This window comes from Anomalospiza imberbis, chromosome 10 (genome assembly GCF_031753505.1).
Source record: "Anomalospiza imberbis isolate Cuckoo-Finch-1a 21T00152 chromosome 10, ASM3175350v1, whole genome shotgun sequence".
Lineage (NCBI taxonomy): Eukaryota > Metazoa > Chordata > Aves > Passeriformes > Viduidae > Anomalospiza > Anomalospiza imberbis.
In genome coordinates, this window is record NC_089690.1 from 9,483,784 (window position 1) to 9,587,673 (window position 103,890).

The 103,890-nt window shown below is 49.2% G+C and overlaps 4 protein-coding genes and 3 long non-coding RNA genes across 18 annotated transcripts; 3 read left to right on the forward strand and 4 right to left on the reverse strand.

Moving 5' to 3' along the window:
* Positions 1-2,081: 2,081 nt before the first annotated feature.
* On the forward strand, positions 2,082-5,981 carry NPPC (natriuretic peptide C). The gene is made up of 3 exons (XM_068200549.1): positions 2,082-2,501; positions 3,881-4,181; positions 5,533-5,981. The coding sequence occupies exons 1-2, from the start codon at positions 2,409-2,411 to the stop codon at positions 4,166-4,168; spliced, it is 381 nt and encodes a 126-aa protein (XP_068056650.1). The 5' UTR covers positions 2,082-2,408; the 3' UTR covers positions 4,169-4,181; positions 5,533-5,981.
* COPS7B (COP9 signalosome subunit 7B) lies at positions 5,977-26,196 on the reverse strand. Of its 9 annotated transcripts, XR_011002570.1 has the most exons (10): positions 24,212-24,329; positions 22,174-22,349; positions 20,925-21,000; positions 19,285-19,373; positions 18,506-18,708; positions 17,184-17,289; positions 14,758-15,890; positions 11,050-11,170; positions 10,163-10,268; positions 5,977-7,272 (listed from the first exon to the last, which is right to left on the reverse strand). XR_011002570.1 is itself a non-coding variant. In XM_068200546.1 (7 exons), the coding sequence occupies exons 2-7, from the start codon at positions 22,333-22,335 to the stop codon at positions 11,162-11,164; spliced, it is 645 nt and encodes a 214-aa protein (XP_068056647.1). In that variant the 5' UTR covers positions 22,336-22,349; positions 24,212-24,329; the 3' UTR covers positions 5,977-11,161. The 9 variants fall into 9 exon arrangements, 2 of the variants coding, with proteins under 2 accessions (XP_068056647.1, XP_068056646.1); XR_011002567.1 differs by having other exon boundaries at positions 5,977-10,268; XR_011002569.1 differs by having other exon boundaries at positions 10,163-11,170.
* Positions 26,197-28,860: 2,664 nt separating this feature from the next.
* PDE6D (phosphodiesterase 6D) lies at positions 28,861-63,617 on the forward strand. The gene is made up of 5 exons (XM_068200548.1): positions 28,861-29,028; positions 56,356-56,444; positions 59,622-59,747; positions 60,552-60,657; positions 62,985-63,617. The coding sequence occupies exons 1-5, from the start codon at positions 28,979-28,981 to the stop codon at positions 63,064-63,066; spliced, it is 453 nt and encodes a 150-aa protein (XP_068056649.1). The 5' UTR covers positions 28,861-28,978; the 3' UTR covers positions 63,067-63,617.
* On the reverse strand, positions 52,296-55,996 carry LOC137479881 (uncharacterized). The gene is made up of 2 exons (XR_011002573.1): positions 55,759-55,996; positions 52,296-55,719 (listed from the first exon to the last, which is right to left on the reverse strand). It is a non-coding gene; the product is annotated as an uncharacterized lncRNA (long non-coding RNA).
* LOC137479882 (uncharacterized) lies at positions 63,087-66,519 on the reverse strand. Its single transcript, XR_011002574.1, has 2 exons — positions 66,191-66,519; positions 63,087-65,053 (listed from the first exon to the last, which is right to left on the reverse strand). It is a non-coding gene; the product is annotated as an uncharacterized lncRNA (long non-coding RNA).
* An 8,100-nt stretch (positions 66,520-74,619) lies between these two features.
* PTMA (prothymosin alpha) lies at positions 74,620-83,666 on the reverse strand. Of its 4 annotated transcripts, none has more exons than XM_068200550.1 (5): positions 83,504-83,666; positions 79,328-79,399; positions 78,562-78,658; positions 75,931-76,004; positions 74,620-75,478 (listed from the first exon to the last, which is right to left on the reverse strand). In XM_068200550.1, the coding sequence occupies exons 1-5, from the start codon at positions 83,546-83,548 to the stop codon at positions 75,431-75,433; spliced, it is 336 nt and encodes a 111-aa protein (XP_068056651.1). In that variant the 5' UTR covers positions 83,549-83,666; the 3' UTR covers positions 74,620-75,430. The 4 variants fall into 4 exon arrangements, with proteins under 4 accessions (XP_068056651.1, XP_068056653.1, XP_068056654.1 ...); XM_068200552.1 differs by having other exon boundaries at positions 78,568-78,658; positions 83,504-83,664; XM_068200553.1 differs by having other exon boundaries at positions 78,568-78,655; positions 83,504-83,663.
* A 1,593-nt stretch (positions 83,667-85,259) lies between these two features.
* On the forward strand, positions 85,260-90,692 carry LOC137479884 (uncharacterized). Its single transcript, XR_011002575.1, has 2 exons — positions 85,260-89,451; positions 89,684-90,692. It is a non-coding gene; the product is annotated as an uncharacterized lncRNA (long non-coding RNA).
* Positions 90,693-103,890: the final 13,198 nt, after the last annotated feature.

The window sequence follows — 103,890 nt, forward strand, 5'->3', positions numbered from 1 at the left end:
GATCTGGTTTGAGTTAAGTCTTTGTGTGCTCTGACTTCGGCAGAGTAATTTGAATAACAAGACTAATTGGATTTATAAAGCACAGCCGCTCCTCTCCCCCCAAACCCGAGGCTCTGCACAGTGTGACAAAGAAAACACACTAATGAAAACCACGCTAGAGAGCCGAGGGCAGGGACGAGCCTCCTGCGGGCAGGCGCTGGCTGAGACCGGACCGCCTTGTGGCGTTTGTGGCGATGTTCTAATCCTCCGGGGCGAGGGGCTGCTGGAGCAGCTCCGGCACCGACCCCACGGCCTGCAGCGTGCGGCGGGGCTGGTGGCAAGCGAGGCGGCCCTTCCTGCCCGCCCTGTGACATCTCTCCCCAGCCATCTGCCTCGTGTCCTTCCCCGTCCCGGGTCCACCGGGAGAAGCCAGGGGACAGGCTGCCCACAGCACCAGGGCAGCGCAGCCAGAGCGGTGGTGGCAGGATTCTGTGGGGGTTGCTGAGCTGCTGGTGGCCTCGGGCACCCCGACATCCCCGGAGAGATGTCATCTCTCATCCTGTGGAGACCCAGCTGCTTTCCCCTTTCCCCTGCAGAAGCCTTGCTGATGGGGGTAGTGGTGCAGAGCTCCCCATTCCTTGCACCCTGGTGAGGCTGGCTGCCACATTCCAGCTACACTTCGTGTGAGACAAGGGCTGAACCCCGAGAGAAGGGGCCTCTCCCTGCTCCTTGCCTGCACCCACGGCTCTCTGGCACCCGGGGTCAGCTCTAACCCTGACTCCATCACTTTGCTCTGCCTGCACACAGACAAATGCCCAAGCACAGCTTCACACTCAAAAAAGTCCAAGTTGTCTCCACCTGGCAGGCACAATGGAAAAAACACCGAGACCTTCTCCTTCCAGCTCCCGTTCACATGGAGCTGAAAAGCCAATCTTGTTGGAAGTGTCCCGTGCCCAGTAGCCCTGGCTGTGGAGGAGGAAACATCTCCCTGCTCCTGAGCAGGGATACTACAGCCCCCCAAAGAGCCATGGTCCCCCAGCAGGGACAGCTTCCCAGAGATTTGTGGAGCAGCAGAGCCCAGAAAGACCAGGATACAGAGCAGGAGGAAAGGACCAGACTGAAACAGACTCCAGGGACAGGGGGAAGAGCAGAGAATGTTTCCCTGGTTTCAGGGAAGGGATTTGGGGTGCAAATTCAGCTTAATGCAATTCAGCCCTGCATGCTCCTGCAAAGAAAGGGGTGTCTTTCCTCTGCCCTCATGCCAAGAAGAGCATTTCCTCTGGACAGAGGGCTGGGGATGGTGCTCAGCTCCATCAGCAAAAAGCCAGCAGAGCTCCAGAGCTGCCCAGTGCTAGCCCCAGCAGCAGCAGAGTCACAAATCCTGCCCTGCCAGCCAGGAAAGGGGAAGGCTGAGAGCAAGGGGCCTCCTCAAAGGCCCTGTGATCTACTGGGTGATCCCAGGATCACACCTTTCTCCTGTGCCCTCTAGCTCCGGGAGCAGGTCAGAGGGAGGCCAGGCTGCACAGCCCTGCAGTGGGTCAGCCAGTGAGGTCCTGCCCCCACAAGGGACCCTGTGACACTGACTGTGCCCTGCAGAGGACATCCCCAGGGTGCTTGAAAAGCCCCATCTCCAGGGCCAGGAACACCATCAAGATCCTCCCAGAAGCAGAGAGAGCAGGTCAGCCCCCTGAGCCAAGAGACCCACTTAGTTGCCCTCAAGAAGCACCGCTGTCCCCTCCATCCCTTTGTGTCCCCCACATCCCTGTCACAGAGGGCAGTGGCCCTGGTCCTGCCAAGCAGAGACCTGGGAGGCACAGTTTCTGATTTAGTCCGGGATGTGGGAAAAAAAAAAAAAAAAAAAAGAAAAAAAAAAAAAAGGTGTTTTTTGCGCTTATTCCTGTCTTTTGGGATGAATCCCGCACCGGGACCACCCCCCCGCCTGGCCCGTGTTCCTCCGCGGGAGGTCAGCAGGGCAGTGCGGGGAGCCGAGGGGCCGTGGGGCAGCCGGCAAGGGGAGGGCAGACAGCTTGCAGGGGGGGCCGGGGGCGTTTAGGGGAGGGCGGGGGCATCAAGCCAAATGCCCCCCGCTTTCTCTTTCGGGTCTCCAGCTCCCGGAGCTGGTTGTCTTGTGTCATTTGTTACTGCCAGGGGAGAGGGGATACCACCACCCCCCCCCTTTAAATTCCTGCTATTGTGGAGTGCAGACCGGGTTGGACCTGGGTATTTAGATGACATCACCGAGCAGGTTGGGTTATAAAATGAATGAAGCAGAAAGCAGCCCAAGTTCACTAGCTCGGCACTTCGCAGGCGGCAGGAGGGACCTCGGGGCTCCGCTCTGAACTTTGACTCCCGTCGGTCCCGTCCTCTCCCCGGGGCTGCCCTCGGCTCCCCGCTGCCCCCCCGAGCCCCCTGCCGCTCGGCCCCGCAGGATGCAGATCTCACCCTTGCTGGCTGGTGGACTTTTACTCGCGCTGCTCTCCGTCAGGCTGGAGGCGAAGCCGGCGTCTCAGCTCCCACAGAAGGTACGGCTGGAGCTTTCTCCGGCTCTTCCTCCTCTCCTGGTCCCGCTCAGAGTCCTAACGGCACAGGGGGAAACGTGGGGTGCCTGTGGGGTGCCAGAGTCAGTGCAAAGAGGGGTTCTTCTCTCCGCATGGGCTGTTGGACTGCAAGGAGGACTCCCTGCTTCTCCAGGCTGTCCCGAACGTCCGGGGACATCCGCCCCAAACCAGAGGCTGGAGCGGGACGCGGTGTACCCGTAGCCCGCGGGATCGGGGCAGGGGAGGGTGGCAGTGGGCTCCCCGGAGTCACCCTGGAGACCCCTCTGTGCCGGGCACGGGGGACCGGGAGCAGAGCCGGAGCGGGGCAGGCAGCAGGTGCACGGTGGGACAGGGTGTGAGAGCAGAGCCCTCCGGGCAGTCCTGACCACGCAGGCCGGGCAGGGGCACAGAGGTGGGTGTCCCTTCCCCGCGTGTCCCATGGGGAAGGGGCGCCCCAAATGAGAGTGTCCCAGGGATCTGGTTTTCCCGAGATGCTGAGGACGAGGGATGTGCCCGAGGCACCCAGTACCACCGGGTGGTACTGCCCTAAGGTCTGGGCACAGAGATGGGGACACGGTCTGACTAGTGCCCCAGGGCAGCAGTGGGAAGGGAGTGGCGGTGTCCCGGTAAGGCACTGGGGTGTAGGCTGAAGAAAAAGTGTTGATACAGGGGGATGTTGGGAAAATGAATGAGGATGAACATTTCCAGGGCTTGGTGGGCAGCAGCTCTGAGTAGGGAGAGAGATGGAAGGCCTGGGAGATGGGGGAACAGTAAGGAAGGAGGTGTGTCCCTCTAATTGTGGGTCAGAATTGGAGGAGGAACCCTGATCTCCTCACCACTGCTGGGGACAGTCTGCAAGGCAGTGGTGCACGGGGATCTGTGGGGCAGGACCCCTCCCCATAATCTGAAGAGGTCTATAAACTGGTGAGGGATGCAGTGACCGAGGGGGTCTTGAAAGGAAAGGACCTGCCAGCTTTCAGGCCCCTTCAGATTATGGGTGGGGGGAGGACGGGATGGAATGGGACGACAGGATAGTGACAGCAGCACAGCTGAGGTGTGCAGCACCACCAGCCCTTTGGAGGGGCGGTGTGGATATGCACTGACCGGGACAGGAAGACTCCGCTATGGTGTGGATTAGGGGGATGCTCTGACCCCAGGGAAGGGAGCCCAGATTTAGGGAGGGGAGAAGATGCTCTGGCCACAGCCAGAGCGGGGTGATGGACTGCACTGCCGGGCACAGACCCAATCGCGCGTTTGCACCGCAGGGGGGATACACCGACCCCTCTGCGTGTCCCTTACGGGGGCCCCCAACACTCATGGGGATCGCTGGGGACGGCGGCGCTCTGAACCTCTCCCCCCCACAGGCCTCCCGCGGGTCGGCGGCGGCGGCGGCGGCGGCAGCGGGTCCGCCCGAGGCGGCGGAGCGGGAGAAAGAGCGGGAGAAGGAGCGGAGCGGCGGCGGCGGCGGCGGCTCGGGCCCGCGGGAGGCGCGGGAGGCGCGGGCCGAGGCGCGGCCGCGGGCGGGCTGGGCGCGGCTGCTGCAGGACCCGCCGGGCCGCCGCCACAAGGGCCTCCACAAGAAGGGCCTGGGCAAGGGCTGCTTCGGGCTCAAGCTGGATCGCATCGGCGCCATGAGCGGCCTCGGATGCTGAGGGACCCCTGGCGGTGAGTGCGCGGCCGGGCCGGGATGGGGCTGGGGGGCTGCGCTCCGGTACCGCGGGGGATGCGGAAGATGCGCTGCCCTGCGAACGCGAGATGCCAGCGCACGGGACTGCAGGTGTTCACCCTGCTGAGCCTCGCAACCTCTGGCTTTGCTGACGGGCAAAGAGGAAGACCCCAAAGTTGACCATATTCCATTCCCGTCCAGAATCCACCGGCCCTCCCGCTGCCTTGCCCTGCAGAAGGGTCAGAGACCCCAGCTGCTCCTGCAGCAGTTCAAACTGGATTCCCTCTAATTTGAGCTAGACCCGTAGGCTCCGGGGAGGATGCAGGAGGAGCTCCGGTGCAGCCACAGGTTCCTAGTTGCCCCCTCTGCTTGACACACTTAGGTGACCTATGGATAGGCGTTAGGAGGGCAGGGTACCCCCTGTGTGCCTGCAGTTGGAGAGTTAGTGAGGCTCCTGTCTCAGCCATGCTCCAGTGCTTTTAATTTAAGGAAAAATAACACATAAGTTGCCCAGGTGTCTTCTAGGTGTGGTGACAGGCATGAGTAGCACTTTCCTAACTGCAGCTTTGTATCTGAACAAGTTATGGGAAGCTGGGAGAAGTTCCTCCCACAGTGCTTCACAGCCACTGTATAGCAACCAATGGGTGAAGGAGTGTTGCTTCCCCAAAGTGATGGGTTTGGGAAAAACATGGCAGTGCGTCCCCTGCCAGGTCTCCCTGCAGGTGCTGGGGGCAGTGAGGCACGGTTCTGGCCTGGCCCTGCCAGCAGGACACACACAGATGAACTCACACTTCGGGAAGCACTTACCACTGCAGCCCAGGCCACTTGCTCTTCTTCCCATGGCCCAGCCCTGCAGTAACATAACTGGGCACAGAGGGGACTGGATCTCTGCAGAGCAATGGGAATAGCACAACCCAAAGGTGCCTACAGGATGCCAGTGCTGATCTATGGCCTGTCCTGGAGGGATGGGTGCTGTTTCTCATTTAGAGACTCCTCAATATTGCCAAGTATTGCTAGCTCAGGGCTCCAAGAGGAACACACATACCCCATGCAGGCAGGTCACACTCATTCTGTCTCATTAAACCCATCAGAAGAAAAAAAACTCCAACAGATACAAGGGCAGGAGGAGCAGCAGCTTCCCTCAACCTCTCCCCTGAACACCAGCCAGAAAGCAAAGGGTGCACTTCCTTCCTTGCTTTAGCACAAGCAAAAAGCTCAGGGATGGCTTCTGCTGAGTCCAGCATCCCCCAGCCCCAGGCCACGGATACTTTGGCAGGGGTTTTGGCTGGGGATGGGTAAGGGGTACTGCATGGCAAGTACTAATGGCCACTTTGTTCTTGTTCCTTGCAGGCCTTGGAGTCCGTAGTCCACTTTTTCCTACCACGCACAGCCAGGCACATCCCCCAGGCAACACCTAGAGAAGCAGAGACCCCCTTGGAATGGACAAAAGATGTGGTTGTGTTTTTCTTTTTGGTACGAGGAATCATGGCACCAACTGTTTTGGTTTTGTTATTTTTTTAACAAGTGCTCTCTATCTTATATATATTATATATACAAACACTCACCGAGACAAGGGACAGTGCTTTTCCAAGAGACTGATGAAGCCAGCTGTATAACATTGCTGTTTGTAAATTCATGTCATGCATAAATGTATTTATGTTGTAAAGCTATTTATATATTGTTTATAAAGAGATATTTATAAAAAAATTATTTATGTAACTAAATGAAAAGTCAAGCATTGTAACATTTTTTGTCCTAAGTAGTTGAAAAACTTTAAAAAAAAATCATTCCGTGTGGCATTTTGTAACCTGTCTTTATTTATCAAATTCACATACAATTTAAATGTCAGATTGATTGATTTTAACAGAGCTAAAGAAGAAATTGTTCAGATGTTTTAGAAAAGTCAGGAGTGAGAGAAAGGCCAGCTGATATTTTAAGCTTTGATCCCATATGCAAAAGTAAACTTGTGTCCAATCCTGTGATGCTCTAACGCACTGAATCCTGCCTGGCGCTGCAAGACTCTGCAGACCCCAGCTGAGCTCCCTGCAAGAGCACACAGCCTTGGGCAGCACATCTATGCCCAGATCCCAAATGGCACTCGTGGAAATGAGCCCACCATGGTTAACAGCCGAGCCCTGGATCGACAGCAGCGTGACAAGGGCAGCATCTGTCCTAGACGTGCTTTAACTGCTTCTAGCCCAAGCTTCAGCCCAAAACTGCAGGTCTGTCGCTGCTGCCGGATGGAGACGCTGTCCCTGCTGCAGCAACAAAGAGCCTGCGCTGGATCTGGCCCCCGGCTGTGCTGGTGGGAGCAGAGCTTTGTGCCAGAGGCACTGCTATTCCAGGATCCAGTGGCCCACTAAGTGTCTTGTTGGTATTCCCATTCACCAGCCCTTTGCCACTAAGCTGTAAAGTCCCTTCCTCCAGCAGAGATTTATTTAACTGAGCCAGGGACAATAAGTAGACAGACCAAAATATACCGAGAGCTGCCTGGTAAGGATTCATGGACACAGCTGTTGCTACAGCTTCTTGCTATGTAAAGTGCATGAAATAAATCGTTAAAATGACTCGGAGCTCTAAAGGAACAGCAAGTGAGGGGGCGGGGAGTGCAGTAAACACGCAAACTCCTGCTTGAAGGCTCTTTGGTCTCATTCTTCAAAGAGGCCTTAGAAAAAAAGAGAGTGGCAGGCGCCCAGCCCAGCCGTGACAGGAGTCACAAATTATGCCCTGGCCATTGTAGTGGGCTGGGAAACAACGAGCATTATGTTCTGCTGGGCTCCGGTGCCTAGGACAGGGCAAAGAGAAAGTCACCAAGACCCAGAGGCAAAGCGATCCTTTTCCTTAGCAACCACCAGGAAGCCATAGAAACCTCCAGCCAGATTCACCACAGCTCTGATAGAACACTGGGTGCACAGAACAAGAGGATTCATCCAGACACCCGACAGCTCAATCATCAGGTTAGGAGTGCATAGGGGATGTTTCTGACCTCGCATGAGCACGGCCTCCATCAGAGACAGGTACCCACCTTGTAGTGCCCACAGGATCCAGCTGGACGGGGAGCAGCAGCTGATGGACCACATAAGATGTTGCCTATGGGGAACAAAATCAAGACCCTGGCAGGGAGGGAGGCAGGATGGGCAAGTGGCAGCTCCCATAGGGAATGGCAACCCACTGTCAGGGCTCTGTAAGGCAAATACACCTGTGAAGGTTGCCATTCCAGCTCCACACATCTTTAGAGGGAAGGAAGGGCTGTATGAGGATCTCCTAAACAGATGCCTGTTAGAGGGGATTGTCTGCTGTCAACCTAAAGGACAACAAGGAATCGTTTACTGTGCAGACCTTGCACAGCCACGTCTGAACAGAGGTGTAAGAAGGTGGTGCTGCAGGTCCTGTTTAGGGTCCTGGTCCCTGAGCATGACGCCAGAGTAGTGACCATGACAGAGTGACAGGCTGGGACCAAGGTGGGGATGATTCCCCTACCAGTTTTGGCTTTCTGCTTCAAGCCAGAGCTGAAATAAAACCACCTGCCTGGTGACAGAGGGGTTGTCCTCAACACAGCAGCAGGAACTCAGCCTCAGGAATTCAATCCATATAATCTTATCACCTAAGTGAGGCAGAACCTGAGATAAGGTTGGGAGATTGAAGATCACAGCCTGGGGTCATGTACAGTCTGGATTCCTGTTTCTCCTCGGCAGCATTGTCCAAGAATAAAAGCACAGCCCACAGCATGGGTCCCTTCCATCCACTGGGCTTCCTGGGAAAAAGCAAACCCAAGGAAAAGGGCAAAGCTGTATGGCAAAAGGCCATTAGCTTGGCACAGAAGAGCAATCAGAGCTAGAGTTCCTGGTGCAGAGGGAGAGGATAACACCTTGGTTCCTCACTTTCCTGCTTCTGTTCTGACCAGGGAGCCATCTGTCCCTTAGGACGTGGATTCCCACCAGCAGGACGGGAATATTGTGCCCATGTGTGGTGGAGCTGATGTGCAAGAGAAAAGGCAGCACTCAGGGGTGAAAGAACACTTGGGAAAGCTCAGATCCACTCAACCTCGGTCCCTCCATGGCACAGCCAGACCAGTGGGTCTGACAAGCAGAGAGTGGCACTGCCAGCAGAGGTCAGATCTCAGAGCACTGACGAGCACTTTCCTGCTTCAATGGACAAGCAAGAATGGGAATCAGAAGTGGCTCATTAGAACACAGCAATCACCCAAAATGGCCACAACTGAGTCCCCCTGACAGGGGCTCAGTAGAAAACAAGGGCAGCAAGAAAGAGGGGCCACAGGAATGTAATTAAGAGGCAAGGAGACATCTTGTGCAGCAAAAACAAATTCATCTTGCATCACTGCCTCTCCTGATGGCCAGCTAGGTCAGATTCTCACAACATCCCATGAAAGGATGCATGGCCAGCCCTGGAAAACTCCCCTGCTACATCCCAGCCCAGACAGCTTAAGTGAACAGTTGTTCTGGATGCAAGGTGCAGCCTCAGGAGGTAGCATCTGATATCTCAACCACAGTCTCAGACAATAGCCTTTAGCAGAGGTGTGTACACACACCTGGAAGTGAGGGAAGAAGGAGTCCCAGGGTCCCCTGTTAAATTAGGTCAAATTAGCACTCATGGGATGTAAACATTTCCTGCACTACCAGCTGGATGAGCAGTAGCCAATTCAGCTTCCAAATGGGAACACTTGTGACATGACGTAGGAACAGCCTTGATTTCCCTTCTCCAGGAGCAATTCCCAGCAGGAGTTGAGCCATAGGCCCCCAGCCTGAAAAAGCACACAGCTCTCTAGTGGAAAAGGACAAAGAGCTTCCTCCAGTGCTGTAGTACAAGTGACTGGCAAAGCCCAAACAGGCTGGAGCAGACCTTGGAGCACTCACAACAGGGACACTGTTGTCTTCTCATGTGTGGGAAACCTTTTCTGTTCCCCCAGCTCATATTCCATGTTTTTCCTTGGTACCATTCATGCAACTCTTCCCAGGTACTTATTGCTGAAGGGTTACAAAGCTCAGCTCTGGTAACAGCAAAACCCAAAGCAATGAAAAAAAAGAGAAGCCCAGAGTCCCAGAGAAGAAGAGCAAAGGATTTTTCCATCTGGAAAGGGACTTGAGGCATGGAGCAGGGACTGCCAGGGGCAGCAACAAACATGCCCCTGCCACTTGCTCCAGGACTTCTCCAAGCATGGGCTGCTTCCCTCAGAATGCAGAAAAATAAAGGGAAGGGATCACAGGGCAACTTCCAGAGGGAGCCTGCACCTGACACAAGCGTGAGTTAAAAACAAGAAGGGAATTGAATTCAGGCCCCTTCCTGTCAGTCAGCAACTAACCTTGTCAGGAGGGAAGGCAATTCATTAGGTTGGGGCACGCGGCAAAAGCCCACACTCTCTGGAGCAGAACTACAGTGAAAATCCAGGGTAATGAGTTGCAAACTGCCTTTGTAAATGACAGTTCTGCAGCAACTCCGGCAGGATGGGAAAAGAGCTAATAGGAAAATCATTAGGTAGCATCCCTTTGATATTGCTGAAAACTGCACAGGCTATTTTTCCTGCCCCCTCCATAATTAACCTGGTATATTACCCATAATACTCCAGGCTGATAGTCCCACCTGGACCATCTTATCTGCATCAGGGAAAAGAAGGGTATGCTACATAAAAGGAAGACGACTTCTGGAAAAGCTTAAAAGGTGCAAGATTTCCCCCCTACCGCACAGGCACATCTTCTTCAACTCCATCAGCAACCAACCTCTGCCCAGCCAGGAGACCAAAACTGTTACAGTCAGCAGGCAGGAGCAAGGCTGTCCTGGGAAATGCAGCTGATCTGCCCAAGGTTGCTCTCTGCAGCTGCAGCAGAGCTGGAAGAGGACACAGCTCTGTGCTTTGCCCCTTATTTACAAACTGTCTTTGTCCTTGATTTCCTTTACACTAAACCAGGTTACAGCCTGCGCCTCCTGAGATGCAGAATAGCTCTGAGGAGCAATGCCTACCCACCTGGCTTGTCTGCCAGCAAGGAGAGGTGTCATCTCAGAGTCGTGATGTAAAAGGTACAGCATCACAGCTGGCAGGTGATCCTGAAGGAACTGGTGCTCTCTAACAGCTGCGAAGGTGACAATGAAACACCAAGATGTTACTTACTGCATCAGTGCAGAGCAGCCTTAGGACTGTGCTAATCATGAGACAGTGAGTGAAACATGAGGGCTGGTGAGATAAACAGCATCTTTGGGAAGAATCTGGAGGGCAAGAGAACACTACTTCCAAACCTCATACCCATGAAAATACAGCCTGTGGTCAGACAAGCTCCAAATACTCACAAAGAGGCTGATCCCTGAAGGAGCAAGACTTTGCTTACCCAGCCCAATCAGCTCTTCTGGAAACACAGAGCTATCATGTGTGACTAGGGCATTTCAAAAACACCCAAATGATACAGATTCCAGAGGCTCTTTGAAGATCTGGAGAGGTGGAAGTGTGTGCCATCTTCTACTAGAATTAGAGCAAGCACAAATTCTTTTGTGCTCTGTGGGGAAATACGTATTTCAGGACTGTTAAATGACCTTATGGCATCCCATTACTGCCTGGAATTTCCAGTGTGTATGTATGCATGTTCACTAGAGCAGGGACATCTTTTCTTATCAACAAGAAAATACTGTGGTCACAGCTACCGCACTCAGACAATTTGCAGTGGGGCATGTCATGAGATGTACACACTGCACAAAGAAGCATCCGTGCCTGTGGATTCATAGACAGGGAGCAAAGTGCTGCTCTGCCCATTCCTTTGCCTGGCTGACCAATCGGAGAGGGGAGTAGCACCACGGGAATGCTGAGAGGCAGGGTCAGCCCAGGCTAGGGGGTAAACACACACTCTCTTTACCATCACTTACCTCTGGGAGCTCTGTAGGAGGGCCAAACTTGAGGAACTATCACCAAAATGTCAACAGTCCCTGAGAGACACGGACCACCGTCATGGAGCAGAATGAAACATATGACATATTCCTAAAAGCTCTGAGAAACTGAACTGAGAAATTCAGACTGTCAGAAATTCCATATTAAGAATACAAGGTTGAGGTTACAAGTAGGAACTGAGATCTCTCTAAATTTTATCTTTCTTGATGCCCCTGGGTTACTCTCTCTCAGATTACATAAAAATATGCTATGCAGACTCGGGTTTTGGTTCCCTTGCATTAGGTCAGGTGTTATAGTGGACTTAGTGGGGTGGAAAAAAACAACAGGAAACTTTGTGACCAGGTGCCGGAGATAGGGCTATCTGGGTCTATTGTATTTGTGAGGCAGGCTCTTAGATTTCTCCATTTCCCCATGATTTAGAATAATAAAGATCAAGGTTGTTTTTCTGCATTGCAGTTTGCAACAGACCAAAAATAAGAATTCCCAGCACCAACAGCCCCACAAATGCACAAGTTTGGGCTGTTTTCCTGTGCAGGGGTGGGCTTTGTGTGGTTTCTGGCTTAGCTGAAATCCTGTAACCCTGTACAGAACTGAAAGTTTAGGAAAAGTCTGGTTTGCCCATGTGATTTATGTTCTAATACAGCTATCAAAGGTAAGGGCACTGTTTCTTCTGTCTTCCCTGTAATGAGTAAGCACAAGTCTGCTTGGCACACGTGGACCAATGCATTTTGCCTTGGATAAGAACACTAAAACCAAAAAAACACCCTCTGGGTGTCTGCATCCTTTTACATTCTTTCAGGAACTGAAAGATGTTCAGCAAAATCCACTTTGCAGGGCTGGTGGGAAAATGGCCACTTCTTTCCACCACTGTCTTCTGTAAGGAACAAAATCTTCACTTTCTCCACACCTCTGCAGGTCCTACTGCTGTACACAATCCACAGAGAGATACCTGCAAGCCTGAGAGCAGCTCCACAAGCATCCATGGGATTTCCTAGGGCTGCACAAGATTGATTGCAGGACAGGTCTCAAATCTGAAGACAGAAGGGTCTGTCAGCATCACTGATTTTCCCTCCTGCTCTCAACACAAAAGTTAACATTCAGCTTAGCTAGGAAGGTGAGGAGGGAAGTAAAAGAAGAAGAAATTGTAATCCAAAACTTTTTATTTTCTTCTGTTAAGACTGACATCAGCACTGCTTTATTGTGTTCCAGAATTGCCTGATGTTAGCTGGTATCAAGCGAGTCTCGGCAGGAATGCCAGGGACATTTGTTAGCATGAGGCACAGCTTTAGGGCTAGGGCAGCCTACCAGCACTGCAATCAGCTGAGATCCTCTCTTCCATTTTCCAGCTCAGTGCTCAATTCCATATTAAACAAGCACTACTACAAGTGGAGCTGCAGAACACAAAGCTAGACAATAAAGCCCTGAAGAGCAGAGGGAAGGCAGTTTCCATTCACTTTCTCTCCCTCTGGGTGGAAAAGGCAAACAGAAGTTCAATAGCTCAAAGTCTGTCCTGCTGCAATCTTGGAGCGAGCTGCAGCTGGAGCATCCCATCGCTGCCATAAACCAAAGCAGGGCAGGATGCTCGCCCTGCACCAGGGAGCAGGGTCCAGCATTGCTCAGACAAGCTGTGTTAGCTGCCTCCAGCAGGCACAGGCAATCCATGGGAGATTGCATCAAATCTGCCTCTGCTTCCACCTCCCTCTTGTCTCCATAGCAGTTCAGCTCCCTGGGCACTTGCCACTTGAAACTGCCCACTATTCAGCCCCTAATTCACTCAACTCTGCTCTGAATTGCTGCCCTTCCTGTAGTCAACAGGACTCAACACAGTCTTTATCTGTTGTCCTTCTCAAACAGCACAGCACCTCCTGCATCCTTGCCCGTTAACAACTCTGCCTTCTGCTTCATTTCTGGAATAGCTTCTAACTCTTCCCTTCAAGCCAGATTCATTAACCAGCTGCTGCAGAGCTGTTTGCCTCCCCCAGGTACTCTGTGCATGTCATTTGTTAATGACTCATCTCAGCCTGGGCTCATTGCAGACATCCCCCTCCTTTTGCAGCACCAAGCCCTTCGCTGGCACACCAGGAAAGCCAAACATGCAAACAACTCCATCCCCACCAATATTCCAGTCCCTTCTCTGTCCTCTATCAGCATCAGACATGGGACAACTTTTTATTCAAAGTGCTATTTCCTCTCTTGCTGCTTTGCTGATCAAAGGCAATGCAAACCAAAGCGTAAATAAGATCCTCACCCCCAGCCAGGCTTTGAGAACAGCAAAAACTTAAGAACAAACTCAACAACTTCCAACCACTAAAGAAGCTTCAGCAAACTAACGTGACTCCTGTACCTGGCAGGGAATAAACACCAAGTACGCCAAACTCACATCTACTTCCCCAGCAGACTGTGGCTCGATGAGGAGCTAAAATGATTCCCAGAGGCATTTGTATTCCTCCTGCCACTTTGCAGGACTGACATTAAAAATGGAAATGAAAGAGGACCATAGAGCCTCACTAGTCAAATCCAGTGAGGAAGTGGATGACCAGCACATTGCAGCTATCCACACAGCAAGTTAGACACAGACACAGTCCATCTCCATCACACAGACTTGAGGACACAGCTTCCTGAGAAGCTGTCAGCTGAATACTGGGAGAAGCTGAAACAGGAGCTAATACTGCCACTGCTTGGGAAACAGTTCCCTTGAGTTACTGGTGAAGGCTTTGTGCTCTGGGCTTATCCACTTAACATCCTTGTTGCATTTCTAGGGGGAGAGAGAGCTGGTAAAAAAGTCAGAAGCCTGACCAGAACCCAAAGTGTCTGAGACTTGACCCAGAGGAAGCTGGAGGGAGGGTATTTAGATCTTCCCCTCCAGACTGAAAGCTGGTGGGTCTGCACTGCAGGAGAAGAAAAGGAGAGGGATTTACTTTCACAAGTGAGCAAGTCCTGTGACTGAGGACTGCAAACACGCAGATGGCAGAGTCCTGGTAGCAGTAAGAGGAAGGCACGTGCATTGCACGAGCAAATGCAGGTGACAGCTGGCTGCAGGACTGGAGCACTGTCACAGTCCTCTGCTTAAACAGCTCCCCTGCCTGCTCAGGAAAAAGCTTCTCTTTACAGAAGTGAAATGCAGGAGCCAAAGTACAAAGCAGCACTCTGCTAGATGCAAAGGAAGGAACTGACTGGCCTAAAAGCACAACTGCGAACCTTCCACAACCAGGCATCAAAGCTGTTTAGGCTCAGGACACGAGGCTCAGCTACCAGCTTTGCCACAGATCCTTCTGCACAAATCTGGACAAGGATGAACTACTGACAAAACGTGAAGAGGCTTCCCTGTCTCCCAGATGCATCAGAGAGACCAGTCAGACCTTCGGTCAATGTACACCAAGAATCAAATAAATGCTCAAGTGAACAAGTGCCATTGGACAACAAGCCTAAAACAGCCTCCAAGTCAAGACTCCAGACTCTGACATTAAATCAGCATTTTTAATTTTTTTTCTAAAATGTACTTTTTTATGAATTGCTGTTCCAATGCTTCCCCCTTAAAAAAAAACCCACACCGTGCCAAACTAGGTGCAAATCACCTGAAATAATTTGTAACAAATAAAAAAAAAAAACCCACAAACAAAGGCTGAAATGCTTTAGAATCACAACAATGTACAAAACAAAAAAAAAAAGAGGGAGGAAAATACAACCTGAAAGTGTTCAAAATTCAGAAAGACTCGTCAAGTCCATTGCTTCAGCAAGGGGATGCTGCTGCGACCCCTGCCAGTGGGTCCTGGGCCACCAGCCTGCCTCCATGCCAAACAGGCTCCTCTCCCACTGTCGCCAGCATCCAAGGAAGAGCGAATGCATTACCTTTTGACGTATCAATGGGGGAAAGAACTCACAAGCAGCTCTGGGAGGTCACATCACATTCAGGAGGAATAGTTTCTAGCATGCCCCTAACCACCTGCAAGGTCTGTGTGAAAGAGCAGCCTGCTTCCTCCTTATTGTACTGATGCCTCAGAGATGCAGAACAGTGCTTTAAATCTGTGAGAGATTAAAGGGCTTAGTAAGGGCAGTAAACAGACAGTTAAGTAAACAGCCCAGCACTGGAACTCATCTTCACAGAGCGAGGTAGTGTGAATTTCACCCCAGTTTAAAATAGACAGGGGTAGTGGAAAGGCTGAAGGCTTCCATGTAAAGCAGTTCCTGGCCTAGAAACCTTCCTGTGCTCCCTTTGGGAATAAAAAGATCTGTGTTGATGGCTTCCTCACTCCCAGCCTGGCTTTGGTAGCCACATTTCAACTCTGGGGTTCAGATGCTTGCTATAGAAGCTCTCCCATGATCTGAGTCAGTAGAGCAGCTTCCTCAAGGTTAAGCAGCAATGAACTAGCTGGGAGAGAGCAAAACGGTCCACAGATATTTTGGTTTTTTCCTGCCCCTTTTGGTTAGTCCCTTTCTTTAAAAGTCCCTCTTGGCAGGACCAGAATAGAGACACCCTGAAAACTCATAGGAGCTGCACAGTGTAACTTAGCCAGATGCTGCTAACTGGGAGCTATTCAAACAGGGCTTTTACTTGCCAGCTGGGAAGGGACTGGCCCAGAACCCACTGAAAAAGGAGACGCAGGCCCTTTTTGCTCCTCCTGTTGTCATTCCTGACTGAATGACATTTAGATGGCATGTTCTAGTGACGGCTGGAGACCAGCCCTTTGACTTTGGACATCTTCTTTGTGGGCTGCCTTTGTTCTGTGTGGGGAGGGCACTCTCGCTCTACCAGCTGCTGTTCCATCTCCTGTGCCGACGACGAGGCTGTAGCTTTTAATGTTTTCTTTATGTTTGTGACCTGGCCAAGAAGAGACAGTGAATCAGCATCTGCTTCTTCCTCCCCTCGCAGCAGACACTCTGTTCATAAACATATTGAAAAACCCCTGAAGTATAATAGTGGAGATTATAAAACAGACTCTCCCAGCAGTAACATGCTCTGCATTTGAGTTTAATAAAGGTAATGTTTCATCCTCATTTACAGACAGAGCTGATAGTATTTCCAGTCTGGAATAACTAGGGATTACTTTTTTCCCTAAGAGACAGTGGTACAACATTGTACCACCCTTCTGTCTGGCTGGAGAGACCTACTACTGCCTTGGTGCAGAAGGAGCCATTCTACCATTCTGTTAGCCAGAACCAGGAAGCGGAAAGGAGACAGTGAAAGAAAAATCTACTCTTGGGACAGAACTCAAAACCCAAAAATGTCATTTGCCTGCCTGACTACCTGAGACACACATATTTGCTAAGAAGCAGGAACAGAAATTAGTTTTGTGGGAAGCAGCAGTAATGTTTCTGCTACTCTGTCTGAAAAGGAGAGATACAGCACTAACCACCATTCTCAGTCCCCTGGAACTCTGCAGGGCTCACCACAAATACAGTGAGCAAACCTTCAAAAAACCCCAAGATTTGGGACTCAGGTGTGCCAACTCCAAGCCAAAGGCATCTGGCAAACCAAATGTGCTATGGCTACGGAACAAGCCTCCAAGCAGATGCAAACATAAACCTGCAGGGATGCTAACCCCTGATGCAGTGTCTTGGGAGGCCCATCCCCACCTTCCCAGCGGCCGGAGCCCACGTCCGGGCGCAGGCCCGGGCCGGACCGCGGGCTCGTGCTGCCACCTAACGGCGGGAGCGCGCCAGGGCCCGGCCCGCCTGGGGGAGCTGCCGCGGGCACCTTTCGCAAGAGCAATCGAGACTCCAGAGACTTCTAACTACACTTCCAGGTTTAACAAAGAGAAGTGTTTTTGAATTCCTGCCTGCCTTGTACGAAGGGAACAGAGTCGCAATGTAGATTTGTGGTAAAAGCACAGTTTTCCTAACGGATCAATACAGGAAACCACAATTAGTGCAGTCACCTAGCCTAAATCTATAAGAAATTATCAAGAGAAGTTCCACTCTTCTGGATGTCTGATGTTTGTGGTCTCGCACTCAGAAAGAGAAGTGTTTTCTTTCTACCCCATGCCTGATTTGCATGATTGTTAGCCTTCTTCTGAGAGCCTTGACCATCAACCAGGCAATCTATTATAGATTATTTCCTTCAGCAAACAAACATTTATCCAACAGCATAGAGGCCTGAGATGACTGTACCCACCTCCATCTCTACCTGCTGCTGAGTTCGGTGGTGGTTCTCTTTGTACTGGTTGGCTCTAAGTACTTGCTGCTCAATTCCTAAAAGAACTGCTTCACAGCCATCACACCTGCAAGATACAAATTATGTCAAACAATGTTTACAAATTCTCCCTGGAGCAGCTCAATCAGGCAATCTGAAAAGTCAGGCTCATCTAAAAGTTTAAGAGATTATTAAATTTATACTTCCTGCTTAGAGTTGCAAAAAGCTGGCAAGAAAAAGCTTTGCTGCGTACCCAATGCATTTCTCAGCAGTCTCTAGAGTCTGTTACCCTTTACCATCAGAGAGTAAGTGCAGGTTCAATGCACTTCCATCTTCCTTTTCAGACAGAATTACAGCTTAAACAGGATGCAACACAGTACTAAAATGTAAAATTTTAAAATTATAGAAAAAAAGTATTATTGAGATAATCTTCCTGCCTGTTAAGTGCTCAAATGACAAGAGCACTCAGCACGGGACTCTGAACTGGAAAAGACAAAAAGGGAATTGGCAGTGGGTTCACTGTTACCTTCCAAACAATGCTGCAAGGTCCTGGAAGCTGTCAGAGCCCTCCCACCGTGATGGGACTGAGGGAGTTGGAGCAGAGAAGCAAAAAACCTGCCCCCACCACAGGACAGCATATTTGCCCAGCAGTTTAATTACTTTTCATGCACTCATTACCATAGCAACTAGGAAGCAATTCCCAGTCAGCTCAGGACCTGCCATGGGCTCCACAGTCTATGCGGGAATTTCTTTAGGTGGGAAGGGAATCCTACAAAAAGATGAGAAACAGCTTCCTGGCAAAGGTACAAAGTGATAATACCACAGTCCCACTATAGCTGCAGACAGGCTGCATTTGCAGGAACAAAGAGAAGATAAAGCCACCTGAAACTTCAAACTTGAAGAGACATCCTATCCAAAGAGCTGTGATTCTCTAGAATTTGCCCACACAGTGAAAAAGGCTGAAAAGTAACAGTTCTGCCTTCATTATTAAGCTCCCACCACAGAACCATGAGTCCAGTCTGGCACCTCTTTCTGCAAAGTCCTCGACTTGTCACTGGGGTGCTGCCATGTAAAAGCTACAGTGAGAGCAGAAGCTCACGGTGTGGTAGAGCTTGGCTTGATACATAATGCAAATTGAATCCCAGATGGGATCTTGGAAAACTTGCCCAACGGACTCCTCCTCCAAGTGCCTACTTATAGCATAAGACTCCTGATTAATGGAACGTGGTGAAATTGAGCCAGCACTTGAAACTGTGAGGACAAGCTAGGTACAAGGAACAAGGAGGGTGGAGAGACTGCCTCACCATTCCTGGAGTGTTTTGACAATGTTACTGATGTCCTTCTTCTGAATGTCTCTGCCAATACAAAAATCCACCTCTAACACCTGGTTCCGTTGATCCAACTTCCCTTGGATAATATCTGTGTAAACCGCTTCAATAATGAGATCTTCCAGCTCCCTCAGATTCCTCATATCCAGGTCCTTCAGCAACACAGAATAGGGAATGCACTAAAAATAGCAAGACCAAGAGTAAGTTAACAGTCCTAAAGCAAAAATGAATGGCTAAGTCTCAAAAGGTTGAGACTCAAATGTTTATTGTATCCTACACTTTGACCTGCAGGTGCAGCAGTGACTGATCATGGCAGAACAAATGCTTGCCAGGCTATGAAATATTCTGACACAGCTTTGGTAATTCCTGAAGCTTTGGTATAGTATAGCACATTCTAGAAGAAAAAAGGTAAATGGGTTTGAAGTGTGGCATAATTTTCTCTAGGACAAAAAGTCAGTGTTTTAAAGAATGATTCTCCATCTCCAGCAGTGAAAAAAGCCATACAAAGTTTCCCAGACCTTCCTGACCAATCTGCATGTCAGTTCAGACACCCTCACGCTTCAGTCGTGAAGTCCACTAAGTCAGTATCCCAAATGCTCCAGGAGAGAACACTGTACCCTACATGTACCTTCCCAGTACAGGATTTTTTTGTGGGTACCCATGCAGGCTGATACAACTTCAGGGCTCTGGAATGGATGCCATTTTCTACAACAAAACCAAGACAGACAACATCTGTCAAACCCCACACACTTTACCTTCATTCGGGAAGCCAGGCTTACGATCGTCAAGTGTTTCAGCTTGTTTTTCTGAGTCACTGTTAATTCAGGCAGGTTATCTTTGTTTGCTGTTAATGTCAAAAAGACAAGATTCAGGACTTAACTTTCCAGGCTGCAGAACTTCAGGATAGTTATGCTACACTACACCCTGAAATACTGAACACTTCCAGCTCATGTGGGTGCTGACTGGTGAGCAGAGTGTGCTGCTGCAGATAAATTGACACAACCAGGGAGAGAAGGGGAAAAGTTAAGAACAACTTGGCATTCCATTCTTATCTGCTTCTTTAGTAATTCTGGTTCTGGAATTATAAGGTAATTCATAACTGGTGCCTGGCCAAAACATTTGGTCAATGGCTTTGTTTCTACCAAGTAATTTTTATTTCATTAACAAGCTGACAGAAAAAAATCTTCCCCCTTTGCTGAACTGGTTGCAAATACAGCTGGTTTTATTTCCCTGAAGAGCTGCAGAATTTAAAGTGCAAAGTACCAAGCTGAGGAAGAGAGGAGAAATCATTAATCTAGATGGCCATACTGTCACTGTATTATATCCATGTGCCTCATGAATATTTAAAAAGAGAAAGGAAACTGGCAGCCCTCCAAAGCTAAGAAACTCTTTAAAATATCTACTTTAATGGAAATTAATGTTTCAGGGCCACTCAAGTTCTCCCATCCATCCCACCTCATCCAATGCTCTGCATTTTGACTGCTTTTCCCCCTTTCTCTTTCTTCACTAGAAAAGGAAGAATGAACTGTGCTGTCACACAGCGACACAAGAGCCATGGACAGTAAACACATCTTCTAATCAGCCACAGAATTCATGAGGCTCATGTTGCTCCACAGACACTGGAATTTCCAGTCCTTGCACTTACAGATGCCACTGCTCCTTACAGGAACTAGATAGCTCATCCACCACCCTGAGAAACAGCACTATGACAGAATTATTTGTCACACTCTGTAATGGTCTGGATGAGGCTGCTACCCACAAATGAAGCATTAAATTGTAGCAGAATGGAAGCATAAGCACTGGAGATAAAAGCACATTTCAACAGATACAAAGATGATTCACACATAGTCTTTCTAAAGCTGTATAAAAGTCATTATTTCAACTTGTATTCTAGCTAAGAAATTATTCACTTTGTTTCAGCAATGCCGTCATGGAATAAAAGGTTATCTCACAAACCATGTAGGTTTTTATAAATAACGCAGAACAATTTTGTCTAAGTTTTCTGCATAAAATCAAAAAATCAAATCTAAATTTCCATAGAGATGTCTGAAAATTCCCTCTACAGAGGTAAGTGGCCTGTGAACATCAAGGAATGGACTTGGTCAATTGAACTGGTCTGCTGCAGACCAATTCAGCCCATCACTGCAGTCCCATCCCAACCAGTAGCACCCCAGAGACTCTAACCCTTCTTTTCATTTTTAGCAAGCAAAAACCACATATGACCCAGACCCCATACAGACAATTCTCTTCCTAAGAAACTCTTGTTCCTGGATGCTTTCACCCAGCCACACTACACCAGGCATCTAAGAAAGCAAAGAATTGCCTCTGACAATCCTAAAGGGCAACCCAGTCCCACCCTCTGCCCAGTCCCACCCTCTGCAAACGGGTCTCTTACCTACATAGTCCCGGTAGGTTCCGTATGCAAACAGGTTCAGCAGCTGGAAATAAGCAGCATTAGACCCCTCAGCAAGCTGGATGGGGAGAAAAGAAAGGTCACATAAATTGAGCAATACAATCCTGATAGGCACCTTCTCCAGAGAATGGTGTAAGTCTGCACAGGACTTAAGCAGAAAAGCAATTCTATCCCAGGCTGGACCCCTTCTAAGGCCTCAAGAGCAGGATATTCCAGCAGTTTTAGAGTCAAGATGATCCAGTCATTTCTATGCACCGGAACTTAACTCCAGTTTGGACTGTCAACTGCTTTGTGTGGCAACTTGGGAGGTAAAAGAAAAAAGCAAATCTTAACTTCAGTTGACAACCTACAGGGCCTGCTCCTCTCATCAGGTGATAAGCAAGCAGGTAATGGTGATGGCTGGTAAGGATCCTGTGAAAGCTAGGACAGCTTACCTGCAGAGCCACCACAGCTTCAAAGCAAAGCAAGCTGGGACCCTGGAACTGGAGTGCATTTGAAGGTAACAGCTCTTCTCTTGCCTGCAAACTCTTCACTGGAATAACGGCAGCACCAAGCAGGGATTTTTATTGATTGGGTTTTTAATACCATTAGCTGCACACAAACCCAGGAAAAAACCAGCACTTGTGATTTGATGCTGAATGACCACTGAGGTGCTTTTATGCATATTTAAGAGCCTGTTTGGAAAGCCAAACTTGCTGTGCACTGTGTTACTCCAGCTGCAGAGATACTCAACTTAGGTTCCTTCATTGTAGAAGAGGCAGGGCCTGGCAAAGCACTCTCAGCAAAAGCTCTGGAACTTGCTTTCCACCTTGGTTTGAAATGGTTTGGATTTGGTTACCACCCAGGCCTGATACACTAGACATCTGTTCACAAAGACTTTTGGAGAGCACTGAAGTTCTGCTTTCCAGGACAGTAAAGAAATAGCAAGGGACTTTTTCCTTGTTGGCTGCCAAAGTGCCTTCTTAAAACTGCTACTGTGCTGCTGCCAGGTTTTTGCTGTGTTGGCAATTGCCTTAAGGTAGCAAAGCTTTATATAGGTATTCTTTAACACCTAACATATACAGGCAAAAGCAAGGTCAGCCTCTTATTCAAAAACATCTCTCAAGCCAGATAAGTTGCAACAGGCCCTCCTGGCACAGAAATTTCACCCACAGGCTGCCTGTGGAAACTTCTGGAGATCCCTTATACCGGTAGTGCAGAAGGGGCATTAGAATAAAAACTCAACTCTTACCTCTTTCACGTTTGTTAACTCCAACAGCTCTCCAAAGACATAAACCCCAGGAGCTTCCAGCACTTGATTTATAAGAGCAGTCAGAGCTGAGCCACTTGTTCCTTTGGCTAGTAAAATGAACTGCTCTAGAAGATTGCAGGATGGCTTCTGTTCTCCTGCCATTCTAGGTTTTCAATCTGTCAGCAAAAGAACATAATATTAACACATCCTTTCTCCTCTGCCTGGCAAGGGACCAGAAGGTGCTCAGCATAGCAACATTTCAGCTGCCAGCCTTTTCTTCAGCATTCAGGAGGCAGGCCAAAAACCCAGCAGGTTCAACTGCTGATTTAGCTGGGGAGCAAGGATGACTCCCACAATTTCTAAGCAAAATTGCTGTCTGATCAACTCCCTAAAAGGATCTGCTCTTGCAGATCCCTTCTTACAAGACAGGAGTTTAGATTTCATGCTGTTTTCAGACTTTTCCTTCCAGTGATGCTGCCAAATAATTGCCAACTGTAAAGATGCTTACTGATACACTTGATTGACTTTCTCCTTCCTCATTACACAGCTCCAAGCCAGCAACCAACATAATTCCCTATGAAGGACTGATGCCCACACATCCCACCTTTTCCTGAGACTCTGGCTATTGATACACTGTGTTTCCATAATTCCCATTGAGCCCAAAAGGTAAAAAGAACTGGGGCCTGTAAGCAGCTCCCCTGTCTGCACTGTGCACTTCAAGTGTTTGGGGTTAACTGGGAAGCTTAAGTGATAAAAATACCCTTTCTACAAAGGCTCTATTTAAGTCCCTGTAAAGAGAGGTCTTTGTCTTCAGCTGCTGCCTGACATTTCTGGTGTGCATGTTGTCTCCCAGCACCAACATGCTGCTTTTGAAATGTAAACCACTATTTATTAACAAGTACCACAAAATGAGCTGTTTGTTTACAAACAACTAAGACAATACTTCCCAAGCGTGTTATTCAGAAACCAAACAAAGAACTTAGCAGATAAGGGAGGTTTTGTGTTATGTTTGTATGGGATAATTATCAAGCAGAGGGTATAACCTTGATGAAAACCAAACACCAGAGAACCTGTCTGGTTCTGTGTGACCCACATGGGCTGGGCCCACACCCACCCTTGTGGGGGCAGCACAGTCATACAGGGGCTTTGCTGTTTCACCAGGCCTAACCAAATTAAGGCTTGTGAAGGCACCACAGCTTCCTGTGTTAGTCAACTTCTAAAAATACACTTTACTTTGTTCTATTACACCTGCAGGTACAAATGGTCTCAGCTTTAGAGGGCAACCTTTAACAGTCTCCACACCGAGATATCTCAGCTCCCGAAGTCTCTCTGGGGTTCTTTCCACCAGAAGCACAGCACAGCTGGCTGAACAGCACCTCGGCTCTGACCCAGAAATCCCTGCACTACAGAACGTTCAGTGTGCCTGCCTAACACATCAGTGTGTTCCCTCTGCTCACAGAGAGGGCAACTTCCTCACCAGAGAATATGGGTTGACTGTGCTGGGAATGAGACTCAGATTTCACAGTTCTATTGTCCTCCCTCACAGGTAATCAAACCACACGCTGGTGTATGCGGTTACAAAAGACTGGCTGGCTCAATCCATGCCCTGCTGGGAAAGAGATGCCAATTCTCTGCCCCTTTCCAAGTAAATGTTCGGAAAACGGCAGTGCTATTGCAACGTGTGCGCACACCCGTGTCACCTCGCTGCTTCCACAAGCGACTTATCGCGGTGAGAAGTGACTGAAATACAGCCCACACTCCAACGTAGCTTGTCCAAAGGCTACAACAACCCAAGTATGGGGACAAGCCGGGCTTCTCTTGCGGTCAGGCCTTTCTAAGGTAGCTCAAGGAGTTTCAGGGCGGGAAGAGGCCCGCAGACCCTGCAGCAGGAAGGCGGGGGTTTCCCGGCCCTGCCGTTCCCCCCAGACCCCTGGCAGAGCCCTCGGGCCCCACCGAGCCCTGCCGCAGCGGGTAATTTACTGTGAGTCCCTCACCGCCGCCCCTGTTCCCGGGAGGCTTCTCCCAGCCCCGGCATTACCTCTCCGCTCCCGGCCTCCCGTCCCGCCGCTCCCGGCGCCGAACCCGCCGCGCCTCAAGCCGCCATGATGGCGGCACCGGTGTCCGCGCGCGGCTCCCTCCCCCCCGGAACGCGCGGGCCGCGCCGAACGTTCCGCCCGATCGCCGGCGGCCGCGCGGAGCGGGAACCGCGAGCCGGCATCCCGGGGATACCGGGATGGGGACGGGGCTGGGTGTGCTGGCACCTGCAGAGCCATGCTCCAGCCGCCCATGGAGCAAACTTCACGTGCTTATGCTGCAACAGCTGCTCTGCTGGGTCCCAGCAGCTGTTCCAGCATAAGCAAGTAAAATTCCTGCCTCTCTTTTAGGGGATACGAGGTCCTGTGGCAGCATCACAGGGGTTTGCACCCCAAAATAACCCGTGCGAAGGGCTGCTGTTGTAAGGCCACTTCGTTATTAGAAGTGGGGCCATTATTAGATTGAATGGTTGCACGGAGCACTGGAACGGACTCCCCAGGGAAGTGATCACGGCCCCAAAGCTGGCAGAGCTCAAGGAGTGTTTGGACAACACTCAGGCACACGGTGGGATTCTTGGGACTGTGCTGTGCAAGGACAGGAGTTAGGCTCGATGATCCTTGTGAGTCCCATCCCACTCAGGATATTCTATGATTCTACCACCTGAGCGTCTCAGGCCAGACCTCCTGGGAAACAGCAAGAGATGGAGTGAAGCTAGAACTGATTTTGAACTCCATAGAAAAATGGTCCATAAAAACGATAAACCAAAGGGCAGAGCTCTGGCTGTGACATGGGGGAGCAGGGAGGGAACTGGAAGGGTTAAGATCCTCCCCAGGGCATAGATGAGGAGCCAAAAGATGCTTGAAGGGGTATCAGAATGAGGGTGGAAACAAGAGGGAATTGGGGATTGTTAACCTTCCCAAGGTTTGTAGGCTCATCCATGCCATGTTGTGAATAAAATTTGCCTCTGTTAAAAATCCTTCAGCTGAGAGCAAAGTGCTTCTGGCTTTCAGTCAGCAAGTCTCTGAAGATCAAATCATGGACCAGGAGGAGGGAACTTTCAAGGAATGAACATCAGAAACTATTATGGAAACTGATGGGGCTTAGCCTGTGTCTCAGAGCCAGGGCCCTAGGGTCCCATCACCCATCAGAGAAGGGCTGTCAGACAAGTGCAGAGATGCAGGTGTTGGAATGCTGTTGTGACACTCTGGGCTTCACAGCAAATTGGATGTAAAAAACCAGGCCCTGCACAACAAGGGAACTCAGCCAGGGCTATAACAAGCCAGTCAGTAATTTACTTAAGCCACACTTAGCCCTCATCTGCACAGGGAGGGAGAATTACCTCTTTAATCACATCCTAACCAGGCCCTTCCCCACGGCTCCTGTCATCCTGCAGACTTGCTGGAACAGTTGCCTCGGACAAGCAGCGTGCGGCCTCCTTTTTCCCAACACTTGCTAAAGCTCAAATTCCAGGCTGAAATAGAAATGGAAATATATGATTGTGAGCTATTTTCCAGGGATTCCGCAACCTTTTGCTAGAGCCTGTGGGTAAAAATCATCTGTTAGCCCCATGTAGGTCAGCCAGGAGTCCCTGTCCTGATACCTCCCAACTGTTGACAGCCAGCCTGGCTGGCTGACCTGGACTTTGGAGGACAGCGTCAGCTAAGCTCAGCTTTTGGGACGGATTTTTGCTTTTAAGAGGAAAAATATGTGTGTGTCCAGCTGTCTCATTCCCTTTTAAACAGCTATTGCAACCTCTTGCTCCACCCACGCAGCTCTCTGTGTGCTAGGAGATGTTAATCCATTTTATCTTTTAATGTTGGCATTATCTCTTGGCTCACCCCACCTCTTCCCCTTGTGATTCTGCAGTCCAGGTCCCTTTGAGGCAGCACATAATTCACCTTATTTCCCTGCACTGCCACAGTAATGTCCCCAAGCAGTGGGGTCCTGGACCCCCAGACTTTGAGGACACCTGACCTCATCAAGGAGAGGGCCAACAGTGAAAACACTTTTGTGTTTCTTATATTTTTTCCTTATATTTCATTACTCACCTGTGTGTGCTTCCACAACCCTCATTCCCTGCAGCTGCCAGCACACACCTCCAGAGCATGGTGGAGGGGAGCTCCCAGGCCCAACTGAAAAGTTTCCAAACTCTTTTTATTTCCCAGGATCCAGGGACTAAGCTGCTTGCTGGACTCTCATCCCAGCCAGGCAAGGAGTGATGTCTGGATGGTTGCAGATGTGAAGCTGTACAACTTCTTCCATCAAGTGTGGGGTGGGATGAAGCCCTGGTTTATTAAAGTATCTCCCAGTTACACTGCTCTACAGAAGCACCATCTCCTTTACCTGCACCTTGAGAACAGCTGCTGGAGAAGCAGAAAACAGGCTGGAGGCATCTTCTCGCCTGCAGTGGTAGCTCAGGGGCTGCCACACCTGCCAGAGATGTGAAGGAAAAGCTTTCAGTTCCAAGTGGCACCAAAGGATAGAGGGATTTGCAGCAACTTTCTTGCAAGGAGATTTTTAAGATGATGTGCTCAAGAGTGCTGTTTGTGTTAACGCAGCCCAAGGACTTTGAGAGATCCCAGGGTTTTTACTATCTGAGTTGTGCTGTCACGTGTTCCACTGCTGCCAGGCCCTGCACTAGTCACAAGAGCTATGAGCTCTTCTGTGATTTTCAGAAGTTCATGAATGAGAAGCCTGTGCCTCCCTGCACAGCACGGTGACTTTGGGAATTCTGGCCAGGAAATGCAAAGGCTCCAACTTGAAACTCCACAAACATCCCTACCCCTGTGCTAGAGAAGCCCTTCAAAGCTGCAAGAGTTCCCCTCTGTGAGATCCATTTGGTCTCTGGCTCTTTCATCTCTGAGGAGCCTGAATGGAGACAGGATTGAGTTTCTTACAACTTCTGTAAACCAGCATGTCCTACTTCCACCTGGCAGGCTCATTTCCTACATACAACCATTTGTTTCTGCCTTCTCCAGGTCTGCTTTTGTCTTGCTTGCCTTTTCTCCTCATCAGTCTTTTCTCCTTGGTGATCTTTAGACCCTCCTCTTTAGACAGCATGCAATTCCACAGCCTAGCTAAAATCCAGGATGGACTCTTAATAAAATATAGATATATATTTGCACAGCTCACCCCTGGCACTCTGCCCAGACTCAAAATGACCCCTTCACACACTTAAACTGATGGTGGGAAATTGAGCATGGATCATATACATCAGGAAAATAAATGCTGCCTATTTTTATTATTAAGATCTCTTGTCAGTGATACTGGCAGTGGCCTTGCCCTTATGCATTAAATGCAGCCTTTATTAACACCCACAGTCTCCACTTTTGTACAGTGGGCGATTTGGAGGCAAGCAGAGCCACGAGTGTATTGACGGCACCCTGACTGTTCACTGCTCCTCATTTGAGGACTGGGTTACAACTGCCGGCTTTATTTTTACCGTGACTTAATGCTTTTATGAGTTGCACTCAGATTGTTAAGAGAGGGGTTAATTAGCTCACGTAAAAGAGCAACCTGGCTCCTGGGATGTGCTAACAAACCAGACCTCCCCCCCCACAATCAACTGTGCTACACAAACAAAGGCCATGAAGATGATTAGAGGGCTAGAGCACCTCTTCTATGAGGAAAGGCTGGAAGAATTTGCATTATTCAGCCTGGAGAAGGTTCCAGGGTGACATTATTCAGGCCTTTCTGTACCTGAAGGGGTCCTCAGGAAAGCTGGAGAGGGACTTTTTACAAGGCAATAGAATTCTAGTGATAGAACAAGAGGAACGGCTTCAAAATGACAGAAGGCAGATTTAGATTAGATATAAGGATGAAATTATTTCCTGTGAGGGTGCTGAGGCACTGACACAGGCTGCCTGGCAAAACTGTGGATGCCCCATCCCTGGATGTGTTCAAGGCCAGCCTGGATGGTCTTCAGAGTCCCTTTCAACTCAAGCTGATCTGTGATTCAAATTTCTGCAGCACAAAGAAGGCTGCCTTTGTTCCAGGGGGTAGCACACTATTTATCTTAAACCTTCTCCACAGTGCTGGTCCTGCTGGCTCCGGCCTCGGGACACGCACAATCACAGAACTGTAAGGTCTGGGAGGGACCCCTGGCGATCATCCAGTCCAACCCCTGCCAAGGCAGGGTCACCTGGAGCAGACGACACAGAACTCGTCCAGGTGGATTGTGAAGGTCTCCAGCAGAAGCTGCTCCGGGTGTGAGCAGCCGGGGCCCCAGCACCACCCGAGTCCAAGGGTGGAGCTCCGCCGAGCAGCCCCAAAGACGAGAGCTCTGGACCCCCACTGCCTGCGGAGAAGCGCCAGCCAAGCTCCAGCGGCTCGGGGCCGTTCGGCCGCCGCTGACTAGGGCCGGGGCGGCTTCTTGCCCCCTCGACTGCTCCCCGCTGAGGCCTCCCGGGCCCGGGGAGCGCCCGCTCCCCCTGCCCGGTCATCCTGCGGCGCCTCCATCGCGGCCACGTCAGGCCCAACCGAAGAGTCTCCGCGACCACTGCGCACCCACCCTCGAATGAGGAAGGGCGCTGTCTGATTGGTCAGTAGCGCTGTCATTCCTGCGCCAGAAGGCGGGGCGAGGAGGGGGCAGCAGCAGCTGATTGGTCAGCACGGCGGCGGGCGGCCGCTGGCGGCCGCTGGGGTTGGTTGCGCCGGGCAGTGGCGGGTGCGCGGGAGGGAGGGGCGGGGGGTCCCGAGGCTCCGCTGTCACCGCCGCGCTCCCGCCAGGCCCGGCCCAGCCCCGTCCGCCCGCCCGCGGCGCGGCAGGACCATGTCGGCCACGGACGAGCGGGCCAAGGAGATCCTCCGCGGCTTCAAGCTGTATCCTCCGTGCGGGGGCCGTGAGGCGGCGCGGGGGGCGCGGGGATCGCCGCCCCGCTGTGGCGAGGACCCCGGGGCGGGAGGGAGGTTGCCATGGCAACGCGGTTCTCAATGGCGTCCGCCCTCCGGCGGTGGCGGGAGGGTCCCTCAGGGCTGGGACCGGCCCTGAGCCGGCTGGGGCGGGGGGACGGGGAAGGAGGCCCCATGATGCCGGGGCCGGGGTCCCGTCCCGGCCCTGCGGGGTGCCGCGGGTGAGGGGGTCCCCGCGGCCGAAGTCCTCAGCCGGGTGGCCGCGACCACCGCCCCTGCCCGGCGCTGAGAGGGGCTGGGCCGGGGGCGGCGGCCCCGGGCAGCCGGAGCCCCCCACCCGCAGCGAGGACAGCTTACGGAGGGCAGGTGAAGTAGCTGTGCGCCAGGAAGATCCGATCCCTTTCCCTCCGGCCTGCCCTTAAGCACCTCTGCTTGGAAGGGAAATACCTGCTCGTCAGGTGCAGGAGCAACTAAACGCCTTGTTCCTTGTCATACCGTGAGGTACTGGCACATGTGTTGGTCGTGCAGTGTCTTTTATTGCTGACGTATTCTGCGTGTAAATGCCTTTCTGTGCAGCTCGCTTAAAAACTTTTCATGTTGTGGCTTTCCAAAAGCATTCTGATTTTATGCCTGTGGTACCTGGATGTGAATTTAAAGGAAATGAGATAGATCTGGGCTCGGAAGAGAGGCGAGAGCCTTTGTGCACCTTCCAACCCAGGAATTCAGCAAAGCAGAGAAAGGCTTGACCTAAAGGCCCATGTTCAAACTAAGGGTGTGAGAAATAGAGTAGCTTCATTTTACATGTGGAATATTGTACTGAAGTAAATTCTTCTAAGCTTAGAAGGCAAATTCACGATTGCTATCTTGACCTTTAGACATCAGAATATTGTTATGAGTTGGTTTATATTTCTTTTTTTACAATAAAAAGGACAGAAGTGAAGGAAATATCCTCTTGATCAAAGCCTGTTATTTCTAAACAGGGTGGTGGGGTTTTTTTTGTTCTGTGAGATGTTCATAATCTCTATGCCAGCTGTAGTAGGATCTGATTTTCTAGGTTGGATTTAGACAGATAGCTTTTATCAAACTATAAGCAGATGCTTTTCTTAACTTTTTATCATTGCAGTCTCCCCCAGCTGTTAGTACTGCATCTGGTTCCTTTGCTTCTGCGCTGGCACTACTGACAGTTCTTTGTATTTATGAAGATGTAGAATTTTAGCTGTCAAAACATAAATTAAAAACCTTTTGTGCTGGCAATTAGAAGACTAAACTTCTGACAAGACCAGACTAAGCTGTTGGTAGAAGTGAGGAGTCCTTTGAAAGTTAAACCTAGGGAGCAAACTTTTAAGTGCTTTTTGCATGTGTTTGTACATAGTCTTTATTGGATAGCAGAATTTACATAGAGGCCTTTGTCCAACTCTGAATGAAATAATACTTTTTGCTGTTTGCTGTCTTAAAGAGAAAAAGCATTTTGCTCTTTGAGAGGCAGGATGTCAGACAACAAATTTTGATCTCAAGCAGCCATAGCATGGACAAGAAGCTTTATTAGAAGCACTCTGCAGTCTGTGTTCAGATCTAGTCTCAAGTCTAGTCTTCCTTTGTTTCTCCTTGCAAAAAAAAAAAAAAAAATTACTTCTGGCAGGACAGTTTAAGTCAAAATCTGGACTGCACTTCTCCAAAAACCTGGTAGAGTATGTTGAGAGTTGCCACAGGGGCTGTGTAGTGCAAAGTCTGACAAACAGGAAAGTCTGGAGGAGCATTTCATAACTGAAACTTTTAGCAAGTTGAAATAGTTGAGAAACATCTATGTTGCCTTTAGTAAACCAGGAGAGGCTGAGCAGACATTCTTCATTTGTGAGGAAGCCTTGAGACACCACACCATGCCCACAGGAAACTGCTCATGCCTGGCTGTGGCCACATTCCCTGCAAGGGAGCCATCAGCTCAGACTTCCCTTCCCTTGTCCAAGGGCAGGCGTCTGTTCCAGAGACAACTGCAGTTTAGAGATGCTTTATCTTCCAGCCACCCTATTGCTGTATCTACTCATTTAATTTATAGAAAGGAAGAGAGAAATGTGTTCTGAAAAACTGTTCAGCTTATACTTTGAGTACCTGAAAACTTTCTCCTCTGCTCCCACATGGGAGGGAGTTCAGCTTCACCAACTTAAGCACATCCTGCAACCTTGGCACTTCAAACTGAACCTGCTTTTAGCACAAGAGAGGAGCATGGCATTGCACCCAGGGGCTGTGTGTGAGGGATTCCTTGGGAGAGAAGAGCAGTTGCTAGGGCCAGAAGCATCACTGAGGAAGCAGGCTTCCAAACTAATCCCTAATTTTAACATGACAGCAGACGCTCGAGCTGGAAGTCCAGTTCACATTGAGTAATCAGAGTTTCCTCAAACAATTCTGTTTACTTGTGGTTCCTGAGAAGGGGTTAATTACAAGCTTTCCAACTCATTGGGGCACGCTGGATGATTGGGGCATGTGGAAATGAAATTATAGCTTAAATCCACCCTCTAATTTCAACGCAAAGATAGGTTTTCCTTCCTCTATGACACTAGTGCAGAAACATGTTGTGACTAATGTCCCAAAATCCAAGCCAGGAACATTTATTCCCTCTTCTCGTGGATTTTACTATTTTAAAAATATTAAAACCTAGGGAGATATATTTGATGCTTGCAGGAAAATGAGAATATTATACATTATTACACTTATCCTAAGAATTTTTGTGACACCAGTTAATACTGAACACTAACAGTCCAATAAATATGGTGCAGAAAAATTTTGAAAGCAGACAACAAACAGCTTGTCACTTGTTCAGGGGCAATATTTGCTAACAGAGCTTGTAAGTGTGTTTATCAGCAAACTGTCTGAACAGCAGTTGTTACACCCAACATAATATCTACAGGTAGTTTAGTGCTATGAAAATGCACTTGTTTGGCTACAAGCAACATCAGTCCAGGTGGTAACTGAAGATCCATTTGTGTGAAGTCGTAGCCAAGTCTTATTTCTGCAAGTATTTATGCACATCTGGTCCTGTGATCTCAAATGCATGAAATTAGATTATGCCTTTTTTTTTTTTCCCTCCCTCTGGAAGATGGGAGAGTTACTCTTGTCAAGCTACAGAAGGGTATTTTACTTGACCCTCACCCTTTCAACACATTCTTCAGATCTTGTTCTGTCATTTTATCTTCAGTGTGTACTATTACATGCATGTGTTTAGCATTCTTTATCAAAAGAAAGTAACACCAGTGATGTACTTCCCCAACAGTCAAAGTTCAGGATTGTTTTATTTTGATGGCTCCCCCTCAACAGTTCCCTTAACAATTGGTGGGTTGCCTCTTTACCTTTGTTCTGAGATCAACGAGCACAGAATTATATTTTCAAAATGTGCTAGAATAAGGACCCTGTAGATAGTTAACCCGTTTAGGTTGGTTTGGCAGCATTTGGAAAGCAACCATGCTGTAGATTAGGAATATCCAGTCATGGTTTGCAACAGCAGATTCACATCCAGCTCTTGAGGGACCACAAGTCCAACTTCTTTAAGTAGTTCTTTCTGTGAGGTTTCAGTCAGAACAGCAAGGAGGAGAAAACCCAAATGAGTTGGTTGATTCTCATAGGATGGTTAAAGTGCCACGTCTTGCCCCTCAACACAGGAGTAAGGACATTTGCTTTCTATTTTACATCTTACAAGTCAAACAAGATATCACCTTTTATTTGCTTCTGCACAGAGAAGTCTTAACAAAATCTCTGTAGTATTAATTGTCCTGTAGCTGTTTACCAGTTTAGGATAAGTTTTTCCATGAACTTCATTTTAAGGCTGTTTAGTAGCCCATTCTTCAGAAGTCTCCTGAAACAAGGTAATGCATTGAACATAAGAAAGAGACAATATTAACTGACTGTATTAACTCCAGAACAATTTAAGAGTTATAAAACTCATGTTTGTGGTCAGTGTAAATATACACCTGCAGCTCACGCACTCCAACACTTGCAGGTAAAACCTCTCATGTCAAAGGCTGGCCTACTTTCCTACAGTCCTCTAAGTTCTTTGTGCAACATTTTCCCAGCTCCCAGAGCTTTTTCCAGCTTTATTCTCACCATTGTTTTTCTGCCTAGGAAGTCTTTCTAGCAGAGCATTATTCTCTTTGAAAGGTGGGTAGAGCTGTAGTGAAAATACAGTTATACCAGAATCACTAGGCGTATCTATGAACTTTGTATTACTCTGCAGACAGGGAAACTTCCAACTTCAGCCTGCTCTGCTGTACACGCAGGAACTGAAGTCAATTACAGTCTTGTCCATCATTCCTAGAACAGTCACTGGAATTTTGAGCTAGTTTGATGCAGCATTCCAAAGTTGAGCAATCTAATTGGAAGCAACATTGAAATAAGTTTCCAATTTCATTGTTAGGCTGGCAGGTGTTTGGCAGCTTATTCATTTGAAATGCTTACCTGCTGCAGTGTTTACAAAACTAACAAGGTAGCAGCTTTAAATGGCTTAAAGATTCCCCTTTGTTTTGAGGTTTCCTCTGTGCACTTCTTCAGATCTCACTCTGTTAGACTCCTTGCAATGGAATAGAAAGGCAAACCATCAATTTCATGGGTTAAAAGGAGACACTGGCCAGCCAAAAGATGGAACAGGACTTCCCAGAAGCTGGGACGTGTACTCTGTAGAGACCCAAAGCAGAACTTGAACGTAGCTTGCTCTAATGCAATTTTAAAACACCCTGGAAAACATGAGTTTGTTCTCCCTCATCCATATTTCCGGTTTTTTGAACCCTCTTAACTTTCTACAGAACTTCATATACTTTACAAGCAAGAGTTGTCCACATTCCCAGTTAGTCTGACTGGAACAAATTCCCACCCTGGCAGCATTGAGAGATCTTTGTTTCAGAGACCAGAGTTTCACACAGAAGCTTTAGGCAGGTTGTAGTTGGTAGTTCAATGTCATGATAGTCAAGGTACCTTTACCATTGCAGAATTATTTCTAGCATCGACAGAAGTTCTGCACTATGCAGTGATCTCTACTTTTGGCATGCTAAACACAGAGTCATCATGTTTCTTATGACTGAATCATGAGGCACATCTGCAAACAAAGCAAGAACAGTTTTACGAGGTTTGGGTTTACCTGCCTGATTCCTGAGTGAACATCAAAAATGTCATGTCCTCCCCTTGTTAGCTTTCATTGAAAAAAGTGTAAATATTTAAGCGTGCTTAACCTGGGATTTGCATTAACTTGATATCTGAGCTACAGTCAATTGCCTACTTGTCAGACTTAATGGAATCCCTGTGTAGTGTTGGAAGTGGGGGTTGTGCCCATGGCAGTGGAAGGGGCATCACAGGATACAAATGAGGTGCCAGGTGCCACAGAGAATACATCTGGCATCAACTTAAAAGTGGAGGTTGACATTGGAGCTTGGGTTTTTCTTTTAAATCTGCAATATTGCTTTAGCACTTTGTAGTTACAAATTTATATCTGAGGTTTTTCCTTTGATCTCTCCAAAGCCTATCCATCCAGCATTTTACTGGAATTAAGGTTTCAGTATTTTTAATTGCTTGCTTAGTGCCAACCTAATGAAGTACTTAAAATAATACAGTTGTCATTAGCAAAATTATTTCCCCTTGTTTCCTTTGTATCATATTAAGATATCAGTTACTCTTTGCATCCTTGGAATTCATTGGTGCCTTATGCTTCAGCTGTTGTTACAGTATTTGAATTTCCACAGAGCAGAAGATAGTAATTTGATCCATCAAGTGAAAACTGGTAGAGCCTCTTCACCCCCCCCTCACCCCGCAACCCCTGCATTTTCACAGCCAACATACAGGATAAAAGCCAAGCTTCCACAGATATAGAGAAGCAGGGGAGGTATCCAAAAATCCTCAAATTAAACAGATACTGTTCAGAGGAGGGTTTTTTAAAATATCTATCTGATGTGGTTCTTGTGTCTCTGGCAAAAAGAGTTTTCTGTTAGATAAAGCTACTTTAGTGTGAAGCTGATTTGACTTGTTCTTACATGTTTATCTCTGAATTTAGGCTGATCCCAGAGATAATGTTGAGTCAAAATTTTACTTGAAATGTGTAAGACAGCAGGCTACGATATATCTTACATTTATGTAAGAAAAGCCTCTTCTACTTCTCTAAGTTGGGAAGTTAAAGCAACTTCAAATTTGAGCTCAGAGTCTCTGTTAAAGATAAACCAGTTCTTCGCTTACATCTAGCAGTCAGTATTTGTATAGAAGTGGGAGGTATGCTACATTCCCAGGTACAGGGAACAAGCAGAAAAGATCATGATCTATTAAGGTCCACATGGCAACACTGAATTTTGTCCTTTTTTTTCCTGCGTATTAGTATAGCAGAGTTTATATTTAAGCACATGAAAGGGGATTTTTGCACATCTGTTGCTTTCACATCTTAAGGAGCACATCATATGTTTATTCTAGATGTGCAATAAACTGAGTAGCAAGCACAGAATATTAAAAGCTTTTCTCAAGTGCTGCCTTTTTGTCCTGAGACTACATCAGGAGCATTCACAGAAGCAGGTTTGTCATCTGTGTAGCATCACTCCCTGAGCAGTTTGAGGGAGTATCCCCATGCACTTGTTGGGCATTACTGTGAGGTTTCCAAAGCCATTTGGCCTCATGCCCAAGCAGACACGGTAGAACTATTGGGAGGGTCTGTCCAGAAGACACCTGACAGCAACCAAGGTTCTCTTAGGAACCAGATCTCAACTGCACATCATTAAATTCTAGTTGACAGCCAGGATTTTCAGTTGTGATTATGAACTTGAGATTCCATTGTCATATTTCTCCTGAACAGAGTTCTCATTGTGACAGAACTTTTTTGTATAGAAGAGACTTAAGGGAAACAGTACCAGATTAGTTCTGTCATGAGTGAGCCTTTGAGTTGATTATGTTCATGACTAGAATTTCAGGCAGCATTCTTCTGGAAGAATGGCAGGCTTAGGTAAAAAGAGGAAGGAAAATAATTTTTTAATTTTCAGTCAGCATTTGGGAAAGCAGTGCAAAAAAGAATATTATTAAGTTTATCCTGTATTGAAAGGATAGTAACTAACAGTAGTAGTAGGAGCAGTAGTCTTCCATTAAAGATTGAGAGTGCAGGGCATTATACTTAGTAATTCTACAGAGGACTATTTATATGGGTTGGTCTGTATGCTACACTGTACATAACCTTCAGCTACTCTGCAGCAAGTCAGAAGCTTATTTGGTCCTTGAGACAGCTAATTATATCCATCTTTTCTTATTTATCAAGAAAGCAGGGAAGATCATACACTTTACTCACCAGTGAAAGCAGATTGCCTGCATGCCTCTTTCCTTCTCTTCACATGACCTAATTTAAGCCTTTTGAGAAGGAAGGCTACACATTCTTGGAGTCAAGAGTTCCTCTGATGTTTTAAGTGTCAGAAACTTCTGATCAGGGACAGCCTGCTGAGGAAGCAGGGAGTTAATGTCAAGTCACTTTGTTTTGGAAGGTCAAAGGAAATTGTATTTCAGAAGGCAATGGAAAAGCTGGCTATTTGCACGACTTTAAAGAAAAAAATTATGTATGGGAAAATTCTTACAGAAACCCTCACTAAGGGGGCCTCGGTTTTGATTCAAGTGTTGGCATGGACTGTTGCTAACTCTGCTTAAGGGAGTTCTGCAACACCCTCCACTGGTCTTGAAGGAAGTTTTGCAGAGAGAGAAGGGAGAGGAACAACCATTATCCCCATTAATGTACTGCCATGTGGTTAAATAGACCAACCCATCTGGAAATTGGACACCAAGAAATACCTACCAGCCTTTAACACAGGTGGATCTTCTGAAGGTACTTTAGATATTTCACTTCAAGTATAACTCTTTAGAGTAGATTTTAGTGCATTAGACTACTGGCCTGTCAGTTAGAGTCCAACTTAAGATTTCACTGTTTCTCTAGTAAAGTTGCTTCCTTTCCCAGAAGCTGAAATAAAGAGGGGAAAAGTCCTTCTGTTTGTTATTTTGCTTGAACCTTGGTAGCCTTAAAGTGAAATTTTAAAACAGCTCAATCCAGGAAGTGGCACCCTGCTTCTGAGCAAAGAGGACATCCAAAAATACCTACTCTTGCATTCTTCCTGCTCCATGCTTCTGTCACAGCAGCTGTACAGAGCATGGGTTACCATCCCCAGCTGCTTGTTGACTCATTTTTAGAGTCACTAGCCAGGCTGCTCAGATGAGCCCTGCAGCCTCCTGCATGCTGGCTTCAACAACTTCAGTAGCAGGCTGAGGAGCAGGACCTGTGCTGGTTGGCAGTTTTACCAGCAGCTCAGATATTCAACTTGAGGGAGAAAGTAAGAAGCAGCTGGGGAGGGCCGTAAGCAAAGTTCTCTCCAGGCACTGCTGCTGTTGGATGTTATGCCCACAGCCTCAGGTCAGATGAACTCAGTGTAGCCTCTTGCTATGTTCTCCAGCACTCAGCACCACCTTACCTGAGGAGGCTTCTCACACACCATATTTAGTTATCCAGCACCAATTCTAAAAACCTAGCTTACCATTATTAGTTGAGCATTTTAGCTTCAAATTAGTAAGTCTGTGGTCACGTAATTTCTTTTAAGAGAAACGCATTTGAGATAACCTCAGTAAAGTAGTGATTTTCTCTTTGCCCTTGACCTGTGCAAGAAATCCTTAGCATTACTGTGCTGCATGAACAGTTACTGCCTGGTGACCAGGCAAGGTCACAAACAGGGTCTGGAACCATGCAGCGAGTGCCATTAAAGGCTCTATTCTGTGCAGCTCTCAATGAACCAGACAGAGGAAATCATTGGCTGAAAACCCCATGCAGCCCTGGAGAGCAAATGCGTATTGTTTTTAAATACTCTTTCCAGAAAGAGACAGAGAAGCCAGTAAATTTCTCAATCCCATTTGGGCTGTTCATTTATGGAACCCTCATTAATCCACCAGGCATCATTACAGTTATATTGTTGCCATTAAAACACAGTATTTAAACAGCTCCAAAAAGGAATTCTTCTTTGTGGTTCCCCCTGTAATTCCTTCAAAGGGAACTGCATTATACTGCTACCACACTGACCTGAAGGATTAGCTTCACAGGAAGGAAGACGCACTGGCTCCCTGGTTTTCCAAGCATCTTCCATTCTACCCCTGGAATAAGTTCCTTTCCTCTCACCACTGGGAATCCCCCATGACCACCTTCTCCCCATCTACACAAATTAGAGGGGAGGTATTAACCAGGCAGCTGTAGCACAAACCTCTACTGCTGATTCTTCAGCCATACTGCCCTCTTTAAAGTTCTCTTTCTCATATAACTACAGCCCTGCCAGTGGCCAGCTGAAAATGTTTCACACTTCATGATGGTCTCTTGCATTTGTTTGCACTGATAAAACAGTACCTTGATTTCCTGCTTAGTAACATTGTCTACATCATTCCTAGTGTTGCCAGTTTTGAAATAGTAAATGCAGTGCATGAGGCAGTAGAATGTTTGGAAAAGTGCAAATTCAAATAAAAAAGGACTATATTTTAATGTAGGCACACCTGTAAAGGGTGCAGATAATTGCAGGTTTTCAGCTTTTTGTGTCTAACTTCTCCACATTGGCATTCACCTTAACATGAATGCTTATGAAGTCCACAATTTGAAACACCAAAATAATATTTTATAAACATATGTATCCTCTGTAAGTTTAGCTTTCCAATAAGTAAATTTTTATTTTCTTATTATTAATACCTATATTGAAAGAATCAGCTTGTGAATTACAGCTGATTGTATTTATCCATTCTGTCCTTTTTCACAGCAGAAATAAGATATTCCATTGCTTGAGCTGAAAAATATATTAATATATTTTTATTGAAATTGCAAACATCTGATTTAATGTATTTTGAAAATTTAACATACAGCAACATGCATGTTAAAATAATAAAATTTAAACCTTAGGATAAACATAACTGTAGATTTTATTAGACAGTGAAAGCTATAAGAGCTGCATAGAAGCAGAGTAGAATAATAAAGGTCACTGCCTTTTTTGTCATTTCAGTGGAAGTTTCATTACTCTGTCTCCACAATAATGTTGGGGTTTTTTTTTTGGTTTTTTGTTTTTTTTTGTTTTTTTTTTTTTTTTTTTTTTTTTTTTTTTCTGAATTCCAATGTATGCTAAAGCAGAGAGATGCAGGTTTGGGCACAGACCCTCTGTCTTCCAGATCATGGTGGTCCTGGTGACATGCTCAGGGGTTCACATCAGTGTAGGTCATGTTACTGGAGCTGGAGAGGTTGATCAAAGTAATTTTGGAGAGGAGGTATTTTGCCTCCTCTCAACAGGTTTGGAACTGAATTGTTTCCTTGTACTTTCCGTGTTTTGCTGTAATGCTTTTCCAGATAGCTCTCTCTCTTTTCAGACTGCCATACTGTTGAGCACTGTGTAAAATGTTGGGATGGTTAAATTGTCAAATCACTAGTCCACCCTGCCAGTTGAAGCACTGCTCATATTCTAGAAATTCCTAAAAAAGCACATTGGTTCTGATATGGAGTCCTTGTTTTTTGAGAGTCCTTGTTCTTTGCATTCAATCTGCATAAATCCTCATTTATTCCTCCTCTTTGCATCCACTTTGAGCAGCCTCTGGTCCATTTACAAGATTAGTTTCCTCTTGCAACTGCCAATCATTCCTTCCTGACTGTATTTTCATTTTGCTTTTATTCTCCACTTGGTCTATATGTTCTTAAGTTTTCCTCCCTTCCTCAGAAGAGACAAGATAATGAACTTGTTTTCCTTGAATAATCACAGTCCTGTCAGTTTTAAGTGGAAAACCAAAAATTGTTTGATCTGTGTTTGCATCATGTGATCATGCCTGCATAGTACTCCAGAGATAAAACCACTTCAGTGTCTCAGATCCATGACTTTTCTTTCTCTTATGTATTAAATAATTATATCTGATTCTCACTTTTGTCTTGTCCTCTGAGATTAGAGGGCCACTAACATCCACCTAAGTATTCACATCCTTACCGACTCCCTCAGCTTGGCATTGAGGGTGTTCATAATCATTTTCTGTCCGTTTGTGCCTGGAAAAACAGGGTAACTGGCAGTGAGGATGCTCTAGTGAGGATGCTCTTCTTGTTTAGTCAGCTCTTCTGGCTGTGAGGGTTGTACAGTTTGCAAGGCTAAAGCATGCCCACTTCTCATGCAGACATAGTCCAAGTTAAAAAAACAACAAGCAAAATTGAAGTATTTGTAGCTCCAGTGACATTCAGGCCAATACTATCCACAGGGACTGTATACCAAGGAAGCATTTAAGCTAATGCCAGGAAGAGTGTGGCTTGTTCCTCTGCTGTGCTGTGTCAGCAAATAGGAGATTGGCATTTGTCATTGTGGACTTTATGAAAGTGCTTGTTGTAGCTATTTCTCTGGCTGATTTGAATTTTTATTTTGTTTATTAGGTGTAGAGTGTGAGTGCCAGGGCTAAATGCTGTTTTATATAAAATCTCAATAAGATTAAATCCCCTTGCCATTCTATAATTAATTTCAAGGATATTGTGTTGTTTTCCCAGAGAACTTGTGGTGATCTCTAGGTGCATTCCTGGTTATAGAACAACTCTGGATTGAAACAGTGAGGGATGTGCCCTGTGTGAGATACTGTGGGGCAGTTAAAGGTTGCAGAGGTTCAAAAAAAGTATAAACCACCTTTAGGAGAACTGAGTGACTTCTGCTCTACCAACTCCAGCATCACGTTCCTGCCAGAACAGGTCCACTGGGCACAGCTGGGAGACTGAACAAAGCAGCAGTGCTGTCTTCAGCCGGTATTACTTCTGCTGCAATTGTTAGTTTTCACTCCTGTCATAAATAGAAGCCCTTATAGACTAATTACCAGATGTACTGCAGCAGTAGCACTTGTCCCCTGAAAGCTGCAATTGGCATTTGTTTTCAAAGCTGTGTAAAGAGGATCTTTTTGGGATATCATTAATTTTTGTCTTTCTCCAGCATTGCTTGTGAGAAAGGGCAAAGGAGCCCACCTGGAAAAGGAAGTTCAATTGTCTGGCCTATTTTTCTGAATAGCACACTGAGCTGTAATCTCACCTTGAGGGAATACACACCATCTTTATGCCAACTGGCTTGGGCAATATGGAATTTGTTGGTGCCAGGAGTTCTTGAACAGATGTAGCTCCACAGTGTAAATGTACTGCACTGGGTAAAGCACTGTCTGTACTTTTTATTCCCAGTATCAAAGAAGAGGTGGCTACGTTGTTGGAAAAACCTCTAGTCTAGGTAAAACCACATTGTTCACATGCTTAAATTTTACCCCAGTTTAACCATGTTGGCTTGATTTCCCCACTGTACATCCCTTTATCCCAGTTCCAAGTCACTTCAAAACTTTGGAATTGTACTCTCTTGGTGGAGAATAAAAACATTCAGGTAAAGGTTAAATAAGGGATAGTTAGCTCAACTCTAAATTCACTTGATGCATTAATCTGGATTGACTCGACTGTAGTGACAAATTCCCAGTTAATTCAATTGCCAGAGAAAGGTACTGTTTAAAAATTAACATTGTGTTGAAGAGGTGTTCAGTAAGGGGAGTTCAGACAGAATCAGTTCAGACTGCAGGAGAAATCCAGTGCTTGACCTTTTATTCCTGCTTTCTCTTGAGACTGCCAACAAGAATCTCTGAAGTGCTCCCTTTACAATTGATTTTGGTGGTGTGAACACCTGCCTTTTAACAATTAGCATAAAACTCACACGCTCATTTCCTGGAAGGCAGGAGCTATCAGACGTAATGACTGCAGGCTTTATTGATCTGATGGGGAGAATTTGGAGTGCTGACACATAGCCTGAAGTTTCCATGGCCCAATAAAAATCCCTGGGTCCCTGAAGTCCTTTGCACAAATGAATTCTTCCTCTTTTACAGACCTCTCTGAAATTGAGACAAATCTGTCTGAAGACTGAGCTACAGATTTTCCCTAAATGTTTTTACAAAGTCTTTTTCAATAGTGATTTTTTTTGCTTTGTTCTGTATAGGTGGAAACCCCACTTGACAGAAACACTGAAATATCCCCTGGCCTAGTTTCTGTTCTCAGAAGCAGAACTTACAGTATTCCCTCAAACACACTTTTATTTCTGCTCTTTCCTGATTCCCTGGAAGAGCAAGAGACCAAACAAAAGCAGCTTTATATCAGAAATGTAAAATGTCAAGGACAGAACTCTCTCTGTCAGGACAACCATCTGTCCTTCATGTGAAAGACACCTGTGAACAGCTCTTGATATGAAAATGCCTTCTTCTGTGTACCAAACATTCACCAGTTATGTAAGATTGCTGGAGAACAAGAGTGTCATTTGAATCCCTTAAAATGATGGGTCATGAAGACTTTTGTGGTAGCTGAAGTTGCTTGTATATCCAGAGTTAAGGATATCTGCTCTCCTGTGCACAGAGGGGTGTTTTAAGGGCAGCTCAGAACAGGGTCTCTCCCCAGTAACAGTGCAATGTGCTTGTAGGCACTTCCAGCCTTTGAGCAGTTAACCAGAAGTAAGAAGTCATTCAAATGTACAAAATCCTTGATTCTGCCTTGGCCAATCTTCTGCTGAAGATTTTTTAAAACCACAGTTCCTCCTGGTTGCTAAATTTGATGTTCAAGGACCTGTGTCAAAGTCCTTGCTAATACAGGTCTATCTGTTGAATTGTCATGTCTTATATACTAAATCTGGGGGATTGTTTTTTTGGGTTTTGTTTCATGAAGACTGAGGAAAAGAATTAAATTAAAAGATGGAATATATATTTGTTCTTCGTGGAACGTTTTTTGCCAACAGAAATTACAAAAAAATTCTTGAGTAAACAGTATCCACCTGAGAGGTAACCAAGCTAGCAGGGCTGTTGACTGCTAACACACTAATCACCTACTTAATGTTAATATATAGCAGTACAGGAATGATTAATAGGAGGCTTTACAAACGCAGGTGTCTGGGTAGTACCTACATCCTCTGTGTGTGTGCACGACGTGGTGCTGATCTCTGACATGGGCAGCAGTCCAGAGAAACAGCAGGAAGAACCTGATGATGTTGAACTGCTGGACTTGCAGTGGTGCCACTGTACTGTGCCTTTTTTATCCTTGGAAATGGAACAAATAAAGGCTCTCTACAGAGAGGAAGCCTGGTTGAGTTGCTTGGAGTTCAGGCACAAAGAATCCAGAAGAATTTTTGCACTATTGAGAATAGCAATAGTGGGTTTTGAAATAGAGCTCTTTTGGATTAATAAGGGAAGCCTTTATGCAAAGTATTACTGTAATTGCAGTTCATGTTCTGATTGCCTTATCAGGGGAGATGCATCCTCAATGGCATCTTTGTCTTACAGTGGAAAGAGATAAAAAATAAGCAATTAAAGCAGACTACAAATCTGAGCATTCAGCTTTGCACTTCTAGCTAAGATTATTGGTTTTTTTATTAAAAAAAATTATTGCTGTGGTCTGTATTTGCTTTGTAGTATGGCTAGACTGCTAACAAAAGAAAAATTTTCTCTTTTTGTTTCAACTGTGATCTTTTCTCTCTTCCTGCTTCTCACCCTAGAGCAGTCTTTTATAAATGTGCACATAGAAATTTGAGGTTAATTACCTCTGTTGTATATTTGGGATCCTTGTTATTGCAATAAACCTTGTAAAGAATTACTACAGAATCTGACACTGGTAATTTCAAAAATAGGTGGACTTTGCTTTGATTGTGTATCATCTGATATTTTAGTAGTGAATAGTATATTTTTATGAAAATGAAAAACAAACCCCTTGCTCCCTCTTTTGTGGTCTAGTGCCACCTAGACTTGGGTAAGTCCAACATTAAATTTGTATCTCCCAGGAACAGAAGATTCCCAGGGGAAAATCAGCAGATATCTTTTATATAGTGATAAAGAAATATATTTTCAAAAGAAAATGGCATGGGTCTATCCTGTAGTACCTCATAACAGCAGTCTAATATTAGTAGAAGATTAACATTATTCAGTCATTTAAATGTCAAATCTTTATTGCAAACCAGCATAGATTTTGAGTTAAATCTCAAAGACTCTTGCTTTCTAGATTTGTGTGTGTGTGTGTGTGTGTGTGTGTGTGTGTGTGTTGCTTAATCTCCCTGGCCAGTACAGGGGATGTTGTGATCTCCTATTGAAGACGTCACTCTGAGAAGATTGGAGTAGAGGAATAAATAGAACAAGTGCTAGAAAGCCAAGCAGCTCATCCTGGTTGAACTAAAATGCACTGCACACAAACTGCCCACCCCAGTAAAACTCAGTTCCCATTTTGTAGAGTTTCTAACCAGCTCATTTGAGGCTCGGCTAAGTACGTTTGCATCGGTTTCTGAAATGTTGTTTTACCTAATTGTGCAACTCAGTAGCCAGCCAGTATTTTTTACAGGTTACTCCTCTGGTGGAGAAAGCAGACAAGGGCAATAGCTCCCAGGGGGCAAAGAGGCTCAAAATTTTTCTGGTGAGGTTCAGTACAGAGCTTGAGCACCTAAAGTCCTACTGTATCTGGGCTGGCTGTGTGCAGCTCCATCTCGTTATCATTAGCCTGTGCTCCTGACCTGTGCACCAGAGTTAATGTGGGCAGGGGCTGCCAGATCTCTCCAGGCTGATTCTGTGTCTCCAGGTGCCAGGGGTACAGTCACAGTGTGTGTCCATGAGACAGGTTTGCTGCTTCTCCTTGGAGCTGGCCTGTGTGGAGCAGTAGGGCTGTCAGATGTTTAGACACCCTTCCAAAATGGAGGAGATCCAAAAAAACAAATACATCTTTCTTCATGGCATTTTGTGAAAGGAAGAATGGAGCCCAGTGTTTAGGAGTTCAGTGACAGGTAGCTGGCTAAGATTTGAAGGCTTGCCTACTGAAATGTTTTAATTGTGATAATAAATTGCATAACAAGAATTGTGCATTGCACAAGAATGATTGAAAAATGAGTCCTTGCCCATACTCAGCAGGATCTGGTGAGGCTGGAACTACTGGGAAGTTTTTCAAGAGAAGTTAAGTTAGGAAAAGCTTGCTGCTGGAACTTACTGCTTTTTTCCAGAAGTTTATTTTATTCCAGCACTGTGCTTCGTCTTTGTCCTCCTCTGATCCCGATAGATTCTGAAAGAATGTAATGAAAAAAGGAAACAAGGCAGGATGCAACAGCATGGACATTTCCACACAGTCACTGCTTGCAATCCAGCTCTGGGAAGCTTTAGTGGATATGGAAATAACTAATCCAAAGTACATTTCCCTTCCAGTGCAAGGGAGTATCTCAGTGTCGCAGGGCCATTTGTGGATCCTTGTGGAGCTGGTTGGGCATTTGTTCTGAAAGCACGACTCTGCCTAGCACAGAGTTTATTTTTAGTATTTTAACCAAACAGCTTCAAGAGTTGGAAATTTCTCTAAAATTCAATTACTCAACCACTGTCATCCAGTGTTCAAAGAGTCTGACTTGAGGCTGATGGTGGAGTAATGGGGGTACCAGGCTGTTTGGACTTACTTAAGCAAAATGTGTTTACACTGGTTCATCTCTTAACAGTCCTTTAGACTCATAGTCCTCTCTGAACGTCATTCTGTGCAAAATTGATGGTCTCTTTGTACAAAATGGAGCCTGCCTGTCCCTGCCAGCAGTGAACAGCCATAGCATTTGTCCCAAGACTTTGTCCTTTCAGATTTACTGCTGGCTGCCTTTTGCAAAATTATTGCTGCAGTTCCTGGAGCTGGCAGTTGTGAGGACAACTTGAATACATGGAAAAGTGCTGTTTCCACTCATTCACTGGGCTCTCTTTTACACCTAATGAACTGTGGAAGGAAATCTTGTTTGTTAAAGCATGTTAGAAATTTTGTATCACGGGCATCACTAGTTTTTAGAGTAGTGGAAATTTTTAAGCTTAGGTGGCTACTTGCCTTAAAACAGCAAAAAACAACCTATGATGTTGAGCGTGACCTATACACTGAATTCATTGAGGCACTTTGAGCTCAAAATATACTTGAGTGTCCAGACTTAGAACAGAAAAATAAAAGAAAATTTTCACCGGAGCTCTAGTTGAATTAGTATGAACTAAGGCAGGAACAAATGCTATATTTTCCCCCATGACTTTCCTATTTTGTATTTCTGGTGTTTTTTTTAAGTTGTCTTAAAGAACAAGTAAGTTTCAGAGGCTTCCACATTTTTCTAGTTTAGAACCATTTTGCTTCTATTGTCAGAGGCAACACAGCCATTTTACTGTCCTGCTTTAATATGGCATTTTAAACACTTAAAACTCCTTATAAATCTGCAAGCAGTCCTCTTTATTTCCTTCCTGCTCCCCACTTCCATTAGTAATCCTTGGCAGTGATTCAGAACCACCTTGCATTCGAGATAGGGTGATTGAGAAACCAACAAAAGCAAGAGAAACAGAGTGAAGGAAACCACTGGCACCCACCCCACAGCATGATGGCAGCAATCCGTGCTGCTGCCGTCACTCCAGGTTACAGTAAGAGTTTCCATCAGCCAGGGAGCACAGTTCCTGGCTGCCTAAAGAGAGAGGCAGTATTGTCTGTTGAAACACAAGTCTTGAAGCCAAACACCTCTTGAGATATCTTTCCTCTTCTCTGACTGATTCATTGTGTGGCTGTGGGCAAGTCTTCTTGCTTATTTCCCAGTCTCTACAGCAGGCAGCTATTAAAATGCTACTTTGAGAACATGAGTTGAAGTTTTTGAAGCACAGTGTAGTACTAGGTATGGTTTAAGTTATTGATCAGTAAGCTGTACTGTATTGCCTGTTGAGGGGGGCATCCTGTCTCTCCAGTTAATTGCTGAGGTTTGCCTCTTGTCTGGGGTGGCACTTGGTAGATGACAATGGCAGTGTGAAGCTGTGCACACTGGTAGCGCAGTTCGTGCCAAAGCCAAATCTCTCACCAATTTCCAATCTGCATATCTGTTCTTAGAAGTACATGATATATTAATGCCTCCAGTAAATTACATATTCTTTTCAAATGCGTGAAGCTGACAAATCTGGACTATCAGAAGCAGTCTTCAGAGCTCAATAGGCTGGTGTGCTAGAGAATTCTGTACAAACAGACGTGAAATGAAGGAGAGAAAAAAGAAATTGAAGACTAATGGGAGGAAAAAAGCACATAGTCACTACATAAGACCAGGCAGTTGGAAGTCATGGAGGCTTTTTGTGTTCTCAGTTGCTTATTTTACCAGGGGGACACTTTCAGCCTGAGGTATTGCTTGGCGTTGGATGGAGAAACAGAACAGCGGGGGGACCTGCTGATGCTCAGCTTTGCCATTCTCAATGAACATCACTTTGCTCAATAGAGAAATTACTGCAGTGGCCTTCAAGGAACAAAGGCATCGACTGGCCACAAGCAGTGCTGATAAAACTGCCTCTTTAGAGCCTTTTAGGTTTGCTTTTTCTCCACTTTTCACACAACTCTACAGGTCATTCAAGTGAAACTGTATGAAAATGCCAGCTAAGCAGCCATGTTTATCCCTTTTTAAAATTTGGTCAAAGAAGTCATTGTTCCTCAGCTCAGGTCTGTGCCCTTCAATATGGAGAAATGTGAAGATCCTTTTAGACATAAAAAATCTAATCCTCCAGTGTTGCAAAAATGACATTAAATCAATCCAAGGTTTTTTTTATAGGCAAGCCATATTTTAAAACAGCTGAATAATTGTATAAAATAAAGAAGCATATTGAGGTTTAAAATGCCTCATTCCATTAATGCTGATTTTATTGCATGACTATCGTGACATCAGCTCTGTAAAGAGCAATAGCCCATAACAATTTACAGAGAGATAAATTCCTGTGAGGCCTTCTAGCTGCAACCTTATCTATGAAAATGAAGTTATGCACCAGAACCCTTTGATAGATTGTTTCCATGAAACTCAGTGTAGTTCACTTATTGCTGAGAATCTTGAAATGTTACGATAATAGTTCAGCTGTGAAGAAATTTTTGTTTTGAAGTAGTTAAGACAAAATAAAGTTATTTCAATTGCTGAATCACTTTCAGTGTTCACTTGCAGAGAGGAAAATTGTTTGATGTGCTAAAATTAAAAAATGGACAAACTGATTCCAATTTTTGGGGGTTTTAAAGAATTTAACTTAATTTTAAGCATTCTGGATGTGGCTCCTCAATCTGTCCTGCAAGCTGTCTTACCTTTTGATATAGGCCAGGCATCTTCTCTAAGAAAGTTCCAGTGTATTAATTGTATTTTTAGTTTCTCTTGTATACATGGTGTCTCTGTTAGCTTTCTCTGTAGTTACATTCAGTTTTGTTCTGAGCTACAGGCAACCCTCTTTAAAATTATATTCTGATAAAGCCCTATGGATTTTAAAGGTCACATTCTTTTCTCAGATGAATACATCATTCCCATTGATTCACCTGCTGTTTCTACAAACTCAGAGTATTACTGATGACATTAATTATGTTAATATTCCAAGGGTTCTTTAGCACAAGCTCAGGCTTTTCTAACATGCTAAATTGTGAGGTGCATTTAAAATGCAGGGAAGATGGGAGGAGTTGAGTGTTACTGCACTGGAAAAGAGAAAATAATTTTCTTTGTGCAATTCCTGGTCCTGCAAGGAATGATGAGTTTTTCCAAGTTATTGATTGTTTTACTAGCTAGATTGTAAAGCAATCTCCAGATGTGATCACATGTTGTTTTTCCTGCTGAGGTGTTGGTATAAAGGAGCTCTGTCAAGGCTATTGAGATAAGCCAAAGAAAAACCTTAAAAACACAGGCAGCAGAAAACAGCAGAAAGCCACTACATTGCTTCAGCTTGCTTTTATTTTGGCACTGTTGTCTGGTTCTAGGAATCTTTTTAACATCTGTCTCTAGAGGAAACAAAGCGTGTTTTTAATAGTAGCAAACAGATCTGGCTCAGAAGGCAGCTTGCTCGCTCTGACAGGGGAATCTGCTCCCCAAGCCAGTGACGTGTGTGTAGATTTGATTTGGAGCTTTTTCCCAAACTTTGAACAACATTGCATTCATTGTACCACAAGTACATTTTGGGTTTTACTTTAAATTTTTTGTTAGGGGTCTCAGATCTTAGGTATGGGGTTTGGTTTGAGATTGGAAGTGGTTTAGTCTCCCTGGGTTGAGCTTAGTTCCCAGAGGAGTGCCTGGCATGCTCTCCAGGAGCTTTGCCTTGTAGGCTTTGCTGGTGTGCCAGGGTAACAGGGCAGTCTCTTCATCTGCTGCAGGCAGGAGCTGCTCAGGAGTGTCACACACTGCTTTTGTCTGAAGGAATCAAAGGTTACTTGCAAATGCCTAAATCAGTTTCTATTGCTCAGCAGTAACAAAAATTGCTGGACTTTCTAAGAGTTAAGCTTTTTCACACTAGACTCATCTGAACTTCATCTGACTGCATCTGACTCATCTTGAAGCAATAGTGTCTACATCCCTGATCAGCTGCTTGCAAACCACTATAATTTATTCTTTTTTCCCTTTTTCCTTCCTGCTGACACTTAGCTTCATCCTCAGTAGGTCTCTAACTCTTTCTTTTAAAATGTACATCCATTTATTTCTTGCTCCTTTGGTTTGAGGGAGAGGGGAAGAGTCAGTGAAATGGAAGTTTGGCTTAGCTGGCAATACTTGTGGGTATTACCAAAGAAACAAAACATTCTCTCACCCTGCCTGCCCATGCTGGACACTTCTCCTTCCAGAGTCTAGGAGCTCTCCATCTTCATTGTTTTATTACAAGTACCTGCTTTTGTTAAGACTATTGTAAGTGTCACGAATTCTGATTTAAATATTTAAGTTTTGGAGAGATTTCACTGAATATTTTCAGACAGTTAATTGCCAACAGTGAAAATTAAACACTAATTTAAACTCTGCCTTATTTTGCTACCTGATGTCACTAGGATGCTGTGGTGTAGAGATGGATGTTGTTCATTTTGATGAAAATACTGAATAATATTTGTGTCTTTCAACCCAAACTGTTTGAAGACACACATGTTTCACTGGTTAAAATTTTTATTAGCAAATGCTGAACGTAGGTTTACTCCATTTCCAGTGTTTGTAGAGGTAAACAGGTTCTGTACTTCTCTAATTTATTGGCACCCCATTGCAGCTGATCTGGCTGTGAACAGACCCAGGCTGCATTTTTGTTGCAGACTTTTGCAGTGTGCCTCAACATGAACCCTGCTAAGTTGAAATGTATTCAGAGGCTCAAGCAGGAAATACTTGGTGTGAGCACAGCTCAGCTTCAAAATGGTCACCCAAGGTGCAGGGAGGATGTGACATACAGCAGGGAGTACTGGAGCTTCACTGCCCGGTGGGAACGGTCAGAACTCTGTCTACTTAACACAATGGAATGGAGCAATATTAATTTCTTCCCTTTTAGCATAATCTGTTGCAGCTAAGGTAAGGTTGACACGGTGTGTAGTAACTTGTGTAACTGTCTTTCCAAATATGGGCCAAGAGCAGCTTAATCCAGAGCTGTCTGATGGACGTTAAATGGAAATTTGTTGTGTGATACCAGATGTGTGCAGGCACACACAAAGATGTAAGGCAGAAAGTATAAAGGGAAGTACAAAGTATACAAGTATATGATATTGTGTTGATCTTTTTGCTGTGATGCTGTAGCTGTTAAATATATCCCTCTGATTACATAATTTTCTGTGAAATTACTTTGTTGGTTGCTGAGGATTTTTGCTGCATTTTGTCATGTGGTTCACATTAATCTGTGGATCTCCCTGGCTTCTGTTGCACAGCAATTTGTTCTGTACAGGAGACATTAAAAGCACGCTTTTTTACAGCAAGTGAAGGAGTGCCAGGAGTGCTTTGAAGGGATAATTGGCTTCCTTCCATTTGAGGATTTAATAGAACACCTTTCCAGCACCTCCCATCATTTTGGGAGCACAGTAATCCATATCTTGTGCATCACTCCAGGAAAGTTGGTGTATAATAGATGAGTTTTTTTAAAGTTCTGCCCCTGTGAGAACTGTCACATCATGTTTTCTGTCTAATCAGGAACTCAACGAAGTGCATTGCTTTCTGAAAGCAGAAGTTGACAGTTACTATACCCCAAGGCTCCAGTAATGTTTGCGGAATAACTTCCAGTTTTTTGTGTGTTGGTATTCCTGTACACAGAATGGATGGATGCTCATTCACTAGATAGGATTTTGCACTGAATTTCATCCTTAGGCTAGGAGGAACACTGCCAGCATGTGTACTCGTGGTTTATTAAACCGCAGACAGCAGCATTTCTCATGAGTGTGACAGAGTGAATTCAAGAACCTGAATCAGCAGAATGTCTGTGCATATGCTTAAATTTAAGCACACAGTTAGGAGTTCTGTGGAAGAGGGATTTGGGAATTGTAATAAAAAGTGAGAGTAGAGATGGCATAAAGTTAAAGGATGAATGGCATGAGTGGAGAAGTGTAAGGCTATTTAGGTGGTCTGCTTCGTAGTCCTGCAGTTTGGTAGTTACTTTGCATAATTTATATTGGTCCTTATTCCTCAGACTGGATTGAAACAAATGTAAATATTCTTCTGGGAAAATATGTCTGATAAAAATATAATCCCTAAAGTTTGATCTTTATTTCCCTGTAAGGTAACATGCTTTCCTATGCCATGACTGCCTGGTTGTGTCTGCTTTTCACAACAGACCATGTAAAATCAGGAGTGAAGGTTGGTGCGTCCTGATCAGAAGCTTTTTTTGGTCTACAATAGAGATTGTTGTCTGAATTGTTCAGGGCTTTCAGCTCCACCTTCTCCCAGAGGACAGGTCTCATTAACATGTTACTGTTGAGATGCTGTTTACACCTGGCAGGTAATGAACTGTTTTTAATGTTGCATTTCATGTGAGAAAAAAAAAAAAAAAGCTGGCAGGGATGATGAAAGACCTTCCTTCTAGGAGTGGTTATGAACATTAGCCTTGTTTTTATTATGAAATATAAGAATACAGCAGTTTCTGAGGTTTTTAGAATGGTGTAGACATGGACTGCAAGGAATAAAATGAAAAACGATCATTTTAACAGGAGAAACAATACCTACTGTTTGCCACTGCCTTTGAAATATTCAATGCTAAACATTACAACATACAAATAATAGTCAGGGAGATTGAGGCAGAACTTCTTATAACTCCATACTACTTTATGATAAATTTTGTTTGTACTCATTCTCTTCCTCAAGGCTACTCTTAATTACAAGTATGGTAATACAAGGCAATCTTTTGCAAGGCTAATACACTGAAAGATAAGGATGTACATGCTGATTTGTTTGAACCCAGTGATCTCTATGACAGATACAAAAAAGAAAGAACTTCTGACATCATAGGTATTCAAGAAAGCAAAATTTGGATTTAGAAATGCACAAACCATTTCCCTTCATCAAGCTAAGCAAAGTAGGTCTGTGAGGGAGCTAATTCATGTAAAGTATATAAAGCAAGTCAAGTTCCAGCTACTACAAAGCTTTTATGTAAGACTTTGCTGACCCAATAGGTGGTGGAATATAAATAGATCAACAGTACACCCTTCCTTCTGCCGTTCTACCTAATCCTTTCTTGCCTTCAGGATTGAAGAGTATTTGATCTACTGAGTCTTAAATCAGACATCATTTCCAAAAAAACCCACCCCAAGCCCCCAAAATACAAATTAATGAAAATTTAATGGTCTAAGAGTGAGAAACTGAATTAGGAATACACTAATGTTCTTCCTTCAAACCCCCCCCCCCAACATATACAAACTTCACACAGCTGGAACTGCCAGGCTTCCTACTTGCCCTGTCAAATGGCTTAACATGAACCTCTTCAAAAAGAGTAATTGTATCAGGCCAATATGAATTTACTTTCTCCTTCTCAATAATGCTTAAAATGCCCTCTTCATTCTGCCTGCAGGTCTCCACTGCTGCTCAGGAGGTAGAACACTCTTTATTTTTAGTATCAACAATATCTCTCCTGCTGGGGTGCAAGAATCTTAAACCAATTAAACACATTAGAAGATAATAGTGTGTGTGGGTTTCGTTCAAGATCTCCATTTTCTTCGCTCTGGGGTATGATGTATTACCAGCCTTCCTATCCAACATGACAGAAATAGTGTTGATAAGCTGCTAACTAGGTAAGCAGCACAGCTGCTGCTTTGTCAGGTATTCCCGTGTCAAAAAATCACTTGTGATGGGGTTTGCTGCTTTTTTTTTTTAAATTCCATTAAGGTTTATACATTATCTCAGTTTTGACTAAAACTTTTTTTCAGATGCCTGCTTCTTTTTAAATGTTTATTTTTAAAAAATAATTAACCTCTTGTACATGAAGTGTTTTTTCCAATAGAAAGACTGTGTGTGTGTCCATGCTTTTAAGATCTGATGATTTGTTCTTCCCTTTTAATAATGTTTAGTTACTGGGAAAAACTTGTGAACTGGCTAGTGTATTCTGATCCCTTCAAATATGTCTGGGTCCACAATTTTTTACTCTTTGTATACACTCTGATTAGCAGGTTGATTTTGTTTCTTCATTTGCAGAAGTTGGAAAAGAGTGCCCTGAACAGCACATGGATTTGTCAAGGTCAGGAAGCCTTTGACTACACTGACATTAAACCTTTATTTATTTGATAAGGAATTTACACAGGCTAGCAATGTTCAGATTGTTTAAATACAAGATATTTTCTAGGAATTGTTTCATGCATTGCATGAGGCATGGTCTCATCAGCAAGAGTGGAGCCTTGAGCTTTTTATTTATTCTTCATCTTGAATTTGACAGTCATAATACAAAGCATGGGGCAGGCTGTCCTGCATGGATTTACTTTTACAGTGGAACATCCATAAACAAAATAAAGCCAGATAGAATTTATGGATGTCCAACACCCCAAATGTTAACATACATTTTAAACGTTAGCATTGTTCAGCACAGCAGCATAACTTGTATCACCTTTCTTGGACTGGATTGAGAGAAATCCTGATAGAGAGAAGTTACAGAGGTCAGTAGTGTACAGTAATGTTTTCTCTCACCAGAAATAGTAGGTCACTAACACTATAACTGTGTCTTTCAAGTAAGGATAATAATTAAGCTGTCAGGCTACTTCTCACTGAAGGGAACTTCTGATATAATACTTTTGAAACTGGTGAGTGTGATTTTAGAGTGCTCCAAAAATTAACAGGGGAAGAGGAATGGGAAGGCAAGGCAAGTCATGACAAGGAAAAGGAATGGTCCATTAGTTAGAGTACTGATAGAGCAGCTGAGAGGCTGGATCAGTTCCTTTAGAGTGCTGGGTTTGCTGTCCTGGTCAGTCTTTCATTTCCAGTTCAGAGGAACTTGGTTAGTGCTCAGTTTGGCTCTGCACAGCCTGCGGCCAAACCTGGAGCTCATAACTCTGACTGATACTGATAGTGAGCAAACAGTAAATAAATACTTGTGAGAGGACCATTTTTTAAAGGTAGTACAGGTTTTTGATAATCAAGTGCCCAATTTACTAAATTACTGTTCAGCTAATAGTTAAGAGTGTTTGTGTGGCAGAGTATTGGGAAGATAAACGAGTTTGTCCGTGAGATGCTCAGATTGTCTCATTTGTTATTTTCCCCTTGTACATGGCATTTGATAGATGGCACACTGCTTTCTATGCAAATAGCTTCACCCTGGCTAATTTGTATGTTTGTGTGTGGGAAGATGTATGGAAAAATGTTGGGTTTTTTTGGCATTTTAAATTACTGTTGGGGCAGTTCCATCCTGCAGGTTGTGTTGGCTGAGGACATGGAGTTTTTCAGCCAGCACCACATGAAGTGCCCAGCCCTGCTGCAGGTTCTTCTTGCCATTCTGCTGTTCACTTTCTCTCTCTGACTCCCTGCCAGCCCCTGTCTCACTTGGGTTGCTGGCTGGGGAGAGAGCTCCACTTTGAAGCTTCCTGCTAGGATATGGAGGTGCCAAACGGGGCCCTGGGAGGATGCTTTTCATCTTCTGCCCCTTTCTTTTTTGCCTTAATCCCAGAACAAGTGGTAGATACAATGTGTTTGGAACAAGCCTAGAAGGACATGACCAGGCTGCCCTATGTTCCCTCTTTCCATTCTCTAAGTTGCTGCTAATCTTTATGTGAACAGGCCCTGTGCACACATTCTCTTTGTCTTTTCAGTGGGGCATGGAAAGTCTTACCAGCGTTCAGCAAGGGGAACAATCCTCACATCTCTGCTGAAGCAGCCATCTTCTCTTCCCCTCCTCCACACACATAATTTTAAAACAAATGTTCGTCTGTGATGCAAAATTTGCTAAAGCATCTGTTTCTTCCCGGGAGCTCTGGAAAAATGTGATCAGTGTGATGAGTTTGTGTGAGTCTGCCTGGAAACTGTGTGTTAGAGGATGAGTTCAATATGCAGATCTCCAACAGCTCCTATTTATACCCATGTCGAGGTCCATATTGTCCCTCTCCTGTCTCTCCACCTCCCCAGCCAGTTCCTTGAGCAGTTGTTGTAGGCAGTACTGACTACGAAGGGTGTGCTGCCATAATGCAGCCAAAGGGAGTTCTGGAAAGGCTCTGGTTTGTGTGGGCTCATCCCACAGATCCTGCTCTGTTCAGTCTCTGGCATTGACACTGGTGAATCCTCAGAGCCACCCTGAGGAGCTGTGGAGCAGGAGGGCCTGAGGCTTATGGATGGCTTTGTCTCTGTTCAGGATGGCATCATGCAGGTGTGCAGGCTCCTTGTTCTGAGCTGCCAGTGTCTGAGTTACCCTGAGAGAGAGATTTTTCAAAGGTGTAGTTAAGGTCATTGTTAACTGTCCCTTTGGAAATAGGAATATTTCCTACTTGCCTATAGATTTATTGACTAATTCACTGATTGGGACATTTTGGAAGCTGGCACAGCCTCACTTGCTGAGAGTGAAAAGAGAAGATCTCTCTTTGCTTAGCACTCAGCAGCTGAAAAATTCCAATGAGTGCCAGTTACACGGTCAACAGCAAGAGAGAACAACCCTTGATATTAATACTTTGTAAGCTAAGAAAACAAGCTGGATTGAATGTTATTCTTTTTCTCATGTTATGTAGAAAGGACTCCTTTTCCTAGCCATTTTCAAATGCTGGAGAAGAGCATTGTTTGTGTAATAATCTGTTATTGTTAGCAACGTTCTCGCTTCTCTGCAGCACATTGACACTGCCTTTATCCTTCAGAAGCATTGGAAAATGATAAATGAGATTAACAAGCTTCAGTCTGAAGTGAAAACTAAATCTGTGGCTATATAACTCTTGTTGCATTCATTCTGGTCAGAGGTTGGTTTGTTTATTTATTCTCAGGGAAAAAGCATCTCCTCTTCTTGGCCTGCTGAGAACCAGAAACCATGACTGAAACTCAGCTGGAGTGGTCTATTTCAGAGCTCAGCAAAGAATACTACACACAGCATTTAGGGATATAGATACCTTGTTTTCCTTATTTGCTTCCCAATCAGAAATTGGATGAACCTTCGGGATGCAGAAACAGGGAAAATCCTCTGGCAAGGAACAGAAGATCTGTCTGTACCTGGAGTGGAGCATGAAGGTACTGTGTGACTTCACTGTGCATTTGGGGCTGGGTGGTGCTGCATGTCTGGGTCACCTGAGTTGCAAACATACCCCTGCTTTGAAGGACAGATGTCACCTTTGTCACTTGGGCAAATCATATCACCTCACTGTGCCTCAGATTTTCATTGCAAATAAAACAGGAACTGTCATCTCCATCAGAGCAACTTGGGGAATTAATGAAAACATACTCTGGCCTGAGATTAATGCCCATTGTACAAGGAATAGTTAAGATCTTATCTGGTGCACAGTTCACTCATCCATCTAGAAGATGGATGACTGCAACTGTGATAGATGCAGAGGAGAGCTATTAGGAGAAGCCACTGAAAAGATTACAGATGGGAGGATGGTCTTCCTTGGGAGAAGAGACAAGAAAAGCAGTTCTTGTATGTCTTAGCTAGAAAAGAAATCTGAGGTAGATAGTTTATGCTTAATAAATAGACTGAGAAGGAGGGGAGACATCAACAAAGCAGGGTAATCTGATGGTGAATTAAAAGGTGTGGGAAAATGCAGTTCTGCTACAGTCCTGCAGCAGAAGCAGTGAGGACAAACAGAATAATTGTTCTAAAATTAAATCCATATGTGTCTTAAAGTCATTATATAGTACTTGTGTGTGTGTGTGTGTGTGTTCTGTGGCTATTTAGGGCAAATCAAGTCTAGACACAGCAAACAAAGAACCAAATATATAGCAGAGTGAATAAAATACATTTTCTTTAGGCAGGACTTCTATTTGCTTTTTAAACATGACTTCTATTTTATTTAAGTACAAATTTCTTTATAAAACGAACTCTTACGTTTCAATCATGATACTGTATTACTACCTTAATTTACTATTACCACTTACATGAAATAAAAACAATATTAATGTGGTACTGGATTGCTGCCAAAGTCTTAGCATTAAACTGCCTTAAGTAGTAAAAATCACAGCCTGAGCACCTGAAACCAGAATTAATCATCTAAAGCAGCATTTGACAGCAGGCGCTTTTCCAGTCATCTCTATTCAGTGACAGGCCATTTGAAACTGGGAGGCAATTTGGAAGATGCAAATCTGTAAAGTTTGGTTTTTCCAATATACAAGCAAATCTTGGGTTAAGCTGCTGAGATGTAGCTCTTACAGAATCCCCACAGCCAGCTTGCATTCATGACATACAAATAGTCCTTTCATTATCTAAGTAAAGGTGTAGTTTAAAGTGTAAAATCAGTTTGGCTAAGATAACTTGCTTTCTTCAAGGTCCCACATATTTAAGGTAGCTTTATTTAAACTAAATGCAAACATAATTATATTAATATTTTAATTGAATTTCAGTTTCTAACTAAAAGATTGGACCCAGAATTACTTGTGAGTAAATAAGATATGTGTCATTCATCACTTTCTAATCTAATCAGCATTAAGCATCTGACTACATGTATGTTAACTATGTAAGTGCTTAAATAAGTGTGCAGGTATAGTACATCCTCAAGTTAACAAAAAGCACTAGTAAATACAGGGTTAAGTCTATGCTTATCTGCATCCCAGCATGTTTTAAAATGGATTTAACTGATGAGAATCAAATTTCCTTCTTTTCTACTTTTAATAGGAAAAAAAAAAGAGATAAATAGAAGTAAAATAAGCTTAAAATAAATAATTTCAATTAAAAATTTACTTGATGGTATAAATGTAAATTAAAATGTCTTAAATCAGATGTTTAAAGACAACACAGTCCTACTTTTATTAAAAAAGTAACTATTTTTTTGGTAGTTTTATAATGTTAAAGCAAACATTCTCAGGACTCTGTATTGGGGATGAAAGAAATGAAATCACTAAATTGCAGAATAGTTCTAACTAGTCATTTTACTCTTAACTGCAAAGGGATGTTTATCCACAGTTGTGTAGTCTGTACTGGTGAGAGCAGTAAAGGATGGTGCTATGCAGGTTTTTATGGTGCAAAAAATCCCATAAAAATAATTAGAGATCTTTTATATTTAAAACTCTTGCCTTACACTTCTAATTTTCTTTTTAATCTTTTTTTTTTCTTTTTTACCAAGCTGTGTACTTCTCCTTGGGATAGGATGCTGGCTCACATTCCCTAAGCCTCCAGCTCTTGAGATTGGTGTCATATCAAGGTCCTACTCCATAGAACTGTTCTATATTAGATAGATTTGCCTGGGGTTTGGGAGACTTCTGCATTTGTTAAACACCAGCCTGCTCCCTGCTCATGGATGTTTTGATATGCCTTCCATTTTGGAACAGTTTGGCTCATAAAGCACATGCCAGCTGCCTTCCCTCCCCTCTTTATTTCTAAAAAATTCACATGAAACATTCTCTAAGATGCAGGAAGGAATTATGCACAATCACACCACTGAAGTATGACAGGCTTGGGAGATTTTTACTGGTCTGACTCCCCCCTCATATTCTCCTGATTAGGACTCATAGTCAGTGCTCTCAAACTGTCCCTTCTCTTACTCCTCCGCCTCTAAAAAATCATCTTGTGAAATATCTACCAGGTACAGTTTGTCACTTGCTGTTGGTGTCTCACCCATTGCAAGAGCCCAGAAACCTGGGTTGTCAAATTGCTCTCTTAAACCTTCCAGAGTAGTTCTGGCTTTACAGCCTGGGCAGGTCTCAGTGTTAAGGGAATAGGCATTTACTTCTACAGGACAGTTCCCAGAGCTCTGAGATGGCTGAGGAAGTGCTGCTGGGCTGAGAAACACACGATTGGGGTTTGCTCTGGGAATGCACAGTCTGAAAGGGAAGGAAAAGTGAGAAGGGCTAAGAAGCTTGGTGTGCTAAGCAGCCCTTTGGCTGCCAGTGATCTTCAGCACAATTCTTAAAGTACAAATTTAAGTTGCATCTTATATTTCAACTTGAAAAATTATGGGGTTTAGTAAAACACAACTAAGAACCAGGAGTCTGGTTCTGAGAGATGAGTACTGTATGCCTGGTTCTGTCATAAACTTCATTTTTGGCTGTGGGCAGGGTACTTAAGGTATTTGCATCTTTGATTCCACTCTTGCAAATGTAAAAACAAATGTCAAAACAAAGTCCTTTGTGTTTGCATTTTTCCTGCTGCTATGATCTTGTATTAGTCCTAATCATTATTTCCAAGTACAGAATAATAGTACCTGCAGAAGCTGGATTTTATTGTGTCCAAATAATGCTTCTTTATCTGTTTCACAGCTCGAGTTCCTAAAAAAATCCTGAAATGCAAAGCAGTATCTCGGGAGTTAAACTTTTCCTCAGCAGAACAAATGGAAAAATTCCGTCTGGAACAGAAAGTTTATTTCAAAGGGCAGTGTCTAGAAGGTATGGATGTGCTCTGTGTGCTGCAGCACAGGGACTGACCCCCAGCAGGGCAGGGATTAGAGTGACTAAAATGGGTTGAATGTGGTGATTTTAATTTTTCAGAGTAGCACTGAAGCTTTCATCTTGTCAGGACTAATGGGCCACAGTATTAAGGATTGCATTTCATAAGTGTATTAACACTTTGTTATGTAAGCAAAAAAGCTGGGTAATCATGCCTGAGGGCATAAATCCATCACAGGCTGCCTGAGGCAAGGAAACAGGCTATTTCAGAGTCAGCTATTACTGCAATTCCTGGGTCTTCCTCAGAGTGCCAGGCTGGAGCCTCTGGTTTACCTGGGTTACAGCAGTGCCAGTGACCCCACAACTGCACATCTGACCCCCCTCACCGCAGTGCTGCTCTTACTCTGGGCTGGAGGAGGGGCAGATAAAACATTGAGCTCTGTGTCTTTTGGGCAACCATTTGCACACTGAACCTCAGCTGCATCCCAGGATGTCTGCAAGAGGAGGAGGGTGGTTTCCCTGTTCCCAATTAGGTGTGTTGAAATTTTCACCAAATGCCACGGAAGTGGTGTGACCTCACCAGTACCATCAGCTATTTTAGAAAGGGAGTAAGTATGTGCTCTAAGAGGAGGGCAGGGTTCAGTGCAGTTTAAGCTGTACAAAATAATTTAAATGTAAAATGTTGGCAGCCCAGCAGGACAGTTTAGGGAGTTCCCTGGCCTGTCACGTGAAGAGCAAAAGGACCATTTGTGAATTTTCTTCTTTCAAATGCCTCTGGATTTTTTTTTTTTTTTTACTTTGCAGAATGGTTCTTTGAATTTGGTTTTGTGATTCCTAACTCCACAAACACTTGGCAGTCCTTGATAGAGGCAGCACCTGAATCACAGATGATGCCAGCTAACGTTTTAACGTGAGTGCCTTGGGCTTGCAGAGTCTGAGAGCAGGCAAAGCAAAAGCAGTGCATGGCATTTCCTTGGGGGCAGCGGTGGGAAGGAGAAGAGGGAACTGCTACCAGCTCTGAATCATCTCACTCCTGTTAGTTGTTGAGAGATAAAAGGGGTTAAGCCAACCTCATTACCTTCCTTCCCATAGGTCCAATTTGCATTAATATAGCAATAAAGGTTTGGAGAAAGTGAAAATGATTCTTTAATAAAGTTGTTTAATTTTTTTGGAAGGTGAATCGTGAAAGGATTTTAAAATGTTTTACAACTTAATACCCCTTACATCCAGGGGAAAAAAAACAGCAGGTTTTTGGGCCATTTTAAAATCAGGTATTGATCATTGACTCCTGTCCAAGGTAGTTCAGTTCATGCCATATATCACCTGTAGTAGCTGCTCTAGTGTTTGTTTCATCACTCTAATATTTTACTGAGCACTGTGTCTTTAACATTGGCTTATACACACTTAGTGTATATGCATAGATACACATTTATATACACTACGCACAGAGTTGTATCTGGGGCTAAAATACCTTTAACGGGAGGAATCAGGAATCAGTCATTTTACAGTCACCTGCAGGAAGATTCACACAGCCTCACAAAGTCTACTTCTGGCTCTGTGTGAACATGGGCTTCTGAGCAGGGCAGCGATGCCTCGGATGTACCACAGTAACATGTGCTGGGCATTGCTCGGTGTGGGCAGCCAGGCTCCAGCTTTGGGGGGATGATGGAAAAGGCTCCTGGAGGGAGGCTCTTGGGAAGGGTAACCATCCTCCCTGCAGTGCTGGACTGCCAGAAACAGAAGGGTTTGGGAACCCTGCTGCCAACAAGAGGCAGACAGGGAGCAGCCAGTCTCACCGCAAGATCACTGTGTCCTCTGGAAGATCTCCTTCTCCAGCATTTTCCCTCTCATTCCCTGTCTGGAGCAAAGCCAGTCGCATAGAGGAGGCACTGGGATGGGAGCTACCGTCACCGATTCCCATTCACAGCACGTTTCAAAGAGAGCAGGCTTGGAGGAGAGCACCAATGTTCCAGTAGTGCTCCTGGCACAGCCTGCTCAGAACCTTGGAGGTGCTGCTTACACCCTCAGCTCCCAGAGGCACTGTCAGTTCAGGAGGAGCCAGATTTGGGAACCAGAATAAAGAAACAAAGACATCTGACAAGTTGCTTTTGATCATCTCAGGAATTGAAGACATTTTCAGGACTGGGAGTCAAGAGAAGTTAGTTTTCAAATGACCTTGAGGATTTTCCCATGTCCCATTTGTTCCCTGAAGTGTGTCCACTTGCAGTGGGGAGCCCAGGTTTCTCTCTCCTATTTAGAGTTATCCTAAAGTCATTCTTGAGGCTTTTCAGTAGAAACCCCCCCCAGCCCAAAGAAATCCATAGGGGAATTTATGGCCCAAAGAAGTCATCATTTTACAGCTGCCAAGATTTGGAGAGCCCCATATTTTCTGATATTCCCAAAGACCTTTTTGTCTTGGTGTTTCCAAACAGGAGAGAATGGAGATGTGATACTTGGTGCTAACCAAGGCACTGTGCATGAAGAGTTCCCCAGATGATCAAGTATCAGATTGAGGACATTCCCTGACACTTAAGTTCAAGTGTTGTCCACACCACAGCAAAACCTTACACTCTTAGCAGGTCCAGTGTTACAGTCACCAAGAGCCACAGTGGAGGTAGAACTGCTGCTTTGCTTTTCAAGATCACACTGCTTAGGTGTCCAGGTGTTATAATGGTTCTGATTTTATGATTCAAAATCTCAGAATTCAGCAAGTTAAATTCCCAGAGATTCTGTCACACCCAAATCCACATTTCCATTGCCCTTTGTATAAAAGATACTTGTGTCTTTGCATTTAAGCACTTCTTAAGGGAAATGACATGTAGGTTGATATAGCTTGCTCAGCACTAGAGGACAGAGAAGGAGAATTAAAAAAAAGAATTCCCATTGGCTTCACAATTCCCACAGGAGACAGGGGCCTAAAGGTGTTGGGACTGCTAGTTTATTTTTAGCAGTAGGAGTGAGCAGGAATTTGCTGTCTGAGCACTCTGCAGCCTGAGCAGTACCATGCTCAGACAGGGGAGGGATGGGAAGAACATTCCAGAGGAATGTGTTTGGGAAATCCCTGAGTCCTGACTGACCCTGACCAGGACAGTGCTCACTGTGCGCAGCTCCAAACCAAAAAGATCAGGTTGTGGGGTGGTCAGGGTGGGAGTCCAGGCTTGTGAGAGGGTGGAGAGCAGCAATCACTGTCCATGCATCCTTCTAACACCTCTTCTTTCTCCACCTTTCCTCCTACAGTGGTAATGTTATTATAGAAACCAAATTCTATGACGACGATCTTCTCGTAAGCACTTCCAGAGTGAGACTTTTCTATGTTTGAGATGGGGCTTTTTGGAGCTGTTTTAGTTTTCCTCCATACAGTTCTTGGTGCAGAACCCCCCTGACTATCCAGTGGAAGACACTCCTGTAGGCAGTGACCCTGGGGACCAGCTCAACGTGGGTTGTGAGCTTTGCCCATCAGTTCTTTTGCTTTCTTCTCTGACAAGACCAGACCAAATCCTCAGAGATGGGGCCATCTGCTTAGTGATGCCCTCAGGAAGAGAGGCTGCCTCTGAACACAGGCAAACGATGGTCATGCAGAACCAATACTGTAAATTTATGTTAGTCTCATCCTTTCTATTTCTCTGGACCCTGGTATAATCTCCCATTTCCCCTCACACCAAACTCTCAATGCTTTTATTTTGGGGTTAAGTTAACCTTTTCATTTTTCTCATGTTGTAGATTTTTATCCTTTTGCTGGATTTCTGTGTAACTGGTCCACACATCCTCTTACCCCAAACTTGTAAAATAGACTGTGATATCACCTAATGTAATTAAAACAAATTTCTCAATTAAAACATTCCTACCGTCCAAAGAAGGAAAAAAATGTCAGTTTTGTGTGTTTTCCTTTCTGTTACAAAAATGTACCTCAGCAGGCACGAACTCCCATCACTCAAGCCAGCAGCAGAACAGGGCTTTCCACTGCTCTGCCTTTCCCATAACCCCCATCTCTGTTCTCTTCCTCCAACTGGCTGTATCAGAACGGTGTCCTGACTTCTCTGACCTAGGCTTCTCCTTGGCCTCCCCTCTGTCTGTTAATCCCTTGAGGCCGATTGTCCCCTTGTCACCAGTTTCTCGAGCAGCACTGCACACTATTCTGCTTTTCCAAGTGCCTGGGGACACTCAAGCCCCTCTGGAAAACCCATGTTCCCCTGAGCCCACACGCATCGCTCCCGTGCTGGGCTGGGCTCCCTGGAGCTCCACTGGGGCTGCAGTTGCTGACACCAACACTCCCCACGTGTGGAGGCTTCCATGACACACAGCAGCACTTTTTCTGTGACAGATTTCTCCAGCCCTGCTGACACTTTTCCCTGCAGTTTGTAATCGGCTCTAGCACATGGACATTGTGGGAAAGGGCATCTTCAGCTTCTGCTCCTGAACATCCCAGGCAGCTGTGTAATCACTCCGTGCCTTGGTCAGCCTGTCCTGTTGCTGGGCTTGAGATCCTTAGAGCCACAGGGAAATGAAAGGCATCATTTCACATCCTGGATTCAGCCACTGGGTGTGAGTGGGAGGGATACAGAGTAAATATTGTTTAGGGGGTTTGGAGTTGGACCATTAATCCCCATTAGCCATGACAGCAGCTTTCTCACCAGACCTCACATGGATCCCAGCCTGGGGCACCCGCAGGGCAGAGTCTTGTCAGCAGTGTGACCCACCCTAGGCCAGCCTTCAGAGAGAGACATCAACCAAAACTGCACCCAGCAGAACGACAGCCAGTGAGGGTGGGACTTCTGTGCAAACAGCGACACAAAGGTATCCAGAGAGGAAAAACAAAAAAGGTTGAAAGTCTTGAGAGCAGGTGCCTTTGTGTTGTAAGGCAGACACCCTGCTAGACCCACACAGGAGATGTCCAGCAGAGACAGGGAGCAGGCACCACCTCTGCCAAGCTCAGCTACAAACAAGGACTGACCCAGAGCACAGGGACAGATGCTCTCAGTGGGTCTGAGGCTGCCCTGCTGCCTTTTCCTTCTAATGGCCAATCATATCCTGGCTGCATCCAAAGCAGCACAGCCGGCAGGTCAAGGGAGATGATTCTGCCCCTATACCCCACTCTCATGAGACATCACCTGGCGTGCTGCATCCAGCCCTGGGGTGTCAGTACAGGAAAGACACAGACCTGATGGAGGAGGTCCAGAGAAGGCCACAAAAATGATCAGAGGGAAGGGTCAGCTTGCCAGTGAAGACAGGCTGAGACAGCTGTGGTTGTTCAGGCTGGAGAAGGCTCCAGACAGACCATTTTGCAGCCTCCCAGTACTTGAAGGGGCCTGTAAGAGATGGGAACAGACTTTTTAGGAGGGCCCATAGCTATAGGACAAGGGGTGATGACTTTAAAACTCAAGGAGGATAAATTTAGATTAGATACAAGGAGGGAATTTTTTAGGATGAGGGTGGTAAGACACTGGAACAGGTTGCCCAGATCAGGTCAGGTCAGTGGATCAGCACCTGACCTGGTTGGACCAGCTCATGGCAGGGGGGGGTTGGACTAGGTGACCTTTAAAAATCCTTTCCAACCCACATCATTCTGTGAGACAAGCTGTGAATTCCCACAGCCCCTTAACCGCCCCGGCACCTGCGGGACGCGCTCCCTGCGGGGCCGCTCACGCTGGAGGCTCCGCGGGGCTTCAAGTGGCCACCGACACGCGTGGCTAAGGCTCCCGCCGGGTGAGCAGCCCTGTGAGAGGGACCCAGAGGGACGCGGGGCCTGAGACGGCTCGGGGGGGCCTCCGGAGCCCCTTCCCTCCGCGGCCGCGCCCGCCCTGCCCGGGCTGGCCCAGTTCGCCCAGTTCGCCCCGTCGGAGCCGGCGGGCCCCGCTACCGCGGGTCACTGCCGCCCTCCAGTGGCTCCGTGGGGAATAGCCGGGAGCGGCTCACCCGCTCCTGTCCTGAGCAGCCTCTCCCAGAACCTGCCCAGTGCCGGCATCGGCCTCCCTGAAGAACCGCGGGAGCAAACGGCCGGGCCGTAGGGCAGGGGTGACACTGGGGTCTGAGCAGCCACCACCCAAAACTCAGGCAAAGGGCCCCGGGGTGCTCAGAGCAGGAGCCCGTTCTTGCCCCAGGCAGCTGCGGGTACCTTTCCCTGTGAGGCTGATGGGATTTGGGAGCCCTGGGAGAATGGGCAGGAGACACGGGCATGTCCCATGCCAGGGCCCAAGCATGGCACAGTCAGATCTTGGCTCCCTTGCATGGGACAGCAAAGGTGCCAGTGAAGGGAAAAGTAGGGCTGGAAAGCAAGAGAGGGGAGCAGGAGGTCAGGGGTGCATGTGTCCCCACTGCCACCAACCCTCCATGTCCCTGTGACAGTTCTGGCTGCAACCTGAGGGCAGCCTCATGCCACTCTCTGTAAAGTTTGGGGGTCACAAGTGAGTGCAAGGACCAACACAGTGATTCCTCCTCTTATTTACTAAATAAGTTCCCACCTGGAAGTTCACAGGCTTGGCAGGCATCTCTGGGCCACCAAGCTGCCCCCAGCCAGGTCCATGTGCAGGGCTTTGCACAAGGGAAAAGCTCTGTGGTGGAAGAGAGGCAACTTTGGCAAGGGCAGGACCTGGCAAAGACTCTTGAGGAGCCTCTCACTACGCAGGACCTTGCCCAAAGCTCAGGCCACGCACAAAACCCCTGGCTCACTTGGAGCTGCTGCCTCCAGGCACTTGCTGGAGCTTTCGGCATCGAGCCGGCCAAGCAGCGCTGGGGAGAGGAACTGGCCGGGTTGGCAGCCGCCGCTGCGGGTGAATCCAAGCCGGCAGCCGCGACCTTCCTGGCCCGTTCGCAGCCGGGGCATTCCAGCCTCGACAGCTCCTACGGCGGGCACCGCTGCGTCCTGACCGCCGGCACACGCGGGACACTTGATTCTGCGAGAGCCTCGGAGCAAGGAACGTGCTCGGGAGGCTGCTCCCTGCCAGCTGGGAAGTCGCCGCAGGGAACTCGTCCCCCACCTCGGTAGGGCTGTGAGCCACCCTGGCAGCCTTGGAAACCTGGCGGTGAGAGCAGAGCCTGGCACGCAGTCGGGGCCACACATCGGAAGCGGAGAGAGCTGTGCACGGCTTGGGGGGCTGGCACACAGAGATCTGGGGTGAAGCTCCATCCTCACTACCCTCCAGCCATGTCTTGGCCTGGGAGCACTCCAAGCTGGGCTGTTGCACAGCAGCGGGGCAGCGAGGGAGAAGGGTGATGCACAGCAGCCTTTAGGTTTCACGGGAGCTCTCTGCATAGTTTCGGGGTCCATGACACCACAAGGCTCCCTGAAGCACGGCTGATGGCAATGGAACCACCCCGCGATGGGCCGCGGGGCTGGCTGTGGAGCAGGACCCTGCACTGGGTGTGTGAGAGACTCTTCCCTGTGTGCTGCCATGAAGGTGAGGGGAACAGGGCCGGCTCCTCCTCTCCACGCAAGCATGAGGCTCTCACACCCTCCTGGCTGTCACCCACCCCGGCTGCTGTTGGAGCCCTCAGCTGCCCGCCTGGCAGAGCCACCGGGGCTCCCGTTGGCACCTGCCCCAAATCTGCCCCGCCCGATCAAGGCTCAGGCGGGGCGGCAGAGCCACCCTAATGTGGTTAATGAGCTGGTTCATGAAAGTTGCTGCCGAACAAAAGGCGCACAAACAGCCCAGGGCCACGTTATGTTCGCTGTCTGCTTTGCTACTCTTACCTTCCCGCAGGTGCCGGTGGCACGGGCAGGTGGTGGGCAGGGCGTGGGGACGGCGAGCAGAGAGAGGTGGCAAGGGACAGCAACGGGGTCAGCAACGTCTCGTCCCATCCCACCCACTGCCATCCAGTTCAGCTGCACTGGGAGGAGATAGGAGGCATAGGAAGGTCCGAGTCCCTCTGCTCCTTTTTGGGGGGCACAGATCCCGCCCCTGAGTTGCCAAATCAGAGCAGGCAGAGCCCCAAGCAGGCACTCAACCACTTGGACACAGGGGTTTCACTGCCAGGTGACTTGAGCACAGTTCCATTTCTCCCCAAGGACAGGAGGAGGGCAGCTGGAGCAAATACAGGATTCAAAGCATCCTTTTCTTGGTCCAAGGTGTCCAATTCCTCCTGCCCTAGGGAGCTTCTGGCCATCCGCCCCCAGTGCTACAGGGCCTGGGTGCAATCCCTGTTGGGGCTCAGCAGCTGCCTCAGCCAGCGTCGATCTGACATCCACATCCACAGCAGTACTCCAAGAGAGGGGCCAACCATCACCACGGTCCCTTTGGAAGAGCATTCCATCCTTATGGCATCCAGCTCTGTGCCAAAATCTTTCCTGCACCACCCCCCTACACCAGAATCCTGCCTGCTCTCCCAGCACCTCAGTGTCAGGCAGGGTGCAGAGTGGGAGACACCCAGAAGGGGTGACAAGCTGAGACAAGCAGGGGACACAGAGCAAAGGGATGAGGGGACTGTGTAATGGTGCTGGGGTCCTGGTGTCCCCAAAGCCAGGCCGGAAAGGTCTGACATTGCCCTGAATGTGAGAAAGGGGAACAGTGACAAGTCGTGTGAAGGGATCACGCTCTCACCAGGTATGGAACATGGGCCCCAAGAAGCTGCTGGGGATGCAGGAGTGATGTGAAGGTCCTGAGGGTGAGGGGCTGACAGGGCAGGAGCCACCTGGCTGATAGAGAAGCAAGTGTTAAGTGTTCAAGGAGAGGGCAGAGGCCCAATTTCCATGGGAGGAGGTGTCAAACCCTGCAGCTGAGGCCAGATACATTTGGCTCAGGAACTGGGAACGTCTGCGCCCCTTGATGTTTCCCGGAATCCTTGCAGGAAATTCCCTGGCACAGAGCAGGAGCACGGGGGAGGTAGTTCCGGCTGCCCCGGGCCAGCAGCCACGCTGCGCCGCCTGTTCATGCCCATCACCACCAGCCTGGCCGGCTTTCCTGGCAGGCTGGCCTTGGCAGCACGACCCAGGACGCGGGACAGCCACGGCGTGTCCCCACGGCGCTGCCCTGGCTCCCTGGGCTTCCCCATCCCGCAGCACTAGATGGAGCTGCAAGACAGCGCTGCCGCCCGGCCGCGCAGCGCGGGGGCCGGGCGGGGAGGACGCTGCTTCTGGTCGCCGCCTCGGCCGGCAGAGCCACCGGGGGCCGGCTCGGGCCGGCCCCACCGCTGCAGGCTGCCGGGTCACCCGGGATGGGACGTGCCAGCAGCGGTGCCCCAGGAGAGGAGCGGCCCTACCTCTGGGCTGGACACGCTGTTCCTCATGGCAGCCCGGAGCTGGGATGAGGTGTCCCAGCATCTCCACAGGCAGCGACACCTCCGTACCTCGCACCTGCCTTCATCCCTCTTTCGACCATGTTCCTGCCAAGCTGGGGATGCACAGGCCCCCAAGGCCGCAGCAAGCAGGCCACACACAGCCCCCAGCCCTTGCTGGGGACCTGTCAGCTCTGAGGGGTGACCATGGCCACCCCACGGAGCTGCACAGAGCGCAGGGAGCACCAGCTCTAGTCCCTGCTTGGGGACAGGTGTCCCATGCTCATCTCCTCCCATGGCACAGTCCCACAGTCCTGCTCCTGCCTGCTGCTCACTTCCAGACCCTGCTCCAGAGCTGCAGCCTTGTTCCACAGTCCATCCCAGGGATGGAGTTGTAGGCTGGGGGTGTCCCCAGGGAAGCAGCACATCCTCACCTTGGGAGTAGGGATAAGGGGGATTAGCCCCAAGATGGGAAACCAGCCAGCCTCTGCAATTATTACCATTTGGTTCTGCAGCCTGCACTGCACCATCCCTGCAGGGGCTGCACCCCACGGCAGCTGCTCTGAGCCCTCGTGTGCCCTCAGGGCCTCACTTGGTGGCAGAGACAACCCAGTGCAGGCTCTCCAGCCCCACGCAGGACCACACTCCCTGCCACACCAGACAGGGCATTTAGAGCCACATCCCTTCTCTGCCTGTGGATCCAGGGTCTGGCAGTGCCCTGCTGCTGGACAGGGAGCAGGTGCCTTGTACTTGCCATGGGTCGTTGTCCTCCTCAGCGCGGCCTGTGGTCACATGCCCAGTGAGCACTGTGGTCTCCAGCTTGGGCACAAGCTGCAGACCCCCTCACACCTCCTGCCCTGAGCCCTGACAGAGGGGTGCTACTTCCCAGATCCCTGAGGGAGCAGGGCCAGGAGCCTGCTCTGCCTGCAGCAAAGGAGATGAACCCAAGGAGATGCCCACAAAGGCCAGGGCAGAGTGAGCAGAAGGACCCACATCCCCACCCACCACCCAGGCAGAGCCCCTCGCCTTCAGGCCTCTCTCTGGGTAGGAAAGGACACATGTAAAGATCCCGTCCCTGTGGGTTCTCCAAGAGCAAATCAGGTTGTGCTTTCTCAACCCCCAGCTGTTCCCCTTACACTGTGCTTTCTTACAAACAGGATGCAGGATCCTCTCCAGGCCCACATCTGCTCTGAAGGACAGCACTGGACGCTGACTCCAAGGTTTCTTCCTGGCCCACACAGAGCACAGCAGTGTGCAGTGGCCTCTGAGCCCACCAACCCCTGCTTGCCCACCACCTCTCCATCTGGGGCTCCCCAGTCAGCCATGAACAGGACTCACAGTGCTCAGCAGGGTTTGCAAAGCTGAGGCTCTCTCTCAGCCCTTCCTTCTGTTCTCCTGCCCTTTGGAGAGAATCAACTCAGCCAGAGAAGATGGAACAGCCATGGACACAAGGATGGAGGATTCAGAGGGTCTGCACAGGAGGAGCTCCAGGCACCCCAGCTCTGCTCCCTCTCCAAGGCTCCCACCACCAGAGGGGGAAAGGATTGAGGTGGTGGCCCCAAGAAGACCTGGCAGTGGGGTAAACACCCAGCTGGGTTTCAGAGCTCAAGGACCTCTGTGGGACTAGGTCCCTCCAACTGCCAAGTCGAGGCTCAGGGACAGAACTCCCAAGGCTCACTGAGGGGGACAGGCTGTGGGGACACAGCAGCCAGGGACAAGACAGGAACAAGAGGTCCCACATCTGCTCTTCAGCCTGGGCTGGTCTTTCCTGCCCACACCAGGCAGCTCTTGAGGCAAGTGCACAAACATTCCTGAGCCATTTAGGAGGCACATACTTGTTAAGTTGAGCCATCACTGGCCAAGGCCCTGGCCTTCCACAGCCCGCTCCTGAGGGGTCTGTTCCAATGGGACACCTCACATACTGAGCCAGAAGGCGATTGCTCCACCGCAGGAGCAGCTCTTTGTGTTTATTTTCAACAGCAACCACTCAAAATTGCTTCTGTGTTTGTGAGTGTGAGGAATCACACCTAGAAGGCAGTTTCACTCATCAGTCTCTTAAGTTGATGCCAATTATTTGCCCAGTACCTGCCAAATGCCAAACTGCACCAGTAACCAACCCCAGCCTGTGTCTTGCTTGCAGTCCAAGCCCTGCATTCCCCACAGGCAGGTTCTCCACCAAGCCCCCAAGGTGCTCCAAATTTCATGAGGGTTGTTGAGATGCAACAAGAAGTTTTGGGTGAGGCTAACCAAAAGATACAGCCGGTGCTGTAGCACCACTATGGGCAGGTCAGGACTGGAGGCAGCTGTGCCAGCCCAGGCTCAGTCGTCTACAGGCCATGGGCTGAGCCGCAATGGTTCTGCTGGCCCCGTGGCAGGACAGCTCCACCAGAGTGATGTGCATCAGGCCAACAACATGGGAGTTGCTCTCAGTCCACCTGGTTGTTGAGGCTGCACAAAGGTGGCTTCAGCTGAGGTCTACACACAGCAGAATCCTTGGGAAGGGCTGCCCTTGGTTTATGTGGCCACTGGAGCATATTGGCACAGCCCGAGTCCCTCCTGGCACATACGAGGCTCTCCTGATGCTCCCTCCTGCAGCTCTCCCAGTAATTCATGTGGGAGTTACCTCACCCATCTTCAGAGGTCAGCAGCCAGCCAGCACATCTCAGGACAGCTTCATCCACTTGCCTCCACAGTCTCCAGGACCAGTGTGACAGCAGTTTATGCAGGAAGCGGATCCCTCATGACATGTGGTGTCTGCAGGCGAGGGGCGGCACTGGCAGTTCTGCTCTGCAGGTCATAGTTGAACGTGTGACCTGTGACACAGCTCTGGGTGGGGGCCCCAGCACCACTCTGTGCCTGAAGGCACACGATGGCTGCATGCTCTTCACCTTCTGTCCTGTGGCTTCAGCCCCCACAGAGCCCAGCTCTGGCCTCCAGGCAGAGCTGAGATCATCTCCTGAACATCTGAGGCAGGTGGGACTCTCCAGCTCCCAGTGGGCAGACCCTGGCACATGGCCAACTCCTCAGGAAGACCATCTCCAAGATCTTCACAGACACTTTCAGCTGGCACGACTCCTGCAAGCCTTCTCCTGCTGGGGGGACCTGCTGCTCCTGGTCCCTGTCCCAAGACATTACCCAAGCGAGCAGTCCCTGGAGCATTTTGGATTCACTCGGCCCCTGTGGCATTGGGCACCAAAAAACCACCACGTTTCACCTGCATCCTTCCAGGACGCTGCAGGTGGGAGCCTTTTCCAGAAGAACTACCTCCAGCAGGACCTCAACTCCTCCACCCGGGGATGACCCCAGCTGCTGGCAGTGCCCCCGAGCTGAAGGGCTTTTATAGCTCCTGGCAGGGTGTGGCCGCCCCTGATTAGCTGGGGCAGACGGCAGGCAGCAGCTCCTGATTGGCTCAACACGGTCCCCCTCGCGCTCTGATTGGTGGGCTGCTGCTGCAGGGGCTGAGGCAGCAGCAGAGACAAGTGGCAGCACGTGGTTGGCTGTGGTGTAGTGCTGAGGTGGCAGCACATGATTGGTCAGATCAGAGGGCTGCTTGGTTGTGATTGGAGGAGGCAGCATGAGGCCGGAAGAGCCAGGTGGCAGCACAGGATTGGCTGGTTGGCTGAGCCGCCACGTGAGGATTGGCCGGGCTCCCTGCGAGGATCCCGGCTCTGAGCTGGGCCCCGGCCCCGGCAACGCCGGGGCACCCCCGGGGTCACGGGGCGGGTAGGGGCAGCCAGAGCCCCTGGGACCAAGGCACGAGAGGGCAGAGATGGCGTGCAGAAACACCAGGGCACGTGGGGGTGAGGAAGTGGGGCTCGCCCTCTCCATCACCACTGCCTGCAGGGGCTCGCAGCAGCCAGGTGTAGAGCAGGAGCTGTAGAGCTGGGGGTCACTCTGACCTGCCCACACACGCCTGGCTGCTCCATGCCCTGCCCAACATTAGTGTGCCCACCTGGGAGGCTGGGGGCAGCCTCCTCTTTTACCCCACACCAAAATGGACCCTATGACCCAAGACCGGCAGGTTTTTGGGGTGCTGTAGGGCAGACAAGTCCTTCTCTGCAATGGGGACAGTAAGGGCACTGCTCCCCCTCTGGACCCCCTGGGCCCTCAAGCAGCTTTTTGTGTGCGGGGTCCCCACATTTCAGGGACACCTGGAGCCAGCCACCTTGTCTATGCAGCTGCAGAAGCTTATTTGAATAATTTGCCTTTCAAATCTACAAGTACCAGCTTGAGTCTTGCACCGTGAGCACCCATCCCATCATGATGCAGGAGCCACACATGGGGCAGCTGTGGTAGGAACACAAGGATGTGGATGCGACTCCCAGCACTGCACAACAAAGCCCCACCCAGCAGCACGGTGGCACCGGTGACACTGAGCAGCACCGTTTGCCACTCCCATAATGTCCCATGCCATGGGAGAACTGGATAACCAAACCTAGTGCTGCCTCCAGCCCTGCCACAAGCTCCCCTCACCCAGGCAGGGCTGGATAGGGCCTGTGCATGGAGGCAGTAAATCTGATAAGCTATCAGCCAGCACTATTCAGTGGATAATTAAGGTGTAAGTGGAGAATAAGTGACCTGGCTGCTCCTGGGGATCAGGAGAGGCTGTGACCCTCGCAGCCAGTGCATTAAATGCAGGTTGGTTCCTCTTTAAAAAAAAAAAAAAAAAAGTAAAATATGAATCATGGCCCAGCATCTGAACACTGACTGCTGGGATTGCAGCGTGAGAGGAGGAAAGACCATCTGGTGAGGCTTTGGCACAGCCTGGATCAGTAGGGAAAGGGGACTCCCTGGAGCCAGGGAGAGGGTTTGGGAGCACAAATACAAAGCAGGTTCTTGCAAACGAACTCCACACACCTGGCAGAGCAGGCTGAGCTTTTCTAAGCTCCAACACACCCTGGAGGAAGGAGGAAAAATGAGTTGGAAGGTTAGGAGCAAAGCAGCAGAGGCCAAGGCTAAATTATGGCCATTTTGGTTTGTTAGAGCATCCAGAAAAACCTGAGCCTGCCTCCCCCAAGTCCCACTACAAAGTCTTGAACTTGACACCCCAGAAATTGCTGGGTGACCAGTGCAGGCTGGAGTATCCTCCCATGACCAATTCTGGTTGAATCCAATCCCTGCTGACACCGACTCCTGCCCCACTGCCAGCAACATTCAAACAAGCCCCAAGGGAGGGAAGGCATTTTCAGACTGAGCCATCCCTACCCCACAGCCAGGGGCCAATCACCTGCAGCAGATACCGCAAGGAAGGATTTTGAGGATGGGTTTCTCATCCCCACTACACAAGCCAAACAATCCGCAACAAATTTGGCTGCAGACAGAATTGCTGAGCAAACCATACCCAGGCCCCCACAGTCCCTGTCCATGTTTCCCAGTCTAACCCATGCCCACCTCTTGCCCAAGGGCAGCCAGAGCATGCAGGATCATGCAGAGGCCATGCTGGGGACACTGGTGCAGCTCTCCACAGGAATACAGCCACGGAAAAACTGTCTCCCCAACCACCACAGCGCCCAGACCCTCCCCATCAACACCCTGTACCCCTCTCTCTCTTTTCCCAGCCCCCAAGTCCAAAGCAAAGAAAGAAAGGAGATAAAGAAGGGAAGAAAGAAATAAAAAACTAAAACAAATGAAAACTAAAACAAAAAGCAGCAGTTGGGAGGCAGCCTTGTTAGGACAACTCAGCAAAATAAAATTCCGGTTTATTGTTGGACAACATTGTTTCACACATACATCAAACAGGCCAAAAAAAAGAAAAAAATAAAAATAAACAGCAACTTCATAGACAGAAAAAAAAAAAAAGAAAACCTTTTTATCTTTGGCCTTGCCACCTCATACAAACCACGATCTATGGTACAGCTAAAGTACATACACAAAAAAAGTTACTGGAATGCTCAGAATAAGATTGTAATTTCTTTTTTTTTTTTTTGCATTTTTGTCTTTTTTAATTTTTTTTTTTACAAGGTTTTGTTTTATTCTCCTTTGAGATAATGGTTTGGGCCTGGTCACACCACAAGTAAAGTCAGAGATAGGTAACAAGAGAGATATACACTTCAAAGCCCCCCTTTTGGTCAATCCGAGATCACTTAAAAATGGCGGACCTCCTAACAATATGTACAAAAATATAAAATGTAAATAAAAAATACAAACAAATTCTCCTTTAAAGTACTTTTAAGAAAGAAAGCAGGGCCTTGAAGTTTTGGTGCTTGGGGGGGAGAGGGTTGGTGGGGGAAGGGGGGTTTTTCTCTCCCCGCTAACGGGCGAATCATTTCCATGTTCGTTGAGTGGCAGCGCCGCGCCGGGGGGCGGGGTTCACTCTACTTAGTGAGGATGACCACGGCGGAGGGGGGAGGAAGGGGCTGTGTGAGGGAAAGGGGGCTGCAACGGGAGTCCCAAGGGTGAAGAGGACGCGCTGGCCTTTTTTTGTTGGTTTGTTTTCCTCCTTATTTAAAAAAAAAAAAAGAAAATTTTTTTGCTGCCTAGTCATCTTCATCGGTTTTCTGCTTCTTGGGATCGACGTCGTCATCCTAGGGGGAAAGCAAAGCCATCAATCAGGAGAGGGGATGGGGAGTGGGGCTGCTGGGGGCAGGCAAGAGTCACCCCAAGGCAGGGGAGTTTGGGGTCCCCCTCCTGCCTCACAGACAAGGTCTGAGCACCACAGGTGTTTCCCTCCCACAGGCAAAATCCTCTCTTCTCAGGGAGCCCCTGAGTGCCCCCACCCAGGCCTGCCATGAGCAATTCCAGGTCTCCCCAGCCCAGGGCCAGGGCTCCGCTGGGCAGGAGCAGACACTCCCCTAACCAGGCCAGTGTATAAAGAGAACTGGGCTGTGTCCCTGGAGAGACTTGGGGAGCACACAGGCAGAGCATCCCAGCCCCGGAGTTAAGCCCAGTCCAGCCCTTCTGGCCCCACTGACACCCTCTCCCCTCCCAAGCCCTCTGGGGACATGTGTGGCTCTGAGGGGCTGCCTACTCTTCCTACCTCATCATCCTCAGCTGCCCGTTTGCCTGTGGCTCCCTCAGCTTCGTCATCGTCATCACCATCCTCTTCCTCACCTGCATGGAGTACAAAGGGAGGAAATGTGAGACCCTCTGGGAGAGTTCCAGTACCACACACCTCCCCCTCTGGGTTTAATCCTGGCTCACCCCCACACTGTGATGCCATATCCCCCATCTCCCCAGGTGGCACAGACTCTGCTCAGGACAAGAGGTGACAGAGGACACTGGCTTTCTGGGCATCCCCAAAATGACCTGACCCACCAAAGGGAAAATAAGGATTGGCAGCCTCAAGTCTGATTCACACTGCATTTGTAACACAGACAGTGAGATGGCAAAACCACCACCTACCACAAGTGCCGAAATCACAGCAAAAATTGGGGGGGAAAAAAAGAGAGGAAAAAACTCTTTCTAGTGGCTGCTCTGCCTAACCACTCCAGATTACTTCTGCTTCCCTTCGCAGCTATTAGTTCATCTTTAATGAGTTAAGAGAGCCAGAACGCATTAGTTCTGAGTCAGAACACTTTCTAATTACCAGAACAGCAAACAAATGCTTCCAACTTATCTTACAGCCAGCCAGGAGGATGAGCAGCGAGCTCTGGGCTTTGACCCACTTTGAGCTCAAATAGGCCAGTGGATCAGAACGACTGAGTCAATCACCTTTGGCCAGTTTCGGGGGCTCAGGGGCAAGCCCAGAGGCAGAACAGCTTCTCAGCTGTCGAGACAAGTCTCTTGTGTAACAGGAGACCCTACTAAAACTGAGAGAGTTAAGGCCAGTAAGCTGGCTTTAAACCACTGCCATGAGCCACACGTATGGGCAGCCTGGAGAGCCGGGGGGATTAAGGTCAGCCCATCCTCCCTTCCCCTCTCCTGACGTGTGCCCAGCTGCAGTGTGGCCCATGCAGCAGGAAGGGCCAAGATTAGCTCCCAGCGATGGATCAACACCCTGGCAGCCATCACATGCACTGGGCTGGCCGGCAGGTCAGGTGACAGTGCCAAGCTGATTGGGAGCATTTTTAGTTCTTTGAGCTGCTTTAAGCAAAGCAAATAATGAGATGTGATGGAGAGATGCAAGAGGAAGATATACCCTCAAGCTCTCCTCTGCTGTCAAGCCCTGGGAGTTTGGCTGCAAGTCTTGGCTAAAAAAGCTGATGCAAGCTGGACTTGCTGCCTTTAAATCTCTCTCCTGCAGTGCTCAGGTGCAGCTCTCAGGCAAGGATCGCCCGAGGGCAGCAAGCGCAAGCACGGACAGAGCCCGTGCCAGCAGTCAGAGCCTGTGCCGGATCCCCGCAAGGCAACGGCGTCTCCAGGCACCGCGTGCCAAATCGTGCCTGTGTTCGGTGAGCTGGGAAGAGCAGGGCTGGCACTGCGGGACCAAAGCTCTCCGGGTTTGTCACAGCAGTATCCAAGCAACACTTCCACCCCACACACGCGCCTGCAGCACACGCATCCTCTCTGCTCCTGCCCGAGAGGAGCAGGGAGAGCCAAGTATGCCCAATCTCATCCACCCTCAAGTAAGGCTGAGGGGTAAATGGGCTCAGGACAGCACACAGCAGTACTGCATCCGTACTCAGGGGCTAAAACCACAAGTTAAAGAGGGTCAAAATTCCCAGCTGTTCCTGGTGAAGCAATTCCTACTGAAGGGCACAGCAGGCTGCTGAGAGAGTGCTACCCCAAAGGAGGTGGCTTTCCTGGCTCACGCTTTCAGAATAAGCACTGGTTTCATGGTCATGAAATTTTCAGCCCTGTCCCTGTTTCCCAAAACTAGCCAGCAGGTTAGTAGGTCAGCATGTAAACCAAAAATTCACAAGGGATTAACCTAGTAACAGATAATCAGGGGCCCTGAGTTCATCTCAGCGTAACAAGAAAGGTTTTCTCCTAGCCTTAACAAGCAATAAAAATAAACAATATTATTCATCTAAGCAGATCTTGGGGAAAAAAAATAATAGCAGGGAGGATGAGAAGTGATTCGGCAAGTCCACTGCTGCCAAAACCCGTATCTAGGCTGGGTCAGGTCAGGAAGCAGCAGAGGGCAGGGGGACACGGGACACTGCAGCCATAGAAGGTTCAAAGCAAGCCTATCTACTTCCAGCTGGAGGATCAGGTAAGAGCCACAGGTTCCTCTGCTCGTTTCCACACGGCATCCAGCCTGGGAAAGAGGGCTGCATGAGCCTCTCATCACGCTGCTCCATGAACAAGCATGGTGACACATCCTCTGTGCCTCGGCCAAGGCATGGCCACCAAGGGCTGTCCCTGTCCCACTGGTCAGGGCCGGTGTCTGCAGCAGCAGCTGTGCTCACAGGAGTCAAGGGCAGATTTTACTACTCGCAAGGAAGGGCTAATGCGCTTATTCAGCGCCGCGGTAAGGTGCCGTCTGGCCAGAGGGAGGGAGGAAGGAATCTGCCCTCAACCTGCTGGAAGGAATTCAAGGCTGACTTCACTCCCAGCAGCAGTGGCTCAGGCAAGCAAGGAAGGAGCGAGCCTGGCTTGCGGGAGCTCTCTGCCCACAGCCGCGAGGGGGAGATGCTGCTCTCTGCTCGCCTCTGCTTCCCGAGAGCCTGCTGTCCAGAGCAGGACACCGCTGTGGGATAGAGGTGGGGGGAACAAACAAAGTTACCATCACCCTCTTCCTCCTCATCCTCTTCTTCACCACCTTCCTCCTCCTCTTCGTCTACTTCGTTGTCAGCCTCCTGCTCTCCGTTTTCCTCGTTCTCCTTGGCAAGACAAAACATCACTTAAAAAAAATGCACTGGGAAAGGGAGAAGGTGGAAGAGACATTCAGCACAAGCGCGTATTCCCACCTTTCCTGCCGAAAGCAAAGCACCAGCCCACCAGAGCCCTGGGCACACATCCCACTTTCTGCCTGCCTCCACGCAACCCAGACAGCCCAGGCACGAAGGATCAAGCCCACAGTAACTTGGGGCTGCAGCTTTGAGACAAAGCCTCTAATGGCTCTCATGACACATTGAAATGTGGCACAGTGATTTTCCTCCAGCATGCTAAAAGAGGAAACCAACCAGTTTAGTTGTACATGATGTATTTCCCAGCTCAACTGGTTGTAACACTGTAAATCCTAGTGGGTTTTAAAATTTGTTTCCTCTTTATCCTTGCCCAGGGAAGAGCTGGTACTGGACAGGCTCACACAGCTGTCAGGGAGGGAATCCAAGCCCAGCCCTTCTCTTCTGCACACACATGAACCGCCGGCCCACAGGCTGGGAGCGCCTGCATAACGTCAAGCACCGAAGGCTTGAGGGCTTCGCAGGGCTCAGGGCTGCCATTTACAGGGATCCCCTCTCAACAGTGCTCGGGACAAACTTGCAGTAAAAGCAAGAAGAGAACAAAAAGACAGACTGCCTCTCCAAGCAGATAGCAGCCATACTCACAGCATTGCCGTTGGCTGGTGCATCTCTGCCATTTTCTGTTTCTTCAACAACTTCCTTCTTCTCTTTTAGATCCTGGAAGGAGCAGAAAAGCAGAGAAGTCACCCCGATTCCAGGTGTCTGGGTCAGAGAAGCTGCAGATCAGGTGTGAAAAACACAGTCTGAGAGCGAGAGCAGGCGCTGGTTTCTCTTCGTACAGATTTGTTCTGTGATTTGGTCGCCACGTTCTGGCTCCTCCTTGGGAACGGGAAAACATGGGGGCGAATCTCAATCCAAGTCAGCCTTGCCAGAGCAGCCCTCTAAAAAAGAGACTGCTCTGTTTCACCTCTGAGCTCTCAAACAGACAGAGCTGGCCGCCTGCATATATGCTCAACAGCAGCAGAGCTGGCTGATTGCCCATCTTAGCACAGTCCACACAAGCTCCTGCAATGCCATGGAGAGCCGGCAGCCCTGTCCAAAGGACGGGCTCCGCCGTCCTGGGGCTGCGGGCATCCATGGCTGCTCAGTACCTTCGCAGCAGGAACAAATCCCAGAGACTCATTAGCAGAGGCTGTGGTCTCTGCCCTGCCTAGTGAAAATCATACGGCAAATATTACACGCCTGGTCTTTCTCACAGCAGCAGAGAGGAGGCTCCAGCATCCAGCTCACAGCTTAAAGTGTAACAGGATGGGGTGGGGGAAGAAGTCTATTTTTACACTGCTCCAAGAGCCATGCCTGGCTAGTTTGGTTCAAGCCTCCACCGCGAGCAGAGTGGGAACTTGTGTGTTTTTGCTATTGATCACTGTCAAAATGTCATGCCAAGTCACTCAGCAAACAGGCTGAAAGGATCCAACTTTATGTTCCCGCATTAAGAACACTTGGATTTAACACTGGCATCTCTGCTTGCATCCTCCTCCCCCCTTCTGTTCCTCCATCAACTGGAGTGAGATCCTTCAGCACAGTGAGCACTACCCCAGCCAAGGAAAGCAGGGAGGCCTTTCCCCAGGGCCAGCAGCACAGCCACAGCCGGCTTCAGCAGCGACCATGAGGTGTTTGATAGTTGCTGGAAGCTCCTGCTCCACTGTGGTGGCTTCTCCCCCTCCTGCCAGCCCTTTGCAGCTGCCGGTGCCGCCCACAGACAGCGGGCACTTTCACTCCCGGGAGCCACTGCCTCGTGGGAACACGGCAGGGAAGAGCAGGGCCCTGGCCCTGCTAGTGTGATCACTGCTTCCTTCTGGGAGGGTTTCTACCGCCCTGCAGACTGCGCAGGGGAGGCAGCACAGGCATTTTAGACCAACAGGTTACTTAGACAGATGCTGCTTCCAGAGGCACCCACAGGCTGCCAGTGCAAGTGCACTGAGGAAAGACTTTCCCTGGAACAAAGCTTTGAGGGGGAACAACACCTGTTGATCGAACCTCACCTAAGCAAACCAACCCAGGAGTCTGGAGTAAAACAAACACACAAGCTCCCTCCTCCTTTCACTGCTCACACACATATCCCAGGCCGCCTCCTCCACACTGCCGAGTTCCACCAGTTATACACTGTCAGTGGCAGTTTTACACTGCCCTGTTCCCTGGAGACTGATCACAACCATTTGGCCTCTTATGCATCATTGGGCGACAGCTGCTGCATCACACCAGGCACATGGGCACAAGGGCAACAAAGCAGTTCCCACGTTAAACAGAGCAAATCAAGCAGTCAGAATTTCCATCTCTCAATGTGCCCAACACTTCTTTTTAAAGCCAGTTGTTCACAAACTGCAAATAATTCTCCCAGTGAAAGAACAGCTCATTCTTGGGCATTCTAGCTGTACAGATCTCCAGCCCTGACCTTTACTGCATCACTGAAAATGCTCTCAGTTTAACCACCATCATGATGCCAGGTCATGAAGTTTGTGGTAGCAACAGGGTTGCAGAGAGCATCAGATTCCCCCTTTTCCTTTCCCAGCCCAACACAAACAGATATGCGCAGGAGCATCCAGACCAAGGGCCGGTGCAGCAGCAGAGCTGCTCCGGTGCCAAGACTGGGACAGAGCCTCTAATTATAGGTGTGTCAGGGCTGTTTGTCAATGGAATGAATAGCAGCGGTGTAGAGCCGCATACCACCAGCTCAGAAAGCTCTACGTTCTGCCCCGCTCTCGGCTCGCTCCCGCCTGTGGGAAGCGGGGGAAATCAGGACCCGGGGACGACCGAGGCACCGCCGCAGCCCGCGCCTCCCGCCGCCAGGGGGCTCACCCGCGCCGCCACGCGCGCGGCCGCCATTCAAACCGCGCGCCACTCTCCGCGCCCCGCTGATTGGCCGGCGGCCAGCGCGGCGCCCCGCGGGCTGCCGGGAGCTGTAGTCCCGGCGGGGGCGGCGCGGCAGACTCCGGCTCCCAGGCCCGCACGTGGTGGGCGCCCCGCGGCACCGGCCGGGGGCGGCGCCCGGGAGGGGCGGGAACCCCCTTCCCCCCCATCCCCGCCTCCCGGGAGCGTTCCGGACGGCGAGGCGGGACGAGAGCGAGCGGCCTCGGTGCCTCCGCGCTTCTGAGGTGTGGGGGGGGTCACCTTGCCGCCAGTGCGCGCCTCCGCCCGCCCTGCACCGCGGAACCTTTTTCGCCCCCAGGAGGGTGAGCCAGAGACGAGGCCCCTTCCCGCACGCGGTGAAAAAGGGCAGGGGAAGGTTAACGGCAAACTTGGCCCCGTTCCCCCGGGGAAGGATGGGGATCGACCCGCCTCGCCGCTTCCCGGCAGCGGGAGAGCCGGAGGCGGCGGCGACCAAGCTACGGCCCCGGAACGGAGGCAGGGCAGGCGGGATAGCGGCATGGCTGCGGGAGCGGGAAACAGAAGTGAAATCGAAATCTGCCAGAAACGGCGTTTTGTTGGTTGTTTTTTATAAACCCTCCTCCCGGCCCCCTTTTTTTCCCCCCTCCTCCAACCGCGCTTCCCCCGGGAGCGGCGCGACCCGGGGCCAGTCGGGGCGCAGGGTAAGGAGGCCGCGGGGCACGTCCCCCGCAGCCTTCCCACGCACCGGCCCGAGTCGGGTCCGCTCGCAACTTTTCCGGCCGTGGCCCCGGGCTCAACGGGGCGCACCGCGGCCGCTCGGGGAGCGCAGTCCCCCCGGGGGACGCTCCGCCGCGACTCGCAGACAAAGGCGTGCGCCGGGAACCGCAGCGGGGACTCCCGGGAGAGTCTCTCCCGGCTGGAACCGGCGCTCCCCAACCGCTTCCCATCACCTCCAGCAGCGACTCGCAAAGTTATCCCAGCTGTGAGGAGCTCGGGCCACGGCCGGCGCCCTCAGCCCCGCCGCCCCAACACACCGGGGCATCTCCTACTGCGGCGGTGCCCCCATCAGGGTAACTCCAAAAATAACAAAAGCCCCGCCGGAACAGCTCAGGATCACCCCCTATTCCTGTTCACCTCCGAAATAGTAACTCCCAATACGGGGTAGTACCTAAACCGCAAATGCCCCCCCCCCGTCCTTCCGGGGGGGTAACGCCGAAAAAACAACTGTGTGTCGTCCCCCCCCACCCCCCTCCAGGGATAACACCGCCACAGCAGACGCCCCTCCCGCATGAACCGGGCGCAACTCCGAAATAGCAACCACCCGCCCACCCCGCTTTTCGGCAGCAACTCCACAACAGACACTGCGCGCCCCCCCCCCCTCCCCGTGCGTGTTCCGGAGCGCTTCCCCCCACATCCCCCCGCAGCGTCGGGGCCGAGCGGAACACAAGTTTGACGGGGCTGTCAAGCTCCCGCACCGCGGATTGAATGAGCGAGCGCTGCCGGGTGCCGAGGCACTGCCGTGCGTGTACCCCCCCCGGCTCCCCGAGCCCCTCCGCAGCGGGATGGCCAGCTACTGTCCCAAGGAAAGGCAGGAGAGAGCGGGACGCGGAGCGGCGGGGCTCGGCAGCACCGGCAGAGGCGGCGAGCACGTTTCCCGCACGCTGTAGACAAAGGAACGGCGCTGGCAGCCCCGCACAGCGAGCGCGGCGGCACCGGCTCCGCACCGCGCCACCAACTTCAACGCGAAGGACGGAGGGGGAAGGGGGAAGAAACGAGGGGGCGGGACAGGCAGGGGGAAAAAAAAATTCCGATGAAAAAACACAAAACGGGAAAAAAAAAAAAAAAAAGGCCAAAAATCGCTCGGAAAAAAAAAACACTAAAAGAGGGGCAAAAATAGCCGTGTAGCAGGGCGCGGGGAGGCGGCGGGTCGCTCACCTTGGCGGAGATTTCAGCGCTGGTGTCCACGGCCGCGTCGGACATGGCGGGGGCGTGCGGGGCTGTGTCGCGCGGGGCTGCGGCGGCGCGGGCGGGCGGGCAGAACAATGCCAAGATGGCTTTGCGCGAGCCAGTGGGAACTCACGCGGCGCCGCCGGGCCTCTTATAGAGCCGGGGGGCGGCGCGCGCGCTGCCCCGCGCCGCGCCCCATTGGCCGCGCGCGCCGCGGCCGCCGGGCGCCCATTGGCCGCGGTGCAAACAATGGGGCACGGCCGCTTAAAGGAGCCGGCGAGCGCCGCCACTGCGGCGATGAGCTGGGCCCGGCCTCAGCGCGGCGGGCGCAGAGGGGCGCAGAGCCACGCCCCCCCCCGCGCTACCTCCGCCCCCGCCGCCTCCGCCCCGCCCCTCCCGCCGAGTTAGGCGGCGGGCGGGAGTGAGGGGCGGAGGGGAAATAATGAGAGATAAAAATAAGAATAATAACAGTAATGCGGGAGAACCGGCGCTGCCCTCCCCCAGCCGTGCTCCCACGGGGCCGCCGGTGGTCCCGGGGCAGCCCCCCATCCCTTCGGTATCCCGCTATCCCTCCCCCACCCCGTTCCCTGTGTTTTCGGCGCCCCGCGGAAACTTTGGCCACAACAACCGCGGCCGCCCCTGGGGGGAGCGGGGAGGGGCGGCCCGCCCTGCCTGCCGCGCAGAAATGCGGGATTCCCACCCGTTTGCTTATTTTACGGTAAAAAAAAGTCCCCAAGCTGCTTCTACTTCCCCTCCCCCTCCTCAACCTTCTGCGAGTTCAGGCTTTGAAGCGCACCGGGAGCTTCCCTATGCTCCTCATCCGCCGCTCCCTGTTAGATACGGCCGTGCCCCTCGCGCCGCGCCCGCGGGCACCGCGACCGCATCTGTCCCCCCTCACACCGCGGGGTAACAGGGCACCGACGCAGAGAGTGAGGGGATCCAGCCACACTCAAGATGGCGCCGAGAGCCCTTCGTGGGGCGACCACACGGTGTTACCATCCCCTGGGAGCCGCTCCGCCGCCCACAACGGCCCCGGGGGCGAGACAGAGCCGCGCGTGAATGGTCCCCGGTGCGGAAAGCGCGGATCAAGGGGTGAAGGAGTGGGAAAAACGCCCCTCCAGACGGAGCACAGCGGGGCTGCCACACTCAACATGGCCGCCGGACCGAGGCAGAACTTGTCCTCGGAGGGCGGGATATAGGCATCGAGCAATGTGGATTGGTCAGCAGCGCCAGGCGAACGCCGGACTGACGCTTTGCGGCTTCTTAGTGGCTGAGCTGCCTGTCTGTCTACGGCGAAGTGGTTTTGAAAACCCGGAGGCAGCTCGGGGCGGAGCTGTGGAGCGGAGTTGAGCCCGGTCGGCCGGGGGCCCGGGGTGGGGGCCGCCGCGGGCGGTGGCCGCTGATCCCGGCTACTAGGAGCCGCGCTGAGCCGGGGTTATTCCCTTTACGGCTTCAGGAGAGCTGTGGAGAAGCCACGGTAGTCCCCACACCGCCTGGCACCAGGCGTCGCAGCACGAGGCGTCATGGCGCCGGCGTCCCTTGCCCGATCCCCACACGCGCCCGGCGGCTGGACACAGACTCGGGGCCCCGTTTCCAGGACAAAGTGTCCCTCCCACTCAGCGCAGTAGCGCAGCAATCAGGCTGGTCTGTGCTTGGGCGCACCATGCAGCGCCTTTCTCCTCAGCCCCCGTGTCCTGCCCCTCGTGGGAGCAGCACTGAGGAGATGGCGGCGTGGGGATGGGGATCAGGATCAGGGCCGCGGGGCTGCGGCGGGAGCGGGAAGCACCGGCACGGCCGAGACCTCACGGCGGCCGCTGACCCTTGGAGTGACCTTGTACCAGGGCCTGCCACCCCCTTCCCTGGCCGTCCCTCAGCCCCAGGGGCTGTGACCCCACGAGCAACTCTAACTTTGGATCGCAGGCACTCTCGACACAGCAGTGCCCTGCTCACGAAGGTCGGGCACTGCTGGCGTTTTGTCAGGAGGGACCTTTTGGGACGATGGATTTCTCACGTTGGGACCTTTTGGGGACGATGGATTTCTCACGTCGGATGTCCCGCTCTGACCTGGCGGCAGGACTGCGGGAGCAGGGCGAGAGCTTCTCCATGCACTCGGGGGAAGGAGAGGGCTGTGGAAACCGGGATTTCTGGTTGCTGCTGGCTACGCCTCTCGCTTGGAGTGCTCGAGACAAGGGCAGCTGCTATTCCCGGAGACAGGACTCAGTGGGTTTGGGGCAGGTTGCTCGCAGTGCTGGAGGCAGGAGCGCCCTCTGCCACAGCCCAGCCAGGAGCTGGCGGCCGGCGAGTCTCCAAATGTGTCCGAAAGAGGAAAGAAAAAAAAAAAAAAAACACCCAAGCCCAGACTCCTCAAAAAAAAATCACTTCTGCTATAACTTGTCTTTCATGCGTGCCTTCTGCTCGAACTAGGGATGTTCCTTCGGGCTTGGGGTTCCCACGTTTCAAGAAGAGTTAAAAAAAGAAAATGAGATGCGGGATATTTCAGGAAGAAAATTCGGAATTTAGGAATCCTCAAGGGATGGTCACACCAGGATCTCACAGAGGACAGGGGGCGGGGGGGCTTGGTGGTGGGAGGGTTGGAGATTAAAAAAAAAACAACCAAGCCTGCAATGGAAGCAAAACTGCCTTAAACCACTCCGCGTCGGAAATCCATGTATAGCCCTTGCTGCCGTTCTTCTGTGCAGTGGGATAACCGGCTGGCGAGTGCCTGTGAGCGTAAGGCAGGAAGAAGCAGGCTCAGCTCGGGGCTTTATGCCTCAGCAGTCCAAAAAGAAACAACAGGAACTGTTGCCTGTAAAAGGCAGCTGCTTCTTTACCTCTTCTCCACCCCTCCGGACTGCCGGGGCTGGGGAGCGGCTCCTCAGGGAGCAGAGAGAGAAGAAGGAGGGTGGACTGGGACTTTGCAAAAGTGCCCGAGCATTGGGGACAGAAGTTTCCAGGGCTGAGCTCTCTGCCTGGGACCTCGCTCCGTCTGCGGCAGGCGATTGCTTTGGCAAAGGAGCCGAGGTGCTGGAGGAGGAGGTAGGACTTTTCCCTCCTCACCGGCCGTTTCCCTAGCTCAGCAAGTAGCAGCCTCTCTAATCCCCGGCGAAGATCATGCTGCTCGGGCGATTATTTCATCGCGGCAAGCTGCTCCTCGGAGGAAATTCTCATTACGCTCTTCGGAGAGGCAAGGGAGGGGCGACTGTCACTCAGCTGCTCTGGAAAAAACAGAGGGATGAGCCTGCAGCATCCCCGGGCTCCGGCGCACGAGACGTGGTAGTGTTTCTAGGTCAGGCTGGTGATGCGGGACGTGAAGCCGGCAGAGATGACATCCTGGCTGTGTCACCTTCTGTTCCTCGATGGGCAAGGGTTGCACACAGGGGCCAGGTTTTCTTTGGAGGAGCAGTGCTGGGGATGGGGGGGGGGGGGGGGTGGAGGGTGATGGGGAGGTGGGAAGGAGCTTCATGTGTGCTCACAAGAGGGAGGGGAGATGTGTAGAGAACTGGAATCAGCTCACGGTTCCAAAAAGTGTCTTTGAGAGACCTTGGGGCCAAGGCTGAGACCTGGCTGCAGGAGCCAGATATGGCGTTCGAGAGCATCGGCTGCCCCAGTCCAGGGAAGGGCTGATGAGGCTGCCCTCCTCCCCATGTCCCGGGCTGCTGCTCCTCTGTCCATCCCTATGAACCACGTAAACAGGCAGGAGCAGGGCCCTGTGGCACACTTTAATTAAGGGATGGAGACACTGACTTCGCCTTTCCCCAGAGGATTGCAAAAGGCCCAGGCGGGCCCCACACTGCAGCTCACGGCTATCCCTGCTCCAACACGCGCTCTGCCCCCCACGTTACAACACAGGGCTCTGACTCACCAGCTGTTCCCAGCCCGCTGCTTCCAAGCCTGTAGACATCGCAGGGATCCCTCAGATGGATGCAGGGAGTCTGTCTCCTCTGCACTCCACTGGATGGAGCTGGATCTGGTAGGCAGGACATGGCACGGCCCTTGGGCCTCTGCGTAGAGCTCCAGAGTGAGGACAGCATTCTGGAGGAGTTATCCCCTGTGACTGGAGGGTGTGGGAAAGGCAGTGTGACCTCTCCAGATCTTCTGACCCCAGCAGGCAATGACACTATGGTCTCTTGATGCTCACTGACTTCTCTGTGGCTCTGGGAAGCCCTGCCCTATCTGGCTGAGATGTGAGGCCAAGGCAGTCCCTTTTCTTCTTCACATGGGTGCTGTCAGGAGCCAGGGCCGTGTGGAGGGGGGCAATATATCTCAGCACCGCTGTTAATCCTGCTCCTGGCTACAGGCAGAGTGGGGACTTGATGGGGGACCAGGGAAGCCTCCAGTTTGGGATGTTGGCTGATCCAGGAAGCCCACAACATCAGGAGTGGATCCAGCATCTCCTCCTGGCTGCCAAGAGCCAGCACTGCTGATGCCATGACCCAGGCAACAGTACTCATATCTATGTCTTTCCTTGCCTGTGTGTTGGAACAACCTCAACTCATCCCTGAGAGATGGGCAGAGCCCTGTGGCAAGGTTTAAAGGCAAGAAAGCTGATTATTGCCTTTCTCTCAAGGGAAAGGTGAGGAGGCCATTGGGGCAACATGCTCCTGGGGCTAGGGGAAGAGACCTGTGTTCTAGGGTGTGGGCTCTGTGAAGCTGGAAAACAGTTGTTTCTCTCTCATTAATGTTTTCTGGTTTTCCCCTGGTTTGAAGGCTGGTTGTGACTACGAGCTGTGGATCAGACCCAGAGCAAGGCCCCATGGCATGGCGTTTACACACCCACATCCCGCCCCAGGCCTGGGCCTTTGGCCAGACACAAGGTTTTGCTCCTCAGGGCTCCCGTCCCACTGCTCAAATGATGCATGGAAGAGATTTAAAAGGAGAGAGGAAGGTGGGAGGGAGGAGGCGAGTCAAGAGTCTCTTCCTTCCCTCCCTCCCTCTTCTCAGCACTTTGCAAACACGGTATCTTTGCAATGTCTGCTGGAGGAGGGAAAACACCTCCTGCACGTGCCCAAGGCTGGATGTGTGTTTGGGCAGGGATTGCCCTGTGGTGTAGCCAGTCCCAGGCACATGACCCTGATTGTGCCCTACTCTCTCTCCCCCTTCCTCATGCTGTCCCCAGCAGGACACCACCCAGAGCCACCCCACCCAGAGCCACCCCACAGCAGTCCCCACCCAACCAGGGCCACCTGTCTGCCCCAAGCTGGCCCTGAAGTGCCAATGGCTACCATCCTGCAAGGACAACTGGAGAGCCACCACTACTTCATCTCATCCCTCCTTGGTGTGTTAGCACACCTGGGAGAAGACGGACACAAAACACGCATGCACGCACTCACAAAACCAACCCCAAATCTGGATCAGTATCAGAGAGAATTAATTACTGGCTCATGCATATGCAGATGAGAAACTCAGCTGAACCTGGCGGCGCCTTGGGCGGCCCTGCAAAGGAGAATTCCTCTGGAGAGATATAAATCACCGCTCCCTTCTATTGCTTTCCCCATGGAGCACTACCTCCTGGGGAAGAACTGAACCTTGATTTCCTTTTTTCGCCTCCTTCTTCTTCATTTTCAATCTGCGCGGGGCCCCTGTAATTACAATGGGCTGCTTTAGGGCTTGAGTTATTTATTGGGTAACAGGGACACACCTACCCGGCTCCAGCCGCCTGCCTGCCCGCGTGTCGCAGCTTGTCCTGCCTACCCAGCAGCGCCTGCCGTGCAGTGCTGTGCCGTGCCCTGCCGCTTTAGCATGAGACAGCATGGGCAGCAACAGCAAACGGGGACCACCAGCCGTACGTGATCCACTAAAGGCACATTGGTGGTGTAGCCCCTGTGAGCAGGGACAAAAGTCACACTCTTGCTTATTGCAAAACACTGTCTTGCACGCACGTTTGGGATGCCACTGGAGCTTACATCACTTGTGAAATCCTTGGCCCTATTTTATAGGTGGGTAAAGTGAGCAGGGAGGTGCTTTCCTCAGGGTCATTCCCAGGGTTCAGAAGAAGAACCCATCCCTCCAGCCAATGGGTGGCTGGGAAAGAAGGTGCCGGCCCAAGTGCTCAGCTCTAGATTTCAGCTGGTGGGACCTGTCCCCTGTGCCTCTGCTTCACTTCCTGGTGGGAATCCTCTGCCCAGCCCCAGCTCTGTATCCGCCTTCCCAACCCCTTTCCCCCCACAGGCAGACCTGTGTGCTCAGAGGAGACAAATACTCGGGGCTGGAGACCACATGGCTGGAGGGAATTAAATAATTGATGGACCAGAAGTCTCAAGCAGATACTGAATCTCCAGGGGCAGCATTCAAGAGGCAAAGCAGAGCCCCGGACAAGACCCTTCTCTCTGATATCATGCCAACATATCTCATTCCTGCCTGGGGCTCCTGGTGGGCTGAAGATGTGGGGTGCTGGGGATAGGAGTGCTCCTCCACTCATCTCTCAGCTTGCCCCCCGTGCTGCTGGAGTTCTGGAGGGACTGGCCACCTTCCAGCCCAGCAGGGAGGAGCCAGGGGAAGGAGGCTGCTGCTTCCAGGCTGAAACCCTCCTGCTTGGGGAGGTTCCCATTGAACAACACCTTTGGAGAGAGTGGGCTGAGCAGGGAAGAGGAAGGAAGTCTGCCAAAGCAAGGTGGGTGCTTGGCTTTTCCCTGTACAAGAACGTGGGGCCATCAGATAGCAGGAAGCTCCACTCCAGTGAAAGGGAGAGCTCTCCTGCCATGGCTGAGCTGTGGCCTCCTTGCTGTGGGAGCATGGAAAATGGCTTAAAAAATTACAGGCAAAAAGCAACTGGGTAAATTCAGCAGAGAAATTGGAAGAAGTTAAATCCAGTGGTCCTACTCCCTGTTCTGGAGGTCCCTCCGTGGCAAAGCCTCAGTGTCTGGGAGAGGGTCACTGCCTAACAGTCCCTCTCCTGCTTCCTGCCCTCAGCATCGTGGCAGAGGTGCTGGTGACCCACTGCTGGCCCAGCCACGATGGACATCAGTGGGTCACAAGGTGAAAGGACTCCCCATGCGATAGCCATGGATTGCAGGCATCAGCCTTGCAGGGTTGCAGTGGCAGGAGGAACAGGTTTTCCCACCCAAAGCACTGATCGAGAGCTGCAATGGGATTTGCCAGGCTGCAGCATGAAGCATCTCTCTGCATTAGACATATTTGTCGATATTTTATCCACCAATAAAAGCAGTGCATGACCAAATTGAATATTTAATTTAATATACGCTAACCAGGAGCCGGTTGGCATTGAACCCAATAGAAAATATTTGCTGCCCTCACTCTCATTTTTAGTGGATTTTTCATGAAAAGTTGTTGATTTTTTTTTGCTTGTAATTTATTCATTTTTTTCCTTTAGGTAATAACAATATGATCTGAAAATTACAATTTTCATTTACCAACTCAGGATTTTAATGAACAAGCTGTTTGAATAACCATTTGGACAACTATTGGAAAAAAAAAAGGGAGAGAAGAATGCATTTTAAATCCTCAAAATAGCTCCCCCCTCCACCAACTTCAGTAATTTACAGAAGAGCAGTTCCTTCATTTTTTTCCCCCAGCATACTAGATGAAACATTTGAGAGTGTTTGAAGCTGGCAAGAACTGCATTTCTAGCTACTGATGTCATGAAAATATAAATTGGCAGATTTTTCACGCTGGGTCAACGTGTAGTGATAAGCACGATGCCATACCTTTAGGAGCAGTATTTGTTGGTAAACAGATGGGGAGCAGCCCGTAATGTCCATAGTCAATAATACAGAGCCAACGTGCAGTGCCGGAGTGGCTGTCGGAGCAATAAATTGACGATCTTCCTGCTACAGCCTGGGCCATCCTGGGCTGTCACTGTTGAGCCTGTTGTGAGGAAAAGACATGATGTGGAGAATCACAATGAATAATTTAGAGAACATCCTTGTTCAACGTTCTTCAACTGCCCATTGACTCATTTCTGCTGCTCCTGTTTCAAGCAACTGGAGGAATCCTTCCTATTTTCCATGCCAAATATAGCAGTTTTTCCAGAAATGCTCAAACACACAAGCCAGGAAGTTTCCCTTCTCTGGGTGAGTCACTGGAAGTTCAGGCTGCATTTTCATGATTGCTTCAAGCCGATCGAAATCTGTGCTGCTGCCAAAGGAGCCGTCCAGCTCTGCCGGTGTGCGGCCTCCCTCACTGCTTGTGCAACAAAAGGAAATTAGGGAACTGACTCTGCCTATTTTTTTTTTTTTTTTCTACCAGTTTATTTGGCCAACTCATCTCATGGCTGTGCAGGCTTTAGGGGAGCTTGTCTGGTCTAGGAGATATAAGAATGCTCCTTACACCAGTGGCTAAAAGCAAAGGGGATTTTGGGGAAATGCCATCCCCATGGGGTCCCAGTGTCACTCAGCTCAGCTGCAGAGCTTATGGGGTCTGTGTTCACACTCCTAGCGCCAGGATGGGAACACAGGGGAGATCCCTGCCAAGAGATTTTCTTGGGTGGCATTTCTGAGATTCTATACAAGGACTGGGGACATTGCAACCAATCTTGTTAAGGATAGTCAGGAATCCTACTTCAGTGGAGACACCTGTGATAGGTAGGATTTTGGAGAGAAAAGATATTTTAGCAGGATCATTCTCTTCCTACTTCTTTCCTTTACACCTTCCTGTGTCCCTTAGCATTTATTTTAGCTACTGTCCACATTGGTTTCCAAAGAAAAGGAGCCTTTCTCCCATTTTTGCTGCTCATTCCTTTCTAATTGTTGCAAACACATGGGACCAATTTTAAACAAATTTGGTGGTGATGTGAGGGGGAGATTCTAGATCTTCTTGCAATGTCCTGGAAACAAGTGGCTCAGCAGATGGGGGATACTCACTAGCACCCCCCGCAAGAGACCTGCCACTGCAGATGCAGTGTCTTCTAATAGTCACCAGAGAATCCATACCAAACACCATGTCTGAAGCATGGCTTTGAAACTGCAATGTCCCCATGCTCCCCAAGGATGCACCTCAGCTTTTCCCAGCTTCACTGGGTGCCCTCCTGCTCCTTTCTTAGTGGGTGTGGGAAAAGCATCGCTCTTCCAACACTGTGCCCTGAGATTTTGGGGCTGCAATCCATTTCATGGGGCTCCCATGAGGGTAAACAAGCCTGGTTTGTGTTTCCAGTGCTCTTGGGAGCTGCAGCTTTTGTGGCTGGGGGATCCCCATGGCTCCGTGGCTGCTTTTAAGGAAGAGTAACTGAGGCCAGGAAGTATTTTGCCAGGTGGTGTGGGTTTGCTACAAAGGAACTTGCATCTCTGGTGGGATATTTTTGGAGATCAGCAAAGCAGAACAGGTTGAAAATCCCTGCTCTAGAAACCAGCATTTTTTTTTTCCTTCCTCACAATGTTCTGTTTGTTCTGTTGTTTTTCAGAGATAGTGCTCACCTCTTTGCAGAGAAGCCTTGCTAACAAGCAATTCCTCTTCCTGCTTTGGAAAGGCATCTCTGCTTGTCTCTGGTCTCTCCCTCCCTCCTCTGATGGAGCCTCATGGCCAGAGGTTGCTCTCACTGGCCCTGATCCAGGCAGGCACTTACACAGGTCACTGCTCCAACTCGAAAGCCAGTGGATCACTCCAAGGCTGCCCTGGGGACTAACAGGCTTTCCTGCTCTATCTCCTGAAGAAGGTGGGGAAGGAAGGGAGTGTCCAAGCTAGGCCAGAGCCAGCTCTGGTCCATGTCTCTGGGTAAGCTGTTGGAAGTGCTGGGGTAGTTACTGCCGACCCTATGTGGCACTGCTGTCCCCAGGCACTGGCACTGCAGGGTAGCAAAGCCACCAAAGTGGGACATGGCAGCTCCTGGACAGTCCAGGCTGGGAGGGTGCCCACAGACAGCAGCAGACAACTGGGCAGCCCCAGTGTTGGATGTCACAGCTCCATCATGGACTGCTGGCTGCTACTGAGGAAAGTTATTCCTTCTATTGGTTTTGCTTCCTATCTCTCATATTTCCCATGTGCCAGGGAAGACTGGAGCCAGGACTCCTTGCTATGAAAGCCTCCAGGCAGGACCCACCTCCAGGCAGATGCCACCATCCCTGCCTGCCCTCATCCTCCCCAGGGTCCCGAGGGGATATGACAAGGAACAGCCACCACTAAACTGTGACTCCCTTGGGTCCCTACAGCTTCTGCCCCACCTTGCATGTATCTCCCATGCAGAGCCAGGCAGGCTTTGGGACACTGATAGTCCCTCTCCATAACCAGGTGACTCAGGGGATGGGGACAGAGTTTGAGGAGGACATTGCTCACCTGCAGCTCAGCTCAAGCACTTTGGCCACCTTGGTGCAATGGGGACCCCGGCTTCTTCTGCCCCACAATGGGGGCCTGGGTGAGATTCATGAAGCACTCAGGCTGGACACCCAAAATCCACAGCTGAGAGCTGCCACAGGCTGGGCAGTGGGTGCTGCAGGATGCAGCAGACATGAGGCAGCCAAGCCCCTGTGGATCTGCTGTTTATCTCCACTCACATGCCCTTGGTCAGGCTCTGGAAGTGTAAATCATCCTGGCCCTCCCTAGAGATGCCGTGTCCACTCTGGCTGGGCCAATGGGGTCCTCACCAGTGCTTTCTGCACCCCACACATCCTGCAGCAAGCATGCCCTGACTGAGGTCTGCTCCTTTAGCACAGCCAGGACTCTGTTCCCGTTCCCCAGCTGAACTGCACAGGCTTTGCCCCAGGATGTGAATTTGGGTGCTGGAATTTATCCGCGGCTGTTTTGGCTGTGGCTGAACTCCACCTCCGGGCAATGACATGTTGTTTCCATAGTAGCTAATGGACTGGAGATGGAAGGGGGAAACACATAGCTGCGCTAAAAAGGGACTCGTGAGTAATGTGGTTTCTCCCAGCGCAGAGTAGGAACAACTTTCTAGCACTCGAGGAGCCCCTCCTTCGCCCCTCCTTTGCCCGGCGCCTGTGAAGTGTCAAGAGGAGAGTGTGTGTGTGTGCGTGCAGAGCTGTGCACGGGGCAGGAGGACAAGGGGGTTCTTGTGGGTGCTTGGGGAGCTTGGGGGGCCACGTGGCGGCTGTGCAGGGGCAGCCTGTGCAAGGAGAGGGGACACATGGCAAGCATGAGAGCCTGTGGGGAGGGTGCAGCACAAATGCTGGGGACACATAAGGAAAACATGTGTCTGTGGGGGTGTCTGGACCCTTGCGTGCAGAGGGCAGTTCTTGGAGGAAGGTGGGCGCAGCCTGGGGCCGCCTGGCATTGTGGTGATCTGCTGGAGCTGGGGCTGTCACAGGCAGCAGTGCGGCTGGGGCGAGCCAGGCCGTGGGTGTCTGAGGGCCCTGCTCACCCATGGGATAATAAAGAGTGACAAGGACAAAATCTGGAATATGCAAAGAGGCAATGGGAGAGATCAGGACTTTGTCTCTGCTGCACCCCTTATGCAGGCACTGGTGGGTCTTGGTGTGGAGCAGGGGGTCAGTCCTGCCTCTGCTGCCAACCCACTCACAGCCTTCCTATCATCCCTGAGTCCAATACCTCTCCAGGAGCAGGGAGAACTGGATTTTTCTCTGTGCAACAGCCCTGGGCTTCCCCGGGCCAGTCGGGCACAGAACCATGGGGCCTCCACCCTTTGACATTTCCATGGCCCAAATCTACCCTTGGCAGGAACACCTCCATGTGCAAACTGAGGGCAGATCCTGGGGGCATCCTTGTGCCCATCTGTGGCTGGCAGCCCTGGCTGGATCCCTGCACCCTGGCTGCTGTTCCAGCATTTCTCTTCCACTTGCACGTTCCCCAGCTTGTTCGGTTGTGTAGCTCCCGCCGTGTCCGGCTCTTTGTGTTGTTTGCTGTTAAGTAAATCACTGGCAGCTCCCCAGAGCGCTGGGTAATGGCAGGATAATTCCCAGCAAGACCCTGGTAATTCACTTGAAGGAAAGCAGAGCAGAGGAAAACAGCACTATTAGCCATTATCCTGGCCTCTCAAAGGCCTCCTCGCCTGCAGAAACTCCGCATGGTGCGGCAGGCATGCCTGCCACAGCTCCCAGACACTGTGGGCTGTGGGAGGGCCAGGAGAAGCAGAGGATGCCAGGATTCAGCTTTCTCTTGCCATCCTGGACGAGCAGATGAAATGTGGTCAAGTGCCTCCACCTGCCATGGATACAATGAGGTTGATGTCAGTCCTGGGAGAAGCACCCCGAGGAACTGAGTCAGGTGATGCATAAGTGCCCATCAGATGGTGCAGACCACAGCTTTAGGTCTCCCACCAAGAGCACAGGATGCATGGCTTAACTGAGATCTCAAGCTGCAGGAGTGACCCTTCAGCCAGGAGTCACCAGGCACCTGCCCTGCTGCTGGCAGGGGTCCGGTAGCCAGAATATGGAGGAGGACAGTCACAATACTCTGGCTTCCATAGCTCCTAGCAGCTTCTCTGGAGCTGGGGGGGGCTTTGCTACCCTCACCAGCAAAGATCATGTCCCTTCCAGATGGCCTCAGCACCTTTCACACCTCCCTGTTGTTGGAAGCTCCCAATCCTGGCTGGGGCTCAGTGGAAACCAAGAGCATGGTTTCTGCTGGGGCCTTGCCAGTGGTAGCTCAAGCACCAACCCTGCCCCACTCTGCACCTGCAGGATCCACATCCATGTACACGTTCTCCAAAAAGCTCCAGCAGTGTTTCTGAGTTGCACAGGCAGGTGTGTGGCACAGTGGGGGCAGACCCTCCAAAGAGCCTGGTGGAGGCTTCGAGGTGACAGGCTCCTTTGCAGAAGCCACTTGCTTCCTTCCAGCTCTGCAAAGGGGCACTGAGCTCCTCTGCAGAACTGCCCCTGAAGTGGCTGTCGGCATTTCTGAGAGAGGCCTCTGTTTGCAGAACTGCTGAGCTTCCCCCCTGAGCCTCCCAGCAGCAGGAGGGTGCCTGGAGCCGCTGGCTGCCCGCTGCCTGGCTCCCACAGCAGCACCTGGGAGGGCGAGGTGAGCTCCCGCCCCACCCAAACCCACGCTCAGAGCCCTTGGCATGCGCACACAGACGGGCACCCACACACCGAGGAATGCACACAAAGGTGCACCAGGCTGATATACATGGATGCAGGTTTTCTGATGATTCCCATTGGCTGGCTCGAGAGCAAAGTCCTGGCTTTGCCGGCAGCAATAAAGGCTTCCAGGCCAGGATGGTAGTAAAAGTAGTAAACTTTAAGGGGAAAGGCTTTTCTGACTGTTTCCGCAGTCCTGGTTGCTGCTGTTGCCTGACAAAGGCTTTCCCTCTGTTCACTTTATGCACATTTGGTGCTCATTAAGCATGTGGGGCTGCAGCTCCAAGCACATGGGGCAGCTCTGCTCCCAAGCACTACAGACTGACCCACCCCCACCTTGCACTCCTGCTCCCATCCACGTTCCCCTGCCTGGGAGCCAAGTGGGATCTGGGAGACCTTCCCCAAAGTGCTATGGCCTTGGTTTCATTCCCACATGCTCCCCGGGAGTGGCAAGTCCATGGAGTCATGTTTTGGTAGTCCACATCTGCCCATGTTTCCCAGTAATGCCCCTTGCTCTGTGCAGCAGGAAATGAATGACCACAGAAACAGAGACAGTTTCAAGGAGATTGGGAGCAGCCTGTCCCTCTTGGAGAAATTGGTTGCAGCATTTGGACTGTGTCCTGAAGAGGTCCCAGAAGAGGCATTATGGTTGCCCACAAATGTTTTGAGTCAAAGGAACAAATAACAGTCCTAACTTTGGCTTTCAGGCTCTACCACAGCCTCACACCATGGAGACCCCAAAAACAAGGAGAGCTTATCCTTACCTCTGTAAAGATATCAAAAGTATATCCTGTAGGAAGTCAAGGGCTTACATCTATCTCAAAGATTCAACAATCATTTCCAGAACAGCCTTGAAGGCAAAGCAGTCATCGTCATCACCAGTGACCTCCAACCCAGAGATGCTGTATGGAAAGCATAGGACATACTTGGCAGTGGTCACTGGAGATAAATATAGCAAAGCTGTGCGTTCTCTGCTGTTTCCTCAGAGCAAAAGTCCTCCTGCCTAGAGTGCTGTGCTGCTGAGGCAGCCAGAAATGGTGGTGGGAAATGGAGGAGATACCAGAGATGTGGCCATATCCAGAAGGGCAAGATGAAGTCTGCCAGCTGGAGCAAAGCTTTATGAGGTATGCATCAAGGTGACAACAGAAAATGAGAGTTTACTACCCCTAAGACACCATCCATTACTGGGATGTCTGCTATCATCAAGCAGGAGGGAGAACCACCATCAGTGCACAGTTCATCCTCCCACCTTTTACCCTTCTCATCGGGTTAGTGACGTTCCACCAAGTAACAAGGAAAATAAGGTTCTCTGTGTCCAGAGGTACCTCTCAGTTTATAAGATATCTCATGACAACCTCTTGGGTCGCAGTGCTGGCATAGCTGCCATAAAGCACGGAACAGCACCAATCTAATGGGATTTCCCTTCAGCACAATGATCAGCCTCAGGCTGGGGTTGAGGATTTTGATTGGGAGCAAGTTCTCCAAGTTGTGACCTCCAAGGAAGGCTCTGTTTGGTCTTTTGGGTTGGTGACAGTTCTAGACACGTGTCAAAGATTTATGTATCAGAGAGGCTTCCAGGCCTTTGGTGACTCTAGGCTGGGGTTAGCCACACTTTGGCTCTCTGCCCTTCACTGCTTTACACTACATATCAAGAGATCCCTTGAAGGCAGAGAGGAGGGCAGGCTGGTTGAGCTGTCTCCCCGACCCTGATATCAGGGAGTCAATTTGTTCACCTCTGAGTCTTGGTGAAGCAGGTGGAGTGCAGTGCTTTTGGGAGGATCAGACCAGAAAAAATGGCCACCCCTCCCATGTGGCTTCCTTTACACCGCAGGCACTTGTGTTTTGCCCACTTACTGCTTCAATGGATGCCAAAGCAAACACCTCTTCCAGCAGGGAACCAAGTCTTGATCTGACGATAAACCCATAGAGTCTCTCATTAGCTGGTTGGTTCTGGTGATTAATCATGCTTCTTGTGGAGGAAGCCTGATAATTTCTCATGTGAGTTTATCCTGGCTTTAGAATTTGGCCTTTGGTTTGTTGCCTATATGAAAGCATTTAGCATTGAAATAGAGGTAATTTGCCTCCTGAGAGTTTTAATTTAAAAAAACTTTAACTCCTAGTTAAGGGTTTTGTCAGCATAAAGAAAAGGGTCAAAGGACCCCAGATGAAGACGAGGGTGGACAATTTTGTTAATGGAGCAATAAAATGATAAATCTCTCCATGTGTAAAGGTGCTAGATTAAAATGGGCGTAGAAGGAGCAATAAGGATATTTTAGCATTGTCTATTCTCATAAGATGTTAACAAAGTCAGGCTGTATGAACATCACCTTCCTTAAGACACTTGTGAGATCAAGCACCGATAACGATACGCAAAGTGGCCCTAATGCTCCGACTAATGCGGAACTGATAGGAGCGTGAAGTTAGCCAGCAGAGCTAGGTATCCTAGGTATGTGCTGTGGGATACCTGCTTGGAGTAGGTTGAGATGAATATGTACTGTTGGGATTGCTGTAGGGGATCAAAGGGCGTGTCTGAGGGTTTTTTTTCCCAGGGTGAGGTCTCCAAAACCTGTGGTGGATCTTTCCTCTGCCAAGCCAGAGAGATTGAGAACATGATGAGAAAAGGCTGGAGGTTTAACTTTGATAGAACGCACCCCTCATGTCAGCAGCAGGCTGAGGAGTTTGTCTTGTCGGTTTCTCCTCTATAAATATTTGGTGCTGTCTACAACAAGTGAAATTAGCTTTCCCGTGGCCCTAGGAAAGCACTCATACATCTCTTAATCTCTATTTCATTTAGATAACCAGACTAGGCATGTGTGCTCTCGTTCTCTCCCATGCTCAGGCTTCCTTGCAGTGATTCTTTTCTGCCTCTTCTCCCATGTTTCATCTCCATTAAAAACAAAACAAGACAAGACAAAACAAAACAAAACAAAATTGAACTGAACTGAACTGAACTGAAAATCATAGGCATGACTTGCATCAGTCATGTCATTACTCTCCATTCAAACATCCAAAACCTGTGCTATTCCTTGCACTCCTGTATCACAGTAGGAGCTCTGCTTGAGTTATTTGCTCTGACCATTTCCATCCTCCCACCTGGTAACTGAAGTCCACAGTTTGCTCCTTCCTCCTTCCATTTGACTTGTTAAGATGTTTTGTTTGCATGGGTTGAGTTCACCAAAGTAACAAACCACTGAGCAGGACTGTGATGTCCTTATCTCACTACCCGTTCTTCTGCCATGCGCCAGCGTTACCATCCATGAGAAGGATTCAGGAGCATCCACCTATCCGTGGGGAAGATTCCTGTGTATCAACAGAGGTCATCTATTCCTGAGGCTCACCTGTAGCTAACCCCTGCAGGAAATACTTTATCCTATTGTATCTCAGAGTTCTCAGTCAAAATGTTCATGAGAACAATGCTGTGGTCACATAGTGACCTTCACGCACCAAACCCAAACATCATTGCCACAAAAACTGGGCAATTCATTATTTACATTCTGTTAGCTCCGTGTTGGTTAATGCTCAGATTCTCTTCTACTCTTTTGCATGATGCCAGGTTAGCAGGTCTGATTTATCCAGTGATCTCATTTGCCTTTTTTAGAAATTCTGGCAAAACATTAGCATTTCTCTGATCTTCTTGCAAATAAGGATTAGTAGGGCAGGACACCTCTGCCAGCTCTCCAAGGACTCTTCTGGGCTTGTGAGTTTACTTCTGTATGTGCTCTAATGTCTCTAAGCTCTAAGATTCCAGTGGTCTACATGATATCTCATCTGATACAAGTATATCCCCTCCTGGAATTACTTACTGAGCACATCAGCTTTTATGTATCACTTTCAGTTTTACCATCTTCATGATGTTAGGTGGAGACTGTATCACTGCTGTTGCTTCTTTTCTTCTCCATCTACCTGCATTTCTCTTCTGTTGTCCCCACCCCGGCCCAGTATAGACTTTCTCGCTTGTTTTGTTTTTAGCATTTGTAATCAACATCTTGAATTTCCATTTTATTGACTGATTTTTAGTCAGTCCTCCTTCCCTTCCACTTGTCATGTGTAGCTCTTTGGTTTCCAATTTGCCACTGAATCAGAATGGGCTTGGGGCTTGTAGCCAGACCTGTTTCCTCTCTGTTTGCACTGTGACATGCCACATATGAAAAACTCTTTCTGAAGAGCTCACAATATTTTCTAACATTTTTTTCTAAATTATTCCTCCCAATCTGAATTCCTCTTCTACTTTCACCTTTGGAAAAATTAACCCTATGGAACATCACACTTAAATGAGCCAGAACAGCTTTTTTTTTTTTTTTTTTTTTTGCCCAGAACAAGCAGAATCAGGTCAACCAATCAGGACAACCCCTGCCTTCCAGCCCAGCAATTAATTCATCTGTATCTGTCATAACGAGGTCTGAAGTCACATTATTTTGTGTCCTGTGTGGTTCCTTTCATGTCAGATTATTACCTACAGTTTCAGCAACCTTCATTCTTTGTTTTTTTAAGTAGTGGATGTGCCAGACCTTCAGGATGGTCTTCATCCTGGTGTAATTTCTCTGAAAAATCCAGTAGTTTGTTCACCATTCTGCTGTGTGTTAACATCAACAAAGAGTGTTAACATCAACAAAGACTTACCAGAGGACTTCAAAATTCCATCTGGCCTCACAACTACATCCCTTCTTCCAAGAGAAACCACAGCATGTCCTATAGCTCCTGGGCTATTTAAGCATCTCTGATTAGTTTTTAGCTCTCAGCCCCAGATTTTAATTCTCCTTCTATAAAGTATAATCTTTCTTCTCCAAGTGCCCGTGGCACCATTTTTCTGAGTGCCCAGAGGGTCCCAAATCCATGAGGTCCCCAGGGTGTCTCAGTGCTGGATAAGACGCCCTGGGCACCTTGTGGCACAGGGAGCAGGAAGTGTGGGGTGTTTAACACCCACCTGGCTGGACTGTGGGGCAAGAAAAGGGACAAGAAAAAGGTGTAATTTCCAGGAGAAATCACTCAGCTGGCAAAGGACGTGTGGGAACCTCATAGCCCTGCAGCCAAGAGGCCAAGGTGATGGGCTCTCGCCTGGAGCTACAGGCAGTCAGCTGGGGGATAAAGGCTAGGGAGAGGAAAAGCCCAGAGCATCTCCTGGCAGCTCAGGGAGACCAGGGGAGCACAGAGAGGAGCAAAGCAGCATCCTCCACTCTCCCCTCGTGTGCAGGTCGTCGGGAAGCTGTCGTGATTTAGATCCCAGCCTGGCTAGGCTCAATGTGCCTTGGCTTTTCAGGAAAGGCTGGCAGCCCAGGGCTGAGGATTGTCTTCTGCAAACAGAGATGGCAGTCTGGGGCTCTAGAGTCCACATGTGGGACAGTCTGCTTGTCCTTCTATGGGATCCTTCTGCTTTGGGGTCTAACAGCCCTCCCTAACCCCTCCAGTGTGTCCCCAAGGACTTTTGCAAAGTTTCCTGTACAGAAAAATTTTCTGCCAGCAGCAGTGTAAGGAAAAACACAACAAATATTTTCTGTGTCCCAGCCTTGGGAGTGGGACAGGAGGATGAAGAGGATCACAGAGGCGAGAGGGCTCTTGTTTGGGGAGACACACAATCTGCATTTGAGTGTGCTGCTCCCTCGCTGTGACACAAGTCCTCGTCCTCCCAAGCGCTGCCTTCTGCAAAGTGGCTTTTCCCATGGTGTCCTCTGTCACCCTAGTGCTGTCCCCAGGAGACCTTTCTCATTCCAGAGCAATGCTGGTAACTCCTGGTCTTCAGGCTGCCAGCCAAAGACTTGCCAGGCTGCCTGGGCACTCAGGTGAGGGTGGTTTAGCATGATGATTTCTCTCTCCCTGCACTATGCACTTCATTGCAGGGGAAAGTGAGAAACACAATGTGGAGCCAGCAAAGCCAGGCTGGAAACAACTGCATCCATAAAAGCTGGCAGCCAGGTGTACCAGCTCCCCCCAGGCAGCCCTGCTCGGGCTCCAGGCTGTGGCATTAGAGGAGAGATCAAGCTGCTGGTAATCAGCTCAGGGCTCAGGCCATCAGGATCAGGACAGAGTCTGAGGGCACAGTGCCAGCTCCTCAGCCGCTTGTTTTGGTTCCTTCCCCAGTGTTTCCTTCCCATAGGCAGCAGGGACCGATGGCATCAGACAGCAGCAGGAGCAGCTCTGAGGGACTGCCGGAGGGTACCATGCCACGACGCCAATCCATCTCCCTACAATCTGCAGCTAATTCTTAATCTGGCCATGAGCTTTGGGGATTTCCCAGTGCTGAGGCACTCTACAATTGCAGGAGCATCTGAATTACAGCACCGATCATTCCTCTGCACAAACACAGACTCTGTCCCTGCAGCAGAAGGAGGTGGTTTATAGCCTAGATCTTGTGTCATCGGCCTCCCCTAAATCCACCTCCTTTGTGTATCCCAGCTTCCCAGAGAGGTTCAGCTGTAGGCAGTTATTTTTATGGTCTATTTCTTGGTCTTTTGCTCATGCAATGAAAATTAGCAACTCAGAAGCCAGATGGGACAGGTATTCCTGAGTAGGACCAACTGCTTTCTTTTAGGAGCTAAAAAAAAAAAAAAAAAAAAAAAAAAAATAAAAAACAACAAAAACAAGAAAAACCAACCAACCAACCAAAAAAAACCCCAACAAACACCAAACCAACCAACCAGAAAAAAAAAGAAAAAAGAAAAAAAAAAAAAAAAAAAAAAAAAAAAACAGAAAATCATATGAGCTTGTAATTTTTCTTGATCCAGAGTGAGCAAGAAGGGAAGCAGGACAGCCCAGAGGTCTGTCTCCATCACTACCCCATGGCTGCCAGCCTGGATGTCTCTCAGATGTGCAGGGAGCAGTGCAGGAGCAGGAACCACAGGACCACAGTGGTCCTCTCATCTCTGACCCCTGTCAGCACAGAGATGTCTGTATCTAACAGACTTCCATGAGTTTTTCTCCCTGTTGTGGGGAGTTCTGCAGGGAGTCCTTGAGTGACCTACACCACCCATTTTGCTTCTCCACCTTCAGTCTTCATTTGCTGCCCCAGTAGCTTTTCTGTTGAAGGCAGCAGGAAAGGTCACCCCTCCTCACCTTTTCCCTGACACTTGGGATAGTAGTTTAACCTTCTATCATCTCCCCTTGGTGTCTCTTCATCCATGTGGACATCACAGCTGTTCTTTCCCTCCAGAGAACATCCTTGAAGTGCCACTCTGAGCCTCATCCAGCTCTGGAGGATCCTTAGGAAATATGAAGGCTGGAGTGGCAGGGGCAGGACCTGACAAGGGCAGGGACGCAAGCTGCAAACTACCTTGTCCTTCATGGAGCAGGGATGCAGGGAAGCAAGGATGCAAGCTGCCAGCCACGTCACCCTCTATGGGGCAGGGATGCAGGGATGCAGGGAAGCAGGGATGCAGGGATGCAGGGAAGCAGGGATGCAGGGGTGCAGGAATGCACACCACCTCATCCTCTGTGGGG

Coding starts and splice junctions, on each gene's coding strand:
- NPPC (XM_068200549.1), top strand. CDS start 2,409: ATGCAGATCTCACCCTTGCTGGCTGGTGGACTTTTACTCGCGCTGCTC. Junction 2,502..3,880: donor CGTCTCAGCTCCCACAGAAG/GTACGGCTGGAG, acceptor TCCCCCCCACAG/GCCTCCCGCGGGTCGGCGGC.
- COPS7B (XM_068200545.1), bottom strand. CDS start 22,335: ATGGCAGGAGAACAGAAGCCATCCTGCAATCTTCTAGAGCAGTTCATT. Junction 21,001..22,173: donor AGTTAACAAACGTGAAAGAG/GTAAGAGTTGAG, acceptor CTCCCCATCCAG/CTTGCTGAGGGGTCTAATGC. Junction 17,290..18,505: donor GTCAAAACACTCCAGGAATG/GTGAGGCAGTCT, acceptor TGTATCTTGCAG/GTGTGATGGCTGTGAAGCAG.
- PDE6D (XM_068200548.1), top strand. CDS start 28,979: ATGTCGGCCACGGACGAGCGGGCCAAGGAGATCCTCCGCGGCTTCAAG. Junction 29,029..56,355: donor ATCCTCCGCGGCTTCAAGCT/GTATCCTCCGTG, acceptor CTTCCCAATCAG/AAATTGGATGAACCTTCGGG. Junction 56,445..59,621: donor ACCTGGAGTGGAGCATGAAG/GTACTGTGTGAC, acceptor TCTGTTTCACAG/CTCGAGTTCCTAAAAAAATC.
- PTMA (XM_068200550.1), bottom strand. CDS start 83,548: ATGTCCGACGCGGCCGTGGACACCAGCGCTGAAATCTCCGCCAAG. Junction 76,005..78,561: donor TGAGGAGGAAGAGGGTGATG/GTAACTTTGTTT, acceptor TACTCCATGCAG/GTGAGGAAGAGGATGGTGAT. Junction 75,479..75,930: donor GGGCAGCTGAGGATGATGAG/GTAGGAAGAGTA, acceptor CTTTCCCCCTAG/GATGACGACGTCGATCCCAA.